This window comes from Silurus meridionalis, chromosome 14, assembly GCF_014805685.1.
Source record: "Silurus meridionalis isolate SWU-2019-XX chromosome 14, ASM1480568v1, whole genome shotgun sequence".
Lineage (NCBI taxonomy): Eukaryota > Metazoa > Chordata > Actinopteri > Siluriformes > Siluridae > Silurus > Silurus meridionalis.
Window position 1 is genome coordinate 5602813 of NC_060897.1, and position 121896 is coordinate 5724708.

The 121896-nt window shown below is 38.3% G+C and overlaps 6 protein-coding genes, 1 long non-coding RNA gene and 1 pseudogene across 7 annotated transcripts in view; all 8 read right to left on the minus strand.

The window, feature by feature from the left end:
- LOC124397158 (all-trans-retinol 13,14-reductase-like) overlaps positions 1-846 on the minus strand; it is an 11537-nt gene extending 10691 nt beyond the window's left edge. Inside the window, exon 1 of the mRNA XM_046866677.1 lies at positions 627-846. Within this exon, the coding sequence (XP_046722633.1) occupies positions 627-789 (163 nt within the window). The 5' untranslated portion in view covers positions 790-846. The remainder of the gene's footprint in view (positions 1-626) is intronic.
- Positions 847-4873: 4027 nt separating this feature from the next.
- Positions 4874-13324, minus strand: LOC124397328 (all-trans-retinol 13,14-reductase-like). The gene is made up of 11 exons (XM_046866887.1): positions 13082-13324; positions 11441-11623; positions 10619-10860; positions 9861-10062; positions 9563-9760; positions 8404-8523; positions 7989-8127; positions 7718-7827; positions 7425-7591; positions 6218-6377; positions 4874-6112 (listed from the first exon to the last, which is right to left on the minus strand). The coding sequence occupies exons 1-11, from the start codon at positions 13242-13244 to the stop codon at positions 5967-5969; spliced, it is 1830 nt and encodes a 609-aa protein (XP_046722843.1). The 5' UTR covers positions 13245-13324; the 3' UTR covers positions 4874-5966.
- Positions 13325-15127: 1803 nt separating this feature from the next.
- On the minus strand, positions 15128-18139 carry LOC124396998 (C-type lectin domain family 4 member E). Its single transcript, XM_046866420.1, has 7 exons — positions 18098-18139; positions 17556-17660; positions 17293-17349; positions 16868-16906; positions 16632-16759; positions 16424-16545; positions 15128-16117 (listed from the first exon to the last, which is right to left on the minus strand). Exons 2-7 carry the CDS (start codon positions 17581-17583, stop codon positions 15985-15987), a joined length of 507 nt encoding a protein of 168 aa, XP_046722376.1. The 5' UTR covers positions 17584-17660; positions 18098-18139; the 3' UTR covers positions 15128-15984.
- A 2023-nt stretch (positions 18140-20162) lies between these two features.
- LOC124397052 lies at positions 20163-21993 on the minus strand (annotated as a pseudogene).
- Positions 21994-27355: 5362 nt separating this feature from the next.
- On the minus strand, positions 27356-40055 carry nmt1a (N-myristoyltransferase 1a). Its single transcript, XM_046866503.1, has 12 exons — positions 39900-40055; positions 35267-35369; positions 35002-35146; positions 33739-33857; positions 32465-32556; positions 31970-32086; positions 31529-31699; positions 30415-30523; positions 29582-29752; positions 29282-29449; positions 28831-28968; positions 27356-28333 (listed from the first exon to the last, which is right to left on the minus strand). Exons 1-12 carry the CDS (start codon positions 40007-40009, stop codon positions 28313-28315), a joined length of 1464 nt encoding a protein of 487 aa, XP_046722459.1. The 5' UTR covers positions 40010-40055; the 3' UTR covers positions 27356-28312.
- Positions 40056-43355: 3300 nt separating this feature from the next.
- On the minus strand, positions 43356-44496 carry LOC124396955. Its single transcript, XR_006927857.1, has 2 exons — positions 44093-44496; positions 43356-43983 (listed from the first exon to the last, which is right to left on the minus strand). It is a non-coding gene; the product is annotated as an uncharacterized LOC124396955 (long non-coding RNA).
- An 80-nt stretch (positions 44497-44576) lies between these two features.
- plcd3a (phospholipase C, delta 3a) lies at positions 44577-76685 on the minus strand. Its single transcript, XM_046866033.1, has 15 exons — positions 76116-76685; positions 64256-64423; positions 55449-55677; positions 53486-53615; positions 52820-53045; positions 52340-52541; positions 51959-52103; positions 51669-51821; positions 50213-50356; positions 48930-49086; positions 48669-48785; positions 48366-48544; positions 47933-48068; positions 46767-46916; positions 44577-45797 (listed from the first exon to the last, which is right to left on the minus strand). The coding sequence occupies exons 1-15, from the start codon at positions 76201-76203 to the stop codon at positions 45667-45669; spliced, it is 2355 nt and encodes a 784-aa protein (XP_046721989.1). The 5' UTR covers positions 76204-76685; the 3' UTR covers positions 44577-45666.
- A 4829-nt stretch (positions 76686-81514) lies between these two features.
- Positions 81515-121356, minus strand: arhgap23a (Rho GTPase activating protein 23a). Its single transcript, XM_046865455.1, is given in 25 exon segments — positions 81515-84626; positions 85600-85631; positions 87684-87777; positions 88649-88690; positions 88812-88937; positions 89361-89450; positions 89693-89766; positions 90005-90083; positions 90884-91036; positions 91135-91253; positions 91353-91465; positions 91596-91657; positions 92061-92369; positions 92493-92630; positions 94140-94179; positions 94569-94680; positions 95115-95273; positions 102982-104005; positions 104007-104546; positions 106972-107026; positions 107136-107214; positions 108492-108584; positions 110117-110147; positions 114523-114720; positions 120357-121356. Coding segments are annotated over 25 exon segments (5418 nt in total). The 5' UTR covers positions 120582-121356; the 3' UTR covers positions 81515-83195.
- Between the last annotated feature and the right edge of the window lie 540 nt (positions 121357-121896).

The window sequence follows — 121896 nt, forward strand, 5'->3', positions numbered from 1 at the left end:
TATAAAATGTAATACAACATAGTTTTGACAATTTTTGTTTAAAAAAAAAAATACACAGACGTTTTGTTCAGTTGTGAAAATATAAGCAACTAGAATATATAATTAATTAAATTTTGCATATTTATTAAATTATTTAGGCATACATTTAATATACATACATTAAAAACAAGCATTAGAAAGTATAGTAAATCCGCAGTAAATCACGTTTGAAATCTAACAGGTTTGATTAAAAAAAGGAAAAAAAATGTGTAAAATATTTCGCTTGAAACCACAACAGTGACTAAAAAATGTAATCGTTTACTGTTGCTGTTATTTGCTGCTTTTAGATTTAGTGTTTGTTTTCCGTTTTAATTGAATCCATCGCTATGTCGCGATTGCGCAACCTGATGCTGTCTGATGATGTCTCTCTGTCTGCCTGTCTGCCTGTCTGTCTGCCTGTCTGTCTGCCTGTCTGTCTGTCAGTCTATGCATAACTAACACACGATTATACACATTTAACTATCCTTTAGTACTTTATTTTTCTATTTCGTAAATATGATAAGAAAATCAGTAAATTGAGCTCATGTCTGAAGAAATATGTACAAACACATGTAAATACACATGTACAAACACCCATTAACACTCACCCTGCTTTAACACTTTGTTTCTCTCCTTTTTATTCAGCTCCACTGGTCTGGGAGACTCGATCGCGTTGATGTCAAAAGGACACGGACTGGAAGTACCCAATACATATTTAAAAAACAATGCAATAAACAACACTGCGACGATTAATCCTACAGAGAGCCACATTTTCCAGCAACGCTCTTTAAAACGCTGTTACTGTCTCTGTCACTGTCCCTATAAGTGAACTTTTACTTTTAACTTCCGCCAGAGGGCGCGCGATACACTGTTCCAGTGGGCAGGAATTTTTGTTTTGTTTTGTTTTGTTTTGTTTTGTTTTGTTTTGTTTTGTTTTGTTTTGTTTTGTTTTGTTTTGTTTAATAATAACTCCAAAACATAAATAACAAAGCTAGGTGGTACAAAATTGCAAAAAATGTTTTTACTGATGACAAAGTGACAGTCTTGAGGACTTTAGTGTTGCTGGAGATAGTGAGGGTGTCTGGGTAGGATTTAAAGGGCGGGTGTTATTTACACTGTTAAAGAGTTTGATAGCATGATGAACATGGATAAAATACAATAAAAATACAATAAAAATTGGACGTTGTTCCAACAGTTTTGTATAAGTTGCATAAAGATGTTTTCGAGTATGGCCAATCATGATGTCATGAAGGGCAGAATTCCTTGTATGGCCACTCCTCCCAGTAAACTGACAGAACCCTGGATGAAAAAGAGAAATTTTGTGATAAAGGTTCTTTATACTTTTACACGTACATTACAGCACAGTGAAATTCCTTATTCAAATATTTCAGCGATGTTAGAAAGCCAGGGACAGCCTTGATACAGTACCCCTGGATCACAGAGGGTTAAGGGTCTTCTCAAGGGCTCAAGAGTGACAGCTTGGTGATACTTGGGTTTGAACCCCTGACCTTCCGATCAGTGACGAAAACATAAATACAAAGATGTGAAACTCCTTTCAGAACAAAGCCGTATTTGCACATAGCTGTATTTTCCCAGAAGAGATCAAAAAACACATTCATCCTTAGCACCAAGGAAGGAACATAAAGGATCAATGTCTTTCAAAATAAAGCTTAGCAGGATAGTTGAAATTAAGTATTTTATAAGAAACCTTAAAAACTTATAAGGATTTTAGAAACATCATAGAAACATGTCAATCAAATATTTTAAAGGCAGAGTCCACATATTTTTCCCATTGGATGGTATTAAAGAAGCCGTTCCAAATGGACACAATGTCTAGAGGAGGAAAAACTATTTGGTTCTTAAAAAGAAGTCTTAGATCATAGATCATAGATCATTCAATAAAGCACTTGACAGTTTTTTAATCATTTTAATTCAATACTTTTATAATAACTACCTGAGTAAAAGAATAACTAAATTGGGAAAACAATTATTTATTACCACTAATATAAAAAGTTCTTATAAATATTTTGTCCTTTTTATTTAATAACGGTTACATAGCTCAGTGTGGTGCCTCAAAAAAGATATAAAAGAAGTCATGAAAAGAAAATGGTTTAGTTTCAGTTCTCATTAACCAGCATAATAGAGGGAACATAATTTCGATGTTGTTGAAGACAGACAGGCTGTTGCTGCGGCTATGATGAAATCCATAAATCAGTTATTCTCCAAAGAGCCATACTGTATGTCCAGCATAAGATTTTGCTACCTAATGAAAAAGCTGATTTTGGCCACTAGTGGAATAACAAAGACTACCTGTTTTGTCAAGTTTATCAAATCAAGTAAGGTCCACAATAACGTTTTTATTAGGAACACAGATATTGACTGAAGAGTAAGAGGCTTCACACTTGTTTCTCTTATCACATAGTTCTTTGGTGTCTGTATAATGTCTGTCAAGACAAGTCAAGTCAAGTTTATTTTTATAGCGTTTTTCACAATAGACATTGTCTCAAAGCAGCTTTACAGAAATCAACAGTCAAGGTGAATCATGTGTGTTTATACCTGATGAGCAGCCATGGCGACTGTGGCAAGGAAAAACTCTCTTAGATGTAATGAGGAAGAAACCTTGAGAGGAACCAGACTCAAAAGGGAACCCATCCTCATTTGGGTGACATCAAGAGTTTGATCATAAATCTTACAACAATACAGAACACTGGAGAGTGAGAACTAACATGAGCACTGGAGTATAAGATTATAAGTAAATGTTCTTTCTACAGTCTTTGGTATAAAAGTAGGAGCTACTGAGCTCAACATTTGTGATCATCACAGATCCAGCAACAGCTTCTCCATGCCAGAGCCTTTAAACACGCCAGGAGGTCCAATGTCAAAACTCCTGTCTGTAAGCTTATACAATATGAGCACGCAGTAAACATAACTTCTGGGTTGACTGGTCCATAGTATTGGTCTTTTTTTCCCTATATAATAAGGATTGAAGACCAAAAACCCTAAATGTATGTGAATTTTTATGGCTAACACATTTTTTGGTTTTTCCTGTCCTATCCTTATTACCAAAAAAGAGATACTTTTATCTCAGGCTTTGTCCAGTGTAAATAGATACTTGACTGTTTCCTATAAACTGAATAATGTACATGCCATACTGTGTGCTTTGTGGTTCTTCCCTGATATCAGTCAGTCACCACAGGGCATTGTAGATTGCATCGGAAACCTTTCCTAAACTACTACAACTCTTCAAGATTTCATTTTAATTCACGCATAAGAAAAATCACTGATTTTATTTGATACGCCAGATTAAAGAGTATACTTGGCCCACATGTGTGATATCTCTAATATTTGATAAGAATGTTATTTTCTGAATGTTCTTGATTCTTGAAGATCTGCTTTTATCATTATAGAAAAGACTATAAGGTATCTGCAAGGGAAAAAACACGTGTTCTACCATAATTACTTTATCTACCCATCTATACAGGCTGAGAGATATGGATCATAGCAGTGTTACAATTTGATCACTTTTAGCAGTGGACAAAAGGTCAGCATGGGCACTTTATTACTAAGCCTTCTGTGTTCATGATCCTGTCATCGGTTCACTGGTTTTTCTTTTTACTATCAAGCTGTCCATGAGCCAGTCATCAGTGTACTGTTAACCCTGTTGTCAGTTTATTGGTAGACTTTCAGAAGGTCGGGGGTTCAAGCTATCCATGAGCTTATTCTGAGTTTAGTGGCTGACCTTCAGAAAGTCAGAGGTTCAAGGTGTCCATGACCCTATTGTTAGATTAATGTCTGACCTTCAGAAAGTCAGAGGTTCAAGGTGTCCATGACCCATTTGTTAGATTACTAGTTGACTTTCAGAAACTCAGAGGTTCAATCTATTCGTGACCTTATTGTCAACTTACTGGCTGATCACAGTTCAAGCGGTCCATGAACCTGTCATCAGTTTACAGGTTGTCATATTTGCTGTCATTTGTTTACTGGTTGACCTTTAGAAGGTCAGGGGTTCAGGTTGTACATGACCCTATTTTCAATTTACTGGTTAACCCTGTCAGCTTACTGGTTGACCTTCAGAAGGCAAGTTGTTCAAGCTATCTATGAACCTGCCATTAGTTTACTGGTTGACCTTCAGAAGGTCAGGGGTTCAGGCTGTACATGTCCCTGTTGTAAGTTTACAGTACTGGTTAATCTTCAGAAGGTCAGAGTTACAAGCTTTACATGACCCTGTCATCAGTTTGCTGGTTGTCTTTTTACTGTCATCAGGTTACTGGTTGACCATCAGAAGGTTCAAGCCCCAGCCTTGAGCAAACCCCTTAACCCACTGTATCATGGCTGAACTTGCTCTCTGACCACAGCTTCCTAATATGCTGAGATATGCAAAAAAAGATAAAAAGAATTTAACTGTGCTCTGATGCGATTTTAGAGAAGTCCCGACTCCATCGCTAGCAATTTGGTCGTTATTAAATTCCCTATTCCCCTGTCAAAATCAATCAGATTCTTTCACTTTCAAATTTCTTCTGCATCCAACACATTAAGTTTGAGAAATGAGTCTTTATTTACTTATATATTTCTTTCCTTAAAGGGTGCCACTGTAAAAAACTAACTATACTCTGGGTTAAAATCTAGGTAGAGAAGATGCAAGGGGCTAAATCCCACTGGCACCACTATCAGTAGGTTGTGCTTAACATAGAAAACCAGTAACCCCAAAAGAAAAAGACTAACATGCCAGTGGAAGATCTCTAAGGTTAATTACAAGATTCATATTAAACCCTACCAAAGATTTTGTGTTAATGATAAAGATTGATGTACAAGTCACTCAGGATGATTTTTTTAAATAAAAAGGAGAAAACTGAGAGAAACTGCAAAGCTGGTTTATTGGTTTATCAGATAATCATGGTACAATGTTACCATCAACATTTCCGTGCATACTTTAGTATGGTCAGAAACTCCTACTAACTGGGTTAGAGTAGATGGGATTTAAAACGGGTAACTCCAAAATAGTGATAATACATTAGTCGTAAAAAAATTTTAAATTACAAAATTCAAAGCATATTACTTAAGTGCAAACACTAGGATATTAATATAATTATTTTGTCTTTATATAATTCAAGGTAGGTGCTTTTTTTTTCTACAGCATAAACAGAATTACAAGCACAAATAAAAAATAATGAATACATATATGAATATAAAGCTATTTTCATAGACCCCCTTTTCTCTGTGCTTTAGTTGATTAGTAATTAGTGTACCAAGAAAAAATCCACAAGTTGATCAAAACACTGATCAAGATAAGAGGAAAAATCAGGTGTAACATCACAGAAATGTCACAGACACATTCACAGTACTGTCATTCGTTGAGTCAATAATCATGATGCCTTTTCTAAAACTACTCCAAGTGTCTCATTTAACTTAAGATTCACAAATCTACAAGATTTGAACACAAAGTTAAGATATACCTTTATTCGTCCTACAGTGGGGAAATTTCTTTGATTAAAGTTGAGTTTATTCCTACAGTAGCAGTATATTTGGAGCAGCTGAGGAAAAAAAATGCAAGGATTCAAGGTCAGAATTTCAACATTAAACCACAACTGCATGCTGGTTTAAACAAAGAAACGTACTTTCCAGTCAATATGTTCTTTATTTGTTCATCCTTAGTAACAGCTACATCATCATAAATGTAAAAAATCATGATACAAATTGCGTCTGTACATTGTTACTGTTACATTGTCTGTAATACTAAAATGAGCTATAATACTAAAACCGTCATTTGCTATTTAAATTTCATATAAGTGCACTAGTAGTCATATATTATTAAAAATCAGGGCTCTGTAGAGCAGATATTAATTTACTGAGGTGATGATATATGATAATAATTTTGTTCGTTAACAGTTGGTATTAATGTGCCTTCTTGCTGGTACTGAAATCAGGTGGGGACGTGTTGCGGTCTGTGATTACTGGACTTTCTTAGAGTTGGCATGTTTCAGTTTCTTTTGGAGGACATTGACATCACTGTAAAGGTTGCGGTTGAGAAGGACAGAGCCGCAGACTAAAGCTCCAGCGATGGCCCCCGCAAAACCACACGAAAACAGGTCTTGACCTAACAGAAAAATGTAGACCAACAGAAAATGAGCACATAAATATTCCTGCAACATTACGTGAAGCAAAACAGAGTCGTCATAAAGTTTTTAGAAAACGCACACACCTGTGAGGAAGAGGTTTTTGATGGGAGTTTGAGGTCTGATTGTGGCACAGACGTCTGCAGTGAAGCGGGAAGTGCAGTGATCAGCTCCGTAGATCTCTCCTTTAGGAGCTGCTAAATAGTGCTGATTAGTGATGGGAGTGCCGGCGTCCATGTACTCGATCTGTACAGGGGAAGGGGGAGAGAAGAGAAAGTGCAGCTCACTAATCAAACACTGCAAAAAAAATCGATCCTAGCAATCTCTTGAATATCGCCAAATATATCTAGTATTTACTGTATTATTAAAAGATTATAAATAGACCAAATATAAGATTTGATGAGATAAGATACAATGTAGATGCGTTACAATGACATGATCGTAACTTGGTAAATAAACATCGTAAACATCATGAGTCGAGACATGAACTTGCCTACCCAGGAATCTTGAAGAATGGTGATTAGTATAGGGTCGTATACTGTAATTTGTTATTAATTTAACAAATTTCAGTATATAATTTAGCCAAACAGAGCAATTTACACTATCATAATGTATACCATTTACAGTATATATATGAATTATATATGTATGTGTCAGCAGGCGTGTGGACGAGTGCCGGTTTGCGAAGGGAGGGTGCTGTTTTCTCTGTTTTAGTGTCTAGGGACGCCAGTGAAAAGACAAGAGTTAAAACTGGGCTTTAAAAGACCAAAAACAGTAAAGAGTAAGTAATCTCTCGTGGCTGGATATGTGTACATCCAGAAATCGTTTCAACATATCTTACCGCTTATACGCCGTTACGTTTGCCTGCCTTGCGAAATGTACAATTTTGTCATTCCGCTTTCGAAAAGTCGAGCCATCGTAACTCAGGGACTGCCTGTATTTGGGTTATTGTTATAATAGGAAATACTAAATAGTTCTGACTTAATGAAATCCATACGAAAATACATATTTCCACTTGCTGTAATTTTTTTTTTTCTACTTTAGAAACAGATATTATTGTAAATAGAATGGAGGAGGTGGTAGTTTAGTGGTAATGGCATTGGACTTTGGATTTGAATGTCGTGAGTTCAGTCACACCAAACTGCCGCTCCTGGGCCCCTGAGCAAGGCCCTTAACCCCATAGATTCTCAGGTGTATGAATGAGATAAATGTAAGTTGCTCTGGATAAGGGCTTCTGCCAAATGCCATAAATGTAAATGTTAATGTAGAGAATTACAGGAAATAGTACCATACCCTGTCCTTGATCTTGGGGAAAATCTGAGTTACCACCTCCAAAACCGAGTTGATGATGGCTGCCTTGAGCTCTTTATAGTCGGCCCCTCTGTTCTTGACTTTCTCATCTTTCCATTCTTCAAACCATGGGTAAGGGGCGAAGCTGACCACAGTCAGTGTGGATTTCCCTAAACAAGATACAGCGTTCAGTAGTTTTCAAATCAACTTGTGAAAAAACAGAACTAATCATCTACTATTATATTTCTAAACTTTAGATTTCTCTGTTAGCAATCTGTTCTTCTTTTTTTTTAAACCTGGGTTTCTGAGCTCCCAGGTGGAATCTTTGGCAGACGGTGAGGCGACAAAAAGCAGAGGTATGCTTTTTACTGATTCCTCCCTCTCTCCAGTCATGTAGCTGTTTATCCTGGCAGGGAAAATAAGACGCTTCATATCTTCTGACAAAAGCATATAAAGCCGTATTTAATTACATACACTTAAGTTGGATTAACGCAAGATTCATAGTGCACGTAGTAGGTGGACAATGTAGGTGTGGTGTACATGAGGAAAAGCTGTTTAGTCACTTACAGCTCGTCAAGATTATTCTCGCAGTAGACCCAGTAGTTGTTGGATTTAAGGCCCAGTTCGTCTTTCGTCCCATCCAGACCTATGAATATGCTGAGGCCGGCATCTCCATGCTTTAGCATGCTCAGCTGTTTCTGGATCTCTGGCACGCAAGGTAGTATGTACAAAAAACATAGACATGTTAGTATGCAAACATATGCAGTACAAATCATACGGCTTGGATTTATTAATCACATTAACTGCATAGAAAAAGACTACGATGCGGCAGAAAAAACAGCAAGTCACATATTCACTATGGGTTCAAAGAATTGTAAATTTTTGCCATATGTAGCACATATAGACTCTTTGCTACTGTATATTACAATACATTTTCCCAAACCATTCCCCATCCCTGATCCCTGCCATCTCCTTCTCTCACCTGGCCTAGTCTGAACCTCTTTAGGAAGTAGCTGCTGGTAGGTGTTGAAGATTCCTGCATCGGAGATCACAATGGGAGCATGCACATGGGCCTCATCTTGTCCCTTCATCACACTCACTCCTGGAATCCAAACACATGATCAGATCAGATGATCTACAGAAATGACGTACAGTAGTTACGTCTACGACGGTCTAGATTCAAGTTTAGAACCCGGACTTGAAATAGATCCCATTCTCTTCTAGGTGACACCAGAGATTATAATCATTATAGTATACAGGTTTAAAGTCATTGCTATGGAACGCACACAAGTGCAGAGTGCAAACTCTAAAATTTTAAAACTTGCGGCTTCTGAGTTTATAATTAATATTAAAGAGTGGCATCAGAACCTGGCAAATTAGTGAAGAACAAAAAATATTAGGCCTGTGTATATATTGGGATAGTTCTCATTTTAGGAATAGGATATAATTTTAGGAAAGTCATCATAAAGAACACAACACCATATACAAACCTTAGCAAAAAAATAAATAAATTGATTAATTAAAAAGAAAAATGATATATATATATATATATATATATATATATATATATATATATATATATATATATATATAAATATATTTGGGATTGCATGGCTTGCGCTGATGGCAGTATGTGCGGTTTGTTTCTCAGGTGGGAATATGTTTGAATGGCATCAAAAACCTCAGGAACAACATGTTCTTTTCGTGGTTGCACTTATAACCAGACAAAGCTTCATTTGTTACTTAAAGAACAGTGCTATACACCTCAAGTAAGAGCGACCTGCACTTGCGAGAGTGTACGACGTGCCTGTCCTGTCTTGCCTTGCCTGACTGCATTCTCTACCTTTATAGCAGTAATAATAGTCTTTCTTACTCTTTTTTTTTGCCTCCCTAGGCCTGTAGCTTCTAGAGGTAAAACACTAGTTCAGATCATGCTTCTACTATTAGCCTAATGGCAATACTAATAATATTTATCAATCATCATCAATCCCACTTCATTCAAACCAAAACAACCGCCATCATTATTTTTTAATATTGATATTGCATTTTGGGAATCAATACAGTATCGCCAAAGAATAATATCGTGATATTCATGTGCCGATATTTTCTTACACCTTTAGAAAATACGTTCTTGATATTACCTATAGCCTCATTGGCAGAATTGAGCAGGATTCGGTTGACCGGAGCTCTGACAAGCACGGCTCCTCCTGCCTTCTCGATGATAGGGATCATGTTATAGGCGATCTGACTCGCACCACCTTTAGGGTACCAGGCACCGTTCATGTAGTGGCACACCAGCAAACTGTGCATGGAGAAACTGGCATCTTTTGGAGGATTGCCTACAAACACAATGTAGATTTAAGTATGGCATTTTCACTTTGGTATAAGATGCAACAGAACATATTGAATTAGCTCCGGTCTCTAGCTGTGTGAACTCACCATAGGTACCGAAGATGTAGCAGAGAACGGCTCTGAGATCTTTATTCTCCGTGAGGCTGTTCACCACCTCGGCCAGGCTGCGTGAGCCGTAGGAGAAGAAGGAGGACATGCAATTGGCAAGCCCAGTATAAACCAAGAACTTAGCCACTGGGAACGGGAGCAGCTTCAGCATCATCATCGTCCACACACTATTGCCACATTTCTGGATAGGGACATCAAATCAAAACCTGTTTATTATTGTGCAGTGAAAACTATTATCCAAACCGTAATAAAAAATCAACAACTTCTAAACAATCACAATAGCTATCATGGAGGGTATAGTATTTTACTATAAATAGTCTTCAATGTGAAATAGAAACCCCCAATGACTCCTAATGACTTATTAATCCAAATAAGCACTTTGAAATGTAAGTACTTATAAATTAATTATAAACACTCATATTCAAATGCAAGAGTGGAATTTAGGGTATTACATTTCTTTTTTAAATTATGTCTTTTTCATAATTTCTCATGCACTCAACTTGGTACTTTACACAAATAGCCATTACATAAAGAAAGGGCCTTATCCCAAATTTCCTGGCCGCACATTGGGCAAAAAAATCACTGCCTAAATCCCGAATGCCATCATCCTTCCAGATTTCAAATGATGAGCATTCTCATGACCTTTCACATAATTTCAGTCTCAGACATTACAACAGATCACTTTATTTGCCCTGCAAACTCTGTGTTGATATTTAAGACAGGAAACACGAAATCACCTGAATCAGTCTCACAAACTCATCGATGGCTTTCTCCTCTCCTGGGAAGCACTTCTTCAACTCCTGGGGAAATCGCTCCATCCCACTGTAAATGGGATAGATGCGCCGGTTCTCCGGTGGTCCCAGGACCACGTGGTCAAAAGGGTTTTCCAGTGGATCCCACTGTAGCTGCCCATTGGTCAGCTGATCCACTATGCAGCCAAACAGCCTATTCTTCTGTACGTTACCAATGTAGTGGATGCCTGAAGCAGAGACATGGATAGGTGAGGTCTAACCTAACACAATGCTCCTTTATGTGTTTTTAACCAACATTTATCCAACACATCTGCCGTTTATGTACAGATTTCATAAACAGGGTTTTTTTTTCACTTATTGAATTTATTTTTTTTACATTTTTCCAGCCAGGCATTAATTCAAAATATGCATATAAAATATCAAAATATGTATATAAACATGTATTTTTTGAATCATACATTGGAATTAATGCATGTAACTGTGACGTGTGGTCAGATGAAAACTTCTGTAGGCTTCTTTATTTATTATTTATTTATTATTTGCAATAATTCAAAGGTATTTATCAACGGTATGTTGCATTTTTATATTGTTTTTGTCTTGTATAGTCCAAGCTGAATGTATAATGATATTTATGTCTGTACTTTGAGAGTCACTAAGAGCTAGAACCAAATTCCTTGTGTGTGTGTCAACACACTTGGCCAATAAACCTGATTCTGATTCTGGTATAGACAATCAGTTGCCATATCTAAGGATAAAAATAAGCCTGGTATGTCACAGCCAAATCCCCCCAAACTGTGGCGTTCTCACCAATGTCAAACTCAAAGCCTTTCTCAGAGAACGTGTGACAACATCCTCCAGCTCGATCATGTTGTTCCAGCACTAAGACCTTCTTTCCAACCTTGGCGAGCAGAACGGCGATGCTCAGTCCACCAATACCACTGCCAATCACAATGGCGTCAAGGTCCTGGGGGACTCTGCTGACCAAAAAGCCTGTGGATAGAAACAGCAATGTTGATGGTAACATCAGTCGCCATATGGATGCCATTAATAAGATACAAGTCCTGCATAAATGTTTACTGACTGACACATCGACCCTCCTCTTAGATCTCTAATCCCATCACTTAGAGACCTATTACTGCAATACCATTCCTAGAAATGTAATGAAATCCCAGTTATCCACTGGCAACATGACGCAGTGAGCTCACAGTTCCAGTTACAATCCTAATCTCAGGTTACTGGCTGTGCTGAGTTTTGTATGTTCTTAATGTCCATGTCTGCATGGGTTTCCTCTGGGTTCTCCAGTTTTATCCAATCTCTGAACAGTATGAATATTGATGGATTAATTTTAGCTAAGCTTTTCCTAGGTGTTGATAAGTGTGTCGCTAAGTGTGTAATAAATACAGGGCTAACTCTAACTCCTATACATCCACACTTCTCAAAATGGGTCCAGAAACAAGAAGCATTGCCGGTGATCTTTATTTTATTTTACAACGGTACAAATTACAATCCACCATTTTCAAAATAGTTCTATTTATTATTAAGTTCTTATAGTAGCTTTATTGTGCAATTGCAATTTTTCAATCAATCAATTAATCAATCAAATGTATCTATCTATCTATCTATCTATCTATCTATCTATCTATCTATCTATCTATCATATGAATACTATTATATTATTATACACAATAATATAATAATAATAAACCTGATATTTGAATAGAGAAATATGTTTTGTTGAGGTGATCATTTGATTTGATTTAATTTTAATTATTTATAATTATTATTATTTTTTGGGGGCATATTTATGCGTATAATCTCTGTGCTCCGGCTTTTAAGATGTTTCTTGTCCCGTGCAATCAACACATTTTAGGTAGATGAAACACCTTTTATGCACAATCTCACACAAGATTTTCGTTCTTTATTCTAATGCATGCTTCATGTCTGTCTGTCTGTCTTTCTGTCTGTCTGACTGTCTGTCTTTCTGTCTGCCTGTCTGTCTCTCTGTCTGTCTTTCTGTCTGTCTTTCTGTCTGTCTGCCTGCCTGTCTTTCTGTCTGTCTATCTTTCTGTCTGTCTGTCTGTCTGTCTGTCTGTCTTTCTGTCTGTAATTTACATAGATAATATATTAATATATACATTTACCTAGAGAGCCTAATATTTGAATGGAGACATATGAGATATAACAAATATATAATATATAAGATAGAGATATTATTTTATATTGTTATTATTATTATTCTTTTTTTTTTACCTTTTTACAAGTAAAACCAGCTGGTAAAAAATTACACAACACCATTTCACAACTTGTTGCTCACTTTCAGGTTTACTATTTCACTGGTTTATAGATTCGTATTTGATTTCGTAAATGTGAATGTGTAAATTTTTTATTTGTTGATTTATGGATCAATAATTCGAGCTGATGTGAGATGACACATGCAGAAACACTCACCCTGCTTTAACACTTTGTTTCTCTCCTTTTTATTCAGCTCCACTGGTCTGGGAGACTCGATCGCGTTGATGTCAAAAGGACACGGACCGGAAGTACCCAACACATATTTAAAAAACAATGCAATAAACAACACTGCGACGATTAATCCTACAGAGAGCCACATTTTCAATCAACGCTCTTTAAAACGCTGTCACTGTCTCTGTCACTGTTGCTATAAGTGAACTTTTACTTCCGGGATTCAACTTCCGCCAGAGGGCGCGCGTGACACAGTTTACAGACACACACGTGGTTTCAGTGTGGTTGAAGCCAGACCATAATCCATAAATCAGTTCTTCTTAAATCAGTTTCTGCTGTATGTGCAACATTAGATTTCTGTTTTCTAATGTGGAATTACAAAGACTACCTTTTTTTTGGCAGGTCTATCAAAGCAATCAGGTCCACCATAAATTTGTAATGAGGAATACATACACTAAATTAAGTTAGAGAGCTTCACTCTTGTTTCTCTTATCACAAAGTCCTTTGGTGTGTGTGTGTGTGTGTGTGTGTGTGTGTGTGTGTGTAAGGTCCTATACAATGTGAGTATGGCGTATACAGGAAGTGTGGGTTAACTGTTCTATAAATATGTATTGGTCCTGTTTCAAGTCAAGAAGTTTTTGTCATTTCTACCATATATACAGCTGAACCATGGTGCTATATTCAACAACATAGAGCTACAACACACAACATAAAGCTACATAACAGAACACAGAGCAAGGACTAAAGTAAGTGTCCTTGCCACATAAAGTAGTGTTTCCTTATACAGTATAATAAGGAATGTAGACCCTAAATGTACACTAATCAGGCGATACACTCCTGACCTGTTGAGCATTAACAGCATTAACATCTTCATAAATTTGAGCTACAGGAGCTCGTCTGTTGCATCGGACCATACGAGCCAGCCTTCACTCCCAACATGCATTAATGAGCCTTGGCCGTCCATGACCCTGTCACTGTTTCACCACTGTTCCTTCCTTGAAACACTTTTGATAGATACTGACCACTGCAGACCAGGAACATCCTACAAGAGCTGCGTTTTTTAAAGTTTCTGACCCAGTCGTCTAGCCATCACAATTTGGTTCTTGCTAAACTCACTCAAATCCTTACGCTTGCCAATTTTTCCTGCTTCTAGCAAGTCAACTTTAAGGACAAAATGTTCACTTCCTGCCTGATATATCTCACCCACTAACAGGTGCCATGATGAAGAGATAATCAGTGTTATTCCCTTCACCCGTCATAATGACATAATATAATACCTGATCAGTGTATGTGAATGTACATGGCTAACACGTCTCTGTTTTTTCATGTCTTATTTTTATTACCAAAAAAGGTTAGTTTATTTTGCCTGTTTCCAATATTCAACTGAAGACCCCACATGCCATATTGTGTGCTTTGTGTCTCTTCCATGATATCAGCCGGTCACCACGGTGCATCAGAGAAACCTTACCAAGATTTCATTTTATTTCCAATATGAGAAATACTATGGGCTTGGATTAGAGCGAATACCGGAGCCTGTCCTGGCTCACATGTGCGATAGCTCTGATATACAGTATATGATAATGATGTTCTTTTGTCCTTGTTCTGTGTTCCTGAAAATCAGAAAGAAACTATAAGGAAACTATAAGAGAAAAATCACACTTTATTAACAGCATTCTTATTCTGTTCTCGCATAATTAGTCTCTCTACCCACTTTATTTAGGTTGAGAGATATGGACCATAGCAGGGTTACAAATTGAAAACTTTTGGCAATGCACAAAGATCAGCATAGGCACTTCGATTGCTCTGCAGCATTGCAGTCCCCTACACAACAATCTTTTATGCACTGTGTGTCCTGACACCTTTCAATTATGCCAGCATCTTCTTCTTCTTCTTCACAGCGGATCATCTGTCTCCACACCCCCCTGTCCTCTACATCTGTCTCGGTCACACCAACTACCTGCATGTCTTCCTTCACCACATCCATAAACCTCCTCTTTGGTCTTCCTCTTTTCCTCCTTTCCTGGTATCTCCATCCTCAGCATTCTCCTACCAATGTACCACATGTCTCTCCTCTGCACATGTCCAAACCATCTCAATCTCGACTTCCTCACCTTGTCTCCAAAACGTCCTACATGCACTGTCCATCAATCATGACAGCATGAACCTGAAAAATTAGCTTTTGTGTAGGATTAGACCAGACAGGCTAGCTTTTTCTCCTCGCCTTTTTGTCCATTAACCTGTCATCAATTTACTGGTTGTCTTTTATACACTTGTTGACATTCAGAAGATCGGGGGTTCAAGCACTACATGACCCTATTTCAGTTTACTGGTTGATCTTCTGATATTTTTGGGGGTTCATGCCCTCCATGTCCCTATTGTCAGTTTAATGGTTGTCCTTTTTATTGTTGATTACTGGTTGACCTTCATAAGGTTCAAACCCTGGCCTTGAGCAAGACCCTTAAACCTTCCATGGGGCACTGTATCATGGCTGAGCTTGTCCTTTGACTGCAGCTTCCTAATTTGCTGTTATATGTGGAATTTTAATTAAATGCATCTCTCTATAAACACCTGCGATATTAGAGATGTCCTAACATCTAGCAATTTACCCGTTTATTAAATTCCCAATTCACCCGTCAAAGAAAATCAGATCCTTTTACTATCCCAATTTTCCTGTTCACAACTTAGAGAAGTGTCTCTTTATTTAAAACCTAATATATTCCATCCCTTGATTGGTGCCAATGTAACAAAATAATAGATTTACCTCTCAGTTGCTTTCATGTCTGATTGGTTTTGTTCACTTACATAATTAAAATTACATCATGCCTGGTTAAAAATGACACTAAAAAAAGATATCAGCTTCTAAATTTATATCAGGAGTCACAGAGAGTTCAGGGAGTGCACGTGATCTCGCAGATCCTCCTTTCTGCTGTTAAACACGACAGATCCACCCATTGCCCATCGTAATAACCCACACAGTCTTCTCTCTCCGATTCGATGTACTCGGACATATGCTTCCACCACCTTAAAAGAAAACAAATTTACACTCCGTCTCAGTCAATCGCAGCATGTTCTGATAAGATGATATACAGTATTTCCCCAAACTGTTATAATATATATATATATTTAAAAACACAGATTTCTTTTAATCAGAACTTTTGTTTAAGTAGAACTGATTAAAATGTACAAAGCATGGTGTATGTGCTACATAGAGCTCTCAGCTCAATCCAACTGAACACCTTTGTGATGATTTAGAATCACCAAGCCTTGGTTTTTAGATTTGAAAAGTTCAGTAAAGCCAATCATTAGAAGAGAAAAATAAAATCTTACGAGAGATTGCGCACAAGAGGCTTTTCATCTACCCAGAGCCACTTGCCCTTGTTTTCAGCAGTTCTCAGACCAATCCAGTGTAGAGAATTGCTAAATGTGTTCATTGCACCAACAAGAAACATCTTAAAAGCCAGAGAGCATAGATATTATAAGCATAAGTTTTGTATTATAAAGATATTATACAGTCTTTCTAATTCTCGCATCATACATGTTCCTCGTTACTGTTAACGATCACCAGGTCTCCTCCTAATTCCTGACAGTTCTCTCTACTGGAAATCCAGCTCATTTCATCTGTAGGGAAAACGTAGAGTCTGTCTTTGTACTGTATTTGACGCTCTAGAGAGAGGGAAACAAAGGAAGGATATACATTGCTTTACACATTACCTCTAAAAGAGTAGGGAATTATAGTGTTGAGTTACTGATCGTGTCTGAAAGATTACACACCTTCAGCTGAGCACCTTCTGACTCGCTCAAGTGAGGTGACTGTAAAGAAAGAAAGTCACCAGATATACAAGCGTTTATTCAGTATTGCCAATTTTTAATAACTGCATTGTACCACTCTGTCAATAATGATTGTACTGCAAACAATAACTGGTTGATTAGAGGAAAAAATACCCATCATATAATGAAGAATCTTTTAAGTTGAAACTTAAATATACTTAAATATAAAAAAAAAATTAAGAATCTTTTAAGTTGAAACTTAAATAAACTTAAATATAAAAAATTTATTTTTTAATATTTTGCTTTATATTATTAGGGGCACTGACTTACATAATAATTACAATCTGTAATCTGTGTTTTCTACATCATATAATGCAAGGGCAGGTAAAACTAATAAAAGGCATTACTGAGTGTGTTTTTAAGCATACCAACAACTGAGGAGTTTTGCTCAGGCAAATCGTCTGAAGCCCATCTGAGTTTAAGATCTAGAAAAAAAATGTAAAGTAAACATTTTAAAGCACCTCTGGAAAGACAAACCCTGTACTGTGATAAATACAGTGATTTATGTTAAAAAATCTTATTGTAAATATCATATTCCATGTCTATCTATGGTATATAGATGTGATGGTCAGGTTTTCAGATGCTTGTTTTTATTTTTTAACGCTATATTATAGTATTCGTATGCACTTACAAAAATAGGTCAGAAGTATGTTGGTCATCAGTGAGAGGCAGAGGAGACCACAAAGTGAGCTCAACAGAAAATACCCACACCTTTTACCACTTCCTGGATCCTTATCTGCAACGTGCAGCAGATAAATTGTGCATATTTAGTGCAAGACAATGTATATATATATATATATATATATATATATATATAAAACCTGTATATTATATATATTGCCTAGACCTGTATATTTATGCCCATATAAATGCCATCAAATAACACATTTTAAGGAGATTTTATATATATATATTTTTTCTGTAATTTTAATTAATAGATTTATATATAATATATATATATATATATATATATATATATATATATATATATATATATATATATATATATATATATATTATATATTATATATAAATCTCTATTAATTGAAATTACAGAAAAAAAAAATATATATATATATATATAATCATTTTTGTCAAATTAGTGGAATCTCTGTATTGAATATTAGACTTCTCTAGTTTAATTAAAAAGCAAATTGCATTCTAAACCCTTACCCCTTGTAGACGTTTGTATAAAGTTGCCGTACGTATGCTTGTCCTTCTTCATGGTGAACAATGAAGGGACAGTAAAGAGTTTTCGAACACCCACGCCACTTCCCTTTCACTCTAACTGCATCATCTGTATGTTATTTTCCATTGTGTACTTTGCTGTTTTAAAAACATCTTAAATCTCACCAGACTAACCTCAAAGATCACCAGCATTGCATAAAATACACAGTAACTCAATCTTTCTGTGTGTGTTTGGCATTAAAACCTTTGCATTTAACTTCAAATCATTGTCCATGGTTTATTACTTGAAATACACAAGCTGGTATTTTTTTTTTATTTCCCAGACATTTTGGTGAATTTATATAAATGTTTTAAGCTTGGAACAAAGATTCCACTGCAGGGAATCATTTACACACACTTTCAAACACTCATTCACAAAGTTTAACTGAACCAGTCCATAAGTCAGGAAATAACTGGAGCACCTTGAGGAAACCCACATGTACCCTCAGGATCAATCAGTGGGAATGTCCATTGGAAAAACATTTGCATATACTGAATAACACATCATTAACACTCATGATTAATTCATGATTTACATGAATGACTTAATGATTATTTTGATGCATGTATTAACAAATCTATAAGTAAATGCAGACATTGACAGTCTACATGACTGAATCTACAGGTAACAATGGCATAAAGAAACTAAACACACAATCAACAATTCCAGTATGAGGAACAAAAGTGACCACCTGTTGAGCAGCAGATATTTATATATTATTCAAATGTTCACATGATGTTGTAAGGCGGGGAACCACCCACTGGTCCAACGACGGTTTCCAGAGGCGTGGCGAAGGATTCTCGCGCATTCTAATCTTTCCTTTCACATTAGATAATAAGATTTGGATTAATGTATTACTTCATTTTGTTATTGACCTTTATCTGACTCCATTTAGATAAAACAATAAATATTTGCATAGGTTGTTATTTTACTAATAGTATAATTTTGATGGATGTTTGTCTAGTTATTCTGATTAAGCTCTGGCATTACACTCGTTCATTCGGTTCACACAGTCGCACAAGATCCTAGTATGGGCCCTATAATTAACATACTGGTCAACGGTCATAAGCGAATCAGTATTGGTCGCTGCCAGAGGTTGGACTATATGCTTGCGGCCGCTCTCTGCAAGCTCAACTTTAAACATACTTTATTTAGTCCCCTTAGAGGTGACACTTAATTATTACAATAATTATTTCTAACCACAGATAATGAATAGAATAATATTGAAATAATCAGAGGTTGAGGCTGACCCTATTTAGAGTGATTAGAAATGTTACTCTAAACGGAAATACATATTGTTAGCCTCCACGCTTCTAAGTACACTTAAACTAACGCCAAGTGCTAGTCGTATCTCTAAAATCCTCAGTTGATATTTACTATCTAACTGGGATTTAGGCCGATCCTAGCCTGATTTCCAGTCCTTACGGTAACTGCGGATGCAACGTTATTACTTGCAGTGTCAACATTTACCGAGCAACACAGAATAAAATCAAACATAACAATTTATTAACCAGGTAAGAAAATCACAATTCAAAGCCAATTTATAGTTCAATTAAAATAAAACATAAATACAAACCAATAGTATTTACATTTAAACAGGAAATATAAAACCTTTCATACCTGGTACGAGACTACACACAGTAATCGTGCGGGATATCTGTTTACAGATTCCCTGAATTGTTGGTCAGTTCTCCTTAAATACCCAGATAGAGTAAGCATTATGTAAACATTATTTAGTCATGGAAGTTTGCATTGATTGGTTCTTACAGACCTGTGGGAGGCACCTCGCCTGTATACATCTGTAGTGGGCACGCCTTGTATAGAGTTATGTTTTCTTTAACTTTATTAAAACCTTTTTTTATTATTTGTTCTATTGCTGTGGGAATGGGACCTGTGTACCAGTCGCGATAAACCTTTGTAAAGAAATGAAACATGAACATTTTCTGTCGTTATTTACATGTGATATGACCTTTCTTACACATAATCATCCGGTGTGCTGTAGAATGTTCTGTGTTGAGGATGTAACAGGAAAAGGAGGGGAAGAGGGGTCAGACACTTGTCTGCAGATCCACCATTTGTATGGAGATGTGGTGGTCAAGACCAAGGGTAGCTCTCCGGGGAGCCTACTGTATTCCAGGAAATGTTCTGGTTCTCGAAAGGGGGGTTGCGGGGTCGTTAGTCCCCTGCCGTGAGTCCTGGAGGAAAACGTGTTAGGGCCCACATCCTGGCCCACACCCCTCTCGGGCATCCATGCTGTGTTCTCGGGGCCGACCTTTTGGTCAGGATCAAGCAAAAGTCTTACAGTTTCCCCACTTGGCCCCGTGGGCGAATTTGAATAGGGTACCTGCGGGGTCAGACAAAGCAATTTATTTATTTATTTATTTATTTTTTAGAGTCTTTGGAACACGGGTATCTGCAGTGGGCTGAGGGCAAGGGCGGCGTGTGTGGATTCTTGTGTAGATCGTATGAGGTGTCTGAAGTAACAGCACTGGAGCATGGTGAAGGTGAAGATCAGGGCACTGCCAATGGCACATCCCCGGAACATCCAGTCCCACCAGGTGTAGGTGTACTGTGCTGACCGAGTGGATGAACTGGATAAAAGTTGTGCCGTCTGTCGTGCCAGGTTGGTTTCAACCTGTGCTTGGTTTAGGTGGTATTCAGTTTGCAGGATCAGTCTTTGTGTCAGGTCCATCGCGTCAACCACAGCTTGGGTGCCTTGCTCATAGAAAGTGTCATCCCACCATGGTGAGGTCTCTGTGTCCAATGGCATTCTTCCTAAAATGTTGACTTGGCCCATTGAAAGGTCCTCTGTCACTTCCAAACAGAACGAGTGATTAGCAGAGCAGGTCAGTCCTCCGTAGGTAAAGGAATTCATTTCACTGACAACGCACCACTGTGTGTGAGACACCTGGACAACATCAGAATAACCATGCAGTGACTGAACATTAATAAGTTTGGTGTTGTTGGGAGAGAAAGGTTGCAAAGTGTTACATGTACAGATAACATAATTGTGTGTTTCATGGCAACATGTGCGACTGGTAAACAAGGTCTCAGTACCCTTTTGTGTCATGTATCCAGTGAGGTGATCCCATTTAATTACCTGATCCTTCACTACCACGCCAATCGAGCGTATGGTAGTGGAATTTGGAAAACCTGATCTGGGTGTATCAAAGGAAAACTGACGAAAATCCAATACATCCATTACATTCATTTCCTGTAAACATCATTATGGTGGATAGTAACTCAGAATATCTTACATTTTCATTTTCCTGATTCATACCACCTATGTAGATCTAAGATGTCTATGAGGTCATTCAAAACATGTCTAGGCGTTTTGTACAGGCTAAGATCTAGGATTTCTTGTCTAGCAGCAGTGAATAGATCTTGTGCATATGTCCTACAGGCTAAGTCACGTTCAATGGTACGGGTTTGATTGAATAATGTGTGGCTGATCGCAAGAAGCGCCTGCGCTTCGGATCGAACCGCTTTTATGATATTTTCATTGCTATTTGTGATATGTTGAAAACCAGTGGCCACCTGGTTCGCAAACCATGTTGAGAATTGTGATTGTTTGGTAATTTTGTAGTTGTTAGCAATGGAATTAACTGAGCGAAGAGACCTGCTATGTTTCCGAGTAGGTCTCGTTTTGAGCGATGCAGGTGAGATTTGCACGGCAAGTCTGTTTTGTAGTCATAAATTAAATCATCGATTCGTGACTGTAGCCATGCATAGGTCTTATCATTGTAATCACAGTGATTGATATAAGCAGATAGGATGTTGGAAATATTGTATGATACATGTGTCATCACTAGATTCACATCATGAAATAATGTCTTGTTAATATTCCTTTAATCAGTCCACCAGGAGGAATAGGATATAGTTTTGGACATTCCTTTGGTTTGCTATATCCACAAGTGGTTAAATTAAAACAATGTTTCATTATCCATGAGCAATTCTGTGGCCCGGTGTAATTATCTGGGTCATTGACACATTTTCCCATAATACATGCCTTCTCTCCGGCTAGTCCAGACAAAGGCTTCAGGTTGATTGTTATGAGGTACATATGAAGTTATATCAAATTTATATTCGTATAACTCATATGCGTAGTGTTGATTGTTTCAGTGTGTGTACACCTATATATTGCGGGTTCTAAATTCTTGGTTAAATAACAGATTTTAGGATCTAATCCATTGTTGATTTTTTCATAGAGAGTGCGATACTCCCAATTTTTGCTCCTGGTTCTGCTTTAAGTTGATACCAGGCCGTTATGTTGTGAAAAGATGTGCGTGCCGGTGTGTCACCTGAAATGTTTACTATAGGGAGATGGTCGGAGCCTACTTTACAGCAAATTTTAGTTGCGCAATTTGGTTCCGGTACTACTCCGGGAGGCCACGTGACTAGTTCTCTGGTTGAAAGTGTACTGAAAAATGTGGATGACCTCTTAGTGTATTTCCATACCCATCTCCCACATTCCAGTGTGTGTGTGAGTGAAACCCTTTGACCCAGCTTGATGCAAGTGGGTCCAGAAACTTTCCTCTCGTCCGGTCTCCATGGAATTGCTGCAGTCAACCTAGGAGAGAAGCTTTAATAATTATTGATTAGCAGAACCTTTGAAGATTTTGCACTGGGACATGTGGTACCATTTCAACTTCCCCTTGACACTTATGGCCACACAGCTATTGCATAAAGCTTTTATCTCATGTGGTCCATGCCATCTGGGTGTGAATGGACCCTGTTTTATAAACACCCGAATCATGATCATGTCACCCTCGGTAAATTTGATCTCAGAAGTTGGGTTAAATTGTGCATCATTCATTAGGTCAGACTGTTGCTGTTTTAAGGTGGTTTGTGTTTGTAACACTGCCAGTCTTTGTTGTAATTGTGTTAGTACAGTCTGTTGTTTTGCAAGCACAAGGGGTCCCAGATCTGCTGGGGTGATTTCTGGGTCTATGGGTAGTTTCATGACTCTGCCTGTCATGAGTTCAAACGGGCTGATGCCTGTGGCTTTGGATGGGGTTGCTCAAGACTGTCAGAACTGTTGGCAGTGCATCAGTCCACCTGTTTTGATGTTGCATTATTTGTTTGGAGATGCTTTCTTTTATCGAACGATTTGCCCGTTCCACCATACCTGAGCTTTGCGGCCTGTATGGAACGTGAAATCTTTGTTTGATATGTAGCATTTCACATATGTGTTTCATTATCTGACCTGTGAAGTGTGTTCCTTGGTCAGACTCGATCTGAGTTGGTGTTCCCCAGATTGGCAGGATTTGATTTGCCATTACTCGTGCCACGGTGCGTGCGCTGTTGTCGCGAGTTGGAATTGCGTCTACCCATTTAGAGAATTTATCAATTATGATGAGACAATAGCGATATCCCCCCTTGGCAGTGGGTAATGGACCAATAAAATCTAGCTGTAAGAATTCCCATGGTCCTTTGGGTGGTTCTGGGCGACACAAGTTTGTACGTCCAGTTCTACCCTGGTTGATGGTGGCACATATGAGACATGTGTCGCACCATCTCTCAATGTCTGATGCCATATTTGGCCACCAGAAGTTTTTCTGTATCAGCTGTTGTGTTTTGGGAGCTGATACATGCATAATCATGGTATAATTTAATCACTGGTTTCTGGAGGGCCTCTGGAATGATGTATTTCCCATCTCTGAGTTTATATTTTGATTTTGTTTCCAGTTTATGGCCCGTGGCAAAATACCAGGATACGTTTTAATTATTGCTCTATGTGAGATTTAGTCCCTATTCTTTTAACAGAACAAGGGTGTTTTTTAGCTTTAACGCGGCTGTTTCTATGAGTTCCTCCTCTATACTGCTTCTATAATGTCCCTGAGAATCCATGTTTCCTCTAAATTCTTATGCCCCACCAGATTTCTACGGTCTCCGGTCTAACAATGGGCATACCGGCCCGTTCTAATTTATGTGTCTATATTGGGTGTGCAAAACTTTCCCTCAACACTTCTAATAGGCAAAAAGGAACGAACTTACCATAGCAGCTGTAGGCAGAAGGAGAAGATCAAACCTCATATCTTCTGTGGGAATCCAAACTGAGTAGTCGCGTCGGAAAGATGTCACTCGCCTGTGCAGGTAGAGAGATCACGTCGAGGTCACCAACTTTGTAAGGCGGGGAACCACCCACTGGTCCAACGACGGTTTCAGAGGCGTGGCGAAGGATTCTCGCGTTCTAATCTTTCCTTTCACATTAGATAATAAGATTTGGATTAATATATTACTTCATTTTTGTTATTGACCTCTTATCTGACTCCATTTAGATAAAACAATAAATATTTGCATAGGTTGTTATTTTACTAATAGTATAATTTTGATGGATGTTTGTCTAGTTATTCTGATTAAGCTCTGGCATTACACTCGTTCATTCGGTTCACACAGTCGCACAAGATCCTAGTATGGGCCCTATAATTAACATACTGGTCAACGGTCATAAGCGAATCAGTATTGGTCGCTGCCAGAGGTTGGACTATATGTAGCGGCCGCTCTCTGCAAGCTCAACTTTAAACATACTTTATTTAGTCCCCTTAGAGGTGACACTTAATTATTACAATAATTATTTCTAACCACAGATAATTAATAGAATAATATTGAAATAATCAGAGGTTGAGGCTGACCCTATTCAGAGTGATTAGAAATGTTACTCTAAACGGAAATACATATTGTTAGCCTCCACGCTTCTAAGTACACTTAAACTAACGCCAAGTGCTAGTCGTATCTCTAAAATCCTCAGTTGATATTTACTATCTAACTGGGATTTAGGCCGATCCTAGCCTGATTTCCAGTCCTTACGGTAACTGCGGATGCAACGTTATTACTTGCAGTGTCAACATTTACCGAGCAACACAGAATAAAATCAAACATAACAATTTATTAACCAGGTAAGAAAATCACAATTCAAAGCCAATTTATAGTTCAATTAAAATAAAACATAAATACAAACCAATAGTATTTACATATAAACAAGAAATATAAAACCTTTCATACCTGATACGAGACTACACACAGTAATCGTGCGGGATATCTGTTTACAGATTCCCTGAATTGTTGGTCAGTTCTCCTTAAATACCCAGATAGAGTAAGCATTATGTAAACATTATTTAGCCATGGAAGTTTGCATTGATTGGTTCTTACAGACCTGTGGGAGGCACCTCGCCTGTATACATCTGTAGTGGGCACGCCTTGTATAGAGTTATGTTTTCTTTAACTTTATTAAAACCTTTTTTTATTATTTGTTCTATTGCTGTGGGAATGGGACCTGTGTACCAGTCGCGATAAACCTTTGTAAAGAAATGAAACATGAACATTTTCTGTCGTTATTTACGTGATATGACCTTTCTTACACATAATCATCTGGTGTGCTGTAGAATGTCCTGTGTTGAGGATGTAACATGAAAAGGAGGGGAAGAGGGGTCAGACACTTGTCTGCAGATCCACCATTTGTATGGAGATGTGGTGGTCAAGACCAAGGGTAGCTCTCCGGGGAGCCTACTGTATTCCAGGAAATGTTCTGGTTCTCGAAAGGGGTTACGGGGTCGTTAGTCCCCTGCCGTGAGTCCTGGAGGAAAACGTGTTAGGGCCCACATCCTGGCCCACACCCCTCTCGGGCATCCATGCTGTGTTCTCGGGGGGGGGGCCGACCTTTTGGTCAGGATCAAGCAAAAGTCTTACAATGTGCAGCCATGAAAAGATTCACTCAGACATACCATGTTCTTAGCCAAAAAGAAAAAAAAAAAGTAAAAATGGAGATAAGAAGTGCATTTAATGTTGCCCACTTGTACAATTCCTTCTTTGTTTAAATCTGAGAAAGAACAAATCGTTTCCTAAAAAAGGGGAAACGAAATCTCAGAGTTGACTAAACTTGAGACAGTTACTCGCCTGTTTGGAGAATCAGCTCAGACAAGAAAAGAAATGATAACTGGAACGATATATCTTTCTTGCAATTGGATGTGTTGGATTTTGTTTTGTGATTTTGTGACACTTTTGCTAAACAAACAAGAACCAAAATCATTATTAATTCATGAATCAACATTTTTTTTTTTTATATATTTTTTTCCCAGTCACTTCTGAGACACGGCACATCATTTGCTCTTGTGAAAAAAAGGTTAATGCAAAAAATAAAAAAGAATAGCATCTTAAAACATACAATATTATGGTATATTGTAACTATCAAACTATAAAAGATTTGACCGGTCAGATATGACATTTGCAGGTAATGCTGCAGATGCATACAATTTCTTCCTATATTCATAATGCTTTGCTGGCTAGTTTACATCACATGGTCAAAAATGTGTTTTTTTCCCCACAACAATGAAAGGAGGAAAAAAAGAGCAAATTAAATTTAAATAAACTTACGTTTTTTAATTAAAATGGGGAAATTAATTAAGTTGGTTACATCCTTGTTTGTAGAATAGATCTAGAAATAAAAGGGCATAAATAAATAAAGAATTTGTTGTCATGCAATAGGATTAGTTGGCTTTTGCTTTGCAATTTGCCTCTCGCTAAATAAACAAGAAACAAAATTAATAATTTATAAATGTAACAACATACAAGTCCATTAAAATCATTTAAACATTATCAAAATGTTTTTTCTGTCACCTCCAAGACACTGCAGATCATTTGCTCATTTAAAAACATTTAATAACACCGTTATAAGAAGAAAACCCTCCAGCTTCAAACATACAAAGATTTTTGCCTGTCAGATGATGTACCTGGTTGAAAGTCTTTTTTTTCCTGAAATGAAAACACTTTCACAACAAACCAAAGTAACACACACGCCAACTTCTTTTATTTAGCACAAAAAAAAAAATTCAACAATGTTTTCTGGCACCATCATGAAAAGCAAAAAAAAAATTAATAAAAAAAAAAAAAACCTCTCCTAATACAGTTAATTAAGTCGTTTTTTCTCCATACTACTGACAAAAAAACCCCCAAAACTGAAAAGCTGCTCTAGTTGTGCCTTTATTACTGTGTCAGTTCAACACTATGGCTTTAAGTCAACACTTCCTGTATATTGAAAACACTGAACCAGATGGGAGAATACGTTTGGCTGAACTAGTCTTCAGGCGCTTGATAACTCCATACAGTCGTCTTCCTGCAGCAGTAAAACTTTGAGGATTGTTGATTTGACCATATTCCCTTAACATAAAAATAAAGTAAATCAAAACACATACAGTATTCATCTCTGCATTTAAATATTTATTTCAACCCTCCTCACAACCCCTGATGCGTCTCCACCTTTCCAACACAGTCAGTATTCAACCTCTTAGGATTAATCATTAGTCCACGTCCATGTCCTGGACTACTAGTTGTCATTTGTTTTTACTGATATTTTGCTGTTATGTGTTATGTGTGCATGTACACAGGGCTTCTCTGTTGGCGTTACAGTGAAATCACAGGCAGTGAGTTAGTGATAAAGCAGCGATCCATCAATTAGGAAGAAGGGGGAAAAAAAAAAAGCACGAAAGAAATCTCTCCTTTACAGTATGTATGACAACAATGAATCAGTGACTCAGTAATTGTGAAAAGAAAAAAAAAAAAATTTCTGACAGCAGCCCTTTATAATGTCCATTGTGGAGTTTTATTACCTCATCAGCTTTTTTTTCTTGATGTTTAAAGCATTTTTTTTTTCCTTTTGTTATTGTCCTGTTACAAACACCGGGCGACCTCTTAAGATTAATTAGGCGTGGATGACAAGAAAGAAAGAAGGGAAAAAAAAAAAAAAAAAAGAAGCACCTCACATTTGGACAGGGAGAGAAAACGGCTGGATTGAGTCTGAGTAATGAGAGCGTAGTCAGAGGCAGAGTGAAAGAGCAGCTGCTGCTTCACGGCATTCAGCAAATTCACGCTCGCTTCACGACCGAGATCGCAAGAACAACTGGAATTAATTATAGATCCAAGTGCTGAGGGAGAAAGAAAGGAAAAAAAAGACAGAAAAATAAGAAGAGGGCCTGGCAGCGGTAGTGCAGGTCCAATTCAAGTTCTGGGGAAAGGAAGAAAAAATAATAAATTTGAGAAACGGGCGGTGGCTTTTTCTTCCTAAACGTGGAAGTCCTTCTGGCGCATCGGTCAGGTGGTCAGTGCGTGACGTCAGTTCTTGGCTTCACAATGACGCAAGGAAGGGCTTTGATGAGGCAAGAGGGTCACTGCAGTACTAAACCAACCTGCAAGGGCACAAACATATATTTAGGTCTTTGACCAATACGGAGAACATATTTAGTCAAAACATTTGCATCTTTAAGGCATGATGGACCCGTCATTATTTTATGAGTTGCTCAGTATGTCACCCAAATGAGGATGGGTTCCCCTTTTGAGTCTGGTTTCTCTCAAGGTTTCATCTCATAACATCTAAGAGAGTTTTTTTCTTGCCACAGTCGCCATGGCTGCTCATCAGGGATAAACACACACTGTTCACCTTAATTGTTGATTTCTGTAAAGCTGCTTTGAGACAATGTCTGTTGTGAAAAGCGCTATAAAAATAAACTTGACTTGTTGAAACAGTGTGTGGCATAAAATAAGGGGGGTAATCCATTGCTAGGTGTGTCTTACTATATTTTTATGCATGATGTGGACGCAAAGAACCCCTTGATGTGAACTGTTAAAACAGAAATGAACTATCCTGCTTATATCATAGTCAATTTAGTGAATAAATGAGCCGTACTTTCTCTGGACCCATGCTGGGGCATTTCCAATTGTACAGATAATACTGTAGATTCCCATCTCCGATACCAAACTTCAGCTTCTCCAGAAACGTCTTGTTCTCCATCAGGTCCAGTGCATTAAAAACATCAAATCCTTTCTGCATTAGGGGGGAGAGACAGAATGAGAGGCCGAAACACTGTGTACAGCAAGTTTATACATTATAATATTAATTATACATTATAAATAATACATATAATTAAGATCTCTGTGCAGCATGTGGTCTCGCATGTTAAAACAAACGCGTGATTCGCCTTTAGAGGGCGCTCTCGTAGTGACGAGAAATCTGTATGGATTTTTGCCGATAGCTTATAGTCCAGCAATCAACTATCAGTGCCGATTAATCAGCAAACCCGATGAATTGGTCGACCTCTAACACACACACACACACACACACACACACACACACACACCGATTTGGCCAGGATGAGCGCATCTCCCATCAGGTCGATCAGCGGCATGGAGGTGTGCACGTTGTAGAAGGAATATGCTGCCTTCAGACTGCGGTGCACCGGGTGGTTCATGATGGTGGATGGCAAGGTGTAAAAACTCAGGAAGTCTGTGATTTTCCCCTCAGGATTCTGGAAAATCAGTATAAAACTTATTTTAGGAAATTAAATAGGATTATATATGATTACATCCTAAAATGCCTCCCCCATATAAGTCATGAACATTATAAGCACTTCTTCCTTTAATCTATGCAGGTGGCCTACCTCCACCAGATAGGTGTCGATGATGTTCTCTTGGGGCAGAAGCCAGTGCTGCACCTCCTCCATGCTCATGACTGGAGCCAGGTTGAACTGGCGGAGATAATCTTTCAGCAGGCGGTGCACATTTGGAATGTCCTTCACCGTCATCGCCCTTAAGCCTACGGTCTTTGGAGCCTAGAGACAAGGGGACGGAGACGGAACAAAGAATGGACCTTAAAACAATAGGCAGGGTTGCATTCAAATATTCAACTGAATATAATAATGATAAGTAAGTGTCAATTCAATATTTTTTGTTTTGGTCCGCAATACACAACTACACATACATGCACACTTATTTAACTGTTACACATTATTGCTAGGCAGGGAACTAAATCTCCAACTAGTGTATCCATAGTGACGAGAGCGGTCTCTTCTCTCATAAATCAATGAACGTCACATTTATATTGCATGATAGATCAACACTAGCTCCCCCTACTGGTAAAAACATAGCCATGTGAGACAAGTTACATTAGAAAAGAATGACATTGTATTTTGCTTCACAGTAATTGTTAAAAGAATTTAAATGTGACAACATAAACTAACATTTATACCACAACATAAATTAGAATATTAAATTAATTACCAATTGGTGGATGGTTGGTTTACTCTATTTATTCTGGATTTCAGTCAATATATGAAAGTATACACACACACACACACAGACACACACAGACACACAAACATACATACATACATACATACATAGCATTTTTGAGGTTTTATAACTCAGGTAAAGAAGCTGGAAGTAAATGAAGTGGTTCATTATTGGAGTCAAGTAGATGAAGGGTGGCGAGTACCTCAGGCAGCCTGTACAGCTTCATAGTACGTTGCATAGTCATGTTCCGACTCAGGTGGGAAAACTTTACTTCTATCAGCTTCCGTGGGTTCAGAGATCGGTGCCAGTATCTGCGCAAATGCAACAAAATCCATAAATAAGGATTAACTACAACGCATGATTTAAACTGAAAGGGAAACATTGCACAGTACATTTTAGCCCGAATTATTATACAACCCCAATTCCAAAAATAACGTTGAGAGACTGCGTAAAACGCATAAAAACAGAATTTGCAAATCTCATAAATTCAACCTCTATTCACAATAAAACAAAAACATATCAAACGTTTCATCTGAGAATATATATAATTTTAAGGAAAAAAGGTGGTCGTTTTTTATTTGACGGCTGCAACAGGTCTCAAAAAAGTTGTGAAAGGACCATGTTTACCACCGTGTAGCATCACACCTTCTGAAACTTAGGAGACCAGTTTCTGAAGTTTTAAGAAAGGAAAGTTGTCTCATATGTCTCTGATTCAAGATTCGGCTGCTTAACAGTTCCCCTTTTTCATGATGGTTCATGATGCATCAAATGTTCTCAAATAGTGAAAATTCTAGACACCCAGACTCTTCTACTACACATCCATGCTATTGTAACAGATGCAGTAAACCTTGTCTTGCTTAAATATGCAAGGCCCACCCTAAAAAAGACGTTTTCTGGATAAAAAAATGTGCACTTTATGTTGAGAAACATTATTTTGAAATCGTTCCACAATTTGTAGATAGTCTTTTACAGATTGGTGACGATCTTATTAACCTGATTAGTTGCAAAACTAATTTTATTAACACTTACTTGTACCAGACATTTGTTGCCCCGTCCCAACTTTTTTGAGACGTGTTGCAGCCATCAAATTCAAAATGACCTTAATTTTCCCTTAAAATGGTACATTTGCTCAGATAAATTTTTTTTCTGTTTTAATACTTTTTACAGAATCCCTTTTTTTTTTTTTTTAATTGGAGCTGTACATGCAAACTACCCAAATATTCTGTTCTATTGGCTCACCAGAAAAGCAGTGCAGCAACAGTGAAATAATAAGACAAAATGATGAAATGTATTTAGAAGAGTTTATGCGAGTTTACCTGCAGGTCCCTACAGGTTTGGGCAGTACCACTCCGGCAGTGTAGACAGCCTGGAAAATACCCTGCAAATTAACCCTTCTGGTGATCTCTCGGATCAACACGGGGGCTACACGCTTGGAGCGGAGCTTTTTATGCACACACAGGAAATTAATCTCCACCATCTTCTTCTCTCTGGGCGAGGAAAGGGAGTGACAAAGTTTATATTAGACAATAGGAAGAAAATAATAATAATAATAATATACTGATTGTGCACAAATAATATTTAGAGAATTAAACGTACAAAACTAAAATAGTCTGTTTTGAGTTTCTTCTTTTTAACGTAGAAATTGAGATGTAAACTAAATATTTTACTGCTGTAAATTTGGCTGTTGAACTGCCATTGGATTATGCGATTTTTCATAAAATCAGCCACATTTACATAACAGCATGAGGACAGCTTACATATCGTAGATACGGATGTTGGCTGGAATGGCGCTGATGAAGCCCACGAGTTTTTGATTGGAGTTGACTCTCACGCCACAGTGCCACTGAGGCAGCCAGCCCGGAGGACGTAGTGCCCTGAGAAAGAGAGAGAGCCGTAGATGATGGAATGAAAGGACAAAAAGAGATGCAGTTTCCAGGTCAGTGATTAAACTTGAGCAAATGATTTGTGGAGAATTCGTTATCCCACTACTTGAGACCATTTCCGTTTATTCTACAGAACTCCAGGATCTGTTTTGAACTAGAGAATACAAGGAGTTCCTTTTACCTCCTAACCATACTAACAGGTGGAATTAGTGATCTAAATTCCTCTAAATTATAATCAAGCCTTATTCTCAGTGCCTATAACCAGGACAAAGGCATTGCTTAAGATTAGCAAAGAAATTGAATTAAATCCTTCCTTTAAACCAGTGGCAAATGCTCAATGTTGTTGGAAAGATGTGTACGATTCCATACCACAGAAGGAACTCGGGCGAATAGTCAAAGCGGAACATGTTATCATCATCCTCCACGTAGTTCTCATTCAGGAGAGTGTACAGCTCTTTTAGCTAAACACAAAAGGAGTAGAGAAGACCAATTAAACAAGCTTTTACAACTTTTCTTTAAATTGCTTTGAGGAAAGGAAACACATTGACAATCAATCAACAGACTCAATGACTGATTTGTCCAGTGCGTCTATGGTCTTACCATAGAATTACATGTACTTGAGAGGTTTTTTTGTGTATTCTTTGAAGTTTTCTTTGAAGTCTTGTACTTATCTACATTTTAAATTAATAGGTAAAATAACAACAAATAAATGATTGATTGATGGGGAGAGACAACTAAACTCACAAGAAAGAAAGATGGAGAAGGCAAGATAGACGCCGAGTGACGCAGACCCAACTGAAAGCGAAATGCAATAGAATCGAAAGTTGTTCGCTCACTATCCGAATTCTGAATCTGCATTTCGCAACTTCTCTCATTATATCATAAATTACATTATAAAGATAATTTTTCTTTTTTCCTTTAATTCCTAAAGGTGTTTCCTCAAATTAGCTACAATTGACTTTTACTTCTGTATATATTTAGACCGCTAACTTTACTTGTACTGAAGTACAATTTAATTGAACAGTACTTTTAATTAAGTAGAATATTTTTACTCTTTTCACCTCTGAAAATATGAAACAATAGTGCTGGCACAAGTCAGTGTCATGACTGATTGATTCTCTGAAACTATGCTGAATTTCATGTACAGACGTGTTGTGCAATTAAATATTTATTTGTATAGCGATTTTCACAATGGACATTGTTTCGAAGCAGAGAAGTTAAATAATCCTGAATCAGCATGCATTCTGTGTGATTATGCCAGGCCCGTTCTAACAATTATTCTAAAGCAGCACGTCTAGAAGAACCAGTTTTTTTTTAGTTTGTTTATTTATCATTAAAGTCATGACCACACCTGAACACACTCACAGAGGCTCCTCATGCCGTCCATCACTCACACACTTATACAGCCATTTGGAGGTTTCATTAATTCAGACCTCGACATCTCTCCAATAACACCATTGTTGTGAACCACATGGTGTTCAAATGGCAGGAAACAACACATTATTTAGTTCCCAAGGATGAAAGTCTTGCAAATAATGATCCCAAATTAGACCGCATACAAATCTATTACGACAGGTACCTTTGAACCTAATTTGAGTATTAAAACCTCTGTGTGTGTGTGTGTGTGTGGGTGCATCTCTCACCACAGCGGAGTTGCCGAGGTCCAACGCATCCCAGGTGAAACCCTGAGGAAGGCTGTATGGCTCCTCTCGGATGCTATCTTTATCAGGCTCGATGCAGCCGTGTGTTGTCACCATCTCTCCTGCACAATGGAGCAACAAGTTAGGAGCAGAACATGACAACCGATGTGATGCGACAAGAAGGTTTTAACTCCAAAGCAAATTGTCCTCTAACAAGACGTTCACGGTTTGGTAACGGATTCCAAGTCAAAACATTTATGCAAATCATAAAATTGCTTGTCTTTTTTTTTTTCTCTCCCCCATTTATTATTATTAGCATTTGTAAACAACAGTGTACATTTTTTAATATAATTTAAATAAAATTAAATAAATCAAACACACTTATATCATATAGCTTAAATTGAGTAATCAATTAAATTGCAACAAATAAAGTTGATTAAATAAAATTAAATGCAATTGAATGCAAAAAAATGTAAATTAATTGTTTACATTTGTTAGACCCCATTTGGGTAATACAGATGTGTATTTAAGTGTACGTGTGCGTTTTTTTTTAATATTTAATTTTCTAAAGAAATGTTCTACTTATTTCGGCATACTTTAACAAACATCTCATTTAAGAAGAGTTATTTATTCATTTTATTTATTTATTCATTCTTCCGTCCTTCATTCATTTTTTCACTCCCTCGATGTGTGGAATTGTCAGGATTTTCCCTTTTTAAGGAAATTCTTAAAATGCAAAAGAAGCACCCATACCGCTAGACTGCCGATTTCCCGCATGCGCAGAACGAATTGTGTTTCCGTTACAGATCGAGAAGCCACAGAGACACTGTGAAACTTGCGGTCCACCAGTTAAAATGTTCGTGAGGCAACTGTGAGGTAATCGTTTTGATAACGACACGTGATACTGATGGTGTAATCTGTATATAAACCTGCATTAACTCATTACAATTAACGATTTAATGTCAATCCATCATCAAGGTTTATGCTCTTTCTTTGTTTTCACACATTCAATTTACACACACTTAGAAACACAAGTGGGCTATAAAATCAGGAGAATTAATGAATATCAAAATCCTTCTTCATTAGATCAATTGTTACATAATTTCTTAGATTTTGGACCTGAATATGACTATGTGGATCAAATGTGCAAAACATGTTCCTTAAGTGATAAGTGAAGTACAGTTTGGACACCAAAATGGTCTTGGCGGCAAAAAAAAAAAAAAATAAAAATAAAAAATAAATCAAAATCAGACATATAAAGTCTACCTAGTTTAGGGACAGGTTGAGTGTCCCAGAACTGGTAGCTACGGCGTGAGGCCTCTTCCATGGTTTTGGCTGGTCCAGGTCCCACTGAGAAAAGCTCAATGGCTTTCTGAATCTCCTGAAGCTTATCAGCAGGAAGAGAATTCACCTAAAAGAGATATAGAAAAGAAAAAAGAAAACAATACGGGTTATATAGCAAATGAATATCTAATAAAAACAAGGAACAACTTTTAAAAAAACAACAACAAAAAATACACGGATTTCTCACTTTGGCCAGCGGGTCCTGGGCCAAATCTTTTCCTCCAGATTTGTCCTTGTTCTTTTTCTTCTGTTTCTTTTTCTTCTTCTTGGCCCCTGTATCCCCCTTTTCTCTGCAAACCAGAACAAGCCACAGAGGGAAATAAACATCGTGACTCTGTAATGAAGGGGATTTTTTTAATAACACACAAAAAATATACTACCAACAAAAAGTGTTTTAACTGTGCGTCACATTTAATACATTACCACAGTTACGCTACAGTTTCTACAATTCATCGTATATTTACATGACAACAAACTAAATGCACACTTGGTGAATGCACAGCCCCGATGTAGCCCTCGAAAATGTAGAATGGTCCTTTCTTAACATCTGACATGTGCAGCCTGGTCATGGATGCTCTTGAGGAATACTCTCAAATTATTAGGTTATTAATCCCAGGTTTAAGCCAACCAAGAAGATCAAAACCAGTGAGTATCATGGCTTTTGTAGTTGGATTATTAATTATAATGATTATTAATTATAATTAGGCCTATATAAGGGTTAGAATATTGTGATATTCAGAGCAAAATGCTTTAATGCAAAAAAAAAAAAAAAAATACACCAATCAAATACTTTAAATGCTGAAATTTTGAGTAAATTTTCGGTCTTTTGATCATATGCAATTCAGACCAAACTAAACAAAACGAATATTTAAAAAAAAAAAAAAAAAAAAAAAAAAAAAAAAGTCAAACCAAAAGATTTTAGAAAGCATGGCCAGACCCGTACAGCACGTGAAATCTGATTCAATACACCGTGTATTTACTGTGCATTGTTTCTAAACACACTGCACTCACCCTCTATGATGACTCAGCACAACTTTGCTATACGTTAGCCCACTCTTTATTTAGCATGCATTTGAGCTTTATCCTTGTATTTCTTTTGTTCTATTATAGGACAGTTCATAAAAAATTACAGAAAAGGCAGAAATTAAATACTAATGCTGAAAAGAAAAGTGTCAGAAAAGGAGTTTTTTAAGAAAAACAACCAAATGGTGTTTCCATATATATTATTGTACAACAATTATGTATATTTAACAATGGGAATGAAAATAACGCCAATAATTTCATCACGTGTTTTATCTCAGCACATCCTGAAGCGTTTTATTCTTCTTATACAGAGGGGTGCATGGACATGGGACATTTTGGAAGTAGGAGATGCCTCGCACCATCACCGTTCTTATAAAATATTCTGTTTTCTAATATTCTAATATTTATTCACATTTATAATCATTTATTTTACTTGCCCTTGTCATGTTATTGAACAGTAAAGCGCAATGGCAAAGTGCGAATAAATTAGCATCTTCAAACCAGATTTGTGAAATTCAACAAAAGGTGTGTGTGGGTTTTTTTTCTTTTCAGTTTATATTTTCATATCAGCTTTTTCCACCCGAGTCAGCACATTTCATAGTGCACTCTATATATGGGAAAACAAATTATTATTCCTACTAACAAATTAAAAGCCATAACCATTTTATTTGTCATATATAATCCTCCAAAACGTAAGGAAACACATAGATGGTGGGTCCAAACATCTAAACTAAGCTACAGTGGGTACGAGCAGCAGTTAATCCTATTACACTCCAGAGTAAGAGCACGAGGTAAAGGTACAGCGCGCCGTTCGAGAACTTAGATACGACGAGACAGATGACGCGTTTTGCTCTCGGCAGGGTGAAAAGCGTGTTCTTGTGATGGGACAGGATGGGATGGGATGAACGTTGTGCACTGTGACCCTGAACAAGAGAGAAAGTGCACTGTGTGTTCAAAACGATTCTCTCAGCGAGTGCATTGCTGAAAAGAAAAACCCAACCCCCGCCTTTACACGCTGAATGAACGCTACTGTACTGCAAACGTTAAATCGTGACAGCGTCCATGAGCGTGTGGGGTTTTGTTCACACAGCATATGGCTGAATACCAAACGACTGCCTTCTTACTGAATATGTACAATATAAATGATATATGGATCCGATATCATGACTGGAAAAATTTACAAAATAATGTAGACAAGCCTTGTTATGTTACAGTCCCCCTGTATAGTCAGTGCTCCCAACATTCATGTTTGCATAATACAGATAAAAATGCTTATCTGTCTGCTGCCACCACCTTGTTCATTTTTTAAGTACTTCACTCCAATGGGCCTCTTTCTTTTCCTCTTTCATGACTGACTGTGAAATATTTCTTTCTGAACCGTTTTTTTTTTTTCCTCGAAACCCTTTGCAGGCTGCCGTTGTTTAGTTAGTTACCGTTGTTTGTTTATAAATGCCATGGCAGCATTGATGGCAGTTTCCATGGCAGGATCAAGGTGGGTATCAGTTAGCGATGTAAAACTGTTGCACTGCAAACTCTGTGGTCACGCTTGAGCATGCTCCTTACTCAATCATACACTTGATCTTCCACAAAGGCTTTCCACGACATTTTGGAGCGTGGTTGTAAGGATTTGGTTTTGTTCAGCCACAATAGGATGGTGGGGTCTGGGATGCAGCTGATGTTCCAGTTCATTCCAGAGGAGATCAGTTGGGTTGAGGTCAATGCTCTGGGCAGGAACCATGTTTTTATGAACATTCTTTGTGAACATTATCATGTTGGAATAAATTTGGGCCTTCCAGCATATAAAGACCCGCAATACAACGGTGTGATTCTAGCTCCATGGTTAGGGGAAGAACTACATATCGGACAGGTGTCCAAAAACTTTATAAAACCTATTATTGACAAATCAGATATCATTCTAGAAATAAGAAAAGGTAATTTTTTTTATGGTGGTATTTGTTATATATATACACACACACCGATCAGGCATAACATTATGAGCGGTGAAATGAATAACACTGATTATCTCTTCATCATGGGACCTGTTAGTGGGTGGGATATAGTGAGGCAGCAAGTGAACATTTTGTCCTTAAAGTTGATGTTTTCCTGAAGCAGGAAAAATGGGCAAGCGTAAGGATTTGAGCGAGTTTGAAAAGAGCTGAATTGTGATGTCTAGATGACTGGGTCAGAGCGTCTCCAAAAGTGCAGTGGGATGTTTCCAATCTGCAGTGGTCAGTGTCTATCAAAAGTGGTCCAAGGAAGGAACAGTAGTGAAACTGCAACAGGGTAGTGGGCAGCCCGAGGCTCGTTGATGCACGTGGGGAGCGAAGGTGGTCCGATCCAACAGACGAACTCCTGTAGCTCAAAACGCTGAAGAAGTTAATGCTGTTAATGCTCGATTGGTCAGGACTGTTTTGGCAGCAAAGGGGACCACCACAATATTAGGCAGGTGGTGATAATGTTATGCTTTGATCGGTGTGTATTTACCACAGACATGACCATGTAATACCATTAAACAGTGAGGTGTTCAGACAGAGTAATCAAACCATGAGCATTTATACTATCACACTTCTACAAGTCTCCAATCGTGTTAAAAACCAAAACAGATTCTAGTTTATAATTAGTAGCTTATATTTCTTAAAACAATTGAAAACAAAAAGGGGCACCATTGCATTATGGTGTAATTCTACTGCCTGGGAATGAAACCGTACCCGAGTGAACATGCCCATGTTGTGAGTTCATCTGATAAATAACTAGTTGAACAAAGACGACCATAAATATTCTCATACTTTCAGAAGTATGTGATGTTATCATGTTCAGGTCCTGAGATAATTAAAGTGAAAGTGTGATGCTACATGTCTAATCTTCCACTCCATACAAGGAACATGTTCATCTCACAGCGGGGAAGTGATTCCCAGCGAATATCTTACAAATATATAAAAAATAAATCAACGCAATAAAATAATTGTATGCAAAAATGTGCTTGGGTGGACCACTGCTAGCTTGTGTAATGCTCTCCTTAAGAAACTAGCATGTCATCACCTGCAAATAGCTGCCTAGCGTGCAGATTAGCAACCTGAACAACTTTCAAGTATAAATCAAACTTTCTCTTCTTGAAAATAAATCTTTTAGGTGTGTTTACACACGGCCTTTGATATATACATTTGTTTTGTGCATTATTATTATTATTACAATGGTTCAAATAGCTGATAGTGAAATGAAAAGAAACTCCGCCGTCTCAAATGCCACTCTAATCCCTTGATTTGCCTCCTAGGAGTGTGCACGATAGTGCGCGTGATACAATGCAACCCTATGAGGGAGCCCTTGACCCCTCGAGGGGGCGAAGGTTTAAAAACCGTGGATTTGGGATACGGCAGGAGAGTCCGGCTGGTTTCACGGTCCAGGAACGCTTAAAACTAGTGCTTGCTGGCCAGCATTCTAAGATGTACACGTTATTGCGATCTACAGATAAACTGAAATTAATAGAATCAGTTAGAGAAGTATTATTAATATTAATTAAAAAATTATATGTTACTGTGACATGATAAACCACGTTCTAGCCGAATCAATGCGCTTAGACCCGCCCTCGCTCTCAGAATAAATCCCTTTTATCCAATAGCCGTTCAAAGATCGCTGTCAATCAAAGAAACGGACCAAAGAAAAGCAACAAGGGGCGTATCCCTTATCATTCTCGCCTCCTTTGACCTAGCCATGCAAGGGCCCTAGACTCGAAGGGTACGGATCATGCGTGGTTTTTATTCAATTTCTAACCAAACCTCAAAGAAGTTTTATGTTCTCACCCATCATCGAAATGATGCTCTTCATTTTCGCAGTCACTACAATGCCCGTGGTCCTCCTCTAGCTCCACTTCTTTCTCCTGCTTCGGTGCTGTCTCATTCTCATCCGCCATGATTAATCAGGAAGTGAGGAACTCGCCTTCGAAACCCTTTCCGATTCCTATTGGTGGACGCTTTGCAAGGCATTGTGGGAAATGTAGTTGTTTAAACACTTCCGGGTTTCTCTCTCTCTCTCTCTCTCTCTCTCTCTCTCTCTCTCTCTCTCTCTAAAAAAAACCCCAATTTTTTTAAAGCTCGTTTTTTTTTATTAAAGTAGAGGTAGTAGTAGTAGTATATATATATATATATATATATATATATATATATATATATATATATATATATATATATATATATATATATAACAATTTATAAATGAGAGTCTCACTAATATTCGCATATTAACACTGATATTACACATCGATTCTATTTAAAAGTAAAATTGCTTTAAGTATGTTAATAGAGAAGTATAAAGAAGGTCAGAAGGAATTGCATTGTGTGTTTGTGGATTTAGAGAAAGTGTACAACAGGGTACCGAGAGAGGAGTTGTGGTATTGTATGAGGAAGTCTGGTGTGTCAGAGAAGTATGTGAGGGTGGTGCAGGACATGTATGAGGACAGTGTGATGACTATAAAGTGAGCATTAGGAATGACAGACAGTTTTAATGTGAAGGTTGAACTGCATCAAGGATCGGCTCTGAGCCCTTTCCTGTTTGCAGTGGTGATGGACAGGTTGAAGGACGAGGTCAGACAGGAGTCTCCATGGACTATGATGTTTGCGGATGATATTGTGATTTGTGGTTCAAGTAGGGAGCAGGTTGAGAAGAGCCTGGAGAGGTGGAGGTACATGCTGGAGAGAAGGGGAATGAAAGTCAGTAGGAGTATGACAGAATACATGTGTGTGAAGTAATGGAGAGTGTGTTAGGGAAGTAAAGAAAAGAGTGCAGGCAGGGTGGAGTGGGTGGAGAAGAGTGATAGCAGGAGTGAGAGAGGCGAGATCGAGATGGTTTGGACATGTGCAGAGGAGGGACATGGGGTATGTCGGTAGGAGAATGCTGAGGATGGAGCCACCAGGAAGGAAGAAAAAAGGAAGGCCAAGGAGGAGGTTCATGGCTGTGGCGACCCCTAATGGGAGGAGCAGAGAGAAGAAGATTCTATTTAAAGCAATGCTTTTTCTAATTTTTTTATTTCCATGTAATTGCTGTACTGCTTTGTTTCACACGGTGGCGCCAGAGCTGCGTAAATTCAGCTGTTGCTCTTCTGTCCATCAAAGTTGCTCAAAATCATCTATTAATGGGTGCTTTTTACATGTCACATGTACTTTACAGCACAGTAAAACATTTTCTTCGTATATCCCAGCAATGTTAGAAAGCTGGGTTAAAAGTGTAGGATACAGGGGCTATAAGGGTTAAGGACCTTGCTCAAGGGACTCAAGATCTTCATGAAACTGGGGCTTGAACACCTGACCTTCTGATTAGTAACCAAGAGCCTTAACCACTAAGCTACCACTTCCCCTGTTTAAGCTTCCACTTCCCCATGTTAACATATTGGCATATATCCTACCATCATCTAACACCATCCCTGGAGCAGATTGGGCCCAACAAGAGTTTTGCTCAAGGCCCCAACAGCTTGGCAATGCTGGGGCTTGAACCTCTGTGTGATGAGTATCCCAGAGCCCTAACCGCTGTACCAACTGTCCGTAAGCTCCCTTTATGTTGTCCTTTTAACCAACAAAAATATAATATATATATAAAAAATAATGTCTACAAATATTTTTAATGGTTTAGTTAATAGTGGCTATGCAGCCCCTATATGCAAAAAAAACTGCAATGCACTGTGTTTTCTGTCACCTTTCTACCAGCTTTAACTTCTTCAGCAATTTGAGCTACAGGAGCTCGTCTGTTGGATCGGACCACGAGTCAGCCTTCGCTCCCCACGTGCACATGGAGCCTCGGCCGCCTATGTGCCTGTCGCTGTTTCACCACTGTTCCTTCCTTGGACCACTTTGATAGATACTGACCACTGCAGACCGGGAACATCCAACAAGAGCTGCAGTTTTGGAGATGCTTTGACCCAGTCGTCATAATATTTCACAAATCCTTATGCTTGCCCATTTTTCCTGCTTCTAACACCTCAACTTTGAGAACAACATGTTCACTTGCTGCCTAATACACTGCCCGTCCAAAAAAAAGTCACCACCTAGATTTAACTAAGCAAATAGTTAAGATTCTCCCATTGGATAATTACTGCATGGGTGATTATGTTTTAGCTGGCAACTAATTATTTAACCCTAACCGATGCAGTGAATAGCTTCTCATTTCTTAAACAACAATGTCAGAAGACACATCCTGTGGTCGTGGTAAAGATGAAAATCTGTTTCAGAAGGGTTAAATTATTGGCATTCTTAAAGCAAAAAAAACATCAAGGAGATTTGCTAAAATGACTGAAGATTCAAGGAGGAAAACTGCTGAATGAATTGGGTTAAAAACTGTCCAACGCATTATTCAAAATGTACAATGTGAAGGGAACTCAAGGGATTTGGACTAAACAGCTGTGTAGCAGCTAATCGGAAAAAAAGGGTTAAATTTGCTAGGGAGCATAAAGATTAGACTCTGGAACAATGGAAGAAGGTCATGTGGTCTGATGAGTCCGGATTTACCGTTCCAGATTGATGGGTGCATCAGGGATAAACTGCCTAGTGCCTACTGTACAAGCATGTGGGGGCAGTGCTATGATCTGAGGTCGCTGCAGTTGACCAGGTTTAGGGTTTAGCAACGTTATGTGCCAAAAAAGGAGGTCAGCTGACTACGTGAATATACTGAATGACCAGGTTATTCCAGCAATGGATTTTTTCATTCCTGATGGCATAGGCATATTCCAACATGACAACTCCAGGATTCATCAGGTTCAAATTGTGAAAGAGTGGTTTAGGGAGCATGAGACATCATTTTCACACATGGATTGGCCACCACTGAGTCCAGACCTTAACCCCATTGAGAATCTTTGAGATGTGCTGGAGAAGACTTATTGAAACGATACTACGGCGAATGCGTGCCGTAGTCAAAGCTAAAGGCGGTCCGAAGAAATATTAGAATGTGTGACTAACAGGTGCAATGATGAAGAGATAATAATTTTAATTCATCATGTTATTCACTTCACCGCTCATAATTTCATGTCATAATGTTATGCCTGATTGGTGTATATGCACTTGACATTTATTGATGTGGAATCAAACAATCAAAGCTGAAAAAAGTCAGCCTTATTAATATATTATAATAAAATACAGTTATTTTTGGTTGAACTTCTCTTTTATGCCATTTCAGTTGTGAGAACCAGCTTCCAATGTCACCTTAAAGAGCTGAGACATCTAATCGGTGATTGAAAATATGACACACTCGACAAAATCTCAGAAACGCCAACATTAGGTTATCAAATGTCAGTTTATAAAATGTCACCATGTGTCTTTGACTACGATCAGTTCAAAAGATTACAAACTTGAAAGCATTTGCTTGCAGAAAATCTTACACCGACCGACCGACATGTGATTAGCACATTAGATATATAAAGCCCCTACATCATGAGTGGAGCTTTACACAGTCTACACAAAAAAGTCAATGTGAAGCATCTGGGTACATGTAAAAACAGTATATTTCATGTTCACAAAAACATAAAAAGTACAGACTTTATAAAACATGTTACACAACACTTATTAGAAATGAAAAGTGGACGGCTGCGTATCACACATTTTAAGTCTTAGTATGCTTCAGTACATTGAATTACACTTTGACATTGTAGTAGTCCATGTTTCACTTTGCTTGTGATTTGTTCTCTGGTGAGTTACACTCCTATGGGTGTCCACTGTATAGAAAAACAACCTGACCTAATTCTATTAACAATAGCTCTCATACCTGCACCAAGATCTGCCTTCTTGTCATAGGTGGCAACATTTTCCTTATTATTCTTAATTCAGCTATTTGAATTTCCTTCTGCCCATCCGGATTGTCTGGTATTGCGTCATTGTTCGATCGTTTGATCCGTGAGCATTTTTCCTATCATGGAAAATGAGCTCTAAGTGAAAATGTCAGTATCATCTTAATAATTTCCTTATTATATAAAAGTCACTTCAAAGAGAAAAGTAAACCGTGATCAAGCGATTACCTTCCGATTACCTTCCTCTCACTTCAGAAATGCCTTCAGCCCTTTCCCTTATGCACAGGACCAGTGGTGGATGAAGTACAAAACACCATGTTCTTGAGGTAAAGTAGAAATACACTCTGTAAAATATTTCTCCAGTAAAAGTGCTCTTTAAACTTAGGTAAAAGTACAAAAGTATTTGCCTTCGAATGTACTTAAGTATTTAAATACTATGATTTATTATGGCTATAATCTTCCTATTATATTAGTTTAACATCGCAATACTTTATATAATCAACTCCGTTTATGTGAAAAGACTGTGGCGAGTTCGAGTTAGGAGATTCTTCCATCATTTTTGTGGTGATGAGAAGATACACCAAGCGCCTACACTGCGTGCGCTCTACACTGATTGGTGGCTTGCTGTGTGTTTGACCAGTTACGTTTTCATCCTCATAAAATAAAAAAGAAACGACGATTTTGCAAAATGTAATTGAGTAAAAAGTTAAAATTTGACTTTGAAATGTAGTGAAGTTCTCACCAAATAGAAATACTTCAGTAAAGAACAGATACGTGAAAAAGATACTTAAATATGGTAACAAATTACATTTACTTTGTTACTGTCCACCACTATACAGGACATACAGTATGTTATAAGGCTGGTTTTGACTTAAGTACATGCGATTGCAGTTCACATGTCGGTACAGTATAATCTGTACAAACAGTATAATCTACATTTCGACACCACGTTAGTGGCAAAATTCACAGTTCTGTTGTTTTAAGACACATAGACGAAGCTTTAATCCTCGGTAAGGCTAAGCAGAGATGTCGTTTATACATGATTAATCTCTAAGCGATATTTTAACGTAAAACCTGCCATCTAATGAATAATTTAGAGCACTTCAAAATTCTGCAACAATAAACGAGTCCTTATACTCTCATGGTCTTGATTTGAGTTACATCCTCAAACTCCTCATACATTTTGTTATCTATCTTGCTTCACTAGATTAAATTCTGCTGTGGGTTATAAATTGCAAACTGTTAAACTTCATATAATAAAACTACTGTGGCAATTCTGCTCATTCTTACCATCATCTTTTCTTAATTAACTGCCTTTTTAAGACATTCCCAGAACATTTTCTTTCCACATGCTAGCTCAGTCTTTAGCCTGGCAGCATTTGACCTAAGAATCCTATAATCCATGTGTTTAAAACCCTACAGATTACTATAGAATGGCAAGTACATGAAGTACATTAGGCACCGAATGAATGTAAAAAAAATAGATGTTAAATTACAAAAAACCCACTTCATTAAACATTGGAAGCACTGCCTCTATCTCAGTATGTTTATTACAGCCTGCTCTAGTCTACAGCTTGTCTGGAAGCCTTGGCTATGGAGACACCACGTTTACGCTGAGCAACACTCTCAAAAAACACAGACTCTGTGGGATTGTGTGTCTGGACGTTATATGGCGCATGCGTGCCATCAGCGTGGTTTTTCAGAAGGGAGTTTGGGAGCCAGACTGCTCCTGCTCCTCTCAATCCACTTCGGCAGGACGTCTTTAGAATCTAGGATCACTACGGATCAGGGTCTGGAGGGTGTCAGACGTTCCCCGTGCGCTCAGACACAGTTTTGATGGGCTTTCCTCTGCGTGTAATCTTCACGTGGATGAAGAGAGTCGCTGGAGAGAGGTTAGAGCCATCTGCTTTTAGCAAATGAACATGACGGTAACCTGGAGTAGAAGGACACACAAACACAACATATACTAGGGATGTGCATCTCATAACTGAGGCCCGATGCGATTCGACGATACATTAAAGATACATATGAAGCAGCTACTGATGCGATGCGATACGATTCACCTCGATTACCATGTACTGCGATCCAATAAAAAAACAAAAAAAACAGATTTTACAAACCCTTTTGTAAACACCCCGGGCCATTTAAAGAGGTTTATATCGATGCTTTTGTTAGAGATGATGTATGCGGATGAGCTGTGGCTGCAGTGAAAGGAGAGGTGCTGAATTGTGTTCATTGGGTTTCTTGCATTACTAATGGCATTTGTTCTCACTGTATGAGATTCCTGTCTGTGATGCAGCCCTCTGTTATACTGCGTTTCTCTATATTATCGATGCTTTCTATTGTCGTGGTGTCATAATGATGGTATTAAAAGATAGATTGGTTCAGGTAGAACACCACTTAAGTCCTGGGTGTGACATGCATGGACTTCCACTGCAGCCTGCTTACAGAAAACTGTGCCATGTGATTTGCTTTGGAATCACTTCTATTATTGTTTCTTTAAAACTGTAAACTCAAATGCCTTAAATAAATCAATTATGCTTACTATGAAAATAGCAAGGTTCTGTATGTTAAAGGTGAAGTTTGTTGCTTTCAAATATCTATCCTAAGGTCTAATAATCATCAAAATGTAAAGTCAGCTTAGAAAAACTGTGCTTCAAGAAACTGGCATGCATCAGATCTGGCTATTTTATTCAACTCAGGCTTTGGTCTACATTTTTTTCTGGCCAAGAAATAAGCCAGGACTAAAGCTCGAACAAAGCCACTCACTGATCTGCCTAAACTCAACATATGAACATTACATTTTCAAGTAAGTAAATTATATGTTAAAAGGATGTTAAATGACACAAGCTGCTTCTTTTTACCTTCAAAACAAACAAAAGAACCCCCCACTGGTACTCACCTGTGCGTAGACTAGTAAAGGGTAAGGTGAACTGGCCAACAAAGTCATTCTTGCTCGTGTGGTCATGATCCTCCACCACAAACCTCACCAGTGCTAGGTCAGGAACCTGCAGCTGGAAGCTCAGCGTGCAATCCCAGCGTGGATTAAAACCTGCAGTGACAAAACCCATGTTGTTTATTGTGTTAATCCTCAGGGTCATTAGGGAACATGAAGAAAATCTGATGGTATGAGGAATCAGTGCTTGCTTAGGAAATACACCATGAAGGTTTGATGGACATTCAAAGGTGGCAGAGCAGATGTCTGGAATATGATACTAAAGCCCTGAGATTTGGTGTCACTGCCAAGTCACTGGTGAATAGCCATCATCGAAGGATCACCGGGTGACATGAGCAACAGATGGATAGTCGTGTGAATGCATCAGCATATTATAATATGTAACTGTATATTAAACATGTAAAGAGGTGAATTGGAGACATTTTTGTGGTGTTTGGTGTGGATTTATTTTGCTGCCATTGACCTTTTTAACTGTAAAAAAAAAAAATCCATAAGCCCCCTTTATATTAAATAAAAACAATCCCTAAAATATGCACAATAATATTTGGAATATTTATTGAGAACAATTCTTTATTGCGAATTTTACTAAAATTGAACATTATTTATGTTTTTTTTGTTTTTAAATATTAATGTTTGGTTTAAAGACAGCCCACAGTTAATGGGACCTGTTAAATATGCTAATATATATTTTACATTATATTTTATATTATATTAGAAATATGCTGCATGAACCTTAATGGTTTGAGAACCACTACTACAGATATTTGTGTCAAAAGAAAAAAATATATAAAAATGTTTAGCCAATGATATTGGAGTCAATCAAACAAATACAACTGTCTTCATTAAACACATGCTCTTGGACATCTTAGTCTCAAACTCTTGAATGCTAGTGCAAATAAACATTCTCCCTGTCCTCACCAGCTGGACTTTGGTTTTCCACATCTGTTATTTTTTTCCTCCTGATTTTCAGACCCGCAGTGCCAACCAGAGTCCAGACATTTTTCCTTTGAGCAGATATTTGACTGAAGCTGCCAAAACACTATTACCCAGCCTTCAAAATGCAAACAAATTTCGACTCAGCATATAGACCATTTGGACCACTTAGGGCATACCATTATTGTTGATGCGATGAGTTTTGGAACGGGCCTTATCAATAGACACTCCATGGATCTCCACCCAAACTTGAGGGTCCACGATGGAGTTGGGCTTGTCTGTGTTAATCTTGGGTAACTGCTGGGCAGAAATCACCTGCAAGCCATAAAACATAGTGGACAACCTTATAAACCTCATGAAAGCAAGAGGTGGAAGTATGATAAAGCAAGGACCTGATGATTATAAAAAAGTAAAATAAAAGCACTTTAGAATATAGAAATAGATTGACAGATATAGTGGGTGATATGACAAGATATTTAACATTTCAGCAATAAAGTGCACTTTAATAACATTGTCAAATGTAAAAACGGTGTCTATATTAACTTGTATGCAGACCTCAATATTAATACATTGTGTTTCATAATGTATATTTACTGTCGAAATATTCAATACCCGTATAGTAAGTTGAGTGGGAATGTGTCCAGGGCCTCCTCCTGTGTTCTCTGGGTTGAAGTTGGAGTTTGGCTGGCACAGGAAGTCCGGTTTCAGCACGTAGCCACATCGCCCGTTGGGCAGAAATCGACCTCTGTTCAGATCCATTTGCTCCCCTGGTGTCTGGAAGTTCAGGGCCACTGGAGAGGAGCGAGAATAAAAACATACATCATGCAAATGAATGATTCTTCCTCTGTAGTCTAGCAAATGGAATATATAATGGTTTCAGGGAAATGTTTTAGAAATATGTGCAGTGAGTCTTACCCATATGACATCCTGCATTCCACATGTCCTGTGGGTCGTAGTTAGAGGACTGCAGCCTCTGGCCCGATGGATAGATCCGAGTCAGCTGTCTACTGTTGTGTCTCACAAAAAGCTTTCCTATAAAAGGTACACACAAGCACATTTCTCTAAGCAAACTTTTTTTCCCCCTTTTCAGCACATATAAATGAATATCTCATTTTATAATATAATAAGTTTTTGGTCTTATTATTGGGGCATATTTTTGTGCTCTATGCGTCTCACCGGAGTCTTTAATGAGCTTGAGTGCTTCATTCTCAGAGAAAGAGGACATCTCACTCGGGGGTTTCTGATTGGCTGCATCGAATCCAGGAAATGGAATACTACAGCAATACACCACCAAATCAGACAGCTCGGGACTTATTTTCGAAGTGATTACAGGCTAAAGGATGAAACAAAATACATACATTTATACTCTTTTTCAATGACATATTAGATGGATGAAGGGACAATGTCCAACTCTTCTATGCATTAAGCCTGGAAATGATTAAATTACCAAGATAGGCATGCTTCACATACAGAGATCTAGAGATACTTTTTTTGAAAATTAAAAAGTAATTTCTGAAATGTCTGAAATTTAATGCTCGTTAATTATAACTCCTTCTGACCTTCTCTATACCTTCTCCATCAACATTCTCAAAGCAAACAATGCGTCTGTGGTGCTCTTCCTCAGCATGAAACCATACTGCTGCTCACAGATGGTCACCTCTTCTCCCAGCCTGGCTTCCACTACTCTTTCCCTTAACTTCATGGTGTGACTGATCAACTTAATTCCCCTGTAGTTACTGCAGGTCTGCACATCTCCCTTATTCTTAAAGATCGGTACCAGCACACTCCTTCTCCATTCCTCAGGCATCCTTTCACCTTCCAAAATCCAGTTAAACAACCTGGTTAAAAACTCTACTGTCTACGGTATGTCATCTGGTCCAACCGACTTTCCACTCTTCATCCTCTTAATTGCTGCTCTCACTTTCTCTTTACTAATCCTACCCACTTCCTGCTTCACCATCTCCACACCATCCAACCTTCTCTCTATCTCATTTTCCTCGTTCATCAGCTGCTCAAAATACTCCCTCCATCTTCTCAACACACTCTCCTCACTAGTCAACACATTTCCATCTCCATCCTTTATTGCTCTAACTTGCAGCACAGCCTTCCGAGCTCGGTCCCTCTGCCTGGCCAATCGGTATAAAGGGTTCCTGCACTAATGATAGAAAATTATTTACCTGGTTTCTACACTTAATTTGCAAAAGACCTTAGAAAGATGTGTTACCGTTCAAGTAAAAAAAAAAAAAAAACATGCAGAATGAGTGGTTTCTCAGAAAAAGAAATAATTGTAAATTTAAAATATCTTGAATATAGCAGAAGCCGAAAGATTTATTTGACTTGCTACTATTTGATTTTCATTGCAGTGAAGATACAGATATGTAGGAGCCTCCATTCAAAAGCGCATCCATAAACTACTGAGCTTTCAGACCAATGTGCCTATGTTATCACAATCGACTTACCTTCCCAGGGTCTTTCTTGCTGGGGGTCTTGTTGCTGCCCCCGATCTCCTCATCTGAGCTGGATGAGAAACTGGCGAAACTGTTGATCTTTTCCATCTGGCTAGTCATCTTCTTTGACTTTACCAGGATCCGGCCTTTTAGTTCCTGAAAATACAAAAGAAGAAATTTAAGGGGTGACAATTATTTCAAAATGAATAGAAATTAACCGGACATGACTTGACTGGTTTGGACCAATTGTGGAACAGTAAATGACATTCAAGCTTTGGAAACAATAACAAAGCCTCTTCCCAGGTAGTGGAACAATAGGTAAAATTCTCTCTGATGTCGATTGCAACATCAAGTGCAAATAAAAGCTAATAGATATTTAAAGAAAACTGAAAAGAACGCTTAGACTAGACTTTCGTCTTCTAGTTCTTTCAGTTGCTCCCATTAGGGATCACCACAACGGATTATCCGTTTCCAAATCACTCTACATATGCCTCTTTCCACATCTTTTCTCACCACATCCACAAACCTCTCTGTGGCCTTTCACCAAATCCACAAACCTCTCTGTGGCAGCTCCATCCTCTGCATTCTTCTACCAATATACCCCATATATATATATATATATATATATATATATATATATATATATATATATATATATATATATATATCTTTTTTTTTTTAACTGTAGTTAATATATATATGTTTTTATTTTTAAAAAGCAGGCATTTTATTTAAAATTGTTTAAAAAAGTAAACTGTTGATGTTCACTGATGTTGAAAATAATCAACAACGTTAATAAAAAATGACAGTTTTATGTTTTGCATTTCTTTCCCCTAACTGTACCGAAATTTACCGAAACGTGACTTGAAAAATGAGTACCGAATCGTGAATTTTGTGGACTGTTACACCCCTAGTGTTAAACCACACCTCTGTCAAATTACGAATGATCAGAAGGTGTTAATTAACTTCGCAAGGCAACCCACCGGTATAATTTCGATGCCTTATGCCTAATATAATATCATCATTTCTATTGCAAATTAAGAGGGACTTGTATCGTGCACAATCCCTTCATTTACAGCTAACAATAAGCATATCACACATCACCATGCACCCAGAAACACATTTTATTCCATTGATATTATACTGATTGTATATTTAGTGCTTCTACAAAATGCATAGCATCTTTTTTTTGGTTAGTGTTTTTTTTTCCAGATGTAATTATGTGGACATAATACAGTTCTTTGCTTTAGGAGAAAATAGTTACAAAGATTACATTTAAAGTGTAAATATGGGATGTGGGAGACACGTGTTTTAGGCATGTTCTGCATAGCATTGTATCTGCGTGCAACATTTCAATATTAACTCTTACTGTGGGCGCTAAAGATTTAACGCAGCCTTCTGTGCAGCTATGAATAAAACGGGAGAGAGGAAGAGCGCAATATGGAAAGAGAAAGAAGGAGGGTGTAACCTCTGGTGATGGCAGATGATTGAGCGGCTTGTCGCTGAGTGGTTTGGTGAGTAGAGCTGATCCGAGGATAGAGCGCAGGTGCTGAGCCATGACGGCCTGCTGGTCCACAGAGCAATGATTCTCCAGAGACAAGATCAGTGGATATTGAGAAACCTAGTCAGAGAAAGAAAGAGAGAGAGAGAGAGAGAGAGAGAGAGAGAGAGAGAGAGAGAGAGAGAGAGAGATTTACTCTAAGTCATCATTTTGCTTTGACTCTTGCAGCCATGTGAAACTGTAAATGATGGTCTCACCTTAAAGGAATACTGAGCAATCGTTTCAATGACCTCCTTAAAAGATACTTTAGAGGTCAGTGTGTGTCCATGGTAGATCACAGGCTCCCCTTTATCACCATCCCAGCAGTCCAATTCCACACAACGGCAGCCCTGATTCAAAGCCCTGAGAGCAATTAAGCCCACACAAACACACACACACACACACACACACACACACACACACACACACACACACACATACACACACAAACACATTTCTTAATCTACAGCATTGAAATTTTTCATTGTGTGATGTCCACTGGTCAGAAATAGCATTGAGTTTATGTACTGTATATTAGATTTAGTGCTACGCTTTTCATTTGCCTTGTCTTCACATTGACGTGATCTGTTTGTGTGTACCTGATGTAAGGCTCGGTGCTGCTCTCTCCGGTCACCTGGTCTTTCGTGAGGTAGGTGTTGTGAGAAGATGAGATGTAATAATGGGACAGTGGCCCTCTCATGTCCTGATACACACGCGTGTGATCGGGGTTAAACAGGTCGTTTTCATTTGACAGCATGTACATGGTGAAGCCGTTCTGAGTCATGAACTGGTTCTTCTGGGCTGAACAACACACAAGAGAATTATTAAAACATCACACCCTACAGCCTACTGTTTCCTGCATAGCATGCAGTCATAGCCTGTTTATTACATTACTACAGATGTTTCTCCAGCTCATTTAATCACAATGCTTAATTCTGCATAACAGAATTGTACCTGGTTTGCCCGATCTCTCTCTCTCTCTCTCTCTCTCTCTCTCTCTCTCTCTCTCTCTCTCTATATATATATATATATATATATATATATATATATATATATATATATATATAAAATCTACATACCCCAGTCATTGAACTCGTATGTTTGGATGAGTTTCTGTGCATGGCCCAGCGTGGCTCCTTCACCCTGATCCCCCAAGAAGTCCCTCAGCTCCAGTGTGGAGAGCACACAGCCGTTACTGGAGTAATGGCGAAACACAGCGTCCAGCTCAGGCCTTCGCATGAGCTCCCGACAAAACTCCTCAATCTCCACAGGGTCCAAGCGGTTATCATGGGAGCGGTCACACTTCTACACAACACAATAAAGCTTTAGAACCTGCATATATATATATATATATATATATATATATATATATATATATATATATATATATATATATATATATATATATATATATATATATATATATATATATATATATATATATATATATATAAAAATTACCAAAATCTAATTTTGAACAACTAGAATCAGCATCAGAATTTAACACGTACACACACACACACACACACACACACACACACACACACACTCTGCCTCATGCTGAACAGTGATTTGGAGTCTCTCGTAATTGAAAGCAGATTCAAGACAAATATTGCAGCAAAAAAAAAATCAAACATCAAACACTATTTTCAGTAATAACTGCAGCCATCGGAAACCAGCTGTACACACATGTAGCCACACACACACACACACACACACACACACACACACACACACAGACAAACCTTAAAGAGTGTGCGAGCATATTGCTCATTCAGGTCTATGTTGAGCATCTGGAGCAAGTGCTGGACCTCGTCATAACTCATCTTTCCATCCTGGTTCAGATCCGCTCGTCTCAGATAGCTTCGGATCCAAGTGGCAAAAAGTTAAGGATATACAGTAAGAACACACACCGGACCAATTTCTGCTTATAAATCTACACTGTTACACATTTTAGTTCAGTATGTTTCTAGAGTGCAATGCCTTTTTTTTCAATGCATTAACGTGGTACAAATATAAATGAAATAAATCTATAAGGTTAAAAATGCTTGCTGGTTATCGTAAACATGTATCTTCAGCTTCCTGTAAAAGAAACTACAAGTACAGGGAGAATATCAGGAGTGTTTACACCCCTCTAGTCAGAAAACCCTTTACGCTATAAGGCCACTTTGACTAGACAGGAATGAAAGTAATAGGTGTTTCAGCTGGAGGAAGTGCTCTCTATATATATAGATATAATATGTAAGTTTAATATAACTGTCTTATATATTAGTCACAAAAGTGAGTACACACCGCACATTTCAGCAACAATTTTATTATATGTTCTCAAGGGACAATACTATAGTAATGAAACATGGATTCCAACTGTGACATTCTGAAGCAGAACATGATCCCTCCCTTCAAAAACTGGACCGAAAGGCAGTTTTTTAAAATGATAATGAGCCCAAACACATTACCAAGGTGACAACTGCCTTGCTGATGAAGCTGAAGGTGATGGAGTAGCCAAGTGTCTCCAGACCTGAACCCTAATGAGCACCTGTCGGGGATCCTCAAGCAGAAGGTGGAGAAGCGCCATGTGTTTAACATCCAGTAGCTCTGTGATGCTATTATGAAGTGTAATAGGATCCCAGCAACAATCTTAGCAGCTCTGGTGAATTCCATGCCCAGGGGGATTAAGGGAGTGCTGGATAACAATGGTGCTCACACAAAATATTGACACTTTGGACACTGTTGTGGCATGTTAACTTAGGGTGTGCTCACTTTTGTTGCCAGTTATTTAGACAATAACGGTTGTATGTTGAGTTTCAAAGGACAGTAAATCTGTACTGCTACACAAGCTGCACATTGACTAAAATATATCCAAGTTTTGTTACTAGTATATTGTCCCTTGAGAACATAATGAAATGATTGCTGAAATGTGAGGGGTGTACTCACTTTTGTGAGATACATTCTATATGCATAGAAATAAGTTTTCTGGGTGTAAGGTGTTTATATTTATGGCATTTTGTAGACACACTTATCCATAGCAACTTACAACAAAGCAATTGAGGGTTAAGGGCCATTCTTAAGGGCCCAACAGTGGCAGCTTTGTGGTGCTGGGATTTGAACTCATGACCATCTGAGCAAAAGTGCCTGAGCTAACACCTGTTTATATAACAATGAAAAGAAACCTTAATGCATGTTTCCTTAACACCGGTTAACTTTACAACAATGTTTGAAGCAAAAAAACTACTGTGTAACATTTGAGAACGTTGCAGGAATGTTATTTTTAAAACATATACAACCTAACATTAGTAGAACCAGTCACATAGGTAAATAAACACTATAATTGTAAATATATTGGCCGGGAATATAAAAGGCGCAATTATTGTGGCTCAGAAAATTTCTGGAGTGAAATGTTTTATAACTGGCTACATCAATTGTTGCTAAACCACAGCTTCATTACACTCCAACGCATTTCACTGAACATGTGGCACGTATTCGTGTTTATCTGACTGCAAAATCAGTGGAAAGAACAAGATCTGGACTTTCGCCTTGCTGTTGCATTAAAAGCAATTGCACAAATCGATCTGCCTGATTGCAACACTGGTTAAGAACACATGAAAAACAGACAAACCAGGAAATCTGTGACCTGACACTCCAACAATCAACACCCACTTGGTTTACAAATGCAAACAGCTACAAAGTGAAAGCAAAGCTGAAGGATATTGATCAAGCTTCTCCTTCTGGCTCATGTTGGAGACACGGTCTTTGAGAGTTCGGATACCCCGAACCCACCATTGTGCCTCCTCGCGTGATGAGCAGCACAGGTCCAGACTCTTTCTCGCGCCACGAAACACCAGTGTGAAACACTGAGAATCGGGAACCGAATCGGCGAGCCGGCGCAGGCACTCGGACTGGCAGCCCTCCCGCACGCACTCCACCTCCGTTACACAGACTGAAATACAGAGAATGAAGAAAAATGAAAAGACAAAATTGAGACATATATTAGACATATTTTACTAATTGCTTATTCATTAACTGTAGTTAACATAAGCACATATTTAGGTAGATATATTTACTTTTAGATGTACTGTAGCTCATGTTTGTCACACTAAAACACTTGAGTAGCCGAAGTTGTCAATCGTAAGTAGCTAAGCGGTTACATAAGCCAGATAACTGACCAGTATAACAATGAGATTCTGTGGCACTTGAATCACTGAACATCATGACAGAGGCAGTGTGATGACTTCAGGGTGCAAACTGTATGTGTGTGTATTTATGTGTGCCTCCTCATGGGTCATGCCCCACCTCTCACCAGATCTGTTCAGCAGCTGAGTTTCAGTTTTCATCGCACTGCTGACTGCACAAATCTGTTCCACAATCAGTTCAGAGAGTCTTGATGTTTCCCCATGAATTCAGTTCATTCTTAATGTAGCTGCTCTGCAGTCAGTGGTAGAAGGGATTTTTGTTTTGATGTTTTCTAACAATGAACTCCTTCAACTGTTGACCCTACAGAAAAAACCCATTTTGCCCACTTAGACGAAGACACACACACATGATTATTTGCCTTTGATCTGAAAGCCTGAAAAGTGTAGCGTGTATAGTTTTCAGACATGCTACTTCAGACACTAGTTCCATAGATACCCCGTATACTTTTGATTGAAATATCACACACGAGATGGTATCAAAAATCTTCGAGACTAGCTCTGTTTACAAGAAAGTATGTTATTTATCTACGTCTACACACTAACACCTTCAAAATTGTTGCTTTGTACAGTGCCACGTGTGTTCCTGCCACTTCTGGAATGTTTCCTGGACGTCTTTTTTCCGAATAGTGTCAAGCGATTCCTGCTGGATCGCCACGCAGTGGTATCAAACCGGCCACCATTGAGCTGGATCTTTATTTTCGGGAATGGGGGAAGTCCGCAGAAGCCAACTCTAGCGAGTAGTGTGAATGCAGAAGTAAGCATGTGTTGTTTATGGCGAAAAGCTTGTGGTTTAGGAGAGCTCATGACAGGGTGCATTATCCTGATGAAATCACAGATAAGCACCAGTTGCACAGCTCTTGATGTACACAGGATGATGTATTTTGGTACACTGAGTTATGTAGGTCGGCGCTCCCTGGGATTGTGCGTGCAGCCTTGTGCTGCCATCTGTTGGCATGTTACAAAACTAGTCCTTAGTGAAAATAAAACGCGGTAATTCAGTGGACCTTTTGTCTGTTTGCTATTTCTTCCTTCTCTAAGCCAGAAATCCCTCCACAGACAGCTTGCCCATTGAGGCTGTTTGTCTAAACACACGCCATAATAATAGCATAAAGTCTATGGTACCAGATGAAAAAATGCAGTGAATAATGTTGCCAAATCATTTAGTAACAGGAAATAAAATCTCCAAAACATTTTATTCGTTCATGTATGCTTGTTGTTTCATATTAAAGCACCTGTCAATGAAGAATCCAGTCAGACTCGTCATACTGATACGTGTCTATTAACCTGCTTTAAAAATGCTTTTTTTACGATTTTAACCCACCATCATACTATCATGTACAGTAAAATCCCGTTGTACGAGCATAATTCGTTCTTGAAACTTTGCTCGTACGTTCGAACTGATTTTCCCCATAAGAATGAATGTAAAAGTGATTTAATCCGTTCCGAGACCTCATTCGATCACTCATTTCTGCACTTAAAAAGTATTTGTAGCCTATTTTAACAAACAAATACACTGCAAATTACCGTAATGTAAACATAATTTAACACTTATCCATGTGGTAGTGGTTGATTGCGAGTGTGAGACGCACATCACGCTTGAAACCTTCTTGGTTTCCATGGTAATTCTATTTACTTTCGTTTTCACAGCACCATCACTGATTTTCTTGGGAGACATTTTTTAAGATTTCTAGTGAAATAAAAAAATAAAACTAAAAAAAGTTAAGTTTTTGCTGCACTGAACAACGAGAGCGACCGAGTGATACGTCATCAACTAAGCGACTGATGCTTCCCTCCGCTGAAAACGTGAACCGGCAGCCTGGGTTTGCTCGTGCCTTGGAAATTTGCTCGTGAAATAGGGTAAAATTTTGCGAGCGAGTTTGCTCGTATCTCCGTTTGCTCGTACTATAGGTTGCTCGTACAACGGGGTTTTACTGAACTCCAAAAGATCGAGGGTGGCAAAAAATAAAACTAATTCCCAGCATATGTATGGGTTCTGATTTTAGTCACTGTGTCAATGCCACTGGAAATGACGTCTGTAAATAATGCACTGAGGCACGAAAAGTAGAGACCACATACAGTACAGACCAAAAGTTTGGACACACCTTCTCATTCAAAGAGTTTTCTTTATTTTCATGACTATGAAAATTGTAGCAAAATTATTCCAATTTAACCCAAGGTGTTAAAAAGGGGTTGAGGTCAGAACTCTCAAGATCTTTTACTCCAAACCATGTAAAGCATATCTTCAGGAATTTAGCTTTGTGCACAGGGGCCTTGTCATGCTGGACCAGATTTGGAGGGAACAATCTGATGCTACCTTTTCCAAAGACTTTCAATACAACTACCTCCAGCATTGTGGAAACAGTTTGGGGAAGAACCACATATGGCCAGAAGAGTTAGGTGCCCTGATGCTTTTGTCCATTTCCATATTGTGTATGTGAAGTGTTTATTTTTCTTTAAATTCCTCAGTATCTTATAATAACTATATTTTATAATATTGATATTGTATTATTAGTGTGAATGAATGTAAATGAGGTTACTCTGACCTGTGAACAGAGCTAATCCATGTTTGTAACACCTTCCTATAAAGGTGTCAATAATGATGACACACTGGTTAACATTTAGCGAGAGAGGAATGAACGATTGTGCCAGCTACCAGATTTACGACATGCTGTCACAGCCATCACAAATAAATATAGGTGTGCAGAAAAATGTTTTTAGTTTTCCTTTCATGTTAATGATTGTAGCTTCAGGAAGTATGAAGGAATGTATGCACTCTTTTTTTTTTAAATGTGCGAGCAACTCTACATTCATATTAGGCACTATTGGTGTACTGAGATATTATATCTAGTTAGGGAAGTACCCCAATTAAGAAGATACAATTATACAAACCCAAACCTGTTCCAGCATGGCAATGCCCTTGTGCACAAAGTGAGCTCCTTGAAGATCTGGTTTACATGCTTTGGAGAGGAAGATCTTGATCTGCCTGCTATAGAGCTCTGAACTTATCCCTACTGAAAATCTTTGGAAAGAATGTGAACGCTGATGGCACCACAGGCCCCCTCACCTCACCTACATCAGTACCTGCCTTTTGTAACACCCTTGTGGCTGATAAACACAAATATCCATACGCACAATCCAAAATGTGGTGGAACATCTTCCCAGAAGAGTGGAGGCAATTATAAAAGAAAATTGGGACTAAATGTGGAATGCAAAGCTCAAAAATCACATATCATTCTGATGACCAGGTGACCAAATACTTTTGGCAATATAGTGAATCTCTATATCAATACATCTCACAATAAGGCTTTCGATTTCATTAACCAAAACTACACACTACACACACACACTGAAGACATTTTGATGGTCCTTAAATGAACTCCTTCAGGGATTGCTCTGTTTGGATTCAAATATTTCTACATGTACATGTTCAGAACCGACCCAGTAAAACCGACTTGGGCGGGCGCAGTTTTAGAATGTTGCAAAAGAGGCCCAGCGGTTTTAAATCCATTATGAATGATATGCCAAAGGATTAATAATAGATAGCAGGAAACCAGGTGCATGTCATGAAACTATATCTAAATATCATTGTGCTCAGCTTTATCTGTTTCATCTGCTGGTCTGGCCTGCTGTTAAATTTCCCTTATAATGTCTCCTTATAAGTAAGAGAAAACCTGGTGGACGGAATTAGTGAGTATCTGCGTAGTTACATTTGCTAGCTCAATTTCACCAAAGAAGGTAAACACAGCTAACTGCCCAAACCTAGCTAAACAAAAACCAGACCATAATATAATGCTTACCATTTATTTAAAACATTTACTAATGACAAGGATTAAATGACAAGCTGAACAAGTTTCATAACACTGTTGTGGATTAGCTCGCTAAATGACTGCTCGCTAAGTCCTTTCTCTGACTGATGTAATGTGTCACATGTCAGTCATGTTTTCAGTAATCACAACATAAAGTTTTCTGCAAACCTCGCCTACCTACACTACTATTAACGCCCCAAGGAACACAATGTCACGGAAGATCTGCCAACCAGTATTAAAAGCCTGCTCATCATAAATCATGTGTGTGTCATTCAAGTTTACTTTAAATTATCAAGCAAGCTAGCAAATTGTGGAAGGCAGAAAAGCAAGGGGATGATTTAATCATTTCCTGGACATTAAAAAATCAATAATAAGTGTACATACATGATTTCTTAATATTTATAATCACATGTTTTGTTAATGGACATATCAGCTCCTTTGCTTGCACTGCAAAGTGAGAAACAGTGTGTCAAACAGTTTTGAGGATTCTTGTCAGATCTGGTTTTCCTTATGCTGAGTCAACATCAACTTGACTGGCATGAAATAAATACTGGGCACCACCAAAATAGTGTTTACGACATGTTATAACTACCTGACCTAGAACTGCCTTTTATTTTAAACAAATTCTCGAAGGTGCCACATAAATTTAATAGATTAAAATTAGAACTGGAAAGGCACATGACCTCCATCGTTCTATCCTGAGTGTGCTAAGTGACGCAGATGTGTGTTGGGTTGCTAAGAACTGGCAAACGGGGTGCATTAAAGTATTAAAAGAATGAGTGTCTGAGAGAACATGTGTATGAGATAGCTGTAAATATAGTGTTACCCTTTAAATTCAAACCTTCGCTTGTTTCTGTGTGTGAGAAAAAGAGAGAAAGACAGTGACAGAAAATTGGCAAAAAAAACTGCCTGGGCTAGTGTGTCTATGATCTGTGGTTTTATTTGCTTCACTTCTTTCCAAACCACAAACTGTTCACAAAAGTTTGTTTCCACTGTGTATGGTGCACATATGAAAGCTGTGGGTGAGAAGGTCCGATCTGTGCCATAGCATTCCTGTGCATAACTGAGGCAGCCCTGGCAGAAGGTATTCAAGTTTTTCCACTCTCAAACGAGATTATGAGCAGAACTCAATACGAGCAACCGCCTGAGTAAACAGTCAAAGAAAAACAGGCACAAGAGAGCTAACAATCGTTTACAATGACTAGGTAAAAAGCAAACCTGAACTTTTGACAATACCTTATATATAAAGGCTCAATACTCTGAGTATAACTGAAGCAAGATTGGATCATGTCAATAATTTGTGGTAATGCATCGTCATGGCACCTGCCTATAGTGGAGACTCAACCAAAGACTACGCCTCTATTACTTTTTTAAAAATTTTAATATTTTGTGGTCTCAAGCGTTTTATAACACTATATTCTACCAGCAAGATGTCGTTTTTTTATGCGAAAGTTATTCCGAAATATATACACACAAACACCAGCTGAAGTTCTGTGACGTAAACAAAAGAATAAGCATCTAAATTACAACACAATTGTTTGGTTGGAGCAAAACTGCTTTACGGCATGTTGTTCAGTGGAGCCTCATCTTTCCTAATAAACCGGGATTTGGAGCAGTGGATGTGTTTGTGACTCGTTATTACAATAATAATGTAAGTAGTGCATTTTTTTATGCATGTTGTTGTGTACTGCTTACACAAATTCAGCAAAAAACATTCGTTATACGTTTTCCATTGATCTGAAATCGCTGCTTGAGGCTTAGAGCTTCAGAATGATGTATAGTCTCCATAGGGTTTAGGCGATCCCATGAAATATTATACCTCAAAGTTTAGAGAGTACAGCACAATAACTGATCTAATGATTAACATTGGCATTACTCTAGTGTTCGCTAGTTTTCTAGAATCATTTGCATAGGTTTAGTACAATAATTAACCCAATATTAGCTAGTTTTCAGTTGACATTGGTTTCAGGTTCACATAACAAAACAGCTAATTTTGGCTAGTTTTCATGCAATATTGGTCAATATTAGTTAATTTCCTAATTGCACTGGCCATAGGTTTGGAAAGAAAAATATTATTAGCTCATTTTAAAGCTTTATAAATAGCTAATCGTTTTAATTGACAGAATTGTTAGCTATGTTATCTATACCTGTAAACATGGCTGTTGGTTTACACAATACATCATGCTAATATTTTTCAGCTTGCTAGCATTTGGTTTGATTTATGACAAAATATATTACTGATGTAACATTAGCATAGCCAAACTTTTCCAGCTACTAAAGTTAAAGCTAATGTTAGACAAATTCTAATTATGTGCCAATTCTGTTAGCTATTTAACCAATTAATATACTAGGGTCAGGTTTTTATTTTTATGTTTTACAGCACAAGACCCTCTGTAAATGGAACAGCGAGGTCAAAGCAGGCATTCAAAACAAATCTTGACTTTAAAAAGTCTAATTGGGATTCAGCTATTTTGAAGACAAAGCTGTGTAAGATGTGTTCAAGTATACTTACATTTGTGGCATTTGGCAGACACCCTTATTCAGAGCAACTTACATTTATCTCATTCATACAACAAAGCAGTCATGGGGTTAAAGAACTTACCGAAAAGCCCAGGAGCAGTTTAGTGTAGCTGGGATTTGAACTCATGTCCACAAGGATCTAAAGTCCAATGCCTAAAACAGTTAGCTACCACCTTCCTAGTTTGTCCTCATTACTAGCATAAAAAGAGGTATTACAACAGTGAAATATTGTCTTTTCTCAATACACATTTATATAAAATTTTCCTCGAGAGAGCACAGAAAATAACACGACCTTGCTTCATGAATCACTGTGTGTACATGACATTCACCAAATACATGACTTCATCTTTTTAGGGTCATTTACAGCTCTTTAAAGTAAATAAGAAGAACTCGCTAATGTTTACAACTCATACAAAAGCCTTTATTTACTACACAAAACTCAAACAGGATTCAACACTCTTGGAAACGAACCCAGCGTCAGAACATCTATCAGGCTATAGTGAAATGGAACAAACCTTCGAGGCAACAGATGGTACGATGGACAGTAAATAATCATCATTACTCGCAGGCAGATTTAAAGATGAAATCATATTTTCCGTGTTTGCAAATACGTCGAGGCTTCCGCGTAGTGGAGGACTGGACAGATCTGAAGTGATTAAGGTTCATGTGTAGTTACAGTGCCAAATTTGATTACTATTAATAAAACACAATGGAATTTCACATCATGTTATTCCTCTTACAGTTGGGGAAATAATTATTTGATCCCCTGCTGATTTTAAACCCTTACAAAGAAATTCTTATGGTAGGTCTTTTTTAACAGAGAGAGACAGATCCTCCTTGTCTCTTCATACATACTTTCAACAAAGTGAATCCAGGAAGCAAATTTTAAACACAAAGTCATAGCTAGATGTTAAATGTTGTAAATATCCTATGTGGCATTTTGTTCTCAGTTAGTTTACTTCCACTTTTAGAACTCAAACGAGTTTGTATGTAAGACAGAAACTAATCCAGCTAAACACAACTTGCAGGCATTAAGTCAGATGTTTACGTTCTGATTGGTGCTGATGAGTCTGCTACATCTGATAAAGAGACAGTTTTCAGCTTCCTTAATGTAGGAATGTAAATTCCATCCTGCAGCACTGGAATGTTGCTTGTTCTCTAAAACATAACAAGTCATGCTGAAAAAATTGAACAACATCTTTTTAAGTGTGACATACCAGACTCTACCTGTACTATTGATATTTCTACAGGGTCTAAATCCAGAACACATTATTATACTTATGTTTGTTGCACTTACTATTAATGACTATTTAGTGACCTGGGACAGTGGCTTATAATAAATTTATTAATTAATCCCCCTTTTCTGAAGATATATGAAACAATAAGAATGCTTAACAATCCGTATTACTCTCTCCCTGTCACCGCTATACTCTCCTTCTCTCTCGTTAAACAGACTTTTAAGGTACCAGTGATCCTGTCTCTTTCTTCTCTTTGGATCTGCCTGATTTATTCTGATGCCCTACCTCTACATGAAGTTCTCTTCAAATAGAGACCGCTCTGTGCAGCTGGGGATGGTTCCACATCAACTGAATAAAGATTCATGAAGTTACTGAGAAACTGAAGGACTTTGGCGGATGGATTTGGACTTTAAATTATATAAACAATCTACTACAATGGCTCAGGACCACAGGTTACATGAACATGTTTGCATTTAAGCAGATTGAACAGCACACTTCAACAATGATTCAACTATAAGGAATGGACATTCAGTGACACCTAGATGAGGATGGGTTCCCTTTTGAGTCTGGTGCATCTCAAAGTTTCTTCCTCGTGCCATCTTATACATTCTTTTATTACCGTTTTATCTCTGTAATCTCTGCTTTAATCATTAAAAGTTTGAGCTTTTCAATTCAAAGTTAAATTTTGTAGTAAATTATATAGGTATACGATGTGTGTGTGTATGTGTGTGTGTGTGTGTGTGTGTGTGTAAAACACTCACAGGTCTGACGTCTCTTGGCTTTGTGTGAGGTTTTGCTGGACTCACACCACACGGTGACACAGTCCTCCAGCAGCCTAAAGCCCCGGTGTTTCTGCCAGCGTGGTGAACGTACTTTAACCATCCTGGTGCCTTGCAGCATCATACGCACATTCTCATCGTCCAACAGGCCTGTGGGCAGACCGCACACACACACACACACACACACACACACACACACACACACACACACCTATCAATGTATTTTGGTTTTATATATTTTTAAAGAATATAGTTTTAATTAAGCATGTAAATATAACATACAGTGTACAAAAATGCATTATACATTTTTAAAAATTCATTTATAGATTTTTTCACATTATTAAACTCTCAAAAGATGTCATGAAGTCTGTAAGTCCTATATGACACACACACACACACACACACACACACACACACACACACACACACACACTATTACCACAGTATTAACAGTTAGGTTTCAGCATAAAAAAAGGAAAAAGAACAGACACACTCAGGCATCGTTAGTAGGTCAGTGGTCAGTGTGTTGTCACATGACTGACATATGGTTATTTCAAAATATTTGCTTCTATGTATTTCAAATACCATAAGGACTGTAGGAGACTTAAATACTAGAATATGGTAAACGATATGACTCCAGTCTTCTAAGAGTCTACAAGAGAGAGAAAATAACATTTAGTCAGGGTGTGTGTGCTGGTGAGACAGACTATAATTATATTTGCAGGAGGGCAAAAAAAATAGCATTACTGTTTTTCAAAGGATAAAGGGTATTGGTGTGTGCTGTTGTATGTTGAAAAGCTGTCACATTAGTGTTGTGGTAAATCTATTGCAGAGTTTGGTTTTCAGCAAGGGAAGATGAGAAACAGGACTGGCCCTGGCAGGTTAAGTGGAACTTCCATTAGTTTCTTGGAGGCAGATGATGTGTGATTGATAGATTGGATACGGTGATTCCTTTCACAGAGAATTTTCCTTTAAACTGCGGCATAGAACTCAACAACACGGCAACCGCAGAGAGCAACCCAATGTCCAAACGTATTCGACCTATTTTAACCTACTCAATCCAAATCTCAAAGGTGTTTTCTTCATTGTTTGGTCTATCAGATGTCCTACTACTCAAACCATAATTTCCATCAAGTCTTTGGGCATTTTTTTTTTTGCTGGAAAGACCTATAAGTGGAAATTAAATTTTCTCTTAACTGTGGTAAGATTTTAGATGAATGCACCTGTGTGACTTGGTTAAGGGGTTTGTTTTGGAAGAAAAACTTTGGAAGAAAATATTTCAGACCTTTTGTTTTAATAGAATTTTAAAACATTGCTCAATTTGAATGCATTTTCAATTGGTCTAGTTTGCATTAATTAAATATAATTAGTGTGGAAAACATGGAAAATGTAGTGCACTATTAATGTGATTGAAAGTACTGAATTCTGGATACTTTGGATTTTTACGTTTGATTGTATGTTGCAAAAGTGGGAGAAGTATTTAAATGCAACCACAGAAATATGTTAGATTTTTAACATGCCTGAATTAATTCTCGGAGAGTTTTGAGACGCGATCTACGATGCCCTTGGTGTCTTTTCTGATCAGGAAAGAAGCACACAGCTTATAAAGTGGCACATACGCTCTTCTTCGGTATAATGAAGAAAACAGACAAATATACAGTATATACAGTATATATACAGTATATATATATATATATATATATATATATATATATATATATATATATATATATATATATACAGTATATACACTGGTCAAAACCTGAGCTAAAACCATTCCTTACTTGGTAATGATACACAATAACCACAATATGTATAGCTTACGTACTCGTATGTATAGACATTGCACAGACACCATAGGACTATGTGTTAAGAGAACTAGTGTGAGGCATTTTTAATACTACCAAAATGGCTGACAAGCAAGAATTCTGCTTCACCACAGGGGCAAATTAGGATAAATAAAGGTTTAGATGGAACATTTTTTGGGTTGAAAATTTACATCATATATCATATCAGTTTACTGTAAAATGTCAGTGATACAACTGATGTCATTCCTCTCTGCAGACTGCTGATTGCTTAAATACATAATTATAGACACCTCCTGGACTCCAGGACATGACACAGAACATTTCCTGGACCCCTCACAGCATTTATTGGCATCTCCTCCAACTCTATTAGACTGCTAGCCTCATTTTACTCATCCTTGCTCAGCAGTGGTGTAGGTTTCATTTCAAATTTGGAGGGATATTTTTAACCAGTTAAGGCTACACATAAAAAATGTCCCCGTAATTTAATACACATATAAGACTACATCAAACCGAGACCACTTTTTAATGGAAGAGTACTGTAGATACTACGATCAGAACTACTTAGAATTATATTAAAGCATCATGGTAGTCAATAAAACAATACATTTAAATATTATTACAACACCAAGGCACTAGATTCAGCCTAATAAGCCAATGATTAGCCAAATCCCATGAGGGAAGTTAGCACATATGGTAATTCCAACGGCTGTCTGTACCGCCTCAAAGAAGGGTTTTACAACAGAATTTCTTCATTTTTTTGTAACCAGACCATGAAATCTACAGTCCACTGATCACATGATTACGGATTTATTTCAAAAACATTATTGAATTATTTTTTTCTTTTTGAAAATAATAGGTTTTGAAGCCAAACAGCTTTCCATTCCTGACTCAACAGAACACTCATTAGGTCTGATAAACCCTACATATATTAATGATATTATCATTATGTGGGTTGTTATTTCTACCACTGTAACAAAAGCAGAATCATGAACCCCCTGGCTATGCTTCACCGATCCCTGACCACTTTGAGAACAACTGCCTTAAGCTATAACATTTATTGAAAAGAATTCAGAAAGCAAACTAGATTTTCAAGATGTTCGAACTGTCAAAGAAATCAAGAAAAAAGGGGAAATGAAGCAGTAAAACACCCTAAAAAACCGTCTCCACCAGAGGGACAATAGTTAAAGGCCATTCCATATGCAATGGAAGAAAATGTAGACAAATCCTTGCTGAGCATCTGGCGGATTCATCTGGCACCAGAGTGAAAGCACAATGGTCTTGCAGTGAAGAAGATTTTCAGTAGAAAGCAGAAACTATTTTCACTCCAATAAAGGCCTTCAGGTATGGTGGAAAACCAGTGGCAGAAAGTCTCAGTGTGAAATTTTTGGTTCACAAAGGTATAAAAAAAATAAAAATAAAACCTGGAAATAATTAAATCCTGTTGTTATGATGTCGGATTTGTGTGACGCACAGTTAAACTATGTTATTATGTGGTTCAAAGCACAGTTTCAGCACAATAATGTTTCCCAAAACAAACTGTATAGAATTAGCCACTTCAGACCACTGCCATTAACATAACAGATGCTTGCAATCATTTGTAAAGCAAGAGCAGCCAAATAAACCGAATGATGCCCTGATTTATGATTGGCTGTTACTGTCAGAATCCTGAATACTATGAATGGTCAGTGGAAAAGTACTCAAGTACTCACAATTGACTAAATGTTTGAGTCACTTGAATCTATTTTAGCAATTAACACATACATAATCAAATACATAAAAATGAATCCCATCAGCAAAACATTGATGCTTCCAAAATTTGATTATAATGATGTGGCATCGAAAGGTTTCCAGACTAACGGTGCGAACTTGTGCTGTCCTGACCACGTGCGTTACCAAGTTTGCTCATAGACAGCAAGTTAGAACGAAGAGCAAATCTTCCACAGAGACGTTTCACATGAAATACGTTTGACATACAGCAATGCTGCAATGAGTCGTTCAAACATCACTGGAAGATGACGAGAGATCAGGAAGACCTTCAATGAGCTCGTCCCCCGAAAATGTTGATGTCATTCGGCAACTTGTGCATGATGATCGTCGGAGAACTATCCACATGATTTCACTTCTGCACCCACCCTACTCACCAGATTTGGTTCCTGCAGACTTCACCCTCTGCCCGAAGACGAAGATCCGGTTCAAAGGTCGCCGTTTTTACACCCCTGCGGAGATTCATCGCAAATCGCAGAAAACATCTTTCTTGTAAACAGAGCCAATTTCCAAACTTTGAAAAATCACCTCGTTGGTTTAAAGAAAGCCAGGGGTTTTCATGAAAATGTGAAAATCCTGCTACATAAAAATCCCTTGCTTATTAAGATTTTAACCCTCAGTGATTAGTTGCAGTCTGTGTGCAATCTGCAAAAAGGTTATATTTAGTTTAATAGTGCTTCAAGTAAGCTCCTTAATGCCACACTACTGACACATATTTTTCTCAGTCCAAACTTTAACTATATTTTTATAAGGAAGGCTAAAACTTTCCTACAGTACAATATTTAGTGCATAAGGATAAATTCGAGATCTAATAAATAAAAAAAATGTAAGAGAAAAAGAAAAGAAAAAGCTTCTTAATTCCTTTCTTGTGTTGCCAGCTCAACCAAAAGGGTTCAACTAAAAAGTGTTTGCACAAATTTGGGCTGCTTTGTAACAGTCTGTCTTTTCTGTCCCGTATTCCTGGACATACAAGAGACAACCGAAAGGACGGAGTAGAAATCATTGCCATCTGGTTATTTAGTGCAGATGTAGAAAGCAGCTCCTCAGGCAGTCTAAGCTGAAGGTCAGTGCATATAAACATGTCGAGACTCTTGAAGCTTGAGAGAGTAAAAGCAAGAACGAGGATAAAAGCTGTGACAGTGATAAACATTGTGTGTTAGCAAGAAAAAAAAGCCACAAAGAATGTTCAAGAAACTGCTGTTTTTAACCTAAAGACCCTGAATGCCTCCTGAAGGGACAGAACTCTCACTGTCCAATATTATAATCCAGAAATGGAAATCTAATTTCAAAACTAAAACATTACAAAACATTTATGCAATATGTGCTTTCAATAAATCCTTCAGTCAAACATATTTGTATATGAAGCAACTGCCCTCAGACTTCCAGTACTTATCAGTACAAATCAGGGAATTGTGAATTTCCTTGGTAATTTTTTTGGTAATTACACATTGTGTTACAGATATAGCTGATACACAGTTAAACATGGGTTCAGGGCTATTTCTTTTGAAATAGAGAAATTCAAATCGGATATACACACACATTCATCCCAGCACTGTTCAAAAAAGAGCTTGCAGTGTTTCAGAGAAAGTGGCCCCTCTCCATAACAACCACAGGATGGACGCAAACCGCTGATAACGTTTCCATGTCACGGTGTGTATAAAACATGCATGCACGTGTTTTTGTGTCGTGGTTAAGATGTTTTTACTTGGTAGGCTTTGTTAATGTTAGTTTGCCCCACTTAGGCAGTTTGGCTGAGTAATGGCAATGGAAAGAGCCACATTAAAAAGAGAAAGACAGAGAAAGAAAGAGAGAGAGAATACAAGAGAGAGAGAGAGAGAGAGAGAGAGAGAGAGAGAGAGAGAGAGAAATAGTTTGTGCTCTCAGGGCTTCACCAGAGCAACTGCCATATTCAGTGAAATCATGCGAGCAATACAGCGAAAAGGTTCCAGCAGGACTTGTAGACAAGATCTACATTCCTTTTTTAGTCTGTGGATGATACCTTCTCTCTCTCTCTCTCTCTCTCTCTCTCTCACACACACTTCATCCTTGAAATGCCTTAATTGCGTACAGAGACATTACGTCATAATTCTAAAAAGAGCAACACTTTAATGCCACTTGCTAAATGCACAACCATGGATTGCGCAATAATAACTAAGAGACTTTAAACACCCAGAAATTAATTTTAGTCTTGATCTAAATCTAATGATTAATGATTCTAATTAATAAAACTCTGTGAAGAGTGTATGTTCTGAATCTCTATTTTTTACAGAGAATCTATAAAATCCATGGATGGGAAAAAAAGGAATAAAAGCTCTATTGATATCAATCAATACGACGATCTCACATAAAATAAACATCAACATCAACCGGTGGATTTTATTTCACTTTATATTGAAAGTCTGTGCTGCAATCATAGAAGAGGTCAATAGCTTTTTTTCTTTTTATACATTCAGATTGTTCTCAGAATGCAAAACGTTTGTGCAACCTTCACCATATTAAACTTTTCGAAGAGGAGAATGGGAACGGTTAAAAGTCTGGATTATTCTGGAAAGCTGAATCAAGACAAGAAAGGACATAGTGTGTTAGTATGTTTTATAGGGCGCAGTAAAATATTTATTTCATGGGATTTACAGTCGGAGCCAAACACACTGCAAGTCTAAGATTCCAGAAACAATGGCATGGCAACTGCAGTTTCCTCCTGTTCAGATGGCCAGAGACGATAAACAGGACAATAGAACCATAACGTAATATAATTGTATTGAATTTGTGGTTAGGAATTTTGTGCTTTTTAAAGCAGCCTAATCGTACCATCAGCATGGTCAGTTACTCAGTTAAAAATCCAATTTAATATACTAATATACTCATTATTATTATTCTCATATATCTCAAGACAGAGGATGATGTTGCTCTTTTGACAATGGATAAGAACCTTATCTTCTTTGGAAAGTTCAAATTCATGATATGGCATTATTCTCTTCAACCAATCGAAAAAAAAACACTATAAATAACTGGCCAGAATCGATGACCGTTGATTAAAGATGGATCATTTCCTGGCATTCTAAAATTATGATGTTAACTGTCAATTTTCTTCATCATCATGTGGATTATGTACTTCCAGGACGTCATTATCCTGTAAAGCAAACCAGCAAATTAAATCTAAAAACAGTTCGAAAACAGCTGGGAACACCTGCAGAAATGTGGGGTAATTCCTACTTTGTTTTATAAATAGTTATAAAAACACCAAATGTTACAATTAAACTGAGACACTGAGATCATTTCATAAATTGTGTGCACACTATGTGCTACTCAGTTTATAATCCGTTCCCAAGCACCCGGGTTTTACAAAGCATATTAAAAATGTATCAAATTCCTTAATCCTATAACACAAAACTGCATTACACAAGATTGTACTATTGGATTAGGATTAGGACAAATATTTTAGATTGTTTGAGGATGCATATTACTTTTTTCTCAAAAGAATTGGGAAAAAAAATACACAAGTGTTAGATAATTGCAGATCATTCAGGATTCAGGTTTAACATCTAACATCTAAATGGCATCTTAACAGTATGCCATTTTCCATGTTCCCTCGCTAGCCTTTCTTTCTTTTTTTCTTTCTCGAACTTAAATAATATATTAAAAAAATCTTTTTAATCTGTTTATATGGAGCTGTTATCGAAAATTAACAATAGCTTCTGAATAATATGATCAGAGAATGCAAGAATGATGTGGTATAGTTCATATTATCTTATCTTCTACATTTAGAAATCTTACATTTTAGGCACTTTTCATCTTTTCCTGAGTGAACAATATAAATGTTTTACAATATATATATTGTACATTGTTATTCATATTCAAAATGTTCAGGGGTGAGTGTGAATATAAAATGAGGTTCTTTTCTGTACTGTATCTCACTTGTCTGGGTGGCTCATTCAAAATATTGAAATGACCCGAGTACTGTTTCTGCTTCTGAGGTTGCCAGGTTTTTCCTGAATAGAACTCTTGTCGCATCATTTTCGCCACTGTAATCACAAACCATGCCCCGGTTAGCGGGATTAGCAATGTAATACATTTTTGTTAAATGCAAGAAATTTTTAATTCAAATTAGGAAAACCCATTTGATGAAAATGATCGTGAAAATGGTGATCATAAAAATGTGCTAATTGCAAATAACAGTGAGCGTAGTCATTAATGATTTCCTGGTTCAGTTTGAAACTCATTGTTATGAATAATTAATTGCTCTGATGTGATATATGTAAGTGCCATGACTTAAAATAGATGTTACATTGAAAGCTTGCAGGCAGGATTTCCTATTCCCAATGGTTGAACTATATGTTTGAATAATGCATTCTAGGAATAAAAAGGCATGACATTGATGAATAAAACCACAACAAAATGCATTCCATTCCAAGTACCGAAGCTGAGAGATACTACATGCTATTACATATACACCGAATGCTTGTCTTAACAGACTTTTTGGAGATAATGGTGAAAGGCTGAAGAGCTCTAAAAGCATGGCATGACATGTAGGGAGGACACAAGACATCCATGCACATAAAAAGGGAGTGAGAAATAGAAGGTCAAACAGCTGAGAAATGTGGGAGTAAACGAGCTGTGAGGTGGAATAAGAGATGAGCGAAAGAAAGAGGATTTGAAAAGTCCTAAGGGTCACACATATGACCACACACACACAAATTCAGAGAGAAACAATAGCTGACCAAAGCCACAGCCCACACAGACACTGGACTGACGAAAAGAAGTCAAAAATAAAAGCTTATACTAGTCTTAATTTAATCAGTCTGGGAGAGGCAGCAAGTGGGTCAGTGGATTTACGTTACACTCCAGATGTTTCTCAGTGCAATCCCAAACTGCCTTTGGTCATATGTGCAAAACTGTCATGGATGGATCCTAAACCTTCAGCTCAGATCTATCCTTCATCAGTGCTCTCTGCCTCCAAGATAAGGATATATAATGGTGCATGTCGTTTTTTTTATACTATGTCACAGTAGTATACTGTAAAAATATTTCACAGCTTTATTTCTACATTTATACAATCTTTTACCAGGTTCCCTGGTGGTCTAGTGGTTAGGATGCTCTTTGCAAACTCTTTGCAATTTTTCTCTAAGAAACTCCTTTCTGATATTGCGCCACTACTTTTTGCCACAGTATGGGGGGAATTGGTGATCCTCTGCCCATCTTGACTTCTGAGAGACACTGCCACTCTGAGAGGCTCTTTTTATACGCAACCATGTTGCCAATCGACCTAATAAGTTGCAAATTGGTTCTCCTGCTGTTCCTTACATGTACATTTAACTTTTCCGGCCTCTAATTGCTACCTGTCCCAACTTTTTTGGAATGTATAGCTGTTATGAAATCCAAAATGAGCCAATATTTGGCATGAAAATTCAAAATGTCTCACTTTCAACATTTGATATGTTATCATTATTCTATTGTGAATAAAATATAAGTTCATGAGATTTGTAAATTAATGCATTCCTTTTTTATTCACAATTTGTACAGTGTCCTAACTTTTTTGGAATCGGGATTGTAATTTATTAATTGTTGAAGTGTACTGTTTATTGATGGCAGCATAAATGCAGAACTGTTCATGCAAAATGTGGTGGTAAGCCATTGTAGCAGACTGTTGCTATTAATTACAGTCCAATTACATCCTCATGCCTCCATTCCTCAACTATTGAGGAATATCGCTACTGAATAAAGGCAGAAAAGACCTTCACCGGAGATCAAAACAAACTTTCTGAAATCTCTGAAGGTCTGAATGCTCATAGCTAGTTCTTGTCCTGTATGAACTTGACTAAAAACGTTTATTCTTGAAGCTAAAGCTTCTGAACACTACACTGTTAAGATGATATTATGTATATACAGAAATGCTGCTCTTGTGCATATGTATAAGTCTTTTTTCCTTCTCATTTAGACAAAGAGGGAAAAGCAAATGCCTTGGTGAGGCTCAACAAAACTTCAGTTCCACAAAAGCAAGTCATACGTGATGAACATGCTTAATAATAAATGATCAGTAGGTTCCTGAACATATTGTGACATTTGTTTTTCTCACTCAGGAAATTAACAGAAGAAATAACACTCTGGCGAGCAAACGAAACAGGAGAACATTTTGGCTTTCCACATCATGTCAGCAATTTTGCAAGACTTCCCTGTTTCTGCATGCAGTCACGCTACCTGTCATCTGCAGCATTACAGTAACATAAAATCCAGAGTAGTGCTGCACCATTAATCCTATCACAATCACGATGAGGTGAAGATGCAGAGCAGACAGACACCAAACTGGTAGCCAAAAAAAACCCCACAAAGAAATGAAGTCTAGAACTTTTATGGTAGGTTTATTTTACCAGAGAGAGAAAAATATATAATTGTTTTTTTATATATTTTTTTATTTGTATTTGTTTGAGTGAAATGTGTATTTGATCCTGTACCAACCAGCAATAATTCCGACTCCCACAGACCCAAATTAATCCTGTCCCTTTAAGAAAGAACTCCTAATATCAACTCATTATTGTATAAAAGACACCTGTCACAGAGTCAACCTCTTCTATTCAAACCTCTCCACCACCATGGGCGACACCAAACAGCTGTCGAAGGACGTCAGGGACAATAAAACCGTTTGGTTCCAGCTGTTAGTGACTCTCAAAAGTACAGACATTAATAACACTATACATTAAGCTTGGACTATACAAGAAAAAAAAAACAGACTATACGAGACATTACAGAAAATCGACCTCTATTTGACCTCAATAATCACAGCATGACAATTTTACCAAATCGTGCAACCCTAATTACAAAATCTAACAAATCAGAGTAGTGAGCAGCACAGTCTCTGCATTACAGTGTTATAAAAACCTGCTCATAATACCAGGTGCAGAGTAGGTCCAGTTAAACACATTAACATACACCTATAAGCGTCCAACTAATAAGGGTCCCAGTTCAAGCAAACATTTTGCATGGATGTCACACAAGACCTTCCCTTTGAGTTCACACTACTGGGTATTAGTGGTGTTTCGGTGGTTAAGGTCATCAGCATTACCAAGCTTTTTTGAGCAGCTTGTCTCAGCAGCATGAGGATTTACATAAAGAGAACCACTTTAAATATACATATTAAAAACATCTCATCTGTGTTATTCCCAGAACTGATTATATTCTAATTATATACACAGCAAATCTCGACTATAATGACTATTAACTTTTTCCGACAAAAAGTGCAATTTAGGTTTAAAAGGCAACGACTAAAACAAATCAAAACATAAATCCATTTTTCAGTGCTGTTTATCCTACACAGGGTCACAAGGAAGCCTGAAGCCTATCCCAGGACACAACTATTCTTCCGCACAAAGCAGAAGAAATGCTGAAAAAGTACCAACTCCCAATCTCTCTCTTACACACACACACACATACAGACACACACACAACACACCTGGATAAGACAATATGCTTACAGTTCATGAGGAGAAAACCAGTGTACCCAGAGAAAACCTCTGAAACAGTGGGAGAACATGGAAACTCCAGCATGGGGGGTGCAGATGGGATTCGAAGCCCCAATCACAGGTATCGTGAAGATGTATGATAATAAATCAAGTATATTCTGTGATCATGAACACACGATGGCTTGGAAGTTATGGGAAAATGCCAAACAACTGCATGTGTACAGTAAAAAATCCCATTTTGAATCAGTCTTATAAACTCCGAAACACAGAAACTCTATGTATAAAGGATGGAGGTGAGATTCGACCCCCTATAGTAGAGGTCCAGGGTAAATTAATAACCACTAAAACCATTATATTACAATACTTCCCAATTTTTTTGTGCAAAAATACATAAAATTCCTCCCTCCTGACAGTTGACGAATTGACAACATAACTTCCTTAATTCTGTACCTAATAAGTCACATACTAATTGGAAAACAAATCGAAATCGTATCACATGGTATCGAAGCAGGTAGTATCGAGGCGTTTGGTATCGTATTGGAGCAGGTTCGTTGCTATGGATAAATATCCAAACTTGGGGTTTACTATGAGGACATACACGTACAAAGTGAAGTAAAGTGGCGTAGTAAACAAGAAGAGTGCCGTAGAAAATGTATTCTTAAAATTATTCATAGTGTAAACATTCTAATTATTGTAAATATTATTGTACACAGCAAAGTATTAACTGCGGAAGATAGGAGCGTAGTCATGGCGACCGGATCTGCCGTAAAGTCGTGTTTACTGTCGTTGATTTCTTAGAAAATTTTTATTCCTTACCTAGTCTTCTCAGGGGGTCAGAGCTCCTCGGCTCGCAGGCTTTGGGCTGTTCGTTCTGCAACCCCGTCCCTTTCTTTCTTCTCAGCATGGTTTTCTCTTATATTTTCTCTCTTCCTTCGGTCGTGTCTTCAACAGTTTACTGTCAACTGAAACTCACCGTATTCCCAAAGTACAACATGCGCTGCAAATCACTGCGCCCAGTTTGAGGTTGCCAGATTGAATAAACTCCCCAAGGAACTCCTTAAGTCCTCCGTGGATTTTCACTAAAATTCAGTCTCGAAAAAAAGAAAAATCTTTGTACTACCTGTTAAAATTAGGACGTATGCTAAAAGCGGGTAAAATCTATAACCTGGAGATGAGATTTATATATTTATATATAAAGGCTGGAATGTAGGATACGAACTCCTCACTATACTATCACATCGATTGCAAACTCCCCTAAATTATATAAAATAAAAATAAGTAATATAATATAGTAGACACACTCCTTATAAACTCCTCCATATACTGCTGTGTACCTACAGAAACTCCCAGCTCCAGTTTCTAACAGAGCACCGAAACCTGAGCTCTGTGTAAGGGTTGCCATATTGAGTGTTAATCCGCTAACAGGTTCCCCAGGCACACACACACACACACACACACACACACACACACACACACACACACACACACACACATTTCAGTGAGAATCAGGTCATGGTCAAAAGAGGGGTCCTGAAGGTCTGAGAGTATTTTGCCTCCTGCTGTGTCACAAATAATGCTTGTCCAAAAAAGTAAACAAAATGATATTAAAACTATATAAATAAAGATCTTAGTTACAAAACACTCAATAATGCAAAATTATATATCATTCATACGTATAATAAGCATCATCAGCATCATCATCTTCTTCATAAATTGTATGGGTGTGCATTAATTTGTATTAATTAACATATTTATGTGACAATACTATTTTTATTAGGTATATTCATTTCAGTGCTTATTCCTTCCTTCCTTCATATATTTATGTTTGTATTTCTGACAGCACAACTCCTAAGATCAGGTTATTGTCTGTATGTGTGGAGGATTTCTTCAGGGTTTTATGGTTTTCTCCCACCTCCCAAAAAAACATGCTAATAATTAGTCCTGCTACTACAAATGTGCCCAGGGTATGAGTGTATGAGAGAATCGAGACCTGTGATGAACCAAACTTGCATTCAGGATTCTTTCCAGTCACGTGACTACTGTCTTCTTAAATCTATCCAATCTGGCAACCCAATCCCATAAAAGAACCTCCATCTGAGTGATGAAAATCACAGCAGTGTGTCTGAGAGTTTAAACTGTAAGGCTGCCAGCTTGAATCTTTATTTTCCTTCTGCCCAGTTGTAATTGTGTTAAATTTAATCTAAAAGCACAAGGCCTGTTTGCTTATTTTTTCCAACACCTAGTTTAAAAAGAGGTAATGTAATCTGGCAACCCTTTAAAATTATGTTTATAATCATATAATAATGAAAATAGTGGATATTTAATGATAATAAGAAAATATCATATATGAGGATTTCATTTGATGCCAATTGGTTAGCAAAGCACACGGGATTGTAGACAGGGGAAAAAAATAATCACATTATATAAAATTGCATGTGTTTTTTTATTATTATAATTAATAAAAAAAAAACAGTCATGTTTCCTTGCGCGCCTCCTGCTGGCGTCTTGAAGAATCACAACCCGTAAAGGTAATGAATTCAGATTACATTTGGTATAAGATTTTTACATCTGTAGTTGCATTTATGGTATTTAGCCATTTTAATCCAGAACGACTTACATTTATCACGACTTTATTTATCTTAATTATACAATTGAGCAGCGATAGGGTTAAGGGCCTTGCTCAGGGGCCCAGAAGTGTCTGGGATTCGAAATCATGACCTTCAGAAATCTAATGCCTTAACCACTAAGTGACCACCTCCCACCCAAGATGAATTATTATGTTTTACTGTGTGTACTAAAGTGTAAGAAACTGAGAAAAGTGGATTTTTTCAATGATTTTAGTGCTGGAAAAGTTTCTCTCAGTTGCTTTGGCACGCAGAATTATATCATTTTATCACATAGAAATCAAGAATGTATGCGAAACCGTCAAACAATTAAATAGATTTCCTTTTGCAAAAGAAATGTTGGTCATTATGTCACTATTAAAAGGACATACATGACATTTATGTCTACATTTGCTTTATTTTACAATTAAGCAATTTTGCATTTGCATAGAATACTTACATACAATGATATAACATTTAATGATAGGTTCCCTTTTGAGTCTGGTTCCTTTAAAGGTTTCTTCCTCATGCCATCTCAGGGAGTTTTTCTTTCCAACAGTTGCCACTGGTTTACTCATTAGGGACAAACTTATAATTATATGGAACAAACTTAGCTGTCATGCATAGCTAAATGTAGCTACTTTAAATATATTATTGTATAATTTAAATATATTATATTCTTGGTTATTAAACAATTTTTTAAGTGCGTGTGTGTATACATATATGTATTAGGGCTCTCAGTGGATTGAAATATTTAAACGTGATTAATTGCATAATTGTCACCTGTTAACTTTAGATTAATTGCAACTTATTCACACATTTTCATCTGTTCTAAATGTACTTTAAATTAATACTTTCAAGTTTTTAATACTCTAATCAACATGGGCATGGGCAAATATGGATGCTTTATGCAAATGTGTGTTTATTATTAGAGAAACCAACTAATTGTACTGAGACTCATTTGAGAGAACAGAACGGTGAGAAGAGACAGCAGGCATTTTAAAAACGGGTTGTTTCCCCTTCCTCGTTACACAGTGGACTGGTGTGAGGAGTTTACATTTTTTCATCTTTCAGATAATGCTGCGGGTCAGTCGGCCGCCAGGGGGCGACATATACTCACTCGGGGTTTAAACAGTATTAAAAGAGATTCTACAGGTTAAAAGATGAACCTACAAAGAGAACATCACCTTCTCAGGAGTTCAAGCAGTGGCGAACAAAGCATTCTTTACACAATGAACGCTCAAGGCAGGGGTGAACCTTCCGAGGAATCTCACTGTCAACCAAGATTACAGAAGAAGTAGCACAGGTGGCGGCCTTCAAAAAAAAAAATACTCCTCAAAGCTTTACCACAAACATAGATGGAAGAAGAAGGTGGCACTGGATGAGCATCAGAGTGAGGGCACCATATGCATCCGTACCAAGGGCAGCCAAAGGCACCATACAACAACACCCAGTACATCATGGAAGAACACGAGTCAGAGGAACCTGACCTTAAGACTATCTCCAAGGATAAAATGTTTTGTTACAAAGACAGATGATGAGACCAGGGGTGGAAGCAGAGATTATGTTGGAAGATTGAGCAATCAGGAATTCCTCCAGCAAGGCTTTTTAGAAACGTATGAGGAGTACTACTTGAAGAGAATCCACAACACGAGCAAACAGAAGCGAATACAGGAATGCTTGGAGCTGGAGAGGTACAAGTCCCATCTTGAGGAGGAAAAAGATGACTGAGCGAAAAACACAAAGAACTGTGTTGGTAGAAGGTCTTTAAATGCTCTTTTGTACACACAAACAAAATGTAATTTCATTCCCATAGCTGCAAAACTGAAATAAATGTTTCTGCTTTGGTAATGCTTTAACAGTGGTTTAACTTCAGCATTTTATACTATTAAAGCACTCAGCAGGGAATGAATCCCAAAATTAACTATTTTAAATATTCATTAGTCAACTTTGGGCTCATTTAATTCTTTGCTGCTGTAACAGAGAAATTTTCCCAATGTGGGACCAATAAAGATATATCTTAGACATATCTTTTTTACATCACTAGCTTTTGTTAACAAATTAGGTCAACATTAAAATATATTTGAAGTAACTTACTAATTTATATACGTGTAAAACTCCACAAATATTGCTGAGTATAATTAAGTCAAATATTATATAATTTATTTATTTATCCCTGTTCTATATATAGGAATGGGATGCTGCCACTAGGGATGTTGCCATCAGTAAGTGTATCATAGACCAGTTTCATGCAACACACACACACACACACACACACACACACACACCATTAAACAAAGAGGGTTGGTGAAGCTGCATTACACCAAAATCCATGACCCCCGTGGTTTGTTATATGTACAATAACGTACATATTATATTACTATTTAATATATAGTATATTAATACTATATTAATATACACATTATATGATTTCACATTCATTTCACTGAATTAAATATATAATAAAATGCAACTTACCAAAATACACAATCAGTGTGCGCTTAATTCAACGATGCATTGAAAAAGACTGAAACAAGTGCAGAAATGCCACTATATAAAAAAACCCCTGTAAAAACAGACTGTTGAAGTCTATTATATAGAAATAAAATTTTTATTTTTTCCATGCAGCCTGGTATCAAACAAAGAATGTTCCAGTACTGTGGTCTGATGGTTGGGACCCCTGGTATAGTGGGTGAAGTTTGTTGGTCAATTTTAGATTTTGCCCAGAAATTTGTATTTTTGACTAAAATTATAAAGCATCTATACTCTAAACTAGCCCAAATAGTGGTACTAGCCAAAAGGCCAGTATAATGATAAAATCATTCTGATCACATGCACATTATCAACTTGTGCTGTTAATATCATAAACAGCAGCTACGCTAATTTCTCTCCACTGCTTCTCTTTCTCTCCCCATCCAGAGGCATCCTGAGGTTTGGCCAGCTCCAGTCACGTCTCACCTCATGAAGATTATGGACCTTTAAAGAAGTAGATGCCGAACTCGCAAACATCCCGTACCATATAAAGACGTCCCAGTGCCAATTGGATCCCACTACATGTGGGAGTTTTGATATTGGACCTCCTGGCGTGTTTAAAGGCTCTGGCATGGAGAAGCAGGTGTTGGATCTGTGATGATCTATTTGATGAGTCGCTCAGTAGCTCCTAGTTTTATAACCATAAAGACGGTATAAAACTGTAGAAAGAACATTACTTATAATCTTATACTCCAGTGCTCATGTTAGTTCTCACTCTCCAGTGTTCTGTATTGTTGAAAGATTTATGATCAAACTCTTGATGTCACCCAAATGAGGATGGGTTCCCTTTTGAGTCTGGTTCCTCTCAAGGTTTCTTCCTCATAACATCTAAGGGAGTTTTTCTTGCCACAGTCGCCATGGCTGCTCATCAGAGATAAATACACACCATTCACCCTAACTGTTGATTTCTGTAAAGCTGCTTTGAGACAATGTCTGTTGTGAAAAGCGCTATACAAATAAACTTGACTTGACTTGATAAAAGATTTCTACTGCAGAATCAGCCATATGTCTTTGTTTGGACAATGAAAAGCAAATAAATCTGCACTGATTATTCAACAAATAAATAAAGCAAGCCAAACATGACAGAGCAATGCAATGCCCAGCAATAAAGAATTTATTATAGCATGTGACAGGCCGTTGGACAGACGCTCTTCTGCAGGTTAAAGTTCTTGAGTTAAAACTTTTTCTTTGCATTGAGGTGTATGGAGTTCTGCATAGTACTGGTAAGTCACAGAGAAAAGGCCATTTATGAGGAAATGAACAACAGTCGATTGGAGTTTTAGTTCTGTTCGTTTTAAAACAAATAACACCCCAAACAAAAGTACTTATTATATTCATACAAAATATATAATATATATTTTATATATATACTGTATACAAAACAAAAAGGAAAAATTTTAAAAAGAACCATTTCAAGTAATATCTTAAAAGAAATGACCGTGCACCTATGCGCACTTTTGTAAACCATATAAAAACAAAACCAAACAGAAAAAAACAAAACAAAAAAAAAACAAATATTATATGCATATTTACAAGATTAACTTAGCAAGGCTTTGTACAAATGTTACAAAATAGCTGAACACACATACACAAACAGTTTCAGACACACAATCTTACACAGATGAAGAAATGCTTAGAATGAGCAGTGTGTGTGTTGTGAACACACCACAATTTGTCTTGTGGTTTCTCAATAGAACATGAGACACGAGCGAGTTTAGGGGGTCAAAAGTCATCTTCAGCACCGTCCCGCAAACACTGCCTCGCTAATACTGCATTAATACTTTGCTGAAGGCGACAGTTGAGTGGTTGAAAAACTGTGTGTATTCATGTGAATGTTTATTCATGTCCCCTTTATTGTTGTCCCAGGATCTGCACTGAGGCAGCATTGTCATGGTAACATAAAAAAAAAAAAAATAGGTAAAAGAGGGTGAATTTTAATTTGGCATTCCCTCCAATGGACACAGTGAGAGAATGAGGACACACTTTCAGGGAGCACACAGCGAAGCACCGAAAACACACAATGACCCCAGTGTGAGTGTGTGGCAAGAACCCTGGCAGTTCTTTTAAAATGTTACATGGAGAGCCTGCTGCGCTCTGGCCCTTTTGTAACACTGTAAAAAAGAGCACTAAAAGGACTGTAAGAGAGAGAAAGAGAACAAATAAAAACTTTGGCAACGTTTAAAAGAAACCCTGTGCCATGCAAGCCAAGCAGCTATCAATGAGAAAAAAGAAAACACACAGTTTGGCCAACATGTTCATTGATACCCTTCATCCAACATCTAGGTGCCAATGCTGATTACCAACTGAGTGTATAATCTCAAAATAGTTGGTGCGGTTCCAGCACTAAAATGGAACCAGACACAGGTCATTTTTGGGCTTTGGTTTGGCGGCGTTTCATCGCAACTTGAGCTGCTCAAGTTTTTTTTTTTTTACTGCTACTTTTAAAACAATACATGAACAGGACGATTTTTCTTTAAAGGATCAATGCTGCTGCTGTGACTCAGCGGTTTGACAAGAAAAACAATTGTTTTACTGGAAATCGCAAGCAACTAAATAGTAGCTGCATTGCTAAAGCTGATAAAACTGCTGCTAAACAGTCTTGGGTGTTGTTAAAAGTATAAATATTATCTCTTACACCAGTGGAAATGTAAGTTGCCTGTTTTATATAAGGTCCCAGACTCCCAAAACAAGCACAATGGAAAACTGGGGATTTAAGGGATATTTCCATACACACAATTTAATCACGCCAATTCAAATTCTGTTACAAGCATTCGTGGAACTGGGAGGTAGGCGGGGCCCGGACTAATAAAGAGGTGTCGGCTGGGGAGCGCTGGGGCACAGGGATTGGCTTATCCCCATGACGTCGGTTTAAAGGGAAAGGTTTGGGGGGCGGCGCCGGGGGTTTGTTGTTGTTGTTAACCGCTGTGGTGACTTGAGTGCTTTTGTGGGTGGAGTCTGTAGGCGATATCACCACTGTGTGTCTCCTCCAGGCTCGCCTCCGCCGGCGTGTCTCAGGCGAGACAGGTTTCCTCAGCCCCACACTAAGGTCCTCTGCTGAACCGAGCAGTCGTGCACGTACCTGCTCTGCTAGTGATGCCTGACTTATGGCGCCAGAGGTGGTGCCCGGTGCAGGGGGCGGAGCTAAAAGGTGAGCACTGAATGAAGTCAGTTTGGGTGAGTGGGAAGGGGAAGATTCCGGAAGGCTGGTTCTCATTCGCCCCTGGTTGGACTGCTGTTCCTCGTCGGTGGGCGAAGCACTACAGACTTCTAAAAGATCTAGTGAACGAGCTTTGGCCTTTTCTGATTTCAGCCGCCGACGGGCTAAAGTATCACACTGAATGAGGCGATGAGAATTGAAAGAAGGTCGATTTTGAAGGCGCTGGGAGGCAGTGGAAGAAGAGGTGGAGGGAGTTGAGGAGCGTGCTGCACTTTCAGTTCCTCTATCTACAGGCTCAGGGTTGGGGTGTTTGGAAGAGATGGGGGGAAGAACTGGAATGGAAGTGGTAGCAGGAGTAGGAGTAGATACGGAGGGTTTATAGTGTGTGTACAGGAAACTGCGTGGTGCAGTCGGTTCTGGTGAGGTGTGTGTATTTGATGGTGGCGGCGTGCGTTTCTCAGGACGCTCTTGCGTGAGAGAGCGTGAGGCGAAGCCGCTTTCGTTGTCCGTCTCGCTCACCAGCTCGCTCTGCTCATCATCGGCATCGTCGCCCCGCCCCTCGGATGCTAAACTCCGCCCCAGTGTAGACAGAGTGGAGTAACCCGAGACAATAGAACGTGCATCATCCCCTCTCCAGCCGCGACCTTTCGTCTCCGACCTCTGGTCCTCTTCCTCACTGAGGATCACTGGCCGCCCTTCTTCCTCACAAGGCATTCCGGGTTTGTCCTTGCCTGGCGACGCTGCAGTCACTTCCGCATTCTCTTCGGCATCTTCCTCCTCTTCGTCATCTTCATCCTCTTCTGCCTCTGCACGTGGAGCCGTGTCAGATTCGTGCCGCTCCATCTCTTTCTGCTCCCCCTCCCCCTCCACAGTCAGATCGGGTCTGAATGGTTCATGTTCGGAGTCATCGTCAGTGCTGCTGCCCAGGAGCCGGGTAACAGGTCGTTTTCTGCGCCTCCGAGTCACAGCAGACATGATGGCCAGCGTTGTTAGGAAGTCCTTGGCTGTGAGGTCACGTTTTGACCCTCCGGAGCCCTGAACAACAACAGAGTTATTACCAGGTGTCAAAAATGTTCAGGACGCTCAATACGGAAAATATATTGCAGTATTTACCATCTAGAAAAGCACATCTGTTATACCTGATGTAGTCGGAATATACAGTAAATAGAAAATCAATCTGACATTACAGTGAACAGGAAGTCCTCATATAACTATAATTTAACAAATGTAATATTTTCACCTTCTGTTCTGTTAAATGAACATTACATATAATGCTACTATTTGTTAATATTTCGCTTGAATACTATACCGGTATATAACTTTGCCCTCCTGTGAGTGTCATGCAGTATCAAATTTTTTCCAAATCCATTTCCATCCCATCTTAAATTGTCTATACACTGCCGCATAAAAATCAATAATCAGTTGGCGGGCCATCAGGACCAGCAAGGCCTTCTCTGCCTAAACTCTATCAGCATCACTGACTTACATTTTAATACATTTTTGTCCATGAATATATATAAAATGATTCATAATAGTTGATTCTTTTCACTTTATAGTGTTTTTCTTGGATGTCTGTTTGGGTGTCGGTTTACGTTGGCGCTTCTATCCAATCAGATTTAGCAGTCACATCACGTGTTGCCAGGTTCAAAATCTGGCGTGAGACCTACAAAAATAAGTGTGGGCGCTTGCGGTGTACAGTCCATGCTGCTTGAAGCTGTTGCCTTATAATATAATAAGGTCGGCTTTTTCACGTTCTTTGATTGGCTGGTCAAAGAGCGCATTAGTCAGAGCTCACAAACCGCATCTGTAGCGAACTGCACAAACTCAAATATTTTGGTGTGGATTTAATAGCAGCATTCCACAATGGCTGACATGATGTATAATGTATTCTGTGTCATAATGATGGTATAGGTGGTTTGATACTGGTTGGACACCACTGAATGAATAGGCAACCACTAACAACTAACGACACATGCTTTTTGAACTGCAACTCTTAATCAATCCTTACCTTTGATTTTGCTGAATCACTGTTGGTTGAGTCTAAATCCACAATAAAATAGAAAAAGAGAAAGGAGAGAGAGAGAGAGAGAGAGAGAGAGAGAGAGAGAGAGAGAGAGAGAGAAAGTTGAAGATAAATAAGTATATAGACAGTACATCTTTCTAAGAAATGAAAGGCACAGAGGCAAGTAAGATCAAGAAGTAATAAGTGATGGCCATTTTGGATCCCAAATCTTTGAGAAAGAATTTTTGGCCTTTTTTATTTTTTTAACAACTGCATCACATCTTCTTGACTCTGTGACTGTTATTTAATATGAAGCCTCCCAACAAAAGAGACAATGTTCACACAAGTTTACAAAAAAAACCAAGCAGCATGTGCGTAACGAATGCTTATTGATTGTCTTAATGCTCAAATGTGAACAGGGTCTCCAGATCTGCAGCGTTAAAGAAGAACCGCACACACTGTTGACATCACATCGCATACATGATGACACTGACCCAGGAAGGAAGCCATGTAGGAGGCAAGAGCAGAAAAAGGGCAAAAGGGCAGGGAGGATGATTTCAGGGACATGAGGGAAAACACTGCTGACATAAGTCACGTACCCACAACCAGTCAAATCTCTTATGCACGCACACATGCACTCACGTTCAAGCGTTCACTCACTCTGTCTCTCACACACACACACACACACACACACAGGGTATGCCAGGCGAAACCCATCCTACCGCAGTGGCTGCTCCACAGGCTCAGCTATCAGAGGAATGCAGAAATGTATAGAGAGAGAAATTGGAAGAGGAATACAAAAAAGAGAAGGGAAAAAAAAGATGAAAAATAAAAGAAAATGGAAAAGTGCAGAGCACTCATCATGCAAGAAATCTATATTTTTTTTAAATTGTTTTACGGTTATAAATAAAAAACACAACTAAACACACATTTATGTTTCTACTGACTGAAAAGCCACATTCGAGACATAATAATGATATGACAATAAAGTGGTGTGTGTGTGTGTGTGTGTGTGTGTGTGTGTGTGTGTGTGTGTGTGTGCAGTAAGTGGTTACACCGGGTAAAGATGCTGCGATATCGCTAACGCATAATTTATCATATTATCATATTGCCAAGCCCTAACTCAAAATATCTCAAAATCCTATCTAAAATCAGGACAGATCTTAAATGCAGCTATTGAATGCAGCATCATGTCATAAAATACAAACCCGATTCCAAAAAAGTTGGGACACTGTACCAATTGTGAATAAAAACAGATTTTATATTTTATTCAGAATATAACATAAATGACATATCAAATGTTTAAACTGAGAAAATGTATCATTTTAAGGGAAAAATAAGTTGATTTTAAATTTCATGGCATCAACACATCTCAAAAAAGTTGGGACAAGGCCATGTTTACCACTGTGTGGCATCCCCTCTTTTTTTTATAACAGCAAACGTCTGGGGACTGAGGAGACAAGTTGCTCAAGTTTAGGAATAGGAATGTTGTCCCATTCTTGTCTAATACAGGCTTCTAGTTGCTCAACTGACTTAGGTCTTCTTTGTCGCATCTTCCTCTTTATGATGCACCAAATGTTTTCTATGGGGGACTGCAGGCTGGCCATTTCAGTACCCGGATCCTTCTTCTACGCAGCCATGATGTTGTAATTGATGCAGTATGCAAGGTCTTCCCCAAAAGAGACGACGTCTCTTGTTCTAGAACTTGGATATACCTTTCAGCATTGATGGTGCCTTTCCAGATGTGTAAGCTGCCCATGCCACATGCACTCATGCAACCCCATACCATCAGAGATGCAGGCCTGTCCCAACTTTTCTGGAATGTGTAGCTCTCATGAAATCCAAAATGAGCCAATATTTGGCATGAAAAAATTCTAAATGTCTCACTTTCAACATTTGATATGTTATCATTATTCTATTGTGAATAAAATATAAGTTAATGAGATTTGTAAAATATTGCCTTCCATTTTTATTCACAATTTGTACAGTGTCCTAACTTTTTGGGAATCGGGTTTGTAGACTAAAACAGATTCAGTGTGCTTTGTGGCTTAATTCATGGTGTTTAAAAGCTTAAAACCTGAGACTCTCACCTGAGATCTCACCCACAAGCCCAGCTCGGCCAATGTTTAATAAGAGATGATCTATGTTGGGGGCAGGCTGAACATCCTCAGTGTCCACGGGCGTCTGACAGAAACAAAGAAAGAAAGAAAGCATAACATCAATAATTAGTAGGGGTGTACCCGACTCAGAGTCTTGTCAAGTCTTGCCCATAGTCAACTGGTAGTAGTATCATATCTATGTGTGTCGGGTTGGACGTGAGTTGGGATGGAGAAAGACGACGATTGGAAGCCGTAATAGATTCTTCATAACATTTTAAGTCTAAAAAGATTATGGATCAATGAACCTAAGTACAGTGCAATATTGATGCAGCGGAAAACAACACATTTCTAAGAATTAAATAGCAACAGAATATACTTTTTCAGAATTTCCCTGACTTTCTTCAATATTTAATCCCTGCAGCCCAGATGCTCCTGTGCCAGTCACGTTCAGGAAAAGTGAAACTTAAATCTGTCACAGGGGTGGGATTTATTCGCGCATGTTAAAAATATTTATTAAAAGCTGCTTTCATTTTCACATTTTTTTTTGCAACATTATCATAATAAACTTTATATTAACTTATTCGGAGAAAACCAGTCGTTCTATGCAAAATCAAACATCGAGCACCCCCATATAACCAAAATGGCACGATCCTTGTTTCATAAAACCAAAGATTTGACTGTGAGATTGGTAGCTGAATCAGGCTTTTCCTATTGAAGCACAGAATCTCTAACTATTCAATTATTATAATTCATTTATGAATTATACACTATTCATATTTAACAGTGACTATGATTTATGGCTTCCCCAAAGTTGACTTCTTGAATAAGATGTCGATTAATTTTCTGTAATTCAAAGGTCACACGTTTACATTATTGCACTGTTATTTACTGAAAGTGTCTTGAGTGTCAGTGCTTTCCTCCATGAGTCAGTAGTTATCATTTCAGCTGTAATGTACCTTTTCATCCTTGTCGTGTTCGTCGCTGAAGAACCAGGCATACTGCACCAGACAAAAAAAAAAAAAAAGAACATGACAATCTGTTTTGAATTGATAGTAAAAAAAACCTGAAATGAAGACAGATTTCTCAGTTGTGGTGTTTAACAAGAAAAAAAAAAGGTACATGTTGGATGAGAGTCTCGACAATCTTGTAGCGATCAGGCATGTGGGTGACCATGTCTGTCATGTTGTCCTCCGATGTTCTCATGAGAGTGGGCCCAAACACTAGTGCCAAGTTACGAGGCTCCATCTGCACACACATACACACAATACATGACCATGCAGATCATTTTGAACACAAATACATTACATGCAAATTCAATTTAAACCCCATAGAAGGAATTATTAGTATATATTTTCTTTAGTTCTAAATTTTCGAATTTCTTCGAAAACTGAGCAGTTTAAGATTAAGAACCTTAAACAGTGGCAGCTTAATGTTGGAGTGTTTGAACTCACAGGCTGAAGCTTAAAGCCCTAAACAATGGGTAAATATCATGGATAAAAACAAATAACTGGATATATGAAACATGCATGCAACAGAAGTCTAAGGGCAGGTGTCGGGGCATCATTTATTCACATAGGTTTGTAGAATGCGATCATAAATATCTTAAAATTTACATCTCTATAACAGAAATGTGTATGTATATATACTGTACATATACACTGAACTGACCTTATTCTTCTCTGAGTGATTGGCTATAGTTTTCAGATGACCAATTAGAAACTTCAGAGTGTGGAAGTAATAATCTGGCAAATCACGGATCTGTAAGAGACAAAAACAAATATGAGGAGAAAGTCATTAAGCTGTAGAATGAGAGGAATGAAAAACCCAGGATGTGTTATTATAGAAAATAATCAACAGGGCCCGATCACACCATCCTGCATATTGTTTACATTTCAATAACAGCACACGGTAATGTGCTTTATTCCTTACAATAAAAACACAACTGAGTAAATTAACAAAGAAAAAAAGGTCTATTAGGAAGAAATAGTATATACACGTACCAGTTTCTTCAAGGTCTTCAACCTTTCGCTTGGATTCTCCATACGATTGGCATCGATGAAGTCGTTGTACTTGTCTATCAAAGAAAAAAAAAGAAAAAAAAAACGATTAGGCACCAGATAAAGATAATAAAAAATAAAACAATGAACTACAGCATTTTTTTGTTTTTGACTGAATGTGATACAAAATATTGCTTTCAAATCATTTCCAAGCCATTTTTACATGTTCCGCTAAAACGCAAATGCAGAGCGAGATGATTTCAGCCGTGAGGCTTGTTGTACAAGTTTAATTGTCTGTTATTTCAAAAGCCTCACCGTCAGTAAAGAGGGGCTCCGGGAGCTTGCGGAAGAAAGATTTCAGCAGGCTGCTCACCACGTTTAGGTCCTGCCACCGCTAGATCAGAGAGAAACACAAGATAAATATCCACATCTACCGCGTTTACGATTTTACACACTGAAAATTGCAATTCCTGAATGATTTCTCAGTTTGCTTGAACTCAAATAAGTTCATATTTATGGTAGAATCTTGAAACACAAAATGATGTAACGGCACAGAATGCACTATAGAATACTGGAGTATAGTATTGTTCAAATACGGTACAACTGCATAACGAATTAATTTGTTTTTGTCCAAAATTAAATGTAAAAATAGCTCATGCTGAAATAAGTAATCGTATAAATATATACTATACAGTATATACCCCCTGTCAGCTTTAACCAGTCTTCTCGTTCAACAAAGAGCCTCTTACACAACAAAGAGCAATTTCTTCTAGAGGAACGATTGCCCACTAGACAGTTGTTGCTGTTTTTTTGGTTGCATATTTCTGTGTAAGTTCTATATACTATTGTGTATAAAAAATACTGAAACTGGTGGCAACATCCATGGCATAGCCTTACATTTTTCTCCCATTGCATGGATGTCTATATATTAAATTAATGCAGAATGTAAGCCATCCATTTCCTTTTATAATGTATCCTAGCACTTATGAATAAATAACGATTAAATTTGAATACATCAGTTCTCTCTAAAACTATCTGGAAAACACTGCATGCTGCAGAATACAGAAAAAAAAAATGTTTTTGGTCTTCCAGTATTTGAAGATGATCTATATATATATATATATATATATATATATATATATATATATATATATATATATATATATTGGAAATGTGTGTGTTTGCATGTCTCACCTCCTCTGTAGTGTTAATATCACAGCCCTTGTTTAGTTGGTCCTGCAGGTTGGACACCACAGCGTTGTTACCTGGTACTCTGTAGATTCCCATGTACTCTAGACCCATCTCCTCTACCAAGCCACAGCAAATCTCGACAATCAGGGGAACAAACTACGCACACACACAGACACACACAGACAGAGTATTAGTTAAATCTTAGGATCCATTATAATTTCTCATCGGAATCACACAAGCGTTCACGTTCAGACCTTGTTATTGGAGGCGGGTTGGCAATCCTCCAGCCGGACTCCAAACGCTTTCGGGTCCGCCTTTTTCGCTTTCTTCATGAAGTTGATGCCCCATGGAGACTTGGGAGGACTGCTCTCCTCTGAGAGTGAGAAGAATAATGATAATGAATAAAATTGAAGAAAGAGAAGTGATAGTATGACGTGATGATGGATGAGCGTAAAGTGTAAAACGGACTGACCTTTGGCTTCATGTTTAGGGGAGCGTGGGGGAGCACTGCTGTTGTCGGCCTTGGTGAGCAAGAAGGTCATGCGTGGCACTCGGGGAGATGAGTCAGGCTTATTACCTGTCGGACTAAAGGGAGCCACAGAGAAACAATGGCAATGTTTTGCTATTTTTTTAAAAACAATGTAATACATAATAATTATAATTTTAAATATATATCACATTCAGTTCCCATGCCCAGCATGGTATTTCTACTTACCTATGCTTCCTGTAGTCATTCAGTTTCTTATTGATGAGAGCTTGACGAGAAAACCCCAACTCCTACCACACACATGTGAGACATTCATCAGCTTCATACATCATAAAACATGAAATTGGTAATATTACCTTTATTTATAGCATTTTGCCACACCCCTTAATCCAGAGCGACTTACAAACAAGCTGTTGAGGGCCTTTCTCAAGGGCCCAGTATTGGCAGCTTAAAGGTGGTGCTGAGATTTGAACTTGTGACCTTCTGATCCAAAGTCCAATGCCTTAACCAATGAGCTACCACCGTAAACCAATTTTAATATAATATATCTAATATTTACCAATAATATCTCAGAAAACGTAAAAGGTCTAAAAGGAAAATAAATGTACTTCTCTACCTGCCTGTAACAATTCAACAAATTCCATTACATTCAACAATATTTTTTGTGACCCATAACCACATTTTTTCCCTCACCTCGCTGTCAGTCTTGCTGCCTTCCCGAATCTCTTTGATCCACTCCAGCATGTCCTCCCGGTCCTCAGCCTGCAGCAGGTACTCGCAGAAGTCTTGCGTGGTCAATCGTAGCGCGTTCTTGCGCTTGGTCTCGCTGTATGCGATGTCCACCAGGCACCCGCGGATGTTGATTAGTTGCTCGTCTTCGGATCCGCTTCTCAGGATGGAACCCTTGAGCAGAGCCTCTCGCTTGTCTTTGTAGAGGTAGAGTTTACTGAAGCGCAACACTGAGAAGACTCGTCTCCAGGGACGAATGGCACTGCCCACCTTCTGAAACGTGGAAGGCGGAACCTATGACTCAATAAAGTTGAGCTGCTCTGATATCATTTCTTTTCACATGTTAATTCCTTTTGTACTTGTGATAATTGTGTGCGGCCCTACTTCTCATCTCACCTTGCCCTTCTCAGTATGGATCTGTTTGTAATGCAACCATCCTTCTTTCCTCACGTCGTTGTAGTTGATGGTGCCCAGCTCCGAGGCAGAGTGGCGCTTCGAGCGAGCCTCATCACCCACAGTCAAGCTGTCCAGAGACTGTGCACCCACACAGATACACAACAAATAAAATACAAAAAACTATATAGAATCACAGCACATCCATCTTTCTACAATGCAACAGCAGGGAAAATCTGCTTTAACCCAAATAAGTAATCGCCCAAATTGATGCATTGTTCTTGTACAAACTGAATACATCCTTCAAATATTTATGGTACAGCCTGGAAAAAGCATATGAATCCCTAGGCTGATGACGTCAACAAAATTAGTTGGAAGTTGGCAAACGTATTGATTTATTAATGAGACAAGATTGGAGGTGTGGTTTTAGAGCTATTTGAGTCAGCTTTTCACAAGTAGCATTGCCTAATGCGAACTACGCCTATGTGAGAATTGCTGAATCGCTGAGTCTCAGATGGAAAGGGTTAAAACAATGAAACAAAAAGCATTACATAGATATGGTGTTTATGGCAGGTCTCAATGAAGGAAGCGACTGCTTTCCAAAAAAAATTTAAACACTGCTACACCAGTGAAGTTTGCCAAAGATCATCTTGATTGTACAACTGGAAAAATGTATTTTTTTCTGGACTTTTGGATCTTAGGTTTAGTTTGTGAAGAAGAACAGTTTTAAAGGGAAATCGCATTAAAGAAGGGAATGCATACCAACATAAACGGTTATATACAGTAAAGGCAGAACCATGATTTTGGGCTGCTTTCTTGCTTCGCGGCCTTAATAAATCCTTGATAAATTGCCGAGATATCCTTCTGGATAATATCAGATTGAACTAAACCCTGAAAAAAAGCTAAAAGGTGCAGCAGGACAATGATCTAAAACAAACCAATCCCTGGCTTCATCAAAAAAATAAAAATAAAAAATAAAAAATAAAAAAGAATATCTGCCTCAAGTCAAAGCCCAGACCTTAACTCCATGAAGTTGCTGTGGAATGACCTCAAAAAGAGCTGTTCACACCAGAGCAGTTCTGTAAAAAAAATAAAGAGTCCAAAAATTCCTTCCGAATGTTGTGCAGGTCTAATCCGCAGCTATCGGAAACGCATGGTTGAGGTTATTGCTGCCAGAGGAGGATCGACCAGCTATTAAATCCAAGTGACCACTTAGTTTTTCCACAGTATCGTGAACATTTAATGGAATACGTTCAGTAAAGACATGAAGGATTAGAAGTGTATAAACGTCTGTAAGTCTATACTTGGATACACACTTTGATTCAATTAAAGCAGAAAAAACGACTTATACCAAAGAGTCCACATGCTTTTTCTTGCCATTGTATCTGTCAATGAACCACAAAATAACATGGTTTTCAGTGTTTAAAAGGGGGGTTGATTCATATCATTTTCTTTCATGCCAATGTTAATTCACAAATGTTACAAATTTGTGTCAGAATAGACCAATTGTGTTATAATTTTGACCTCGCAATTCAAGAGGTTTGCAGAAGGAGAATACCCTAAAACACCATAAAATACTCATACTGACACTACTGGCTGTTTGTTTTTGTTTTTTTGTACTGGGCAACTATTTCAGTAAGCTGCACTTACCCCATCAGCGAAAAAGCTTTTAACTCTCTTTGGCAACCTCCTGAAAGGAATTAAATACATAATACGATTTAGTATGCATACAAAAAGCTCAGCATTAATACCTGTGGCACATCCGTATAAGTTTGCAAGAGGAAATATTACTACATCTGGATGATTGAAAGTTCTGGAATAAAAATCTCTGAAGGCTTGAATAATTTTAGATGATTTTACATGATGCTGCGATCATCTGGTGGTCCTTTGAATTGAATGTTCTCGGGTGTTAAAAGTTTAAGAACCATCTATCTTAATAATAAAATTTCAGGTTCCTGTATAATTCTTTTGTCGAGATTTAGAGCTATGTACATACAGGAATCTGATCTTTAAAGTAAAAAAAAAAAAAACTATTCACATTTTGGAATGAAGCCAAACACTAAATCCATAAAGACTCACGAGAAGGTGCGCCCATCGTCTCGGAGAGTGTGCAGTCCATCGTCACATGACTTGGAGCGTTCTGTGGTGATAGCCAGCAGATAGGAAGAGCGGCGACTGGATTTGATGCTGCCTACTCAGAAAGATGAAGAGAGAAGAAAAGCTGATTCGTACTGCATGAGAGGGGAAATATGATGGAGTAAGATGGAGAGCGTAACAAGACAAGGAAAGACAGCGAGCAGAAGATGAGAGAATAGCAAGTGGGAAGGTGTAGGAGGTGTAGGAGGGATGCAGGATGGATAGAGGGATGGCGTTCCAGAGTTTCTGGGTCGGTTGTACATTCGGTCCGGTTGCGGCTCGATCGTGTGCACATGCAAGACAGCATGCAGATGCAGTCCATCAGTTTTGACTCATGTTCTAATACATGCACGAGTTGAGATGTGAATGCGAAGGAATGCATGTCGCGTAAGTATCAAATGTACACTGGGTGGATTTCAGTGGTGTGTGTGTGTCTGAGCATGCATTTCTTTCTTTTTTCTCTCTCTCTTTTTGTTTTGCAAGACTCACTGCAGTCGTGGGAGGAGAGGCGGCTGAGGGGAAAGGTGAAGGTTGGGGAGGCGGGGCTCGTCCCCACAGCGGAGGCAGATTTAAGGCCACTACTGGACACAACAGACGAGGCGGGGACGTGACACGCCCGCAGATCTGCACTCGGGCTGGTTGGTTCATCTGTTGGAGGAGGAAAAGGACAAGAAAAAGAAGGAAAGAGGGATAGAAAGAAAAGAGGATGTGATTAAGAAGGAGAGGTGAAGGATACAGAGGAAGAGAGGAGAACAGGAATAGAAGGAAATCATTAGACAACAGAAATAAGCAAGAATGAGAAAGAATGAGCAGAAAGAAATTAGAGGGCTCAGGTTAAAAGAAAAAGCGCAAAAGAAACGGTTTTCGGAAGGTTAACTCATCAAACATACATGGGTTTTTTTTTTCGCTCGTCCGCAGAAACAAAACTACGCACAAACATGTCATTTCTCAAAAACGGAAACAAGCCATCGGACCACACCAACCTTGTGTAAGTGAAAAGAACGTAGGTTCAGAGAGAAATAGAAAGAGAAGACCAGTTCAAATCTGAAGAGCATTTTTTAAAAACCAGAAAACGGAAAAACAATAAATCAACTTCGATCGTACCTGGATCTTTGTCCTCCATGAGAAACGTGCTAAAATGTGGAAATGAGACGTGTGAGCTGCCTTCGCACTAAAAACAAAGTTTCAGTTCTTTCCCAAACCCATGAATGCGTGTTTGTGTGGGTCACTAACCAGTGCTTCACTTTATAGCAGTGTTTGCAAAGTTATAGATAACGTCAAGCAATGGGTGGAGCATGTAAAATTACAAAAACAATCTGTGGGGATTGTTTATATGTTCAGAAATCTGTTAAAGTACATTCGAATGGAAACATTCAACTATCTCTGTTCACTGTATATTTATTAATGCAATATTAGTTTTAATAAACTAGCTGGAACTTCAGTATTACAGTATATTTATGGGATAAAACATAGTATATAAGTTATTTATAACATCTGGTGAATTTGTGACTTCAGCTAGTAAGCAAGATTCACACAAAGCATCTTTGGTTAAAGGTTTCCAGGTCACCCGTTCCAAACGTAATCAGTTCAAACGACAAACTACAGTCTTGGATTTCTCACAGAAGTGATGTAAAGGCAGCCCTTTTTTTTTTTTTTGCTGTTGTGCACATTCCAACCAAATCATCCACCAATCTATATTTAAAGTTGCTTCAAATCCTCGATTTAAGTCATGCTGTCGATTATTAAATCTCTGCTCCACAAAGCCACCTAGAACTACAAAAAACGAAATTCACCGGACAACATAAATGCATTTTGTATATCCTGACAATGCCCTCTTGCAACTTCATTAAAACGCTTCTGCTTTCAGTTCCACCATGACCTATGCAGCAACAGAAACAAGCTCTCAGTGTCAATTATTTATCTCTCTGAGCACATTTCTTCTCAGCACCAGACCAGACCTGATGTAAAGCTGCTAGCGCTCGAAAATCAGTCACATCTGGCACGCTTTAATACTGATCCCAAACACCAGATGGCAGCAGAATGCACCGCTGCTGAAGTCAAGAAAAGATGTTTTCTCAATTACCACTCTGACATTTTATTAGTTTATATATATATATATATATATTTTTTTTTTTCTAAATCTACACTCTCTAATCATCCGATGTGACAACAACCTCGATCATTTGTATTCCTTTTGACCCACCTTCTTTTGCTCTCATTCCTTTTTTTATTATTTCCAACTCAGTCAGCTTTTTGATGCCCCACACAGCTGTTTTCCTCGCGTCCCTTTTAGTCATCGTCAGCAGGTGTACATCAACTCATCCTAATTAGAAATTCATCTCGCTGATTTTTTTCAATCACTAATATCCCCTTTTCACCCTACATTTCTGTTCCCGCTCTCGTTCTTCCATAGCAGCACAGAGTTAACCGTCCTCACATACTCAGTTGTGGAGGTGGATGAGAAACCAGAAAGAGAGAGCGCAAACATTCCCAATCATTCTTCCACTCTCGAACACACAAACACCCATGGGAGAGAAAGAGAGACAAATAGACAGAAAAGAGAGAGAGAGAGAGAGATAGAGGACGGGGCGGAAACATTCCCAATCTGGGATGCAGAATCTGGACTGGGCCTGTTTTCCAGCCACTGGCAAAAATAGCTGCACTGTGGGTTTAACAAAGGCGCTTATTACTGCAGGCCGAGCTCATACACACAAAAAGCAGCATCATTAACATACAGAACATTCCCTTTCCATGAACACTGTGCATTTACAGTATAGACATCGCAGACTGGTTCGGCTTCTATTTTTACTGTCGCACAAAATCGCGAAACACAGGGAGAATCTAAACAGAAAACTATCTTCATCCTGGTTTTCAAGACACTCTAATGGCAATGTTTTTCCAATTTAGACAATGGTTTCAATAAGTTTCCCTGTCCTGGGAACAGAAAAATAATAATTGTTACCATCGTTATCATCGACCTTTTCTTCCATCTGTTTTACTACTGCTACACACTTTTTTTTTACTACTTTTTTGTTACTTCAATTTTATACTGTGCAACTGCAAGCCAACAGTTTCTCAATGGGATAAATAAAGTATTCTGATTTAAAACTCATTCATGATCCCCTAAGGGCAGTTCTTGAAGCCACCATTAAGCATCATTACAACACGTTTTCCACACAATAACTGATTTATGATGAATAATAATTGTATTATTATTTTTGTATTGTAGACATGAAATTGCATACACTAATCCAATGTTACACCCATAGTAAGCAACACAGGAACCCGTTTGTTTCGGGGACATTCCACAGCTATAAATGTAACTATAATTGTTAGTGTTGGCAAATGTATGTATTATTAGAGAAATTAAACATTATAAGACATGCTTTCATTGTAAAATAAACAGCTCTGGAGTGTTTGCAGTAACTCTGCTTCGTATCAGGCCATATTACACATTACATATTACTCATAGCACAGCCAGCTAGTTTTATCCCTTACTTGCAGAATTCAGAAAAGATAAATAAATCAATAAATAAACATTTGACAAAATCTTGTTCCAAGTTTACTTGCGAATGTGTTACCCCCCTTTTTTTTTTTCTTTTCAAAGTAGCTCAAATATGTCTAGTAGCACAGACACTACAAATGTAACCGAAATCTTTTTTTTTTTACTGTATTGCTGCAATGTTTTGGAAACCAATATCGTTGGCATGAGAGTTTTGAATTTCTTCGGATCTTAAACTTATTCTTATTGCTTTAATCAACTACCAAACTGTCAAAATGATGCTTCTCTGTGTTGGATAAGGTTTAACTATTGCTTTAATTCCACATGCCTTCTCATGTCTAGCCGCATGTTCACACTTCCTGACATTGAGGAACTCTAAGAGAAAGAGCAGAGGGGTGATCTCAGAGAGGGAGATATGGAGACAGGAAGTCCACAAGAACAAGGGGGCATCACAAGTTTCTAAGAGATGTTCACAGGTCCTACTGTTGTGTGTGTGTGTGCATGAAGACCCCCCCTACTCTTTTGCACATGCCACAATGGTACCATTCAGGGTAGAAAGAGCTGAGTGTGCCGATTGTGTCCGATTAAGCGTGTGTCTCACCCCCTCACTTCAAAACCCTGGAGCTTCCTACCCCTTTCCCCCCCCTCATTCCCGAGAAAAAGTTTCTGTCCTACACCACCATTAATGTCTGCCAATAATGCACCAAATTCAACAGTATCGTGTAGGTTTTAGAAAAGGTATGATTTTGGTCTGATTTAGTCAAGAATGTCGCTTCAATCCATTTAAATATACTAAAGAGGTCCATTGATGCATTGATGACCACATGAAAATGCAGTAAACCTCTCAAATTTGTCTAAAAGTATATTTTACAAAACCAAACTCAGTAATTTAAAGTTGGGGGTGAGTATATTGTCTTGTTGGATTTTTAATTTGAACATTGTTATTTTTCACGAATCCCCGATTTATAGTTCTGGATCTGGTCACCAGTGATATAATGTAGATTTCATAAGCATTGCCAAAGACCATGCTGGACTGGACCTCACATCATATTAATAAATGGATACAAAAGAATTAAAAATGTTGTTACCTAACGAATATATTCAGCCCAAAAAAGCACCATATAAACACAAGCAGAGAAAAGATGATGATGATCAGGAATGTGTCCGTTTTAAGTCATGTTTATATCACTATCTCATCGTTCTTGTTGCCTTCTGCCTTGCTTGTTGTTTGCTTCATAAACTTGCCTACATCTGTGGTGTGTGAGAGCCAGGAAATGATACACCAGTGGTAGATTTAAAAAGCCGCACAATGAGAAGAAATAATTTGATGGGCTGAAGATGGCGTGCAATGAGAAGAAAGAATATCGATCATCTCACCAAATAGATTAAAACTAAAGTAACGAGTCTGTTTGAAAATGTAAGAAGTAGAAAGTAAGGATATTTGTGTCAAAAATGCAATAAGTGAAAGTAAAATAAATATTGAAGTAAAGTACTAAAAACAGAAAAATCTACTTAAGAACAGTAATGAAGTATTTGTACTTAATTACTTCCCACATCTACAATCCAGTAAATATGGGTGTCTCTGAAACATTAGTGCCATAGACACAGCTATCCAGCTATAATATATAATGAAGGTAGACATAAGTATTTAAATGGGAAAAAAGGCTTGTGAAATAAATTGGGCAGATTAAATTGGGGAGATAATTAAGGACAAAAGTATATCAAAGCATTAAAATAATTTCCAAATCAAATCCTCCAATTGATGCTCATCAAGATCTTTCCAGCTTTCATGTTTTTCAAAGCAACATGACATTCTTTTTCTAGTCTTCTAGACATTCTATTGTTCTTCCTGTCCCACAATTCACATGCAGCTAAACAAATGCTAAGAATACGCGAAAGAGAGCAAACAAGTCCAACATATCATGTTCCAACATATTCCTTAATGCCTAAAAGATTATTGTTGTTTGTGACATGAGCATATTAGTATTAGTGTGTGACCCTAGGAAGCCCCAGGTTGGTACCAACACAAAATACTTTTGATCGCTGCATGCAAAGTCTGCCTACGGGTAACACCTAGAAGCCCCAGAAGATAAACTGTCAGTAAACAGTTGAACAGGATAAGCTGATGCAACATACCTGTCTTTATGAGGTGTGGGAGTTTGTGACATATTTTTGTATGTTGCACCCCTTTGTGTGTATTGCTGGGTATGAAATGTGTGTTTGCTTTCAGGTATACTTTTAGCTCAACGACTTGTCCTCTACAATAAAAAATATGACGACAACATCATGTCTAAATATCACACATTAACCATAGCCATGAGACACGATTAGCTTTTCTCTTATAAAAAAAAAAAATAGTCACTGGACTGAAACAAATACAAAAGTTTTGTTTGAATCTACGGAAACCGGCATGACATTCATATTCGGTGCTCAGGTTTAGAACCAGGCACATAGTCCAAATTTATCCAAAAATAAATCTTGTTAACTAAAAGCACTTCCTGCTTTCAGTGAATTTTTTCATTTAAATCCACAGCAAAGGCTTCAACTGAAGACCTGATGGCATGCACACAAGCTCTGGGTCTGTATTAATACATAACTGCCACACCCAAAAATAGTTATTTTTATTCCCTTGTTTCTATTTTGTGCCATTTAATTTGCATTTGAAAAATAATAATAATAAAAAAAAAAAACAGAACACCCAGTATTATCTCAAAACAGAATATACAAGTGAGTCTAAATAGTACACCAGCTGCCGCAGTGTTAGTGTATATTAGAGCAGTAAAATTTACTGGAACTTATGTTCAACTTATATTGTGGATTCATGCAAACCCCACTGACACTGCTCCAATGCTCCATTGTTGCTGAACTGATATTTACCCAAAATTCCAGCTCAGATTTTACACCTGCTCTTTCTCGGTAGTGTCACTGAGATTAAACACAACTCATACACACCCTTACTTACACATAATTCTATCCGCACTTCTATTTCATTTTTAACATTTACACAGATGATCTGTTTCACAGCATGTATAGGCTTTTTAGTTTCACAATACCCCCCCAAAAAACCCTCCAGAAATATGACATGTTCTAAACAATGCCATATCTTCCATAGACAAACTTGGCTTTCTGTTTCCTCTCGAAAACGTCAACCACTATGGATGTAAACCATAGTTTCTCCAACTGTCCAGAAATCTGACTGGCTTGTGGGTGTGTATTCTGTCGTTTCGTTTTAGGTGCCGCAGCATGTCCTGGCTTGCGGACTTGAAAATCGTGTACATGTTTGTGCATTATTTATGCACCCCGTCCACCTAACCTCAGTTACCTGCCTTTTACCAAGTATAAACACACACACACACACACACACACATTTACACACACAGATTTAAATTGATTTCAAATAACACATAAAAAGATCGCAAGCCAAAAACCACAAGTCAGTTGAGTATATAATCATAACCAACAGTGTTACTATTGCTGCTGGGCATTCCAGGCTTTCAGACCTATTTGTGTGGAATTGAGGGTGTGTATATTTTATGCAAAACAGGTTGTACTTCTGTCAGGTTTAAACTCTTCTCTAAACTGTAGCTGGAAACTTAGCACGATAGTTGTATTTATCTGTCTGGTTTACAAGACTGTGTTGAAAAATGCATTATATAAAGCAAACCAGATCGAATAATAAGTATGTATGCTTGTGTATGTGCGCATGTGATAGAACCGGTCTATACGCTGCTTTTATCTCCTTTGCTCGGCATGCTTTGCATTTCGTCGGCCATTTTATTTCAAAATCTCCTTTTGCTCTTGCACTCTTCCCCAGTATCAGGCAAGCCAGGACACGATCTGTACAGACTACAGGCTAAAATGCACTCACACACAGGCATACACACATTATTATGTCAATCCCTCTGTTTACATGCTTGAATTGATCAGGAAAATGAACGCATTATTAGTAAAGATCCTGCCCCGCAAGTCATCATTCATTGGTAATCAGCTCCCATGTGATAATAAAGAATCAGGATGTACCTATTGTCTTTACTGTAGCTCCTGATAATAAATTATTCCAGCATAATGTCTTAATTCAAACACAGATTGTTATTGGTGTCTACATGATGGTGGAAGACACCCACATTGCTCAGGCATAGTAAACATACACACCAGACAGAGGAAATGAACGGCTATGCCAGTGGGTTTGCGAACTCTTATAACAAACATTCCTCATCAGTTTATTAAGTGTCTGGCCACTTCATTCTCCTGCTTTCCTACGTGCCAGACGAATACATGCCTCTCGATGCATATGTGCATTCAAGAGTGTTTTATAACAGGCTTACTGCTTCAATAAGCCCAGACATTCCCTCGCATGACAAGACTCCTGATAGGTTTTTTTCATTTGATATAATCGAACAAATAACTAATAGAAAACAGATCAGACTTCACTTTTCAAACCAGTAATCTATTATCATGTCGTTCTCTAGATAAGCCGTTCCAAAGTTTGTTTTCACAACTGAAAACTGTACATAGTACACGGAAGTGTGGAAAGCAAATCAGATTGTAGTCTTCTATATCCTGAAACTTGTGATTAGTATATCCCATTGGATCTGACATATCTGACATATCTGACACGTGACAAAGCACACCAAAAGGAAACCTGAATAAGAAAAATTTAAGCACTGAAACGTATCATAAGATAAGCTGATACAAAATAGGTAAAGCAGCTTACAGTAGAAGAGATAAAGAGATATATATAACATAACCTGAATAATGGTCAGGAAGCCAAAAAACGAGGAAAAGAAACAGGCAAAACAAATGGAGGATGACTTTAAGCAGAAAAGCAGCACCCAAGGAAATAGAGAAGCTCACCAATGAAGGGAATAGAGGCCAGCGAGTCATCCTCCACAGAAAGTGGTGCTAGATTACCATTCACATGCCGCTGTAAGGAAGAACCCTCTGACTGAGGCAAGGCTTCCTCAGGGTCCGATGTGAAAAGTAGAGGGTCACTGCTGTCAAGCGCCAGTGGGAGTCGGTGGACATGGCCAGCCCTTCGACCCATGGGTGGTTTTTGCCTTAATACCACCTCTGGGACCTGTGCTTGGATCTCTGGCTCTGTTTCCCCACCCTCTCTTTCATGGTTAGTCGGACGATGAGTTTCATCCTTCACCAATTCCTGTCCTTCACCAGACATTGATGACGTAGGAGGAGCAGGTGATGAAGTGGAAGATGGAGCCATGCCCTCTGGAAGACTGGTCCAGCTGAGGCGTGGGCCTGTGTAGGAAGGGTCCCGGAAAGACTGGGCATGCTGCAGAATCCGTCCACTCTTTCGGTTGAAGGAGGGACTGTAGCTGCGGTAGCCGATCTGCTCCTGATCCACACTCTGGCACGATGTTAAACGCCGGCTCTGCGGTGGATGTTGTGAAGAATGCATTTGATTTTGATGCTTTGGTGGATGTTGGAGGAGCTTTTGGGGAGGGTGCTGCTGACAACGGTGTTGATCTGAAGGTTGGGATTGGTTTTGGCGATGAACTTGCACATGACGGGCACGATGGGCCGTCTGGGCTGAGCTGAAATGGCTTTCCTGCCTCTGAGGCTGTTGCTGCCATGCTTGTTTTTCGTGGCGCGGTAAGAATGGCGAAAGTACCTGGTCCAGAGCTTCTAATGAGCGGCCCGAGTGCCCATAGCGACTTCGGAGAAGGTTCTCCGAAAGAGAACGGTTCTGGCAAGCAGAAGGCAGGACCTGCATCCAGTGAGAAGGTTGCCCAGGGTGCAGTAATGTATCCTGAGAGGCACTCTGTGGAAAATCAGTTCTACGTGCTCGTCTATTTCGGCTTAGCTCCCCCAGACGGTCCTGAGAGAAACTGCGTTGTCGCTGGTGCAGAGAGTTGACAGTTGTGCGTTCCGTTCCGCTCCGACATTTGATTGTAGTACCAATTACTGAGGGCTTGTTGGGCGTTTTCGCCGCGGCTTGAATTTGACAAGGGTGCAGGTTTTAGTGGGCTGCCCCGTGATAAGTCCTTGCTATTGTTTCCATGGTAAGTCTGTTGCGGTGGACTTGTGGAAGGTGAAGGAGAGAAAGAACGTCCTCTCTCGGTCATACCATACCGGATTTCCTCTGTTCGATGAACAGGGCTGCTATGGCTGACACCCCCTGCTTCACGGCCCTCTGATGCCCAGGCCATACTGGTGGTCGTAGTTGCGCTTGTCCGGTTGTCAAGTGGTGGAGATGGACTGGAAGGGGAGCCGGGCCAGCGGCTCCAGTTGTCCAGCTGGTTCTGTCCCATATGGGGCGATCGAGGAGTAATGGGGCAGGGGGTGTGGCTGGGATGAGGCTGGGAACGTGGTGGGTAGCACAATGGGGGTGGCGTAGGAAGATTTTGGGCCCCTCCTGTAAATGGCGTGTTCCCTTTCAGGTAGGCATCATGAGAGTAAGCCTATAATAGAAAGCAAAGAAAGAAGAGATCAGGAATTTTGTTGTAAAATGATTACGTTATAGATTTAAGAACTAGGTGATGGGGATGAACGTAACTGTATAAGTCATGTCTCAATTGAATAACATCATCTGTAAAGTGCTTTTATCGATAAATCTCACCGCAAAGCATCTTCAGAGAAATCCAGACAAAATACATATTTCTCAACAGTTTACACGAAATACTCTAGACAATTCTACTATACTACAGCATGTACACATGGTGACACATACCGTGTTTTTTTTCACACAGGTCTTAGCACATTCGGTTAAACAATCTCAGAAATGCTGTTCAAACTGTTAACCTACAATGCGATCAATACAAACAGGTAGAACAACACCTCACAAAGGGCATGAAGCCAGATTTCACAATCAAATTGAACACACAATATTGAATGCTTTAGACAGCTTCAAGATAACAACCAGTTCCAGCTTAAGTTATTTTTAATGTGATCAACATGGCTTGACTCATACCTCCACATAACTTGTCAATGGATATAAACACAGGAAAAGCAGGGAAAAAAATCCAATGTTCAGTCGATCCCTGACTCGTGCAAACAAAATCACATGGAAATATCTCACTCCAAGTCAAAACAAACAGCTGAAGCCTATACTGATGCTCCTAACACACTATATTTTTAATGCATATGAAGGACAGGAAGCGTTGGAAATGCACCATTTACGCAAAAACCACAGAAGAGCCCGTCTGGCTGTAAGAACAGCTACCGACTTGCCCAGTTGACGTTCAGATTCACTATGAATTGGCAGAAAAAGCTGAATGATAACTAATACATAAGACAGGAAGATCAATACACAAACTCAAGTCTGTGAATATTTCATGCACATGCATGTACACACATACCTGAGTGTGTATAAACAGATCAAAACTCACAGAATGGGAAAAGCAAAATCCCAGAGGATTCTCTTAGTTTGCTGAGAGCACCTCAATTTCTTTCTCGCTCCTCTTCTGCTCAGCTTGTCGTTCTTGATTTGTCCTTTTCCTGGTCCTTGACTCTTTTTAACCACTGCCCCTTTTTCTTTAGGCTGGCTCTTACCAAGTGTTTCTTCTTTAGCTGGTATGGTGCGTTGAGAAGAACCAAACCCAGCGCTTCTCAACTCCCTCCCTTCCTCATCTCTCTCTCTCTTTTTCTTTCTCTCTCTCGCTCTCTCTCTCTCCCTCTCTCTCTCTCTCTCTACCCTTTGAACGTGTGGGAGGGGCCACACCACTGATGATGTCATCTCTGGAATGCAGATGATGCGGGTGTAAGGAGGGGTGTCTGGCGCAGCGAAAGAAAGCAACAGATAGAGAAGGAGTGATATGAATGAAGGAAAAGAGACAGACAGGGGAGCTAGAGTAAAATAATGTTTCCTAGAATAAATAGACAAAGTGTCCGGCTAACACGTTTCGAATTGAACTAACGTGTTCACGTGTGTGTTGTTCAGTATCTCTGTCGCGAGTGCTCTTGCGTGTCTCATCATGTGTACAACAGGGCAATTAAGGACCGATATGAATATAGGAATTCTGACAAACCCAAGGAGTGTGTTTTAGAGTGTGTGTGAGAGAGCATTTGTCATGTGACAGTTTTGTAATCACTAAACAAACGTAGGAATCTCGGAGTAAAGGCTGAAGTAACCAGAAGTAATCCGATGAGTCACAGAAAGACTCTTCATATCAGCATCATTCATTTCGAGAGAAGAACTGTGACATTCAACAAGTATTTGCAACTCACCAAGAGGCGCTCGTTCGAAAAATACCAGGATTTATTCACGAAACAGCTGCGGCACATGTGAATACGTGCACACGAGTTTCTTTATATGTGTCTGCATGTCGACGTGTAAAATCGTCAAATTGCCTTGAAATTTGCCTGTAAGATTTTCTTTTACAAAACATTTAGTGAAATATTTTTCAATGTTTCATTCTTATCGTTTTTTTGTATTCAATCTCAAATATTGTCATTTTTCGGTGTATTTATTTTAGAAAGGTCAACCCAAGAGAAAACGAAAGTGACTCAAAAATATTATGTTTACAATCAGCTTTAAATGGAATCCAATGATGATTTTAATAATGTTAGAGGAAAGTTATACTTTATAAGTTTTATAACTTACAGCATTGTTTTACTGCATCATCGTACCTGTTTACTTGATAGCGTATAATAAAAGGGCACACTTTAGAGTGAACTATATGCCCGATAAAACCCATCCAACTGGTTTCTCCTTGTTTTGATGGACTGCATGGTGAATGCATGCAGAACTTGGGTTTCTTACTATTTGAATGTGGATCTTTGAATGTCTAAATATTACTAAGCAACATTTCAATATTCAAAAGTTCTTAACCTCCATAATGTGTGTGTGTTGTTTGTGTGTATGCATGTGAAGCATGTAACACTTACCAGCTGCAGTACGTCCTCATCCTTTGGCATTATGGAGAGCTCCAACACACTCTCACTAGGGAGGGGGGGAGAATAATATGACAAGTTTGTGCTACATGTTTTATTGTGCATAGGCATCAAACAAGATAAATAACGCAATGGGAATAAATACGTTTATGACTTACCTGTTTTGAATTAGTGCTATCACCTGGGAGTATGTCTTACCCAACACACTCTCTCCATTAACCTTTACTAATCTGTCACCTACAAAACACACACACAAACACACTGTATTACAGATATATTGTACGGTCCATTTGATATAATGAGTGGCAAAGTAATATAAAGTGAATTCAATTATAATAAAAAAAACGCCACACCGGAGTGAATATTTATTGCGATTTTTTTTCCTTATAAAACATACATTTTAACAAGATGAGCTCAATTTGTTAGTGTCTTTCAAATTCAATGATATAACTGATATAAATATTGACGTTCATGTGCTCCATACTCTCAGCACAGTGATTTATAGGCATCCTAAATGTCTAATCCAATACCATGAAGCCAGAAAGATGTCCCTTAATGCAGTGGTCAACTGAACTTAAATGGACCACAAGCCGATAAAAGGAGCAAGACAGATTTTTCTGAGGTTGAGGTTCTTTAGTAATATTCTTTTCGACCTTAACAAGAGGTCCATCAATAAAAATGATTTTATGTATCTATTTTTCAGATCAGACAAGGCAATGCAACTTTTAAGTGCATTTTTTTTTTACATTTATGGCATTTGGCAGATGCCCTTATTCAGAGCGACTTACATTTATCCCATTCATACAACTGAGCAGCTATGGGGTTGGGGGACTTGCTCAGGGGCCCAGGAGTGGCAGCTTGGTGAGGCAGGGATTTGAATTCATCACCTTTAGAGTCATAATCCAATGCCTTAACCAATGTGTGTCAGTCAAAGGTCAAATTACCAAACAATATATAAATTATTGCAGACTCTTCAGCCATATGAAAGATCTGTCACAACTATGTGCTCTGTACTTTTCTGAAAGTTCACTGGAATTCGGATAAAATGCCATTTCATCCCAGAATCTCCTCCAGCTGCTCACTAACCAGTTTTTCTAGAATGCTTGCCAGAGCAGATCTGACATGGACGATGGTTATTGAATATGACAAAGGAACAACTACATACAGACATTTCCACATCTTTCGGTTTGTGTGCATGTGAATGCCTTTGTAAAAGTTAATCCTCTGGCTTAGCAAACAGAACAAAAACACTGACTTAAGGGAGATAAACGTGCGTTCGCATACACACGTTAGCACTCCTTAATCTGCGACATGCCTGCATTTGAGGATAGAGCGACATGCTTGTGGTGGAATAAACATGTCATCCAGAGTGTCAACACTGTTGACACGGCCTCTCTCTTTGTCCAAATGCCAACCACCCGATTATACTCAAGTATAACACGAGGTGATTTCCATGGCAACTCGCACTTCCTGTCCCTGCTCAAATACACTGTGTTATCTGTTTTCTTTCTCACCTGTGCACAAACCAGCCTGGTGAGCAGGGCCTTTCTCCCTCACATTCTTAACGAATATGGTGTCCATAGGTTCCATCCGACCTCGCTGCAGACCTGGTAGGGCACATACACACACACGATATATTCAATGTTATAACTATACAGATCTTTAGCAATCATTGGCACTGCTATAAAAGTACACTGCGATAAAAGTACCCTGATTAGGTTTTTTCCAGTACCGAAGCACTGGTAGTGCTCAGTGCTCACTGAATAGAAGTGCTCAAATGTGTGGCAGTGTCCCTGAAAACCCTGTGCACTCAAACCAGCCATCTTCACAACTACAGTGGTACCTTGACCTACGAGTGCATTAATGTACGAGTTTTCCGAGGTACGAGTGGTCACACGTTCGATTTTTTGCTTTGTTACGCGAGCAAAACATTGAGGTACGAGCTCGAGACGCCACTGCTAGATGGCGAAGCAAAGCCAGAAAGCAAAGATTGTGCCGAAAATTAAGATAAGCAAAGAAGAAAAAGTACAAAATAAAAGTTTAGGGATACGTAGTGTACAGTAGTGATGGTAAAAAAGTGAGTTTTCTCTCCTCCTCCACTCATCGCCTCCCCCCGCCCCCCAAGCAAGATGCTGTAGTTCTGAGAGATTTCCCAAAGCACAGATTCGAAAAGTACCTTGTACTCACTTCGGTATCATAAATCGTGACACACTGTCATCTAGATTTATTGCGCAACGCAGGTGTGTGGATTTACAGTTCATTACAGGGATGTTCATTATATCAGTACTAATTCCTAAATTAGGTCTCATAGTGGTACTGACATGGTGCTGTACTGATGTGTGTTCATGGATAATGTGTTGTTTTTTTGGGGGGGGTTCTTCAAACTGGATGTCTCTGGATAATTACCGCAACCCTAATGCAACACGTCCACTCCTAATGAGTTTTAATGAGCTGTGACTAGCCGCTAGTAAAGTTCTTCTCTTGCACATTTGAAAGTTTTCTTTCAACAGTAATGGTGCTGGGAGAGGAGTCTTGAATGCTGTCGGGAAATTACAGCACTTCCAGGTGAAGCTACATATTGATCTTTGGGTTGTTTTTTCCCATTAGGGCCTTATTGAGGATAACCTGAGGTCTTGTTTAGGGATTTCTTCAAGAAAGAATGTTTCCAGTCCTCTGACCATGTACAGGCATATTCACTCTGAAAGCCATGGTCACTTAAAAGAAACACACTCACTCTCCAGGTGAAGCATATTTACCGTATATAGTCCTAGAGTCTAGACATAAGACATATGTTAATTTTTATAAAGTTCTAAACCATTTTGAATGAAAGAATTCTTAGTCTAGACTCTAGAGTCTAAAGTCTAGACTAAGAATTCTTTCATTCAAAATGGTTTACATTTAACTTTTACTTGTCCAAATTTTACATAAACAGTACTGCCATCTGAAACAACTCACCTGGTAGACAGATGTATATTTCTGACCACTAGAGGCCACTAGTGGACAACAAAAGCCTCAAAAAAAGTTTCATAAAGTCTTCATGTACAGTACCTTCTCTCCATCATATAAAGCTCACTAATCTGCAAACAGCCATAGCTAGCAAAGGCAGCTATAAAAAAGAGAAAATAAAGGATTGACTTACCTTTTCCATTTCCATTTCCATTTTCATCATCCTGGTAAAAAAAAAAAATCTATAAATACGCAGCACAATAAAATAATGCATTATAGTTCAATCATATGCTTTAATAACATTTAAACACACATACACACACACACATAAATAAATATAAATAAACCCTTTTAGTTCTCTCTGTCATCAATCTCATACACAGTGCATTCAGAAAGTATTCAGAGCTTTTTTTTTACTTTTGTTATGTTGCAGCCTGATAATACAATAGTTTAAATTTTTTTTTTTTTCTCATTGATCTACACTCAAAACTAATATATCACATATCACAAGTACATAAGTATTCAGACTACAGGTCAAGCGATTTATAGATTATTCAGCACCGATAGATGATTGCTGGAACTATCAGCTACTGGCTTAAAGCCTTACAGTTTTTCCAGGTTGCTGGGGCAGCTGAGAAGATCCCCTATCATTATACAGTACAAGAGCGGCCTCTAGAGGTGAATCACTGATGCCATCTGCTGTTTGTTGAGGAGGATTTTAAAATTTATTTTGTATTTTACTGTTTTTATTTATTTGTAGTGTTGCTTTTTGTTTCAGTTTTAATCAGTCTTTTATTTTCCTCATTAATTATTCATATAATAATGACCAATATATATTTTATGAATTAATTCATGATTCAGTACTGTTTTATTTTTGATTTTATTTTTGGAATAAAGTAAAATCCACGATCGATCGACCTCTAATTCAGACCCTTTGCAACAACACTTATTAGCTCAGGTAAATTCTTTACAAATGCACTGTATGAGATTGTTGGCTGAAAGAACTGGTAATGATTATTTATACTCAATTTGTTTTCAAATTAATAATTAAAAATGTTAAGAATGTTTAAGGATTTTAAGATTTTAAAAATGGTTAATGAGAAAAGTTCAGTTTGTTGGAAGAGTCTCAAAGTTCAAATGTACCCAAAAATCTGATCAAATCGATCTATTAAATGACAAAAGATCTGTTCTTAATGCTTTTTTGTGCTGCTATTTAGAATTTTTCTGCTAGATCCTTAAAACACAAAGTGACTTTAAAGCAAACAACCATGGAAATTTACAGAAACAGATCCCAAATATGGATTTCCAAGCAGGACAGGATTAAATCAAATAGAGAATACCTACATCCTACTCTGTATGCCCTAAAAATGTATGCTGTTCCTCTTAACCTGTGATTCATTTACAAATTGTAAGCTCACATTTCTGACAAGAAGTGGGTGCTAGGAAAAACTCTTAATTTTTAGTTGCCAGTTATGTTACGCATATAGTCCTTAGTTATAAATCTGAACAGAAAAAAAAATATAGAGGCTAAAAGCTTTCGTTCACTGAAACTAAAATCCCACTATCCATTTAGTGTTCCTTGTTCAAACTGGTTGCCCTGTAGTACCTTAAATATAACACTAGAGGGCAGCATTGGACAACAAACGTATAGCTGAAACAAACAAAGCATTAATCTGACTATCTGACAGCTACATTATAAGAAGATCCATGCTAACTCCTTAATCAGTAGAACATTTCAGTGAAGCCACATTGAGGCCATACACACACACACACACACACACACACACACACACACACACACACACACACACACACACAAAAGGGATGCTGATCAGGCAGTTTGATTTCAGTGTGTAGCGCTGACGGAGCTCATTCCACACACACTGGCACAATACTGGGGCTTTACCATTCCGGATACAGCCTGAAAATCCGAATACACACCTTACTTACTATTACAAAAGTTCTGCAGTCAAGTGCTACAGCGAGCTTGAGTCCACATGTGTAAACACAACAACCAGTGATAACGATTTTAGATCTTTTCTGCTAGTTACATTTAAACAGACCTCACAGATCTTTTTTTTCAGTTTGAGCTTCAACACAGGATCCAGAGAACTCATTTAGATGCAGGTGTGTCAGAATTTAGTATTGGATCATGTGATTACTAGTCCAAAGACACAACTACTACATTCTGGTCAGGAAGTTTAAAAGGCACATTACCAGAATGTGTTTTTGTAAGTAGAGGTAGTACGTTGAAGTTTATGGACTGAGCGAAATGATAAATATGCTTGCGCTTTAGAAGAAGAAAAAAATCATTGACTAATGATTCCAGGTGCAACCCACTTTCTATATTCTACAGTTTATGTGCATGCATCAATAGCAGCTCAAATTTCAGGATGTAACTGAATATTGCGGACGCAAAGAGAGAAAGACTGTCAATGTTCATGCCTCTAATCCATTCTGTTATTAACAGATCAACTGGCTGAGGTCTAATCCTAATCATGGCTATTAACCTTTTCCTTAATGACTAATATCCCGTTGATATCACAATCAACCTTGTACGTTCTCTTTCAGGTCATTCTGAAACTTTCCTTGCAGAGACAATCATATGATCAGGACACTGAACAAAAGGAGGACAAACTGGAGTGGGTCGGGACTTGGTACAGCCCGACCCTGTGTATGCGTGGTACCAGTCAAACACAACACAGGCCTTTTCACTGAGGAGGAAAAAACTGGATGTACTTAGGAATGGCACACACAGGGATAATAATAGGACTTTGTATCACTGTGCATACATACACACTTTAACATCTGCAGCTTGTTTTCATCACCTCATGCAGCAGCAAATACTCTCCTTTGCCATTATGCTTACACAATACCATACCATGCACTTGCGTAGATAAGTGGATAATCATGTTTTGATATGCAGATTGTTTCTTAACAATAACATTACTTGTAACATGCTTAGAAAACTTGTTAGTCTGTTGGAAAAATGATCTGGAACGCTATGACAGCGCAGAGGTCTCTGTAACACAATGACCTATTTTAAGACTTTAGATTACTGCAATGTCAGGATTCTTTTTCTACTTTTTTTTATTTCTTACTTCCTCCCTTATTTTACTTCACAGCACCATTTACTTGCTCTTCCTTTCTTTTTTTTCTATCCTTAAATCATAGGCTCATAGAGTTATGTGCTGTACAACATTACTCACCTTCAACTGAGCAAACTAAACCAATCAAAATAACACCGTTATTCAAAATATTAAGCATTTTGTTTTTATAAGCATTATGTCCTTCTTCAGACAACCAAACCAACCACCAGAAAAATTCAATAAAATCAATCCAATCAATCAATGTATAAGCCCAACCAAACAAAAAAAATCAATCATCCTAACAAACCAGACAAACCAAATAAAGGACCAAACTTACAAGCACACCAATTAGTCAAAAAATAAATAAAAAATCAATACATTTATGACATTTGGCAGATGTCCATATCCAGAGCAATTTAATTTACCTAATTTATACAAATGAGCCATTTAAGGTTAAAGACCTTGCTCAATGGCGCCCCCAGTGGCAATGCAGGGATCACAACCTTCTGATCAGAAGTCCAACAACCACTGAGATAAAACCACACTTCACTAAAGCTATCGTTTCAAAAGAGTATACAGTGCAGCTTTCCATGTTAACCTAATCACTTTTTAGGCAAATCCACCAAAAGGCGTGCAAACCGAACCAACACGAACGTATACAAATGAACAAAACAAGTTTCAAACATCAACAGCTAATATCAGAACTAACTAAACAATTTAGCAATGCTCACACAACTAACCTAACATTCTTCCTTTGTATGTATAAACTAGTGACTAGACCTCCGCTGAGAGACGAGAAACTCGGAATAACCATGTCTTTTCCATGTCTAGTCCTGAAGAACTAGGTTATGAAGTTCTTGCTGTAAATTTGACATATATGTGGATTGTATTTTTTATTTATTGCTTCATTATAACAAAACTGGTTGAACATTATTTAGTTACTTAAAGGTCCTGCAACTTAATAATATCTTGTTTTATTAAAATTACAATATCTACCAAGGTTGCAGGTATGTGGCTCCAAGTTCTCGAGTCCATAATGTTTTTTGACAGTGTGGTTAAAATATAAAATCAAGCCACTCTTGTTTTCCAGCATTAAGATTAGTTATTTATCTGCAATATATCTGATATATCCGGTTACAATGTTATTGCCAAGCTCTAGTGCTCACAGAACACACCTGTCTTGTGGTTTCCCCCATTTACAGTTTCCTATCTTTATCTTTCCAGATGCTCTAAAACTGTAATTGTTTGGGTTGCGCTGAGGTTGCAGTACTTCCTAATGCTTCCTGTCACTTACCACCGACGTGCTCTTATGATTCCTGGAAACCTCAAAAGCCACTAGAATGATTTCTCTGCTCACATCATAGATGCCTACACTTAAAGCATGACACAGTGGGAAGCCACCGATCGTGACTAAAGCCATAACAATTCATATTCACGTTTTGCCTATGTAAACACTGGGTTTTATATTTCCTAGTTGCTATGAGGGTGTTTACAGTAATTGGCAGTTTACCTTGAGGCTAGTGTGCAAGGCTGACTCGGGCGGATAGACAATGAAGTGCCGCAGCGTGAACCCGAAGCCCTGAGAGTTCTTCTGGACCACCAGCGTCCGAGGCCCCTGCCAGGACACGGCCCTGCCTTCAACTCTGCCCCCCAGGACCGGCCGAGGGTTATCACCGGTCGATGAGATCCCATCTCTTCGTCCCTTTGTCTACAAGAAACAGAAAATCTGGTAAACAATCATGCGTTCTCATACAAGAACGGGAACAGTTAACTCCAGGTAACTACAATGGAAAATATGAAATGCGATATGTATTAAGCTGAAATTAAGTCATGTAGCAGCAAAACCTTTGTTATGCCTGGTTTGTCTTAAAATTATAGACCTTTTTAGATCCGTGTAAATACATTGTAAGAAGTAATTTAAACTCTAAAATTAGTTACTAGGTACATATTTATTTTACTAATAGAATTAGATATTTTTGGAGACTTTACTCCTGAACTTTCCACTAAGTAATATAGTCAAGGTGTCTCGGATTCCACCCTCACCTAGAAGTTCCCAATGTAGACAAGCACCATGTGTTGCTCATGTTTGTTTTTGTTTCTGTTTTAGTCCCGTCTCTGCCGCCAATTCCGTCATGTCCTTGTTAACTTATTGTGTTCAGCTGTTTTGTGTTCGTTCTGAACTAATTTAACCATTTATACCCCGTTGTGTGCGAGTTGTTCATTTTTCGGCGAAGTCTATTCATGCTTTTTGTCTGAGACTCGTTCGTGGTTTCTGTGTTTACTTTTTCAACCTTGCTCATTACCTAATTGTGATGTTGCTGTGCTATGGACTTTTTTAAATATTACCCAAATAAATAAGAAGTATTCATCCCAAACATATTCTTTTTATAAGCTAACTTACTTTTGGGTTATTGAGTTGAGTTTTTGTCTTAATCTTAATCAATGTAAGTATATTAGAGTAATAGCTCTAAAAAAAAACAATAGCAAATAGGATAAGTGTAAAAACAGTGGCCTGTGCCTTTTTCCACTGTAACAAAATTAATGAAACGCTGACCCTCTTGAAATGCTTCATGGACACGGTCAATTTTTTTTCAGACGATTCATTCATTCTTGAAACTTTGGACAAAAAAAAGATACTTCACGCAGACTTAATGAATGCTGATTATACAAATTATACAAATGGAATGAATAATACAGACGACCCAAGCAAAACTGCCAGTTCACAGTTCTTTTGTTTGACCAATAAACATGTTCAGCTTTAGGGTGCACATACTTTTTCCTCAGACACATGCAAAAATCTATAGCCCAGCATTCTCTACAACTGTCCCACATCTGTCAATCAATCAGCTGCTACCACCTGAGCAAACACAGCTCCAGTGAAGGAGGAAGAGGGGGAGGAGGGGTCTGTGGATATTCTCAACATAGTCATGAAGGCACATATTTGCTGCCAACCAGGCACTGTTCCTCTGGGAATATCTGCTCAAAGGGCAGCTTGGGAAAAATGTCTGGAATCGAAAACAGGCTCGAAGGGAAAAAACAGGAAAATCCCTAAACGCAGTGCGGTCATTTAGGTTCAAATCAAATTTGATTTAGAGAAAGCTCTGACACTGTATCAGAGTACCACAGAGTTGCTTATGAGGTATGTGGAGCACAGTTTGGAAATAACATAAAAATCTACCCTTTGCTACGCTAATTGTATAGAATTAAGTTTAAATTGTGCTATAATCATCCCTGAACCCCAAATCAAAACCACACACAGAGCAGTTGCTACTTTTGGTGTGTGTGTTGTCTGGCTATATATAGGATAATGCGGCGAATGGTACTATAGTTCTGTAACTAGGCACAAAATCCCCCTTTCCTACCACACAAAAATAAAATGCCTATGCCTGGTTTGTGGCCGGAAGTGGGGTGAGGTGAGGATTTCACCAGCTGTTTCACCAGGGAGAAGTGCTGTACACACAGGGAAAACATATAAGGAATTTTATTTTATATTTTACTGAAAAATCCAAAGTGCTCTGTCTGTGTTGCTGGTCTTTTATGATTCAATATCCCTAAACCTGAGCACAAACTCCGCCACCTCTTCATTCCCTTGCACACACTCACACACTCACTTAGCAATTCTCTGCATTTCTGCCTAACATCATGTTTCATTTATTATGCTTCTGTCTGATCTCACCACTTTTGCTTGTCTCTGGCTTGCTCACACACTTCCTTTCTCTTGCTTTCTCTTCAACCCCTGAATGCTGTCCCAGATGATGTAATCCCGTTTTTTTCCATTCCACAATTCCCTGAGTTCTTTCTAACCTTTCGAAACTGGCATGAAGCTGATGTGCTAGTGAGAGCAACGAGTTGCAAGTGAGAGTTAAAGAGCTGGATTCAGACAAGGGCTGAGCGATTCGATTTAATGGGTTCACTATTGTGATTTTGTAACAAAGCTGTGTGAATTTTTAAGGCTTTATTGTTACTCACTGGGCATTAAAGATGGTGTTAATCTTTTTGTTAACAGACACACCTTTTCTGGCCACACGCTAGGCTACATGTTTACCGGCACCTGCAATTTCATGTTTGCACATTTCTATACACCAATTTTCAGTGTTAAAACAACTAAAAAATTACCAGAATCTCCTGAAAAAATACAGGAGTCTGGATGGTAAGAAAAGCACTGAGAAACTTCGTCATTATCACCATGAACCCTTAATTCCAATTCGTCAAAAGGCATTGATCTGTTATACAAAACAATTACTAATCTAACATTAAACACAAATACAAATATATATAAAATATATATAATCCTTACATTAAAGGAAAAATTATAAATATATAAATAAAAAATACATGTTTTGATAAAATGCATGAATGAAAAATAATTACAAATGTAAGTAGGTAAATAAACTAATTTTACAATATTGACACATCTCAATTTTATACGTATTTATCGGTTAAATACATATAAAACTTTGATGTGTCAATATTGTAAAATAATATAACCTTCAGGGTTTTTACAGTAACACATTTTTATACAGCAGCACACCTCCATCTGTTTTCCCCATTTTTCCCTTTTGTTGTGACGGCTGTAATTTTTAATGTGAATATTTATTTTTTTGTACCTTGTAAAAAAGTTTAAATGTACTGAAATACACTTTGCCCTTCTTGTTCACCAATAATAAACATTATGAAATATACTACATCAAGTATTATGAAGTTTCATAGGATTATGAACTGTTTGCCATATCAACCACCCGTAACCTGCACGTGATGATTTAAGGATATACAGATGAAGAGAAAGATAGAAAACACAGAAGGGTAAATCAATGAATGAGGGTAGCCAACAACAATAACGGTGAATTCCACAGAGCTCAACGCTAGGTCTGGGCATGCTCAGATAAGACGATAGACAAGTGAATGCTTAAAAAAAAAAATGAGCAAAAGACAGAGAGTTCAGCATGCTAGAGCATGCCAAGTTTCGACCACAAGGTTCCTCCCGTCGCTGGGAATACCAAAGCCCTGTTATTACCCCAAAACACACATACACCCCTACAGGCTCAAAAATTTCTCCTATTCTGTCCAGTCCCCCCTCAAGCAACGTCTAGCCATTCAAGTTCTTCCTAATGCTGCTATTATAAACAATGCTTATGAACCGCTACCTGTTCCAGTTCGAGTGTGTGTGGGATGTGAGCAAACACCTCGCCTTTTTTGCAAAATGACGTTTTCGTTATCCCTTCTGAGCACACTCAATGCTATGGATTTTCCCATAATCTCACAGGAAAGTGACATCATTTATTACTGACACTCATGACGAGTCGCACAACAATGCAGTGCAGTTGTAGTGCCGCAATTGTTTCTCTATGCACTGGGTGTAAGTTCATAAACAGGTTTGTGGTATGATAGGATCACTGTGGTCAATATGGTTTTCTCCTCAGCAGAGTTCACCTCATGTTTCCTGTAGTCGGCTGGGGCGTGTCCCAGCTTGTAGCTCACATCCGCAAAGGTTTCCCTCAGAATGCGCAACCAAGTTTAAACAGACTTGCTTGACAAAAGAAAATGTGATATCCCATTCACATATTCCCATTACGTGAATAAAATAGAGCTTAGACACATAGATTTATTGGCAGAAGCTTTACTCTTGTCAGAAATGGGGTGGTTCCTCAGGAACACTGTCTTGAAGGTGGAAATGTACACCAGATAGTATGCCAGTCCATTACATGAACTTTATCACCACCAATGCATTTACTTACATTGGTTAATGTGGTGGCCCTGAAGTATACCCAAGTATACACACAGGGGAAACATGGCAACCTCAGAAAAGTGTGAGGAAAAAAACACCATGCCACCTGACATCCAATCAACCACCAATCATGGGTTTTCTCAATGCCTCAGTTTTCAGTATGGTGATGGGATAAATCCAAACTTCAAGCTTCAAGGGAAATTTGGCCTAAATCCTATACCAGGTTTAGTGAAGGTACAGTTATTAGGTTTCTGAAGGTTGTGAGTTCAATCCACACTACGCACACAATTCACAGCTTCACACACGAAGGGCACAAAAGACCCCTTCTACATCTTTAAAACAATTCACCTTGACAACCACCAAAAATTCAATTTACTCATAAACTGACATGAAAGTGTGCAGAATCAGGCGCGCACGTCTACATGTTTTTCTGTCATTTCAATACACAAGACCGTTAAACTGGGTTTTCCACTTGTCCAATGCAGAATTAAAACGACTGAAACCAAAACTCGAGGATGAGGAAAGGAATGAAGTCCTCACAGGTATGTACAGAGCCTGCTTTCTGAGCTGTAATTAAACAAACAAAGATGTGTCTTGAGCACCTTGACTCTTGGTTGTTTTTAAAATGACGGAAGTGCATTTGTTAGACCAAATACACAAAGTGTTTGTAAGTAGCTGTCCGAGGAGAAAGAATCTCCCTCACCTGCTCTCACCTTCTAAATCATGGCAACTTCAGGCTCTAAAGGGCCAGCCATGTTTCATGATGAAGCTATAGCTTTATTCAGGACAGTTTAGAGACTATGTTGACTTCTTTTGGAAATTCAAGTAAAAGAACTGCACGTGTCAGAAAAAAGAGGAATTTTCAGAGAGCTGCGGCCATGAGGAATCATAAAAACCCATGCAGATTTGAACAAACTTGAGATTAAAACACCATCAAGACAAAACACAGACTCCAGATAGCAGCTCTACATCCATTTTACAAACACTAGTAATAAATAAACAATGTGTGTTGGGTTTCTGTGGGCTTTGTGTTTGTGTGTCTGTGTTTAGAAGCACAGTCACAAAAAAAAAAAAAACACCCTAAATTCCTCTCTTTGTGTAGAGATTTAGCAACCACTATGATATAACAAGAATATATGGAATACTTACAGTATAAACAATAAAATACAATATAAACTACTAATTAAACATGAATTGTAATATTTACTAAATACTGTAATGTTTATTTTAATTAAGTCTGATTAGGAAAAATATAACCAGAAGCCTAAGTAAATATGAGCCTCAATGCACAAATGTGGCAGAAAAATGCTTTCCCACTTAGTAGTTTCCTTCTGACTGGAACACAATGCATACCAAACTTCCCTACGCCAGAGGCTGTCCATCTTCTATTTCACTCTAACTCATTTTCCAGCTAGAAAGAGTAAAAAAGTACAATCTGGCAACACTCGTCATCACCACTGAACGAGAGTCCATAATACATTAAAATTTGCTAATGTAATACAGCCACATTTAGTCATTCATTCTGTTCACTGTTGGTACAAGTGTGTGTAGGAATGAAGGATTCACGCACACACACACACACACACACACACACACACACACACACACACACAGCTTACCCTGTAGTTACAGGAGGCTGTTCGGGGTCGAGCCGGTGCAGACTTAATGCTGGGAGTGCGTGTAATGAACGAGTCGTCGCGAAACACGGCCACCCAGATGCAGCGTGGTTCAGGGGCGCTACAGTCCACCCCTACCACATCCCAAAAACTCCATTCTCTACCACCGAGTCGTGGACATGCAGTAGAAGCAGGCGTTATCATGGGCAACTCACTTGCTGTTAACATTGCGCAGCTACACGCATTTAAATCTATTCCCTGTCACACACATACACGCTTCCACGAGGACGGGTTTGTTGGAACGTCAGTCATAAAGAGCTCATCTCAGACTGCCAGACTCCAGACTGAGCACAGACGAGAAAAAGAAGCGGCTTAAAAAGCCCAAGGCATCGCTCAAGGAAGGAAAGAATTCCAAACTCTTGAACTCGTTCCACGATATTCCACGGTGTTCCTTGACTGGAGTCGCTCAGCATACCAGGGTTAATTCAACAAGTTCCAGGTCACTCCGGCAGGCTCAGAAAACACACAGACACACACACACCAGACATGGACCAGTGTGTTCCGACTGCGGTGCCACATCCGGAGATAAAAGCAGATCCAGCCTGCAGATCAGAGTCTTCCAGCTGGCAGACAACGTGCATGTGGGTGCAAACGTGTGTGTGTGAGTCTGCGCTAGTGTTTGCGTGGCACGTGGTGGGATAGTAAATCCAAAAGAGCCGGTCTGCAGCTGGAAAAGCTGGTCATCCAAGATAAACTAAAATGAGTGAGTCATTGACTGGATTAGGATAGCATCACATGTTGATTCTCTTTCTCTCTCTCTCTCTCTCTCTCTCTCTCTCTCTCTTCCTCTCTCCCCTACTTTCTTTGTCTCATTCTTTTCTCTTACTCTTGTCCCTAGAGTCTCCTGAACCTCCTCTTTCGTTGTCTCCCACCACACTGAGTCACTCAGTCAGTTCTACTGTGTCAACGCAAGACCGACCTCCCCTCTCTCTTTCTCTCTCTCTCTCTCTCTCTCTCCTCTCTGTGTAATCATTGCTTTCCACAGCTCAGAAAAACTTCAAACTGCTAATTAAACACCAAACTGCAAAAAAATAGAAATTCACAATTGCACTCTGACTGGAAGGCATCTGAACAGCAGCTGACCAAAGGGTTTTTGTGTGTGTGTGTGTGTGTGTGTGTGTGTGTGTGTGTGGGAAAACAGACAGCGTGGCACAACTGCTATCCCTGCACTCCAAAACTCCACATGAGAAGCTTAGGCTAGTTTTAAACACAATAGAGGAAACAAACAGGGCTGGGTGGCACGTTGTCATTGATATCCATACTGCAGTTGTTACTCAGACAAGCATGTTGCTGGGCTTGTAATACGTGATCCGAGTCTTTTTCGGACAGTATTTTTTGTGTGAAGTTACACATTTTAATATTTTTTTGCTGTAAAATGATTATTTGTATATCGATTTTCCAAAAAATATGTAGATTTTTTGATATATAAAATCCAAGAATGCAATAAACGAATGGTGGAAAAATAGACATCTAGGGACGAATA

Bases quoted from the DNA above. Each gene is read 5' to 3' on its own strand.
- LOC124397328 (XM_046866887.1), bottom strand. From the start codon at position 13,244: ATGTGGCTCTCTGTAGGATTAATCGTCGCAGTGTTGTTTATTGCATTG. The intron at 8,128-8,403 runs GTGAGAGAAGGA...CTTGCGTGCCAG, and splicing joins AGAGGTTCAGACTAGGCCAG to AGATCCAGAAACAGCTGAGC. The intron at 7,828-7,988 runs GTAAGTGACTAA...TTTCCCTGCCAG, and splicing joins GAGAATAATCTTGACGAGCT to GATAAACAGCTACATGACTG.
- plcd3a (XM_046866033.1), bottom strand. From the start codon at position 76,203: ATGCTGAGAAGAAAGAAAGGGACGGGGTTGCAGAACGAACAGCCCAAA. The intron at 52,104-52,339 runs GTACACACAAAC...AATTGCTCTCAG, and splicing joins AGCACCGAGCCTTACATCAG to GGCTTTGAATCAGGGCTGCC. The intron at 48,786-48,929 runs GTGAGACGCATA...TACCTTTTATAG, and splicing joins CAAGCTCATTAAAGACTCCG to GAAAGCTTTTTGTGAGACAC.
- LOC124396998 (XM_046866420.1), bottom strand. From the start codon at position 17,583: ATGACCAACATACTTCTGACCTATTTTT. The intron at 16,760-16,867 runs GTGTGTAATCTT...CCCTCTCTCTAG, and splicing joins CAGAAGGTGCTCAGCTGAAG to AGCGTCAAATACAGTACAAA. The intron at 16,118-16,423 runs GTAAGATTTTAT...TTTTCTTTTAAG, and splicing joins CCTCTTGTGCGCAATCTCTC to GTGGTGGAAGCATATGTCCG.
- nmt1a (XM_046866503.1), bottom strand. From the start codon at position 40,009: ATGGCGGATGAGAATGAGACAGCACCGAAGCAGGAGAAAGAAGTGGAG. The intron at 33,858-35,001 runs GTAGACTTTATA...TCCATTGTGCAG, and splicing joins TCAACCTGTCCCTAAACTAG to GAGAGATGGTGACAACACAC. The intron at 29,753-30,414 runs GTACTCGCCACC...CCTTGTCTCTAG, and splicing joins AGCTGTACAGGCTGCCTGAG to GCTCCAAAGACCGTAGGCTT.